Below are 144,179 nucleotides of genomic sequence, written 5' to 3'. Positions count from 1 at the left end.
AGTAATATAATCTGTGGATCTACAATTTACATAGATATATGAAATTGGATACGCACCGATAGTTATAATTCTAAGGGTCGAAAACTAGGGGAGTTCACAGATCGATTTGCGATTCACTCTTGATAAATAATTAAAGACATTTAATTACTTCATTTAGTAGAATTATTTTGGGATAACTCGAGAAAGTGTGTTCAATTGAATAGGAAATCCTGTCGGGGGCATATAATCATTATCGAACGAATTAATTAATTAACGAGGGGTAGGTGAACCGAAATTCCCAACAAATTCATTTCTTATTGAATTTTAATCAACCATTTTAGATATTATATTTCATTATTTAATTATTGAATATTTTTATTTGCGTATTTAATTGAGCATAGTAGAACTAAAACAACCAATCAATTTTCGTTGCTAAAGATTTAATAACTGAAAATAATAATTATCAAATACAGTCTTCAGTGGAACGATACTCGTACTCACGTAAATTATACTATTACTTGACATCGTGCACTTGCGATTAATTTTGAGCATACAAAATCATATTTTTATTAAGGATTCCACAGTGCAAGTTTCGCTCGATCAGATGACGCATCCCTTTGGTGGGAGGGAGCCGTTCATGCGGTGGACTTGGCTACTCTCACGTGGGATCGGTTCAAGGAGATCTTCTACACCAAGTACTTCCCAGCTGATGTCAGGGGCCTCCTGGCGAGGGAGTTCATGAGTCTCCGACTGGAGGACTCATTTGTGGCCGAGTTTATAATAAAGTTTGACAGGGACGGTCATTTTGTGCCCATTATTTCTAGATATTCCGCCCAGAAGCAGAGGCATTTCTTTGATAGACTGAGACCCACCTTGCGTCGGGATGTGATGCTTATGAGATCGGCGAGCTATGATAAGGCCACCGCCAGCACTTTTCAGGCGGAGCAGGCCCTGAGGGACATCGATTTTGAGATGTAGAGGAAGCGGCATCAGGCCCAGCCCAGCTCGCAACCACAGAAAAAGCAGTTTACATGGCCGCCGAGGCAGCAGGGGCAGCAGAAGCCCCATGGACAGGGCAGGCGACCCCAGCAGCAGAGACCACTGTTGCGACTTTGATTGTTGCACTTTCAAGAGTAGGTTGTCCACAAGTAGTATAATTCGATGAGTCCGAATATCGTATCCACAGGGAAAGCTAAGATAATTACAAATCCACTACAATGTCCTTTTGTTTTGTTTTTTTTTCCTTTAATTGTTTGAATCTTTAATTGGTAATTTTTTATTGTTCAAATTTTAATTTAAGTAGTTGAGATTAAAGGATCCACTCTTGGTATTTTAATAAAGTTAACATTAATGAATATTATTGAAATCCACTTAATAAAATGGTTCTAATATATTAAATAATCATATTTATATTATGTTATATATTATTATCTTATAAGTATTTGTGCTATATATATATATATATATATATATATATATATATATATTTGTAAACACTAAATCAAGGTTCTAACTTTAAATAGTTGGTAAAACCAAACTAACATTTAAATGGTTCCAAGAATTTAGTGTAACATATATCAACAATAAATCAAAACTCTCACTTATAAGCAGGGTATAATAATTCTTAAAAAATAAATATAACATAAACAATAAATAATGATTAAATAATATAAAATATAGATTCTTACCTTTTAATAATCTTATTATCATGCCAAAAGTTTCACCTTTTCATCTCAACTTTGGGAACTTAGCTACTCATTATTCAAAGTGTAAAACTTTGAATATGAAATTAACATGCTAATTATATTTAATTGAAGAAATAAAAGAAAAACAAAGAGAAAAATATTATGAACTCAAATATTTTTCATAAAATGGGGGATATCTCAATACATTACAATGCACCCCTATTTACAGTCAAATTTGGGGAGACAACCACAAATAAAATATTATTTTTTTATACATAAGTCTTCATTGGTGTTCCAAGAAATTATGCTATTACACACAACTTTTGAAAATCTTCCTATTCGAAATTTCTTTTTCACATAAAACAAAAATATAGATAATTGAGTTGCTTGAATTGCGGTAATTTTTTTTTTACCATTTGACCAAGTAATTTGAGAGATATTGACAGAATGCTAGAGCATGGTAAAAGTGCCAGTCTTTTGGTAAATTTATTTGTTGGTTAATTTGATCCCAATTTGTAACGCCAAGGTTATTCTTGTCTATCAAACTTGTAAAAATAGTAAAAACTTATAATTACACAACAACTTATTTTTTATATAATTTATTATAAAACATATAATATTTAAACATTTAATTAAACAAAAAATATAAATTTATATTATAAAACATTTAATTAATGTACGCTTTTTATGTTTATCACACCCCCCAACCAGCTTATTGCTAGTCCGCTAGCAATTTAAGCATTAATAACAATACAAAACATATTGATTAATTTAAATAGAAATGTAATCGGAACTATCCAAGTGTTTAAATTAAATTTGAAAACTGTCAAAGTTATATCAAGATCATCATAATTATAATTTATGAAATAATCTGAGCTGATCAATTCAAAGCTTATTTTCATTTAATTAAATGTACATGACCTTCAGAAATTCATAGTAAGAGTATCAACTCCATTAACTCACAGGTTAATAAATGTTTCAATTCATGGGAACGATTTCTCTCATGGAGTTGGAATACAGATAAATGCATAGGAAAATGGTTTACAGAATGCAGACAGACAAACGAGCCAAATTAATCAAAAGATAGGAAATCCATTGATTCAAAATATAGTTATTCTTATTATATTTTTTTTTTCTGATCTCTTTTTTTTATAACATCACGGAATCAGACTAAGTTTATGCTTCTTGACCACATGTTTATTTAATTTGTACAATATATTTCTCTCTTTCTATTTTTCTTTCTTTTTTCTTTTTTTTATAAGAGATAAATGGGTCGTAGCATGAAACTTTAAAATTAATAGATCTTCAACATCTTTCTTTTTTTCTCTTTTTTTTTCTTCAGGAAATATCATAATTTTATTTCATAATGAGAACTCAAGATCTAAACAATAGATAGTCTCTCTTATGATCAATAAAGGCTCGCAAGCTGTTTTCTCAATCCTCTCCACTCACTCACAAAATATGTGTGAGTTTAAAAATTTTAGGCACTCTTATCAGGTATATCTTAGGCCATATAGTTTAATAACTGATTTTATCACAATGGTTAATCACTCAAAAAGATTTCATAAATCATATTTTTATAGTGATCAGAATATTAAAATTGATTTTTTATCAAATACAAATTTAAACATCCTTAGATAGATTAATACATTTTCTAATTTAAACTTTTAAAACATGTAATGTATGATATTTTTGCAAAAAATACTAAGATACAAACAATAAACATGGTTTTATTTTAAAATAATATTTTTTTAAATATATATATTTTTTAAGTTTGTTCTCCCCCCAATCAGAATATGACATTGTCCCTAATGTCAAAATAACTATTAATAAATAGTACATAATTAAAGAGATATCATCTGGAATTTTATTGAAGATAACAAACTGAAACAAACGCAAACCAATCCACGAATTTTGAATCAATGATCCAACTTTTTTTTCTTACTGCTTGATTGCGACCAATTGATCTTTTTTATCATCGGATCAGGATTATGAACAAAAGCTTCCAAATTATCAATTAATTGGTCGCCAGTCGAAGCAGAGATAAGCATCTGTCGTGAATTTTTTGAAATGAAATTATGTTCCACAGCTTTATCAAGAAATGTCAACAAACTGTAATAATAATTATTGATATTCAACAAGCCCACAGGTTTATTGATTTTCAATCGTTTTGGTGATTCTTTCATATATAGAAGAATATTTTAATTCCTCCCTAATCGTAACACCTGTAATATTTCTTTCAGCTAAGGATATAGGAATAATACCCAAAACCTGACTACGTCCAAGATGAGCAGATGTTGAAACAGATCCCATTAACCCAATATTACCTCTTCCATATACCAAGTGAATTTTTCTCTCAGACAATATCTTTCCAAAATTATTCGGTGCTTCTACAAACACTTCATTTTTTTCTAGGACTCGACCCACAAAATACACGAATATTTTTCAATGTTTGTGTAGAGGATCTAGTCATGTTATTACTTTCTTTTTGGCTGCGAAAATAGAGAGAAAGATGAGAGATTTTATAGGGTAATATGTTATCATGACAAAACTATGGGTCACAGCTGTAAGCAGAATAAACAGTAAAAACAATAATGACACACATGCATATAAACAGTAGTGTGATTGTGCCTCACAATTTTCCTCAGGTTTTACGTCCAGAAACGACTTCAACGCCTTCTATGAGTCGAGGATATGCTTCCCATCCAATTTTCTTATAAATTGACAAACATGGTCTTTTTTAGTCGGATTCCCAAGACTAATAAGATGACGCTCATCTTGGAATTGTTTCCAGAAACGGAGAAGTTCAATATGCACGTGTCCTCTAGAATGCGTCTCAAGAGTCAATAAGATGTTATCTAAAGACCCCTTACTCAGCTCATTCTTAATGAAACCAATTTTATTTTCTCTGTTATTGGAAACACATACCAAAGATCTGCATCATTTGTCACAAGTCCATCTTGCACACTTATGACAAACCCTTAACCTTTTGGCCCTTGGTTTTTTCGCATAAGTGCTTTTTCATAATCCAAGGCAAATACCGAATGAGCAATGATTGTGGAACTTCTCCTCCTAATCGGATCTTATCTTCTATTACAAGACGAATATCTTCTGGAATTCCTTTTTGCATGAGAAATCTCAATCTTTCTCATCTACCTGCATAAATTTTCTTAGAAATTTTCAGAAACAGATGGAAAATATTTACAAATTTTTGAGAGAATTTCATCCATTTTGAAAAGAAAAGAAATAATTTTTTATAATTTTTGCATCAGCAATTGTGGGAAACTGATTTAACCGACTATGAGATTCACGGAGTACCGTTATCCGCCATTTAACCAAGAAAATAAAAAGATTAAGGAAACCTCAAATAAAAACAAACAAAATTAAATACAACAAAAAAAATCAAGGATCGAAAATAGAAATAAACTCTTCTTGAAATATTTCATTTTCTAAAAATGTTTAAGCCTTTTCAATTTACTTTAAAAACATCACCATTTTTAGGATTTTTAATGTCCACAGCTCCATAATGATACACCTGCTTTACAACATATGGACCTGTCCATCTTGATCTTAATTTTCCTTGGAATATGTGAAGTCGAGAATTATAAAGCAAAACATTTTTACCAATCTCAAAAGATTTTCTAAGAATTGTTTTATCATGAAATGATTTGATTTTTTCTTTATAAATCCTTGAATTCTCATACGCGTCATTTCTGAGTTCATCAAGTTCATTAAGTTGCAATTTGCGCAATTTTTTGGCATCATCCATGCTTGAATTAAAAGTTTTGATCGCCCAATAAGCTTTATGTTCAAATTCCATAGGCAAATGACAATGTTTTCGTAAACCAACATATAGGGAGACATATTAAATGATGTTCTAAAAGCTGTTCGATATGCCCAAAGTGCATCGTTAAGTTGGAAAGACCAATATTTTCTATTTCGGCTAACAGTTTTTTACGAAATTTACTTTATCTCCCTATTAGCTAATTCAACTTGTCCTTTGTTTGAGGATGATAAGGAGTAGTTATTTTGTGAGTAATACCATATTTTTTCATTAATGAAGCAAATGGTTTATTAACAAAGTGAGTTTTCCCATCACTTATCATGGCTCGAGGAATTTCAAATCTAATAAAAATATTTTCTTTTAAAAATTTGAAGACGATTTTATGATCATTTGGTCGACAAAGAATTGCCTTTATCCATTTAGAAACATAATCAACTGCAACTAAAATATACAAGCATTCAAACGACGATGGAAAAAGTCCTATAAAATCAATTCCCCAACAGTCAAAGATTTAAATTTCAATGATAGGATTCAAAGACATCATGTTTCTTTTTGAAATCGCACCCAATTTTTGACAATTTTCACACTTCTGCAGATTTTGTGGGTGTCAATAAACAAAGTAGGCCAATAAAATCCACACTGCAAGATTTTTCTAGCCATTTTTTTTGAAGAAAAATGTCCTCTGCATGCTTTTGAATGACAAAATTTAATGACACTACGTACCTCATGTCGGTTATGCAACGTCGAAAAATTTGATCTAGACAATACTTGAACAGATACGGATCATCCCAATAAAAGTTTTTTACCTCATTCAAAAAATTTCTTTTATCTTGGGAATTCCATTGCAGTGGCATTTTTCCTGTCACGAGATAATTTACTATGTTAGCAAACCAAGGGGTAGTAGTAACTGAAAATATATGTTCATCAGGAAAATTATCGTTAATTGGTGTCATTTCACAAGATGATCCTGTTACTAGTCTCGATAAATGATAGGCTACGACATTCTCGGTTCCTTTTTTATCTTCGATCACAATGTCAAATTCTTGGAGCAACAAAATCCATCGTATCAGTCGTTGCTTTGCATCCTATTTGGTCAATAAATATCTAATAGCAGAATGATCAGTAAACACAATAGTAGTTGATCCAATCAAATAAGAACGAAATTTATCTAATGCAAATATTAGAGCAAGTATTTCTTTTTCAGTTGTGGAGTAATTCATTTGAGCATTGTTTAAAGTTCTACTTGCATAATATATCACATAAGGCTTACCGTTTCTTCTTTGACCCAATACTGCACCGACTGCATAATCACTCGTGTCGCACATGATTTCAAATGGTAAAGACCAATCAGGAGGTTGCATTATAGGAGCTGATGTTAAATGTCGAATGATTTTATCAAAAGAATTTTGACATTCTTGAGTCCACTCAAATGCAGTGTCTTTTGTTAAGAGGTTACAAATGTGTTTAGAGATTAAACTAAAGTCCTTTATAAACCTCATATAAAATCCAGCAAATCCCAAAAATGAGCGAATTTCTTTAATGGATTTTGGAGGGGGTAAATTGGCAATGACATCAACTTTTGCTTTATCAACTTCAATTCCGAAAAAAATTCCAGAAGTAATCATATAATGACATTTTTTCCAATTTAAAATAAGACATTTTTCCTCGCATCTTTTTAAAACTTTTTCCAAATTTTCCAGACAATTATCATATGTATTCCCAAAAACAGTTAAATCATCCATGAAAATCTCCAAACAATTTTCAAGCATGTCGCTAAAAATGCTTAGCATACATCTTTGAAATGTTCCTGGGGCATTGCATAATCCAAATGGCATCCTTCTGAATGCAAATGTTCCAAAAAGACGTGAATGTAGTTTTATCTTGATCTTCGAGTGCAATGAGAATATGATAATAGCCTGAATATCCGTCAAGAAAACAGTAGTAGAGATGACCTGCTACTCTTTCTAAAATTTGTTCAAAATGGTAATGGAAAATAATCTTTCCTAGTGGCATCATTTAATTTTCTATAATCAATACACATCTGCCAACTAGATGGGACTCGACTTGTTAACAATTCATCTTTTTCATTTTTTATCACTGTGATGCCAGATTTTTTTGGAACTACTTGTGTTGGGCTTACCCACTTACTATCAGAAATAGGGTAGATAATTCCAACATCAAGTAGTTTGAGAACTTCAGTTTTCACAACATCTTTCATGTGTGGATTTAATCACCTTTTTGGTTGTTGAGATGTTTTAGCATTTTCTTCTAAGTGAAGTTTGTGAGTTCAAATTAGTGGATTAATGCCCTTGAGATCTTTTAGTGTCCAACCAATTGCATTTTTATGTCTTTTAAGCATATCAACTAATTTACCTTATTGATCACTTTCTAGTTTGGAATAAATTACCACCGGATATGTTTCATCTTCTCCACGAAATTAATACTTCAATTCTTCTGGAAAGGGTTTTAACTCCAATATGGGTGGTTCGTCTTTGTTCTCATATTTTGCCTTAAATTCTTTCACTGATCCTGGTAACGAGTGATACCTGATAAAATCATCAAGATCAATTTCAATATTTTCTTTAACAGTTTCAATTGAACAAATATCTAATTGGTCACGAGTATTCCCTTCTTGAATGTTTTCTTCCACAAGGGTTTCAATAAGATTTTCATCTTCACTTTCATCTCCTTTGTCATTTGGTTGCTTACAAAGATTAAAAACATTAAGCTCCAAGGTCATGTTACCAAATGACAACTTCAACATACCATTCATGTAATTTATAAGAGCATTAGAAGTTGTTAAAAATGGACGACCCAAAATTCTAGGAATTGCATTACAAGCTTCGATAGGTTGTGTATCTAAAACTATGAAATCGACATGATATACAAAGTTATCAACTTGGACCAACACGTCTTCTACCATACCTCTTAGAAATTTAACAGATCTATCGGAAAGTAAAAAGTGTTACCGAAATAGGTTTTAACTCGCCTAGATTGAGTTCTTGATAAACTGAATATGGAAGTAAATTCACTTTAGCTCCAAGATCAAGCAAGGCTTTTTTAACCTTTCGTTCTCCAATAATACATGAAATAATAGAATAACCAGGGTCTTTGTATTTCAAATTTTTATTATTTTGAATGATTGCACTTACTTGTTCGGCTAAAAATGCTTTCTTTTTCACGTTCAATTTCCTTTAACAGTGCAAAACTCTTTCAAAAATTTGGCATATGATGGTACCTGCTTTATTGCATCTAATAAAGAAATATTAACTTTTACTTGTTTAAAAATATCATATATATCAGAATTCAAATTTGATTTTTTTGTAATTTTCAATGCATGAGGAAATTGTGGTGGTACTGTCTGTTGATCCTTCTCTTCGCAAGTTATGAGTTCCACTTCCTTTGTAAAGACCCGTATTTCGTATTCATAATTTTGCGGAATAATTAAAATTTTTCTAAATAAATAATTATCTTGTCTTATTTAATTAAAATAAACATGTAAATAATTTTTAACTTTAAAATAACAGCGGAAGCAAATATTGTTTTCAACCAACAATTTAAAAATAATAAAACGTAAACATCAACTTAAAAATAATCCAACGTATTAAAACTGAGTTTGAATAATAAAAGATGCATAAATTAAATCATGAGGTCCTCGGGTTTACTACTGCTGTCCCACGATCGCTCACTGGTCTCCGCCCGCGGTCTCGACCTCATCAATACCTACAACAATCAAGTCTAGTGAGTCTAAAGACTCAACAGGTATATATCGTGAATAACAAGTAAATATATCATAAAATCGCATGCAACATAAAAATAAAGTATCGTAAAGCGTACGGTGAAAATCGTATCATGAATAATTATAACTACGTGCATATCTAAAAAGCATACGTAAAAGCTTTGCTCAATAGAGCTCTGTCATAACATATCATAATTTTCTGGTAGAGATAATGTTTCTAAGCAAGTGGCCCATAACATAGCGTAAGTGCCTGATCAGACTAAACCACAGTATACTGGGCGGTAGAGATCAATCACAGCCCTTGGACTGGATGTCCGTACCTATACATAATCATAAACCGGTCGTAAGTCACCGGGCGGAGAGGTCCTCGGTTGCGCCTACCGACTTCCAAACCCATAAGCGTAAGGTGGCCACAAGACATATAGCATATATCTCAAAAATAAACATTTTATATTTTTATGCACGTAATATAATTATAACCTTATTTTTACCGGATGAGTTGGATCGTTCCCAGGCTTGCTGCGACTTACTACTAATATGTGACACATGCAATAAATCTTAATTTGACAAAATTTTAACAATAGAACAAAAAACGAGACGATTCGGACCAACAACTTGATTTTTAACCATGGCTTCGTACCAACCCGAACCAACATTAAACCGACGTTTAACCATGATTAAAAATACCTCAAACATACTGAAAAATATGCATACTAACTGTAAAACACGAAAATAGGTGAAAGGAATCCAAAAACATAAAACACTCTTTCGAGAGTCATTTTAGCACCTTTCACCGTAAATTCTCGTACGACCTCTAAACTCGACCAAATCACGAACGGCCAAAAACATGACTTTCATAACTCATTAAGGTATTGTCCAATCCAAGGCTGTGGGCTAAAAGCCAACCAAGAACTCAAACCAACCTCAAAACCGAAGATGAAAGTTGCTGTCAAAAAAAAAAACCAGCAGTGGCAACTTGTGCGTTTGTGGTGTAAACTCTGAAATTTATTGACCAAGGGCTTGAACCACCTCCCAAGGACTCTTACCAACATCCTAAGGCATGTCTTAGACCATGGCTAAGGGCTAAAAGCCAACCACAACCCATCCAACACCTCCAAAAACCGAAAGTTACTCACAAAGAAACATGATGAAACCGAAATGTGCTTGGGATGTTTTGGTGAAATGTTGATGGATCCGTGAACCAATCCTTGAAGGGATGATATGGTCACGTCCTTGACATGTTAAGGTAGAGTTATAACCATGGCTACGGCCCCTAAGACAGCCAAGATTCGAACACAACCATTAAACAACTCAATGACAGAAACCTTGACACAAAAACTGTACTCATGGAAATGTTGCTGCCACTTCTTTCTCCTAAGTGTATGGACATAAACCAACGAACCAACGACACCCTAACACACTCTAAAACATTCCTAGAAGCAGCCATGTGTGCCTGGAAAACGAGCCACTCCCAGTAAGCAACAAAACACACCAAACCGTGAAGTTGAAAACCAAAAGAGCCAAGAAATTCTGTACAGATTTTTGCTTGGAAAGTTGCTGTCATTTTCGTGTTGCTTGCTTGAAGGTAAGGGTGTGTAGGAAATGTAGGTAATGAAGATGAAGGTTCAAGGGGTGATAAAGGAGTCTTGAAGTGCATTTAGTTGGAGGTTACAAGTCAAGAAGTTGAATGGGTTTGAATTTGTTTCTCATTCCCTTGATGTAGCTGCACTTATTCTTTTTTTCTAGCTGTTAAATCACGATCTTAGGCTGCTATTATCTGATATTTTTCACAGGTGAGAGTGTGGGTTTGCTAGACAATGAAGGTGAGTGTTAAAAGGGTTGTTAAAGGTGTCATAATATGCATTAAGATGGGAGTTACAAGTGAAGGAGTTGAATGGAATTTGAATGGCTTCCTTCTCTCCTTGTTAGCCGATTATTTTCCTCATTTTTGCTACATGTTTTTGTTTATTTACTAGCATGATGGTTTAAGGAAGAATTAAGATATATTTTTGTGTTTGAATTTACTATTAACTAATGAATTAAAGGTGAGGAATTGTATTTACCTTAAAGGCTATATGAGTGTGACTTGAATGGATTTACTACACTTTTGAATTGTCTGGACCGAAATTATTACTCTTTTGCATGGTATTTTATTATTTAAACTTTGCATTTTAATTGTTTTAAGGTTTTAAATACCCATTATACATTTTAGTGAATTTAGAATAAACTCTTGCATGACATACATGACTTCAAATTTAAATGTTTAAAGGTTATGTTTAGTTTCTTGAATATATTTGACCTATATTAATTCATCTCCCTTTGTTTACATATTTTTATTTAAGCTTTAATTATACATTAACCTAAAGAATTTATTTACTAATTTAACTCCAATTAATTTAATAAATCCTAAACACCTTCTTCTTCATTAAAATAAATTATTCCTTAGCTAAAATTAAATTTAGGAATATTTTTCTTATTATTAATCTTATTTCAAATCTCCAAACTCCGGTCCGGCCTCGCGTATTTATCCTGAAAAGATAAATCTAAACATCTACTTTTAAAATAAATAATCATGACTTAAAATTATTAAAATAAATCAAACACTTCATATATTTATAAAAATTCATTTTTAATTTAAATAGTAGCAATTATGCATGGCTTATACGTAATCTGATTTTTCGGGTTCTACATCCTTACCCTTTGGAGTTGATTTATCATCATCTTCACAAGGTTCAAGAATGAATTTTTCCACAACCTTACCACTGCGAAGGGTAATAACAGATTTTACCTGATCCATCGGCTGAGTTCCAGAAGTTCCAGTTTGTGAATGATGATCCTTGGGATTAGGCTGTGGTTGTGAAGAAAATTTACTTTTTTCATGAACAATAAGTGTAGATGCAAATTTAGCAAGAGTATCTTTCAAATCCGTCATGGTTTGAGCAGTTTGAGTATTGGTCGACTCTTGCTTTGCAATGAAAGAATTCAAAATATCTTCCAAATTTCTGTTAGGTGGAGGAACATAGGGTGCATAATTCTGAAAATTTTGTTGATTTTGGAAATGTGGTTGTGAAAATTGTGCAGCTTTATCATTCCTCCAACTAAAATTTGGAAGATTTCGCCAACCTGGATTGTAATTTTGAGAAAATGGTTCAAAATTTGGCCTTTTGAAATTGTTCAAAACATTGGCTTGTTCATGGAGACATTCTTTAAAAGAGGACAAAGTGGTACAATCTTTTGTAGAATGATCACTTGTATCACAGATATGACATGCAATTTCTTGAACAGATTTTAATTTACCATTCTTTTTCAATTCAAGTGCCTCAACTTTTCTTGCCAAAGAGGTAAATCTGGCTTGGAGATCATGTTAATCCTTGAGGGTGTACTTACCTCCACCAGATGTGGGAGATTGAATCTTATTTGATAGTTCGATTGTACCTATAGTGTCCCAATTTTGAGCATTTTCAGCTAATGAATCGAGATACTCAATTGCCTATCTTTATTTCTTTATCTTCAAATGTTCCATTACACATAAATTCAACTATTTGCCTATCTTTAGGTTTTAAGCCTTCATAAAATTGAGAAACAACTCTCCAAATTTCAAAACCATGATGTGGACAAAGATTAAGCAATTCTTTGTAGCTATCCCAATACTGATAAAAAGTTTCTCCTTGTTTTTGAGTGAAAGTGATTATTTTCCTTTTGAAAGAATTTGTTCTATGAGATGGAAAAAACTTTTTCAAAAATTGTTGTTGCAATTCATCCCAAGTTCGAATGGATCCCGATCTAAGATTTGTAGCCAAGTTTTAGCTTTATCTTTAAAGAAAAAGGAAAAAGCTTAAGTCGAATGGTGTTCATGCTACAATTTAGATCATTATATGTGTTGCACACTTTTTCAAACTCTCGTAAATGCATGTATGGATTTTCAGAATCTAAGCCATGAAAGTTGGGTAAAAGTTGGATAATATAAGGCTTAAAATTGAAATGAGATGCATCAGATTGAAAAACTAGACATGAAGGTGCACTAGTACGTGTAGGATTAATGTGATCTCTAAGTGTTCTTCGTCTATCATGATCATGTTGAAATTGAATTTCATCTTCATTTTTTTGGATGGTTCTTCCGCCATGTTTTGTGAAAATAAAGGGTTATTTCAAATGAGTCGACCACTATGTGTAAATGCTCATGCAAATGCAAAAGAAAAACACACGAAAGTAATAAAAATTCAAAGAAAGAAAAACAAACTATAAACAAAATTAAATAGACTTGAAATTAAATTATACTTCCCCGGAAACGGCGCCAAAACTTGATGCGACTTTGATTGTTGCACTCCCAAGAGCAGGTTGTCCACAAGTTGTATAATTCGATGAATCCGAATATCATATCCACAGGGAAGCTAAGGTAATTACAAGTCGACTACAATGTCCTTTTGTTTTGTTTTTTTCTTTTTCTTTTAATTGTTTGAATCTCTAATTGGTAATTTTTAATTGTTCAAATTTTAATTTAAGTAGTTTAGATTAAAGGATCCACTCTTATTATTTTAATAAAGTTAACATTAATGAATATTATTGAAGTCCATTTAATAAAATGGTTCCAATGAATTAAATAATAATATTTGTATTATGTTATAAATTATTGTCTTATAAGTATATAATATATACCAAAATTTATAAATGTTGTCAAGTATTTATTGTGCTATATATATATATGTAAATACTAAATCAAGGTCCCATTTTAAATGGTTGGTAAAACCAAGCTAACATTTAAATGGTTCCAAGAATTTAGTGTAACATATAGCAACAATAAATCAAAACTCCCACTTATAAGTAAGGAATAATAATGCTTAAAGAAATAAATATAACATAAACAATAAATAATGATTAAATAATATAAACATAGATTCTTACCTTTTAATAACCTTATTATCATGACAAGGGTTTCACCTTTTCATCTCAACTTTGGGAAGTTAGCTACTCATTATTCAAAGTGTAAAACTTTGAATATGAAATTAACATGCTAATTATATTTAAATGAAAAAATAAAAGAAAAACAAAGAGAGCAATATTATGAACTTAAATGTTTGTTCATAAAATGAGAGATATCTCAATACATTAGTGTTCCAAGAAATTATATTATAATACACATCACTTCTGAAAATCTTCTCATCCGAATTTTTTTTCCACATAAAACGAAACATGTAGAAAATTGAGTTGTTTGAATTGTGGTATTTGTTTTTTACTATTTGACCAAGTAATTTGAGAGATATGGTCAAAATGCTAGAACATGATAAAATTGTCACTCCTTTGTGTGGCGCCCCAAACCTCGCCACGTTATCATGCAACATGTGACGTCATATGCATAAAATTTTTTTCTTTTCGACGACGTAATAATATAATGCATATACGACAAAATAGTGCAATCACCCCACTATCTACGTCAGTGTAGCAGAAACAGTATAATAAATACACACATACAACTCAAATAAGACAATAAGCTATACTGTCTCTATCTACTATCAACTACAAGACTGTTTGACTAGACACACCTAGTCCTTCACCACTATCCTGTCTCACGCATAGTCCTGTAACCAGCCCAACAGAAACATCCCTCAAAGGGTGAGCATATACAACAATCATCATCGTAATACGTAACAGTTATATTAACAACATAAAATATAACTGAAATAATAATAGAAATACCCCCTTTGCCGTTTCTGGACAATCAGCCAACAACAACCTCAACAACATCACAATGCAACAACATCGACGATACGTCGCACCCCAACACCGGCGACAGCAATATCGTCTAACGAACAACAACATTGACGATACGTCGCACCCCAACACTGGCGACAGCAATATCATCGAACGAATAACAACATCAACGATACGTCGCACCCCAACACCGGCGACAGCAATATCGTTGAACGAACAACATCAACGTGACAACATCAACGAGACTTCTCCCAACAACGATAGTCAACAATATCAACAATAATAAACAACAACAAATATAATATCAAATCACCCAATTCCTGTGATTTATCATCGTTCAACGCAATAGTATTCATCAATACTAAACAATAACAACATATGCTCGTACGTCAACACGTACCTGATAATCGAGTATATATACAATCTGTTATTTCTTTGATCCTGAGGCTTGTGATGTATCTAAATAATTCAACAACAATTATCAGATCATTGTCACCGTATCAACATAATCATAACAGCCTCAATATATAACATCAAATAGCCCAACAACAATTAATTCAACGAAATATAAAACTCGATTATAAATTATTATCGCTCAATAATTTAATATTCTGTGTATTTAATTCACAATAGTACCATCAAATACACCCTAATTAATTTAACATCAAATAATAGGCTATTTTACAACATCCGTCAAATTGCGAAAACTTTATATCAACGTGTAGCCTATACTTCGTAGACTCCGAATATATAATCAGAATTAATAACAACTGACAAACAACTCTCCAATCTCAATCCAATGATTAAAAATCCCTAATTATAATAAATTATGAATAATTCAAAACAACAACACAATAATCTTCTCTACTTAGTTAAAATCATACATTACTCAACAATCTTCAATTTCAGTATGATTTAACAATTTATTGGATTTATTCCATAAATCGACGAATTTCAAACATCACCAAAAATATAAAATTTATACCTCAAATCGAAGATCTCGTGTCAACGATCCCAGAACTAAAGTCGGTTCGTCGATTGGATAAACCGATAAGTCGCAAGAATTAAAAAGAAAAATCGGAACTTTCTTTCCCTCTCACCTCGCGTCTTTGTTGCCTTCTGTTCTTGCGGTGGAATTGATGAAATCAAATATATTTTTTTATTTTTATTTTTTTTAAATATTATATTATATTATTAATATAATATAATATAATATATAATATTTAACATCGGTATATCCATTTGGACCAGTCAAACGATAAAAATTTCCAAAACTCAAAACATGAAATTTCTATATCTTTGAGTTTTCTACGTTATATCCAAATTTCAAATCATTTGGACTTCATATGACCAAAATATGTCATATTTCATTTTTTAAAAATCATTAATTATTTAGTAATCTCATATTACTAAATCAACAACTTGTGATATTACTTCAGGCATTACATTTCTACCCCCTTTAAATGAATTTCGACCCCGAAATTAATCAACAACAGTAATAAAATGCATAAATAAAAGATACTTCATAATATCAGAATAAGTAGGGGTAGAGCTCTCTCATATGCCGCTCTGTCTCCCAAGTGGCCTCTTCGACACCTCTATGTTCCCACTGAACCTTCACCATCGGTATAAGCTTACTACGAAGCTTCCGTTCAGATCGATCCAAAATACAAACTGGTCTCTCAACATAAGATACGTCAGGATCTAACTGAACCTCAGATATATCCAACACATGTGAAGGATCCGGCTCATACTTACGCAACATCGATACATGAAACACATCATGAATACCAGATAAAGATGGAGGTAGAGCCAATTGGTAAGCCAAAGTGCCTATCCGCTGCAATATCTCATACGGGCCAACATAACTCGGTGTCAACTTTCCTTTCATGCCAAATCGCACTGTGCCACGAAAAGGAGAAACTTTCAAAAATACTCGATCGCCCTATTGAAACTCTAAAGGTCTTCGTCTTTTATTGGCATAGGCGGCCTGTCTATCTTGAGCTGCTTTCAATCGTTGCTGTATCAACTTTACTTTCTGTTCCATCTCATGAATCATATCAGGACCGGTAACTGCAGCTCGATCAACATCATCCCAGTATAACGGAGATCTACAACGTCTCCCGTACAATGCCTCAAATGGAGCCATCTGAATACTACTCTGATAACTATTGTTATACGCAAACTCTACCAATGGAATAGATGACTGCCAAACAGATTTAAAATCCATAACATAAGCACACAACATATCCTCCAGCGTCTGAATAGTACGCTCAGTCTGACCATCTGTCTGGGGATGATAAGCCGTACTCAATCTCAACTCTGTCCCCATCGCAGTCTACAATCCTTCCCAAAAATGAGAAGCAAATCGAGGATCTCTATCAGAAATAATAGACACTGGAATCTCATGCAACCGTACAATCTCTCGTATATACAACTGTGCCATCGTCAAGTACGTACTACTCATGCTATAGGGTATAAAATGTGCAACTTTCGTCAATCGATCAACAATCACCCAAATAGCATCAATAGTTCCAGTGCTTCTTGGCAAATGAGTCACAAAATCCATCGATATGTGCTCCCATTTCCAAGTCGGCACTTCTAAACTCCTCAATTCACCTCCCGGCCTTCTCCTCTCAGCTTTGATCTGTTGACAATTAAGACATCGACGTACAAAATCAATCACATCACGTTTCATTCCCTTCCACCAAAAATGAGAGCGTAGATCCTTATACATCTTCTTGCCACCAAGGTGGATAGAATATCGACTACAATGTGCACGCCGCAACAGGCCCTGGCGCAACTCAGATATATCAGGAACTACCCATCTATCATTCATCCTCAAACTGCCATCATCAGCCACTCTAAAACGAGTATCTTGTTTCTGAGAAACTAACTCCCTCTATCGCTGAACTCTCTCGTCTGTCATCTGTGCATCACAAATACAACCATATATATCAGGTTCAGCTAATAAGGTAGATACCTGGATAGGAGTCGTCGAGATATCAAAATCATATCCCGAGGAACAACAAGACATCATCATAGATGATAAACGACTCACATCCTTTGCAGTACAACTCACTTTACGGCTCAATGCATCAGCTGTAAGATTGGCTCGACCAGGATGATATTCAATCTCACAATCATAATTCTTCAGCAAATCTAACCATCGTCTCTGTCTCGTATTCAACTCTGTCTGGGTAAACAAAAATCTCAAGCTCTTATGATCAGTATAAATCGTAAACGAGGTACCATATAAATAGTGTCGCCATATCTTCAAGGCAAAGATAATGGCTGCCAACTCCAAGTCATGCACAGGGTACCTTGTTTCGTGTGGTTTCAGCTGTCTCGAGGCATATGCCACAACATGTCGATCCTGCGTCAAAACACATCCCAAACCATGTAATGATGCATCAGTATAAACAACAAACCTCTCATTTTCTGTAGGAATTGAAAACACCGGTGCAGTCGTCAGTCGGTGCTTCAACTCCTGAAAACTCCTCTCACATGCTTCGGCCCACTGAAATCGCACACCTTTCTGAGTCAACTGTGTCAAAGGCCTAGCAATCTTTGAAAATCCCTCGATAAATCGACGATAATAACCTGCTAAACCAAAGAAACTACGAATCTCAGGTACAGATGTAGGTGCAGACCACTGTAACACGGCTTTGACCTTCGTTGGATCAACAGAAATCCCATATCTCGATATAACATGACCCAAGAAGACCACTCGATCCAACCAAAACTCACACTTACTAAGTTTGGCATACAACTGTCTATCTCGCAACACCTGTAACACTGAACGCAAGTGCCCTGCATGCTCAGCCTCACTCCTGAAATATATCAATATATCATCAATAAACACAATAACAAATCGATCGAGATAAGGCTGAAATACCCTATTCATCAAACTCATGAACACAGCTGGAGCTTTCGTCAACCCAAACGGCATAACTAAAAACTCGTAATGCCCATATCTGGTCCTGAATGCTGTCTTCTGAATATCCTCCTCTCTAACTCGTATCTGATGATATCCTGACCTCAAATCAATCTTCGAATATACTGAGGTTCCCTGTAACTGATCAAACAAATCATCAATATGAGGGAGGGGATATTTAATCTTAATCGTTACCTTATTCAGCTGTCGATAGTCGATACAAAGCCGCATAGTTCCATTTTTCTTTCTCACAAATAAGACTGGTGCACCCCAAGGCGATACACTAGGGCGAATGTATCCCTTTTCCAGCAAGTCCTGCAACTGGGCTTTCAACTCTCTCAACTCTGCTGGTGCCATTCTGTAAGGAGTACGAGAAATAGGGGAAGTATCTGGCATCAACTCGATCCCAAACTCCACCTCACGGGCTGGTGGGAAGCCTGGAATCTCATCAAGAAATACATCGGCAAACTCAGCAACTATAGGTATCTCCTCTATTCCCACCTCCTTCTTCTTTTCTGTCACATCTACAGCATAAATAAGATAACCCTCATGCCCATGCTCCAATAACCGAGACATCCGGATGGCAGATACCAACGGAACACGGGGACAAGAACCCTTCCCATAAAATGTCCAACGCTCTTTCTCATCTGTATAAAAATATACCACCCGCTGATAACAATCAACTGTCGCACAATATCTCCTCAGCACATTAATTCCCACAATACAATCAAAATCAGTCATCTCTAGAATAATCATATCAGATCTCAGCTCATAGCCCTCATAAGAAATAATACCATCTGATATCATAGATACAACTGATATATCAACTCCAGAAGGTGTCGAAACAGAAAGAGGCATAGACAATGGAGACGAGCGCATATGATGCTCAACCACAAACCTCTTCAATATAAAACTATGTGAGGCACCAGTATCAACAAGAATATAAGCAGGATAAGAACATAAATAACACTTACCCGCTATCATCTCCTCTCGTGCCTCCTTTGCCTGCTCTCGTGTCAAAGCATACACCTGTGCCTGAGGCGGACCAGCTCCCTGCATACGTGGCTGTCCTCCAAAAGGTCGTGGTGTAAACTGCTGAGGCTGTCGTCCTCCTCTCTCTGAGGATCTACCTATAGCACTCCTAGGCTCTCGCTGTCCCCCACGACTAGGACACTGCCTCGCCAGATGACCAACACCACCACACTCAAAACAGGTGATCTCGGTCTGTATACACTCTCTGATCAGATGAGGTCCCCCACAACGATAACATCTCACTGCTCTGGACTCTCCTCTCTGCCCCTGAACAGACTGAGAACTGCCCCCATGACTCTCAACACGTCGTGAATCAAATCGACGCTTCCCAGATGATGCTGAAGAAGAAGATGAACCCTTCTGATATTTAAAAGACTGTCCCTGAGGTCGCAATGACTCCCTAGTCGGCTCTGATAATCGTCCCTAAGCCCCATACTCCTGCATAACTAACTCAGCCATCTCAGCCCTTGTCACTGCATCCTCAAATGATACCGGGTTGTTTGATTGCACACGATCAAATAACTCTAACTTCAACCCTTTCAAGAAATGCCTCATCTTAGCATGAACATTCGTAGCAATATGTGGCACATATTTCAACAATGCAGAATATCGAGTCTCATACTCAGCAACAGACATACTACCCTGTCTCAAATCCTCAAATTCTTTCTCTTTCTTTTGTCTGGTTGCTATAGAAAAATATTTATCAAGAAAACGAGACCGAAACACATCCTAATCAACAGTACGGCCCTGAGCTCTCAATCCGACCTCAGTCGTCTGCCACCACAATAGTACATTCCGCGAAAGCTGAAATGTAGCCAATCGTAACCAAGCAGACCTAGCACACGGTGCAGTCACAAATATCTGCTCTATCCTCTCAATCCACTCCTCTGCTCGCTCACCGGTCTCATAACTATCAAATCTCGGCGGAAGATAACTGCTGAACTGTGCCAAAGTCAACTCACCAGGCAATAAAGGCCGATCTGCTGGTGCCTGTCCCATAGGAGGAGGTGGCAATGGATTTATCTGTCCAAATCCACTGTCAACCTCGTCTGTTTCCTCGTGTGGATGTACATGTTCTCTAGCTGCCATCACTGGAAATCAAATTGTTAATCATAACATTTAACAATTACAATCCAGTAATCATCATCACACCTTTCGCACGAAAGTACACGCAACTAAAGAACAATAAATCATATCGAGAAATCATCAATAACAAGTCAAATGCACAGACACACGCAGATAATATCGTCATCAGACTCCCTCATCACAAATCCAACTCCTAACCATCCCAGACATCTAACATATGCTCTGATATCACCAAATGTGGCGCCCCAAACCTCGCCACGTAATCATGCAACATGTGACGTCATATGCATAAAATTTTTTTCTTTTCGACGACGTAATAATATAATGCATATACGACAAAATAGTGCAATCACCCCACTATCTACGTCAGTGTAGCAGAAACAGTATAATAAATACACACATACAACTCAAATAAGACAATAAGCTATACTGTCTCTATCTACTATCAACTACAAGACTGTTTGACTAGACACACCTAGTCCTTCACCACTATCCTGTCTCACGCATAGTCCTGTAACCTGTCCAACAGAAACAGCCCTCAAAGGGTGAGCATATACAACAATCATCATCGTAATACATAACAGTTATATTAACAACATAAAATATAACTGAAATAATAATAGAAATACCCCCTTTGCCGTTTCTGGACAATCAGCCAACAACAACCTCAACAACATCATAATGCAACAACATCGACGATACGTCGCACCCCAACACCAGCGACAACAATATCGTCGAACGAACAACAACATCGACGATACGTCGCACCCCAACACCGGCGACAGCAATATCGTCGAACGAATAACAACATCCACGATACGTCGCACCCCAACACCGGCGACAGCAATATCGTTGAACGAACAACATCAACGTGACAACATCAACGAGACGTCTCCCAACAACGATAGTCAACAATATCAACAATAATAAACAACAACAAATATAATATCAAATCACCCAATTCCTGTGATTTATCATCGTTCAACGCAATAGTATTCATCAATACTAAACAATAACAACATATGCTCGTACGTCAACACGTACCTGATAATCGAGTATATATACAATCTGCTATTTCTTTGATCCTGAGGCTTGTGATGTATCTAAATAATTCAACAACAATTATCAGATCATTGTCACCGTATCAACATAATCATAACAGCTTCAATATATAACATCAAATAGCCCAACAACAATTAATTCAACAAAATATAAAACTCGATTATAAATTATTATCGCTCAATAATTTAATATTCTGGTGTATTTAATTCACAATACTACCATCAAATACACCCTAATTAATTTAACATCAAATAATAGGCTATTTTACAACATCCGTCAAATTGCGAAAACTTTATATCAACGTGTAGTCTATACTTCGTAGACTCCGAATATATAATCAGAATTAATAACAACTGACAAACAACTCTCCAATCTCAATCCAATGATTAAAAATCCCTAATTATAATAAATTAGGAATAATTCAAAACAACAACACAATAATCTTTTCTACTTCGTTAAAATCATACACTACTCAACAATCTTCAATTTCAGTATGATTTAACAATTTATTGGATTTATTCCAGAAATCGACGAATTTCAAACATCACCAAAAATATAAAATTTAAACCTCAAATCGAAGACCTCGTGTCAACGATCCCAGAACTGAAGTCGGTTCGTCGATTGGATAAACCGATAAGTCGCAAGAATTAAAAAGAAAAATCGGAACTTTCTTTCCCTCTCACCTCGCGTCTTTGTTGCCTTCTGTTCTTGCGGTGGAATTGATGAAAATCAATTCCACCACTTCAAGTATTTTTTTTTATTTTTATTTTTTTTAAAATATTATATTATTAATATAATATAATATAATATATAATATTTAACATCGGTATATCCATTTGGACCAGTCAAACGATAAATTTTCAAAACTCAAAACATGAAACTTCTATATCTTTGAGTTTTCTACGTTATATCCAAATTTCAAATCATTTGGACTTCATATGACCAAAATATGTCATATTTCATTCTTTGAAAATCATTAATTATTTAGTAATCTCATATTACTAAATCAACAACTTGTGATATTACTTCAGGCATTACACTTTGGTAACTTTACTTGTTGCTTAATTTGATCCCAATTGTGAGTAGATTTTTATCTCATGTTTGTCACCAATACTGTAGATATTATTATCAACTTTCTACAGGTCCAAGAATCATCTTAATCTCATTTGCAACGCCAAAGTTATTCTTGTTTTATCGAACCTGTAAAAATAATAAAAACTTATAATTACACAACAACTTATTTTTTATACAATTTATTATAAAATGTATAATGTTTAAACATTTAATAAAACAAAAACTATAAATTTATATTATAGAACATTTAATTAATGTACAATTTTTATGTTTATCAATCACCTCAGGTGCCAGGGACACCTCAGCCAGAGGACCGTCAGCCATGCAAGCAGTGCAATCGGTTCCACTTCGGCAAGTGCATGTGGGGGACTTTCAAGTGTTTTATTTGCGGGCAGGAGGGTCACAAGGCGGCATATTGCCCTAAGAACAAGGGCTCCACTTCTCGCGGGTTGCCAAATTGATGGAATGTGATGTGTTAAAGGATTGCATAGATAGTACATGTAGTGTGTCCTATTTGCATGGTTATTATTTTTTTGATGATGGTTGTAAAGAATGCATGGATGAATATTATAATGTCTTTGTTCATGATGGATATTGATAATTATTGAATGAATTTGTGAGTTTTTCTCTCAACAAAAAAGCTTCGGCTTTGAGCACGTTTTTGTGCGTTTTATCAAATCAAAGTTTAATACTTTATAGTGTTTGTCGATTGTACTTCACTCAGACAAGTTCTTTGAAGGTTCGCTTGAGATAAGTTGTTTTATCTGTGTTAGTTTTTACTAAACCGCATGATTTATAGGCGAATACACGTTACTTGTTTTCAAAGCTTAAAGATTTGGTGTCATTTGTTATTTGGTGTATGGTGAAGTTGATGATTATATGGTGAAGACAACCATGGAGTTAGGGCTCCAAGTGGTGATCGACTGAGAACGTGGGTGATAGAACCTATAGACTAGAATTGAGAGGTAAGCAAGTTGATAATATAATATTTTTTTTATTACGTACTTCCTTCGTTTTTGTGTAGGTAGCAAAGATTTGAGAACAAATCTTTTTGAAGAAGGGGAGTATGATATGAATTTGATCGAGTATTGTGTAGAACCCAAAATCAATACACATATAACCCATGCAATTATTTAATTGTTAAATTATTTATTTAATTTTAAAATGATTTTTAGTGATGCATGTTTTATGAAATGATATTATTTTAAAGTATTCATGTCTATGTGATGCACATTAAAATATTTCTCGAGTTTCATATTTCATGCGATTATTCGATGCGGGATTGAGGAAAAGAGACCGGTGACGATTTTGGCAGTTTTAATGTGGTATTTTATTTTTAAGTCAGGATTGGGGCATTTTAAATGATTTATAAGTTTTTTGTATTTTAAAAGCCTTATTCATTTATTTAGTGATTTTAAGTTTTTTAAAACTTTTGAAGTCTAGCACATGTGCATTTTTAATTTTTAAATTGAGGGATTTTATTAAGTTAAAGTGGGATAGCATTTTAAATTTATTGTTAGTATTTTAGTGAGGTGTTAGTATATTTTGTAGTGGGTTTAGTTGTTACTAATATTTTTAATTAGCCAATTAACTCAATAATCACCTCCCTAATTACTAAACTCATGCACACACACATTTTTACACACACTAGTACCGATATCACACACACACACATTTTATTCCACAATTCAGATTTTTATTTTGAGAGCAAAACCTAGGGTTCTTAGAAGGAAGAGCAGCCGCCCCATTCCCCACAATTTCCAGCAAATTTTCGTCACTTTTGTTGCAAGAAAATCGTTACACGATCGTCTCGGATCAACCCTCGCTTCCTTCCCGCGTCAGTGTCATCGGTTCGGTAAATTTTAATATCAAAGACACGTATATTCTTTTTTTCCTGGGTAGATCTTGTCATATTATGTGTTGTGTTGTTTTTTATGCGTAAAAATCCGTGTATGATGTGTAAAGTTTGAGCATAAACTTTTCGAATCGATTTTCGAACGTTTTTAGATCTCTGAATTTCGTCTTTACTGTATTTTGAATTACTGCGGTATTTCGGTCAAGATTTTGGGAAAACTTTCAACACGTGAACGTAGTACTTTTTGATACCTTCGATTTGATATAAAATTCAAAATATTTGGATAAGAAACGAGTGAGTTATGACCATTTTCGTGGGACTGCTCAAACTGCGTTTTCTGAAAAATGTGTTCTTGATGTGTTCTTGAAGTTTTATTGTTGCAGGCTTCGTTGGGGATCGACGGGTGATCGCTGCTGCATTTAGGTATGTCGAGAACGATGTTGGGATGGTTATTGGTGTTTCTTTTCGTGTCGTTAGGCACTTGAGAGGATGAGTAGTCGTAAAAATTGTTTTGTTGTCAAATGTCGTATTCACGGATTCGGTTGCGTTGTTTGTAAGGCGTAGTTGTTTTGGGGTGTTTGTAGGGGATTGAGTCATTGCCATAGCGGCCTAGGATGGGACTCGAGGTGTCGATTCATGGTCGGGGTGATCGAGTTAGGGAGATTAAGTCTCAAGCATAGGAATCTTCGTGATTTGCCCCTCCCGCAGGTACACGGACCCGGGGACGGACCCTTACACGGGGTCTGTGCCTTTGTTTTCTTCGAGGTGTCAAAATTCTGAGTCTACACGGATCCTGGCACAGGGTCCGTGCCGTTCTTTCTTTTCGATTATGTCTTTACAGTAGGTACACGGACCCAGGCACGGGGTCCGTGTACTTCGTATTTGAGGAATATTTTATTGTTTGCTTTGGGGTTCGAGGTCTTCGGTTAGTGCGATAATTAAACAAGGTCGAGTCCCGAGAGATTTAGAATGTCATAAGAAAATTGTCAAGTTTGTGGGGGAGCACGATTAACTACGTCTAAGCTATGCAAGATAAGTTATTCGAATTCATGTTAGTATGTTGCAGCAGTGGCCCCCAAGCGAGATCCAACGAATCCCTCAACGCCAAGTAAGTATGTTCGACCTGCAAAAAAAAATACTTTTACGTTTTTGAGGTATGCTAAATGTCTTGTGACCAAATTATGTATGGGTTTGGAAGTCGGTGAACGTGGCCGAGGATCTCTCCACCCCGTTAAAGCATGAACGGGTTTAGATCAGGATTGGAAAGCGGTAAAGCATGACCAAGGATCAATCCACCCGTTAAAGCATGAACAGGGATCTCATGTATGTGGTAGTGGACTTTCCCTGCCAGCCCAGTATTGTGGTTTAGTCTGATCAGGCGTATCTATGTATTGGTCACTTGCTTTGAAACATATCTCTACGCAAAATGATGAAGTTATGTATGTACAAGCATGCAAGAATGTTTATGAAAAGCTTTATGTTGATGGCACGTCTATAATATGTATGTATGTTCAAGCAGTCGTAATGCACGTTCAAGTTTCAAGTATGTACGCTCTATTTTAAAGTTGCATGTGGTTTTATTACGTATTACTCGTTACTTTCAGTTTATACGTGTTGAGTCTTCAGACTCACTAGACTTGATCGATGCAGGTGAGGATGAGTTTGAGGCAGACGAGGGGTGGGGACCAGTGAGCTGGCTTGGACTGAGCAGGAGGCTAAACCCGAGGACCGCCCATGTTTTGAAGTTTTTATGAAATGTTTCAATTACTATGATTTCATGTTTTGTTTTACGATGTTTAAACAAGTACTTTTTGTTAGCCAACTTTATTGCAAATACTTTTGGATGGACAGTTTATTTCAAACCGAATTTTGAGGATTTATTTCTTATTCAAGAAAATTTTTATTTTTCCGTAAATTTTAAATAGTTCGAAAGTACGGTACGTTACATGTTGTGAGCTAACTATTGGAAAGAAGTTCAAGGAAGCTCATCAAAAATTCATGACGAGCTACCCAGAGCATACCAGACAAGTTTGAGGCCATTATAATGTCATTCAAGTGTTGAATGACCAAAAAGTAAGCATTCAGGCAGAGACAGGCGCTCCCAAGCGCATATTTCGCTCGCCCCAATGCCCAAGGCCGAGTCAGTCATGTCCTAGCGGAGTTTTTCACCCATCCTAGTGCCCAAGGCCGAGAGCAGCGTGCCTCAGTGCGAGAATAGCGAGCCCCAGTGCCCGAAAACGCCAGCCCTAGCGACCGCAATGCAAAATTCAACATGGAAACCCTACCTTATGATTTTTTATTGCTTTGTTACCTTATTTTTATTTTAAAACAAGTTATAAATTATTGAATGAAATTGAGAATTTTCTTTCTAAAAGCTTTGTCTTTTGTTTCACACTTTTGTGTGTTTTATCAAATCAAACTTTTCAAAGTTTAATAACTTTGTGGTGTTTTTGATTTTTCTTCATTCGCATTGTCAATTGGACGAGTTCTTTGAAAGATTGTTTGAGATCAGTTGTTTATCTATGATATTAGTTACTAAACTATGTGATTTAGGGGCGAATATACGTTGCTTGTTTTCATAGAATCCAGGGTGTGATCGGGTCTAGTTCGTGTATGAATTTTATTTTGGTGCTAACTAGGTCTTAGAATTGAGGGCGCGATTGGGACCTCGTGCATGACAAACATTTTGGAAACTCCAAAGGTTGTTTGTTGAATATTGTTGAAGTCCAAGTTGATCAAGTGGTGTTTGGCGAGAATATTGTGTGCATGCATTACTTGCATAACACCCGAGTGGTCGTGGGTTTAGGGCACAAATTTATAGAATTATTTAGGCATTGTTTCAAAATTATCTATTTAATTTTGGTTCGTAATTATCATCTTTTACGTTCCCAAGATTCCTTATATAATTATAATATTTGTGACCGACCTAAAATCTATGGATACTAGGTTCGAAGGAACTAAGAAAACTCTGATTGGCATTTTCTAGGAAAACTTTTGATTTTTATATTAATTCTTATCTTTAGCATATACATTGTAAAAAAAACGAAATTTTATAGATTATTATTCAGAATATTATTTGTTCAACTTTGTTCTTCATGTTTTTTGTGTTTATTGTGTGTTCATCAAATCAAACTTATCAAAATGCAACATTTTGTGTCATTTGTCGATTGTCTTAAATTGCACTTCCAAGGACAAGTTCTTTGGAAGTTCTCTTAAAGATGAATTGTTTCTTATTTTTTTGTTCTTTGTTTCTAGACAATCTAGTTTATGGGTGGATTTTACAACACTTGTTTCACAGATTGGGACTAAGTTTTTACAAGAAAATAAAACAGGTTTGATTGGCCATGTTTTTGATATTTTTTATACATTACATTCCCTGAATAACTCAAATTGTTGTTGTTCGTTGAATTGATGGCACGACTGACATCAATATACCCTAAGTTCGAACTTTTCTTAGTTTCCATCCTTAGCATCTTAAATTCTTTCTTTGAGTGTTTCAGTCATATTCTAGTCCTTAAAGAGTCTTCCAATTTAATTTGTTTCTGTGCACTCCAAGTGAGTCAATTTTCAACTGTCATAGAGTTTGACTTCGAAGTTTGATGCACACAAGCTGGAAAATTTAACTACACCCTTTTAGATAGTTCTCAATATTTGATTGAATACATGAGTGTGAGTGCTTTTGTTTGGAGTGATTTGTGAGGATTTGTGGTGATGAAACTTTATCTTTTATTTTATTGTTTGCTACTAGCTTTTCTTGTAGGTACAACATGTCGAATGATCTTCAATTTCAAAATTTCTTGGGAGTTGAGAAGAATGTGGTCGAGTGAGTTTATGACTTTACGTGAAAAGTATAGGCGATGCAAGGAGAAACAGATGTATGATAAGCGAATTGACAAGAATAGAAGCTACAGAAGTGTTGATGCGGGATACAGAATCATGCTTGGATTGGGGCAGATAGGCAATGTGATGAGAGTCATAGATATAGAAATCGTGAAGATTATAGTTTAAATGGTGTTAAAATAAAAATCCCATCTTTCATTGGGAGAGCCGATCCAAAAGAGTATCTTGATTGGGAGAGGATGATGTATTTTGTTTTTGAGATCCAAAATTATTCAGAATGTAAGAAGGTAAAACGAGCTTGTAGTGGAGTTTAACGACTATGCAATTACTTGGTGGATCAATTAGTGTTGGGTAGGAGAAGATACTAGAAATTGCCTATAATCACTTGAGATGAGATGAAAATAGTAATGATGAAACATTTTATTCCTAATAACTACGATAGAGGAGTTGATAGAAGTGGTGGAAGCGACTTGTATGAGGTGTCCTTGGCATCCATATGGAGGTCGAGTATGGAGGAGAAAATAGTAGTGATAGTGTCAGCTGAATTGATGGATTAAAATCATGAAGTTCCCAAGCATGGATATCAAGGTACATCTAAAAATTTCAATACTGTACTTGTGATATTATATGTTCTTGGTGTCAAGAAATTAGACATAATATTAGCCAATATCCAAGTGAGATGGTGATAGTGGTGGATTATCAAGTAGAGCTTGAATCAAAAGTTTTAGTTGATCTTGAATATAAAGTTGAAGTTGAGAAATTTGAGGATAATGATAGTCCATCGATTGATGATGCGGGTGTTAAACAATATGTGGTGGAAGATGAATAATTAGATGATGAAGAAATTCTTAATATGCACACTATGGATGAGGAGAATAGCCAAGGTGAATTTTGAGGAACAATCCATTTTTTCAGTTGGCTCAAAAACAAGTTCTTGAGGATCAATTGGAATTTCAAAAAGTGCGGAAAAAAAGATAGTGATAATGAAAAAAATATGAGAAGGCCGAAAAGAGATTAAAAAAGAGAGAAAGAGGTCGAATGCGATGGAAAAATGAGAGAAAAGAAAAGGAAAAAGAGTTCAAAAAAAGAGTGGAAAAATAAATATATGATCCAAAAGAGTGAGATTGAGATAGAGTTGATTTTGCATAAACTCTTAAAGTACTTCTTTACAAAAAGATTTTACCATATTTTCATAATATAGTCGTTCAATCCCGAGCATTTTTATTTCTTCTTTGCCGGATTTTGGAGGTGTCACGATGAGGAGACAAACGAGTTTCGATGATGGGAAAATACAATGGGTTGATCCGTCTGATTTCAAAGTAATCAAAGTGAGCTAAGAGTGGTTGTCTATGTAACTACCATGAGGCATGTTTTACCTCCAATCTTAATTCTATGATGTTTTGTTTTCAAAATTTGGGACAAAGAGTTGCGAATACGCAATTTAATAGATATTATTTAATTTCTAACTTTTTTCCCTAATTTTTATGAATTTGAGAGCTGCGAGAAATTTCATGCATTAAGCTTAAATATTATTGAATTTGATTTCTCAAAAAATTTTAAATTGATGAGATTTAGCGGTAATAAGGATTTATAATAGTAGAATTAAATTCTAGTGAGGTGTCTGAGATTGCATAGTTGTTGCATGTGAAATTTTTATGTACTTGATAGTTACTTATTTGAGGTGAATAAATTTTTAATTTTACATACATCTTAGCATGACTTACTTGCTAAAGAGACACATGGTGGAAGTTTAATGGATAGCTTTGGAGCAGCTAGAACCATGGATATGTTGCATGGTTATATGTGTTGATTACATACGGAAAGATATATTGAGTGGGATTGTTAAAAATGAATTGCATATAAGAAAATAACATTTAGATTAGATTCTTATGTCTTACATAGACTACTTATTTCTTGCGAGCAACAATCAAACAATTGTATGATTTTTTTTTTTTTTTTTGTAGTTAACTAGGTGTAAGAATGGGATAAACATAATTTTTGTGATGTTTAACAAGATCATGGTATTATCATTACATCCTAGTATCATGAAGTTTATCTTGTGTATAGAAAAGTTTGCGTTGCATGATTTTGTGAGTGTAAGATATACAAGTTGATGAAAACAGTACTTCAATAATATTATTTTACCTACACTCCGTTCATTGCATTTCATATTATGTCAACTTTCATACGTACTAGAGATTTAATTTTGGTCATGTCATGCTGTCTGTATATCAAGCCCTCCGAGCCTTTTATTTTTGTTTGTGGAAAATATAATATGTCAACATGCTATGAGTGTTCATCTAAGGCAACAAGGTACTGCGTTAGCTAGCTCCAAGGTTGCATCGGTTGGCTTGCATATGTTGTAGTTTTTGAAGTTTTATGCAATCCTCGCAGCCTTTTTCGAGCACATCCGTTTTCGTTTAAAACTAATTTGTAACTCGAATTTTTTGTCGTAATTAAACAACGTACGCTATATGATATGAAAATATTTCACTTGCTAACCAAGTAAAATATCAAACTTCATTCTAAACAATTATAAAAAATCTCAAGATTTATGATAAATCTAACGAGTTAAACCAAATAAAGTACGCTGATTTGGTCAGACAATGCAGTAAAATAAATGAGAGAGGGCAAATCAAATTTTACTGTAGCCTTCGGTGCTGTCGAGTATACTCCCAAAGTGCAATGGCACCACTGACATGAACATTAAGGGACCTCACCACTCCAAGCTGCGGAATTTCCACACAAGCATCCAATATATGGATTATGTCCACCGGTATTCCTTCCTTCTCGTGCCCAAGAACCAAGACCTGTGAAACAATGAACAATGAATGCCATGTTCTATGAGATTCTAAACTCAGCATGTCTATTATAGATTGTTCAGGAGATGCACCATGGCAAATCTTAAAAAGATGAATGATTCGGGCAACTAACGTTGATGTAGTCATTGTTCACTAATCCATGTGTTAGCTTACCTTTTTCAACTCCAGAATCTAAATGGGGTGCTGGAATGAGAAAATTGAATGAGGTACATCAAAAGCAATAATAAGGAAAGGAAAAATGACACAACTGAATTATCTGAATTATATGGTTTGATCATGATGCCTACATGTCAGTGAACAAATGCTCAAGGGACAACAACTCAGTTATCCTTCATTAAAACACAATTGTCCGCACTCCTACAAAGATGAGATCATTTTGTATCCTTGAGACCACCAAAATACTCCAAGTAACATAAATTATTAAATTGAATCAAAAGACCAACTTTTTGATGATATCAAATTCAATTTTCTGAATGCAATTTGAATTCCAACTAATTTCAACCCAAGTTGTGACTAAGTAAACACAGAAAACTACTCAATTATTTCCTTCACCAACTACTAAAGCATAGCCATTGAAATGAATTCCAATTTTAATTACTTTCAATGGAACGCCCAGCATATTATCCAGTAGCAAAACCTTGAAAATATCATACGAAGCATTATTTTAAATTATAATTCAAATAATATTCATCATTTCAACACTATATCATCGTCCAGTGGAATGATGGATCGAAACGATAAGCTGGTGTGGCCAACTTACCGTTTTGATAGGAAAATTGTACTTCTCAAGTGCTATGCTGTTTGCCGTTTGCTCCAGACCAAGGATAGCAAATCCCTCTTTCTTCTTTTTTTCCAAGAATAATTTCATGTTTCTTGGTGGTACTTCCACAATAGGAACCCATTTGTCTGCCGTCACACTGAAAATTAAATGGCAAAGCTGCTAAGGTTGAAGAACCACACACACTCAAATGATATGAGATTTCTTGAATTTCTGTTATACACAAACCAATAGAATTTTGAAAGAAAAAGACTGACGAACAGTCGCAGTTGAACACAATGGTCTTCAACAAAGCATAATTGTCAGTTTTAAAATATGAAACTCGAGCAAGGCGAACAAGGTCATCAGAAACTGAAAAGAATTATGGATGCACGATGCTCCAGAAACAAAAATACAACCTTCATCTAAAATATTTGAAAACGGCTAGACAAGAGGTCTATTACAAAAAAATTGGGAGAACTGGAAACCACAAGATAAAAAAAGAAAAAATAATGATCAGAACCTTATAAGTTGAAACTGCTTGTCAGTCAATATGGTTTTGTCTGCAATAGCTAGTCCAGCGGCTCTAAACACCTGGCACGAGTTAAGAGAATAATATACAACAAGAGTAGAGAGCAACATGATAAATTGAGCTTCCAAAGTGCAGAAATAAGGGAAATGTGATAGTCAGAATCATGACGGCACAAAAAACAATGTAAAGTACCAAGATTCTGCATATCGCACCTCACAAGTTCGTGCCAATCCAGCAAGATTAGGTATTCGATCAATAAGTGAAGCAAAAATGAGAATCTGTTGTCTGCTTGTTTTTAACTTTTCTGCTATCACTCCCCTTGAATGTAGCAACTGATCAAGAAGCTGATCTTCATTTTCCATATCTGCATTTGGGAGCAAAGTGATGATTTTAATTTTTAGGGAAAATCAGCTGAGAGGAAAATTGAATAACCACATCATCTCAAAGCTTAAGCTATTAGCAGACACTAAATATTTTAAGAAGCTCGCTAGTCTTGTGTGGTATTCTTTCTATGTCCCTGGATAATAAAACATTTTTTTCTGAATAGTTTGATGTGAAACTATTATCCTGAACCTCCCATCAAACAGGTTCTTAAAACATCATATCTATGATCACCTCATTAAAAATTTAAGCTACCTGAGAAAGTGAAATTTATGTTTTCAGCATCCTACATACCCAAAAGTGATCTGTATGCCATGTTTTCAGAAGAAGCAGATGCCGAGTGTTGCAGCTCATGTTTTGAGAAAGTAATTTTTTTTTGAAAGTCTAATAGAAGTTCTTTTGGCTGCTGGAATGTTGGCAGTATTCCCCTGGAGTCCAATATTTCGCTGCCCTTGGGATCTTCATCCGTGCAGAGGCTCTCATTCTTGATAGCAGCTGCATCTGTAGCCATTGAGCTTCGGAGATCTTCGCGTGTTTCCTGAAAGAACTGATTATTATAGCAAATCCATGATAATAGTAAAACAGAAAACAAAAGTCCTTACATTTAGAAAGTCAATGACCCGATCCATAAGTGTCGTTGGAACACATTCAAATTCATCTTCCTATAAAAATTGAAAATACAGAAACTTAGATAGCCAAATGCAACAAAAAGAAAAGGTGTCGGTAAAAGTTGCTTCTCAAGCACAAAAGCTTTCACATATTCTTGTATCAATGAACTAACACTTAATGTTAATGAACAAGACTTTTGATAGTTTCCTCAGAAATTTCGATAAGAGAAAATATGGATAAGGACTTTTTAGTTCTAATACTGCTTCGCGGAAAAAACTCCACAATCACAAAACAGGTCTTATCTAAAAGACAATGCAGCTTTCTATTTTCTTTATTTCTTTTTTTGTGTTCTCTTTTGAAAAAGAAGAGTAGCAAAGAAGGTAAAAATTATTAATATCGACTGACCTCAACCCTATTTGCAAAAATCCCATGTGGGGATACAGATTTTGTTGGATTAAACTCATCCAGATAACCCTCCATGGAAGATCTCAACCTGCAGCAGTAGCCCAAAAAAAATTCGTGATGATAGAGGTTCTAAACCTACAACAAGAAACAGTGAAAGGATAATTCACTTATTTATACTTCCAAAGAAAGCAGGTATTTATACAAAACTTATACCTGGCTTTGTCTAGGGAGAAAGAAAAACAATTCTAAAAATCCCCTAAGAAAGGAAAGTGACTAAATAAAATATACTTACAATCAACCATGGCATTTTTTTTAATAATCAGATTCCCCAACATCCCCACTCAAACTATTGAATAGATGTTTGTCAGCTTCAGCTTGTCCGATAGAAGTTAAAAATTGTGTTTGGCAAGCTTTTTGTTAACATATCCGCCTCTTGGATATGAATGGGAATGTAACATAGATCGATCAGACCCTCAAATTTATGCTTAGTGGGGTTCCTGTCAGTTAAAAAATATTAATATTTTATACGATCATCCACGCCCGTGGAGATTGTTTTAACCCATGAAGTGATTTCTTCAGCTTGCACATTTTCCGCCCAAATTTATTCTCAGAGCCTGGGGAAGCATCCATAAACACTTCTTCCTCCAATTCGCCTTGACATCTAACTAATATAATGGCAATCCAGATTCCCATCTAGTGAGAGCAGTACATGAATTGTATCCAGTTTTGCTACTGGAGGGAGCAAAAGTCTCCAGATAATCAACTCCATGAGTCTGTGTGAACCCTATAGCAACCAACCTCATTTTATATCGTTCTATTGACCCATCTAAGTTAAATTTTACCGTGAAACCCATTTGCAACCCACAATTTTTTTGGCTGCAGGCAAGTGTATTATTTCCCATGTTCTCCAAGGCATTGATCTCCTCAAGGACAGCTTTCTCCCATCTGGGAGCATTTATTGTAAAGTCTAGAAATTCGAATAACGTAATCTGACTGCATGCAAATCTAGGGTTTTATTAAAATGTTTATTTAAGTGTTTTTAAATACATGTTTATGACATGGATATATGTTTTTATTTCATGAATTACTAGAATTGCATTATTTGGGCTTTTATCAGCATTTCATGCTCGAACGAGGAACGGAGACCGATGACAGTTAAGGAAAAATGTTTTTATTAAATAATTATTTTTAATTATTTAATATAGGATGAATTAATGCTCAATTTTTGAAAATGGGCTTTTAAGGTATTTTTACGCATCGAGCCATATTTTAAACCGGTATTCAATTTTTAACAAATCGGAGGATTTTTTGAGGGCTCGGATAATATTTTTGAAAACGTACCAAAACAAAATATTTTTCGGGAGTGTTAGTGGGCCTAACGGACATGGATTAATAAATTTTTGAACCAAACCCATTACACCTCAACATTTCAAACCATAAGCCATGTACACTCATTTTATTCTTCAAAAAAAAAAAACCCTCAAACCCTAACCCTCCCTCATAATTTTGGCCGCCCAACTCACGTCCAGCAGCTCCTCCACGAGTCCAGAAGCCATTTGTTCGATTTTGTGAGATAAAACGCAGCCAAGGTCATCCCCGTCCCTCCGGTATCCGTTCTATGCTTTGTTGTCGAGATTTTCGAGCGTATATACGCAAAGGCACCCCCCTTACCTTCATTTTCTCGTCTTTCACACCATAATACTTGGTTTGTATGGATTATGCACGATATGATTCGGATCTAATGTTTCAGTTTGTTTTTTTTACGTTTTTCTTCTTGTATGTGTATTTGTAAGCCACGTTTTTGTCTCGGTTGCAAGGGGGCTGCCAGAGTTGGTGTTCGAAGGAAGCTTTACAGCAGATGTTAGGGTGTCGTAGGTGCTGAGATCGAAGTGGGATCATGCTCATGTAAGAATCGATCGGACATTCATGTTTCGGGTTAGGGCTTTGGTTCGATAGGTTGTTTCAAGGGGTGCAAAGGTGCAAGAGGCGTTCCAGGACGTGGTTTAGGCCCTGGTCGGTCTCAGACGCAGCCTAGAGTGACTCGAACACAGCTGATCACGGGCTCGGAGTAAATCGGTGTGATTAGGGCTCGGCTTTGAGACTTTCGGGTGGAACGCGTAACACCGTGTGCATGGGGCCAGGGTCCACGTCTAGGGCAGTTTAGTAAGAGTCATTGTTGATCTAGGAGAGGCTGGTTCGAGCCTGGTACGGGCCGCAGCGCTGCCGCTTCGGCGCTTGTAGCACCGCGACGCTGGTACATGGCGCCTAGGCGCTTAACCAACGCCTAGGCGCTAGTACTTGTACGTGCATTTTCGAGATTTTTGTGGATATTGCTCGTTTTGGGGTTTCCAGCAAATTATGCCTACATGTCCATGGTTATAAATGGTTTAAGTTGAGTCATACAAGGTTTGGTTAGGAGTCGTTGAACTATGGTTAAAATTTGATCAAGTCCCGGGTTAATTCGGGTTAAACAGGACTCCGGTCTAAACCCAGAAACAAAATATAGAGGTTAATGCAGGGGTTCGGGATACGTTTAAGGAAATGATTAGAAGTATATTTAAGAAGTTTGATAAGTTTGAGCGGGTCGAGTTAGCACTCCTGGCAGTACCCCGAGAACTGAAAATGCATGTTTAAAATGTATATGTTAATTATGAATATTAATTTTTATGAAAATGCTGATAAATACATTGCATGCTTGTTTTTGAGAAAATGTATGTATATGCATGAATTTTACAAGCGCTGAATACGATGACCTGTTTTTTTTAAGATGTGAGTTGGTTGTGACTAACACAAACACGAACATGTAAGGATAAGGCTCAGTGGATGGGTAAAACTGTCGCTGATGTCCCCGCCGCCGGGTACCAAGGTTATACGTAGATGGATCCATCGATTCAGAGCTGATACGAAAGTCACAACTAATGATCTGAATTCAATAAGAAAAATGAACACATATACGATGATATGATGGGACATGATTTGATTATGCTATGTTATGTTTAAGTTTAGGCTTTTGAAGATCATGAACTTATTTTAATTACAGTACTTTTCACTATTGCATGATATGTATATGGACTTGTTATTACGGTTCAGGTGTGTTGAGGTTTCAGACTCACTGGGTGTGATTGATGCAGTTGATCATGAGGATGTGGAGACTAGAGACGCTGAAGACTGAGTAGGCGGAACTTGGGGTGCACATGTTAACCTGAGGACCTTGCATTCTTCTGCATATTATGATCATGAGTCATGGGTGTAAACAATATTTTAAATGTTTTTGCATCTGTTTATACATTGATGATATTGACAGATGTTGAGTTCTTTTAAAACAGTAGATCAGGAGATTTGGTTGCATTTTTAACTTTTGATAACTGCAGTTAGTTTATTGAGTTGTTGGATGGTACTTTTTAATGCTTGTTTCGAAATTTTCATGGACGTATGTGTATGGGTGTTTTCGGTCATAGCTCCATTTAAGGGGAAAAAAAAATTTCTAGTAGTATTTAAGTAGTAGACGTCACAGTTGGTATCAGAGCAAGGTTTCTTGTAGAGGGTTTGTGCCACCGCCAGCTTCAGAAGCTCAGTCGTCAAGCCTCAAGTCTGTAAGTTTACATGTTTTAAATAGTTTAATGCTATCACCTGCATGTTTACATGATATGTGTTTTACAGTACATGTTTAGGTTTTTATATGTTTTGGGGACTAAATGTTTTGAAAGCTAGATTGAATTGCATGATGAGTTACGTTTAGAATTTGGATGGTATCCAGATATTATGCCTCTCAGAAGAGCTCCGAGCACAGACAGGCAGGATGGCAATCCTGGAGGTGACAGAGGCTTTCCACCACCGCCTGCCAGGAGACCCCGCTACCCAAGTTCTGGAGGGTATTGCGCGACTGATGGAGCAAGCTCAGCAGGCTCCGAGACCCCTGGTGGATATATATGAGCAGTTCAGGAGGCTCAGACCGAAGGAGTTTGGGAGCACTAGTTACCCATTTGTGGCAGAGGGTTGGATTCGGTCACTGGAATTGTACTTCCAGTATTTGGACGTGAGAGATGGGGACTGAGTCAGATGTGCTACGTATATGCTGAGAGATGATGCATCTCTATGGTGGAAGGGAGCAATGCATGGAGTGGATCTGGCTACTCTCACTTGGAACCAGTTTAAGGATATCTTCTACAACAAGTATTTTCCTGCTGACGTCAGGGGGTGCCTGACACGAGAGTTAATGAGTCTCCGACAGGGGGACTTAACTGTTGCTGTGTTCATCAGGAGGTTTGATCGAGGCTGTCACTTTGTGCCCCTTATTGCGAGAGATGCGACAGAGAAGCTGAGGCATTTCATGGATGGCCTCAGACCTACCATTCGCCAGGATGTCATGTTGATGAGGCCGGTTACTTAAGATGCTGCCACTGCTTGCGCTTTTCAGGCAGAGCAAGCTTTGAGGGACATAGATGTGGAGATGCAGAGGAAGAGGTATCAGGCCCAGCAGAGTTCACAGCCTCACAAGAAACAGTTTACAGGGCCACCCGGAAATCAGAGGCAACAGAAGCCCCAAGGGTAGTTCAAGAAACCGGGGCAGCAGATGACACCGCAGGCTCCGGGGGCCCCCAAGCCAGAATAAAGACAACCCTGCAAGCAATGCAACCGGTTCCACCATGGTAAATGCATGTGGGGAACATTTGAATGCTTCATCTGCAAAGAGGAGGGCCATAAAGCTGCAGATTGCCCAAGGAACACGGGCCCTACTACTGACAGAGCCTATGTTATGCATGCAGAAGAGGCAGAGGCGGAGCCAGACTTGACACTGATCACTGGTAATATTTTGCTTAGAATTTTTATATTGCCTTGACTGCATGAAATGTTATATTGGTCGATGGAATTACTTTTGAGACCAAGAACTTAGAGTAAAATAGGTCGCATGCTCTAATTAGATAAATTTAAGGATTGAATTAATTTAATTTAAGAATTATGAGGGTTTAATTGCAATAACCGGAATTCAGGGACTAAATTGCAAGATCCGAAAAGTACAGGGACTCTTTCGCAAATTCTGGAATTTCAGGAACCATTTGTGCGATTTCCGTAACTACAAGGCCAAAATTTAATTTTTCGAAAATTTAGGGACCTCAATTGCTACAATTCGAGAATTTCACAGGGGTAGCAATTATCATTTCGAGAATCTTGAGGGCTGAATTGCTATTTTTCCTAAATTTCATGGGGTAAAATGTTTAAATTCGAGGAATTCTAGGGATCTAATTGGAGAATTTTTTATAAATACGGGTGTAATGATAGAATTTCTTTAATTTATTAGGCTTGAACGGTTTTGATGGTATATTTTGTCGCAAAATGGATATTTATTTTAGGTGTAGCCACTTATGCATTGCTAGATTCAAGACCTACACATTTATTTATATCCGAGACTTTGGTCAAGCGACTGGGGATCTACCAGAAGCCTTGGATTTGGGTTTTAGAGTTTTAATTCGATTCCTTCTGGTGATCAGATGTTTACCTAGAAGATAGTGAAGAAATTGGAGCTTCGATTGCAGAAGAATGTTGTTTAGGAAGATCTGATTGTGCTACCGATGCCTGAGTTTGATATCATTCTCGGTATGGACTGGCTTTCGACGAATGGAGCTTCGATAGATATCCAGCAGATAGAGCTGAATATGAGACAGAGGAGATGGTTATAGCTGGTGAAGGACTACGACTGCGACATTAGCTACTATCCAGGTAAGGCTAATGTGGTAACCGACGCACTGAGTAGGAAGACTGGAGCGTTTGCACAGTTGTCTGCACAGAGACCATTGCAGTCGGAGATCCAGATATTTGAGCTTGCAATTTATGCTAGGGGCGATGCTCCTAATCTTTCTACCTTGACAGTGCAGTAGATGCTGAGAGACAGGATTAGACCAGTGCAGTCATCTGATGAGCAGTTACAGAAGTGGAGGCTTGGAGGCTGAGAGATGAGGCTGAGGGGCTAAGATTGTACTCCGTTGAGGATGGCTTAGTCCGATATCGCGACAGACTATGGGTTCCTAGCGGTGATTTGCTGAGAAAAGATATTATGAGGGAAGCCCACAGCACCTCGTACTCTATTCACCCAAGGAATACGAAGATGTATAAGGATCTGCAGTCTTTGTATTGGTGGTCGGGCATGAAGCGAGATATTTTGCGTTGTGTTTGAGTGTTTGACGTGCCAGCAGGTTAAGGCAGAACATCAGAGACCTGTAGTAAAGCTGAGATCGCTCTTTATTCCCGAGTGGAAATGAGAGAACATCATCACCATGAATTTCGTGACAGGACTACCTGTCTTACGAGGAAAGACCTACCCAGGTTTTTGACAGACAGTAGAGGAGACTCCGGAACAAAGTGATCCAGATGGCCAAAGTCAAGTGGCTGAATCATTCCGAGGAGGAGGCTATTTGGGAGACCGAGACTAAGATGAGGAGTCACTACCCAGAACTTTTTGTTACGTTTTAAATTTCGAGAAAGAAATTCAATTTTAGGAAGAGAGGAATTGTAAGGTCTAGAAATTCGAACGACGTAACCTGACTGCATGCAAATCTAGGGTTTATTAAAATGTTTATTTAAGTGTTTTTAAATGCATGTTTATGACATGGATACATGTTTTTATTTCATAAATTACTAGAATTGCATTATTTGGGCTTTTACCAGCTTTTCATGCTCGAACGAGAAACGGAGACCGATGACAGTTAAGGAAAAATGTTATTATTAAATAATTATTTTTAATTATTTAATATAGGATGAATTTATGCTGAATTTTCGAAAATGGGCTTTTAAGGTATTTTTACAGCATCGAGCCATATTTTAAACCGGTATTCAATTTTTAACAAATCGGAGGACTTTTTGAGGGCTCGGGTAATATTTTTGAAAACGTACCAAAATGAAATATTTTTCGGGAGTGTTAATGGGCCTAACAGACTTGGATTAATAAATTTTTGAGCCAAACCCATTACACCTCAACATTTCAAACGATAGGCCCATGTACACTCGTTTTATTCTTCAAAAAAAAAAAAACCCTCAAACCCTAACCTTCCCTCATAATTTTGGCCGCCCAAATCACGTCTAGCAGCTCCTCCGCGAGTTCAGCAGCCATTTGTTCGATTTTTGTGAGATAAAACGCAGCCAAGGTCTTCCCTGTCCCTCCGGTATCCGTTCTACACGTTGTTGTCTAGATTTTAGAGCGTATATACGCAGAGGCACACCCGTTACCTTCATTTTCTCGTCTTTCACACCATAATACGTGTTTTGTATGGATTATGCACGGTATGTATCGGATCTAATGTTTCAGTTTGTTTTTTTTACGTTTTTGTTCTTGTATGTGTATTTTGTTTACATGTAAGCCACGTTTTTGTCTCGGTTGCAAGGAGGCTGCCAGAGTTGGTGTTCGAAGGAGGCTTTACAGCAGATGTTGGGGTGTCGTAGGTGCTAAGATCGAAGTGAGATCATGCTCATGTAAGGATCGATCGGACATTCATGTTTCGGGTTAGGGCTTTGGTTCGATCGGTTGTTTCAAGGGGTGCAGCGGTGCAAGGGGCGTTCCAGGACGTGGTTTAGGCCCTGGTGGGTCTGAGACGCGGCCTAGAGTGACTCGAGCACAGCTGATCACGGGCTAGGAGTAAATCGGTGTGGTTAGGGCTCGGCTTTGAGACTTTCGGGTGGAACGCGTACCACCGGGTGCATGGGGCTAGGGTCCACGGCTAAGGCAGTTTAGTAAGAGTCAGTGTTGGTCTAGAAGAGTCTGGTTCGAGCCTGGTCCGATCCGGTTGGGCGTGGGGTAGAGTTTGGGTTCGAAAGTCGATTTTGGGATATTTGCCCACTGGGCTGGCGCCGCGGAGCTGCCCATGTGGCGCCGTAGCGCTTCCGCTTCGGTGCTTGTAGCGCCGCGGCGCTGGTACATGGCCCCTAGATGCTAGTACTGTACGTGCATTTTTGAGATTTTTGTGGATATTGCTCGTGTTGGGGTTTCCAGTAAGTTATACCTACATGTTTGTGCTTATAAATGGTTTAAGTTGAGTCATACGAGGTTTGGTTAGGAGTCGTTGAACTATGGTTAAAATTTGATCAAGTCTCGGGTTAATTCGGGTTAAACGGGACTCCGGTCTAAACCCTGAAACAAAATATAGAGGTTAATGCAGGGGTTCGAGATACGTTTAAGGAAATGATCAGAAGTATATTTAAGGAGTTTGATAAGTTTGAGTGGGTCGAGTTAACAGTCCTGGCAGTGCCCTAATAACCTTAAAATGCACTTTTAAAATGTATATGTTAATTATGAATATGAATTTTTATGAAAATGTTGATAAATACGTTGCATGATTGTTTTTAAGAAAATGTATGTATATGCATGAATTTTACAAGTGATGAATATGATGACATGTTTTTTTTAAGGAGGTGAGTTGGTTGTGACGAACACGAACACGAACATATAAGGCCAAGGCTCAGTGGATGGGTAAAACTGTCGCTGATGTCCCCGCCGGGTACTGCAGTTATACGTAGATGGAAACATCCACTCAGAGCTGATACGAAAGTCACAACTAATGATCTGAATTCAATAAGAAAAATGAACGCGTATACGATGATATGATCGAACATGATTTGATTATGTTATGTCATGTTTAAGTTTACGCTTTTGAAGATCATGAACTTATTTTAATTACAGTACTTTTCACTACTGCATGATATGTACATGTACTTGTTATTATGATTTAGGTGTGTTGAGTCTTTAGACTCACTAGGTGTGATTGATGCAGGTGATCATGAGGATGTGGAGACTGGAGGCGCTGAAGACCGAGTAGGTGGAGCTGGGGGTGCACATGTTAACCCAAGGACCTTGCATTCTTCCGCATATTATGATCTTGAGTCATGGATGTAAACAATATTTTAAATGTTTTTGCATCTGTTTATACGTTGATGAAACTGACAGATGTTGAGTTCTTTTAAAACAGTAGACTAGGAGATTTGGTTGCATTTTTAAGTTTTGATAACTGCAGTTAGTTTATTGCGTTGTTGGATGGTAGTTTTTAATGCTTGTTTCGAAATTTTCATGGACGCATGTGTATGGGTGTTTTCGGTCATAGCTCCATTTAAAAAAAAAAATTCTAGTAGTATTTAAATAGTAGACGTCACATTTATAGATTCCTATATTATCTGAAAAATATCCACACTAGGGAGAGATAAAAGCAAGTAGGATTTAGAAAGCTTTTTGTATGACATATGATTAGAAAGAGGATGTTGAGTACATGATCTAAGACCTTTTCTAATAGCAATACGAAGATCTAAAGACGATGGCGATTGTGCGCATGGGTTCAAAACATCAGTGGCCTTTGGATCTGGTTTCAGATTAGATTCCTGGTCATGCTGGAATCTGGTATTTTGTGTTTCTCCTTGCATAGACTGGCCCAAATAGTTTCTCATCATCAACCCATGTATCATCTATAGTTCTAGCATTTATTTCAGTTACAGGTAGCAAGTTGGGTGTTCTGGTTTATTTCAGTTACAGGCAGCAAGATAGGTTGAGGTTTAGAGGCACTTATTCCTACCTCTATCATGAAATAAAAGTTTGGACTTTACAAATCATATCCCAAATCAAATAAAGAGTCTTCCATTTTATTCTCCTCCTGAATAGGAGTATAAAAAGAGATTTGAGGCTCACAAAAAGTGACATCCATTGACACAAGAAACTTGTGTTTTGGGGTAAAAACATTTATACCCCTTTTATGTTGGAGAATATCCAAGAAAAACACATTTCAATGCACGAGGTTCAAATTTATCATAATGATGAGGGTGCACGCAAACAAAGGCTAAACATTCAAACACTTTAGGAGGTAAATCAGAAATCAAATGCGACATAGGCTATGTCTCATTTAAAACTGTAAAGGGTAATTTAAAATTTAAACTCTTGATGGCATCCTATACACCAAATAGGTAGCAGAGAGAATTACTTCCCCCCATAAGTATTTAGGCACTCGAGCATTAAACATCAAGCAACTAGCTACTTCAAGGAGATTTCGGACAGGAGTTTGAAAGACTGTACTGTGTTTCCCAGTCCACGTGAACATCCTCGGCCGCCATCCACATTTCTTAATCCAGAAAATACATGCTTCCGATACTTGGATCCATAGAATTAACGAGGCAAGTCATATAACTGGCACTCTCACCTTCCAAACAGAATAATTTTATGATTTTTTTTGTGGTGCAATGACCATATCAAGAAGGTAGTTCACTCTTCCAAGATCTAAATTTGAGAACCACAGTTCAAAGCTGGGAATGGAACATACATCTCTCAGTTTGAGGGAGAGCATAAAATTACATGACTGCCACGTAATAAGCTGGGAATATTGCTAGATCTCAAATTAGTTAGGCTCTTTCTCGGGAAAAAAGATAGTAAAGATCATATCCCTTAATTTTGGGTTATATCCTTGGTTAGTTAGGATTTATTTCCCTTGTTATTAGGCCTAGAATCATGGAGAGTCAACCAACTAGTCGTGTCCTCCATCCTATTTATTTTCCAGTAATCTTCGTCAAAGAAAATAAGAAGAAAATTCCATCTCAATCTTTATAAATAATGGGTAAGACATCCTTTTCATTTACCTTGTAGAAAATACAAATTAGAACATCTGTAGATTACTGAGTCATTGTATTAAGCTAATATAAGTCACGGTCAAGCTAATAAACAACTAAATGTTTTTTTAGATTGTCCAACTGTGCCCAAAGGAAACCAATATTTGATGTTTTGCCATAATTGAGACAGCTCTTGCGTGTATTCCTTCAAAACATGAAAGAACCCCAAAAAGTTTGAGTTTGAAAATCAAGAATGCCAAAATAAATATGCACAGATAGAAAAACCCCACATGGACTAAAGCAATCTCCCAGAGCATGATTAACAAAATTCAGCCATATGCTGCTTGCTCCATTATATTTCTATACCCTGTACTTGAGGAATAAACTGAAGAGATACATCTTGTTCAATCAAATAAATATTAGAATTTTGTACATTGAGTTCGCATACCTGGCACAGTCCAAGTTATTAGCCAAATAAGATCTCAAATCTACAAAACACTTCTTCTCCAAAGACATTTCAGCCAAGGCACCAGAATCTGAATCGGGCAACAATTTTTGAAGGACTTGAAAGACCAGTATCTGTCAGAATACATATGGGGAACCACAAAAATCATATATAAATAACTAGATGAATAAAATGCCAACATTATTCATCAGCATGACTGACCTGAGTGAATCCACGTAAAGTGTGATGGTGTGAGGTCAACAAGGGAATTATAGGAGGAAGTAATTCATCTAGATGCCCGTATTTTGTCTCTTTGTTTGCATGGAGAATTATATTGGCTGCTATGAATACATATGACGATAAAGCCTGCATCAATCAAGTACATTAACTTACATAGTTCTGGCGGAAAATTATAATGTTTCTATGACGGAATTTTATTCACAAAATTCAGAAAAAGATTTGTATTACTTCACGTAAGACTGATAAAAATTAAGTTTGTGACGAGATTCATCATGTATCAAACACAAACATAACAGACTACAACAAAACAATTTTGTATAACGCATAACTGATGCAGCACAAATTTAATATTATTTTTTTATTTTCCAGAATTTTAAGTTGTTTACATAAATTAGAATACTTCTTATGTTAGTTTTGTATTATATTAGAACTCTGCTATTTAGATTAGGGCTCTTGGTATCCAAAATTGGCTTAGGACTAGTATTCTAATTACATAAGAACTCTTAATATTATACTTACATTAGGACTACAACTTCTACTCTATCTAAGCATCCATTGTTTGAAAAAAATGGATAACAATCATAATAATATTTTTTCCAAATACTACTACTTTTTCTTTCAATTGAGATTTTTAATTGTTTCATTTGAAACACCTTTATTGCTACACCAAATTGGCATCAGTTACAGAATTTCACCTGGACACAATGACTAAGGAAGGATCTAGTGGGAAATGACCGTCGACGACAAACAACGGCTCAATAGCATCAAAGAATTAATTCGCAAACTCATGCGATGATAGCCGTATTGATTGCAGAGGTGAGGCATGGATGATTGGAGACCACTAGATATAGCAGAGGATAAGTGGACAACAATTAGTGACAAGGCTATAGCGAGGTAATTGGCTGCCAATAGAACTCTAAGCATGCAGATCTAGGTTAGCATAAACACAAGGCGACACTCGGGAATCCAAACACCTTTTGAAGTTGTTTACCTTGTACTCTGTAGTATACCGAGATCTTAAGTATGGCAAGCCAGTTCTATCTAATTTTGACATCAAAAAATTGAAATGATTTAGCCAAATGTGATTCCCATGCAAGTTCATCTTCGGTTTGATTTCATTATCGGTAAATATGTGTGATAATACAAGGAGGAGAATCAAGATATGATATGAAAGAATTATATCCATATCCCAGCTTTTCGTAAAAAAAAAATTTTGATCGGAAACTAGAATATATAACAATATTAGTGAAGATTACAAAGATAGTGGATGAGCGATCCACAATACATAACAGCTCTCAGCTAATCACAATATCAGCAGCAAATAAAACTCCAATCCCTAACTAGGTCCGATAAGCTCATATGCTGAAACTGCGGTATGTTGATTGCCCAAGTCGCCACGCTGTATTTGATCTTTTCCCATAATTCTTCCCACGTGTCCTCTTTGTCCCTGAAAATTCTACTGTTTCGCTCCATCCAAACAGACCAAAAGATATAATGTACAACTATAAACCAAAAATACACAAGGCCCTTCCCTTGAGCAATCCCTGTTCCAAAATGAACATGTCTTTCGCTCTGCATGGAAAAATCCACTCGAAGCCCAACTGTTGCATGACTTTGTTCCAAATTCGTGTTGTGAAGCAGCAATGCAGCAAAAGATGGTCTTGGTTTTCCTCATTTTTCTTACATAAGCTACACCACTGCGGAGATAAAACAATGCCTGGACTTCTATTCTGCAACTCATCACTTGTCTGCAATTTCCCCAGAGCCACAATCCAAGAAAACACCTTTACCTTAAGTGGTATAGGTACTTGCCATATGTAAGCATAGTATGAGAAAGCAGGGAACGTGTCAACCGGGAAAAATGACGAATAAAGAGATGAAGCTGAGAAGACACAAAAAGGATCACTTAACCAAACCCGAATATCCTCTGAGCCCACACACAACCTGACTGAATCTAATACACCTAAAATAATGCTGAACTCTCCCAACTCAATGATGTTTAACCCTCTTCTAAACCTCACATCCCATTGAAAGCTAGAGTTACCCTGAGTATCGATGACAGAATAGAACTGATCAATAGGTTTATTAATAGACATAGAAAAAAGGAAAAGATGAGGGAAGCGCTCTTTGAAGGACAAATCTCCCACCCACCTATCCTCCCAGAAACGATAAAGATTACCCCCTTTGAGAACCGTGGCAATCAACTGATGACAAATCGTGTAAGAACGAGAGATAAACTTCCATGGACTTCTCAAAGTCGAGTGCCTCGCCAACCTAACATCCCACCCATTTTCTTGGATCCCGTATATGCTTCCCACTACTTTTTTCCACAAAGAGTCTTTTTCCACTGCACATCTCCACCACCATTTACCTAAGAGTGCCATATTTCTGAAACGTATGTTACCCAATCCAAGACCTCCTCTTTCTTTCGGCTTGCACACTTGTTCCCAACTAACAACATGACAATGTTTCTCCCCGTCGGCTCCGTCCCATAGAAAATCCCTCATCAACTTTTCCATACGCTTTGCCACTCGAATCGGCACTTTAAAAAGTGACATAAAGTAAGTTGGCATCGCACTTAACACCGTGTATCAATGTCAACCGTCCTCCTCTTGAAAGAAATGCCTTCTTCCAACTTCCTAGTTTTTTTGACATTTTTGAAATCAACGTTTCCCAAAATTCCATTTTCCGCAGATCCCCTCCCAACGGTGCCCCCAGATACTTAATTGGCAAATTCTCTTTCTTACACCCAATTTCTTCCGCCATCCCATTAACCTCCTCGGCCGAATAATTCAATCCCAAAACAACGCTTTAATCAAAATTAATTTTCATTCCAGATTTTGTACAAAACAACTTCAAAAGTTCTACCACTTCCATCAAATGTCTCTCAGATTCGGCAAGGAAAAGTGTATCGTCCGCAAATTGAATGTGAGAAATTTCTATTTTAGTCTTCCCAACCACAAAACCTCTCACAGCTTTTTCCGCCTTAGCTTTGTCGATCAACCGCCCCAAGCCATCAATCACTAGATAAAGAGGAAAGGAGATAAAGGGTCTCCTTGTCTGAGTCCTCTTTCCCCTTTGAACTTTCCCCGTGGTCTTCCATTAATAAATATCGAGAACGAGACATTAGATACGCATCCTAGCTTGTGAATCAATTTCAATCCAAATGGGAAAAAATAAGTCTTGAGATAAAAAAGTCTCCCCCCCCACAAGGCTGTAAACTCTGGTTTAATATTTGAACTCTCTCAGATAAATTCGCTACAGGCCGCGAGGAGTTTTACGGAAGAATGACGAACCACTCCTCCAATCGCAAGGTCAGCTGGATCCCCTTTAGAACTACCATCAACTTTCAATTAAAGGTACAGACAGGTGGCTTGAACCAATGGACTATGCAAGTTCTAATCACACCCGGAGACAAATTTGAAAAACCAAAATATCCCGCAACTCCATATATTTATGCCGATGAGTGGATCTAATGAGACCACTAGGATAAGTTAGTCGAACAAAGGATAAAATTTGATAGAGAACTCATTCAAGTGTAACCTTAATTTGTATACACTTTATTTCATTTCTTGTAGAGCATAAAAACCAAAGTATCAAGAAAGGCATGGATTACGGAAGTGTAAAGAAATTGTCTATTGTATCCTTCTTTTCCAAGCACTCAAAAACATGTATATATCAGTTGTTTATGGAATAGATACCCCAACAATAAAAATAAAAAAAGAACAAATGTGGCCAGCAATAGGACCATAAAAAAATATGTGATCAAGAATGACATGAACATAGAAAACCAGGGGGCCTAGGCAGGTGAAAAAATGGAGCTAATGATATTCCTTTCTCACCAAATTCCAAGCTAGCTTAGAAGAAAATAGAACATTTGTACCAAGCGACGAAATAAGCGAACTTGAGAATCCTGGGCTATAGGAATTTAAGCAATTTCGATCAAGCAAAAATGCCTTAAGACCGTCGAAAACAATGGCATTTTCCCCACCTAGAATGGTCAAACAAGAAGCCAAAGGCAAATCATGGAACCAAATATCACGTCAAAAGGAGATATAGTTACCAACTCCAATCCTCCACTAGATGCAGTTTTCAACTTGAGCTTCTTGTTCTTCCTTGTATATATGTGCTTGAACAACAATTTATCTGATGTCTCCCTTCTTTCCGAAAGGGCAAACTCAAGTGTTGTAGGTTCAAGACTAGCAGAAGATTCTCCCTAACCTCTTGAAATAAAAAATCTCTTACTTCGAGACATAGTATTTCTTCTTCTTTACGATCAATCTTCCCTTGAAGAGCAACTAAAGATGCATCACCAGACAAAAAAGACTCAAGTTCATAGAAATAACATCCACAGATGCTAGCATTCCCTTGTAGGAGAACTATAGCATCTATAGCATTCCGGAGAGTTGGAATAACCAAGATAGACACATACATTTAAGATCATAGCGTTAATCTTGTTCCTTCGGTGTGAATGAACATGAATACAACATAAATCTTGTGACAAAGAGTCAAGGTAGAAAGCATGAAGTGAAAACGTGGATAACATATAAAAGGAATGAGGAAATACGTAAACATTAATTTTCTTCCTCTAAATCAAAAACATATTATACATCTATGAAATAAGGAAAGACAACATATCACATCTCCTGAATACAGTAATAATCCAAAATATATATAGGTTAAAGCGGATATTCTAAAGATATCCTAGGATAAAATTGGCCAATTAACGGCTTAGCGAAACAATAATATTTTACAATAATCTACAGAATTCAATAGTGAATGACATAAACAGGTTAACGGTTGATAAAAAATAGCAGACAGCATCAGCCCAGAAACATTTTGGAACACGCAAGTAAAGCATAAAAGCTTGTGCACTTCAAGATTCATTTATAGAACAGTTATGGTGTTGATTGAGATTTACATCTTCCGATTTGGCAGATTGCTTCATAGCTACAATTTTTTTTGAAGCTTCAGAATCTGACATGATTAAAGAATGAAGAGAACGATATAGCTATCGGGTAAGAGAAAAAAACGTGAATTTAGAAAAAGGATGGCTCTGATACCATGTAAAAAATAAGAGAATAATTTCTTGTATCATTTTCCAATAACTACTTGGTATTTATACAACACACTAAATTATTTATAATGGAAACCCTAGATCTTAATCCTAGCAATCCCTTGATTTAAGGAAACCAAATATACACCTATATCAATCTAAGATACACAATATCAATTAAAAATCTACAAGATATTATTTATACAATCTTCTAGCATAGTAACAATATCTCAGTTTTAACAATCCCAACTTCTGGAAAAAACACACATTATTGGAAAAATTAGCCGAGCACTATTATCGGTTGTCAATTTACTAATGGACAATAAATTGCAATCCAAAGAAGGAACATGCAGCACATATTTAAGAGTAAGGTCGGAAGAAATCTGTACAGATCCTAAACCAGCAATCCGGGTCTTAGTGCCATCCGCAATCCGAACATGGAGAGAGTCGGTATTGGGTTGGTATGTTGTAAAGAGAATCCGGTTGCCGGTCATATGGTCGGAGGCAACCGAGTCGACAATCAAAGAGCACGAGAACTGCTGAGCGGAAATTAGAGCAAGAACTTCTGTACCTTTGGTAGCGTGAAGGCTGGTGGATTTAGATCCAGTAGCATGTTGCGCTAAGGTTGCAGACACGATTTGTTGCAGTGCTTCAATCTGTTGCGGAGAGAACGGACTGTCGTTGGCCTGGTTGCCTGAGGGCTGAACTGAGAGGCCGCGGTTGGGCTTGGCAGTCGGAGGACGGGAGGATTTCCAATCAGAAGGTTTGCCATGGAGAACCCAGCAAGTGTTCTTCGTGTGCCCTGGTTTGGAACAGTGCTCACATGTTGGCCGTGACTTACGCCTCTCTTGTTGAGTTGCTCCAGTAGCACCGAGTGAAGACCCGAGGAGGGCAGAACCATCAACCGAGGTAGAATGTGGGCCCATCATGACCTTTTTGCGGCTTTCTTCGCGGCGAATCTCAGCAAAAGCTTCTCGAAGACCCAAGAATGGCTTGGCACTCATTACTCTGCCTCAAACATCATCTAGTTCTTTGTTGAGACCGAGTAGAAACTTGAAGGTGCGCTTCTGCTCCACAATCTTGCGATAGCGCTGACCATCTTCCGGACACTTCCAAGCGTGGGTTTCAAAAACATCAAGTTGCTGCCATTGTTTGGTGAGGGCATTATAGTACTGGGTGACACTGAGTTCTCCCTGCCGGAGGTCATGAAGGGCTGATTCAATAGCCGATAGTTCCGAGGTGTTATCGGAACTTGAATACGTCTCACGGACTGCCTCCCAAACATCTTTAGCAGTCTCGTAGAGAAGGAAATTCTCACCTACTTCCAAACTCATGGAATTGATGAGCCATGACATGATTAAGTGATTCTCCGTCTTCCACTTCTTATAGCCGGCATCAGTCTTTGCTGGGGCTTCAATTTCTCCGGTGAGGTACTCATCTTTGCCGCGTCCACAGATGAACATTCTTACGGATTGGGACCATTGCAAGTAGTTCGGACCTGTAAGGCGGTGAGGAGTGATAAGGAGAGAGTTATTGGAAGGGTTGGGATTCGACTCAAGGATATCGGATTTTTCCTCCAAAGAGGTTCCTGTGGCGAGACCGTGTTTTACCATGGTCGCTCTGATACCATGAAGAATTTGATAAACTGAATTCTTAAATTTTATTAATGTCAAAAAGATTATAAATACAAGGAGCAGAGATCAGGAAATATCCTCAAACTAGGAAATAAAACAGAATCAAATATTCAAACTAGGAAACATAATAAAATCAGAAACAAAATAAAACTAAATCTAGGATCTTAATCTTAATAAAAAAGGAAACTAAATATTACGTATATCTCTCCTAACTTTTAATAATTCGACAATATATAAGCTCTTGTAATGTGGTGCAATGATACCCCAAGAACAAAATTTGTTGACATCAATTGCTAGTAACAATCTCCATCATTTTAACATATGGGGCTGAGTTAAAATAGAAATGTTTTTACAGAAAGCTAAAAAAAATGAAATAATGATGATTCTCCTTACAGTTAAATAAATTAAAGATCCAAAAGACAATCATTGTAAATAAATTATTCTAAAGGATGAAATTTCAATCTCAACTTATGCGGTAAATAAACTACTAATGCTACTGCATTAGGAACTAAAGTCTAAGCAAGCCAAAATTAAGGAAGTCTACATTGTTCGTTCACAGAAGCTATCTAATCAAATCCAAAGCCAGAAATTTTGGTTTTCGGCTTCAACCTTTCATTCAAAAATAAAAAAGATAATTTCCACTAGTGTATCTAGAAATCTGGAACACAGACCAGATGAACTAGATTATGAAATATTTGAATCATGATTTTTACCTAGTATAATATTATTATATTCAAACTCAGTCTGGACTACCAAAAGAATTTCAAACCTGAAAACTGCTTACATATTTTTCAAAAAGCCTAGATCAAGAAATTGTTTCTCAAGGTTATAGCTCAGGTATCCAAGCTGGATCACTGTTATGTCGTTGTGCATTGGAGAAAGTTTGTCAATTATTTTCAAACTCATCCTAAGACACAGAAGAATTTGGGTTAAGACATAAATTGACAACCTTAGGATGACATTAAAATCATTGCACTATTTTAACAACAAGTACATTTGTGTCATAATGGCCTGGATCTGGAGAATTGGCTAAACAAAAGTAAAAAAATTAAGGAACTTACTAAACAATCAAAAAACATAAATATTTTAAATGCATATTTTTCACCACCTGAGGCCGCAAATCATAATTCCTAAGCTGAGAAACCAAAAGTTGCCCAACCTATTAGTAGAACAAAGGAGAGTCTCAGAATTGCATAGAAGTTAAATAAGTTTAAAACTGAAAACTAGAACTCGAACCAAGAAAATGAGTCAAATATACATGACAAACAAACTGCGATGTCCAAATAATGGATACCAAAAAAAAAAAAAAAAAAAACAATATCACACTATTTATATAACAGTCAAAAAATATGCAATTGTTCACACACACATACCCACACACTCAATTGATTCTGTGGTTAGGCCGTTAGGGATGTAAACAAATTGATTGAGCATGCAAGCCTTTGAGCTAGTGACATATTTCAATGCAAAACCTTACAGTTTGAGTGCCAAGAAAAATACAAATTCTTTTTCCAGATGTTAGGCATTCATCATTGAAAAACCATATATTTCACCTCTTATTTTTATCCATGACTCTTCAAGTTTACTTTACAAGGATCAATCTATGATCCATTCAGTCTTCCACTAACATCTTGTTTCTTCTCTTTCAATATTTTCTGCAACTAATCTCAAAATTAAAGAAATCTCCATCTAAACTGGTAAATTTTATTTGTCACACAAATTTAACAAAAGATTAAGCAATTTTTTAATAATAATTCTTCAAATTTCACTCATCATGCGGTGAACAAGGAAATTCAAACCCAAGTAAAACCATCTATCTGCTCGGTGCCACCAAATGAAAGTACTGTCCATGTTAGCTAATATATACTCTCCTATAGTTCTGCCAGGTTGAACATTTGCTAGTTAGGAATAAACATTTGCAAAAACTTTAGGAACTCATTACCTGTCACACCTTTATTTACAACAGAAATCAAGAGGTATTTGCAATTAATCTATTTTTTATTTTCAAGTATCTATAGTATATTCTAAAGAGGTAGCACCTTATAGTAACTAATTTGGTATGAGCACTTCAAAATTGCAATTAACACCCTTATTTTTTAATTAATTTACTATCTTTTTATATTTTTAATTTTATTGTTTTGAATTAATATAAAATAACACAAAATTTTAAATAAAATCAACTACTGTATTTAACTCTAAAAAATATTAATCATAAAAAACAATTGTTTGGATCGAATCACTAGTATAAATTACTTTCAAGTTTCAATTGATGTTTGCATGCTTTTTCTTCTCGGCCGGAGTATACAAGTAATATGAGTTAGTATTTTCATCCAAAACCTTGCTTAAAACAAATGAACCATGTCTTTGAAAAGGATGTAAACATGAACCGAGACTGGGGCGAGCAGTCTGATGATTCATTCAGGCCCCAACTTCGCCATCCTGTTGGCCAACTCCATGTCAAATATCCATTACATTAATTCGTGGAAAACCAAATAAAACACATTTTTTTCACCAACCAAATAGCCAACTTTGAAATGATACCTTTCAGCAATCATTGTACTGAACGACAAGTTTTAAGCAATCCTCTTACCATAGGTGAATTCGAAAAAAGAGGCTTATAATAAATGTTCTAAAAAGTCTGGAAAAGCGCAGATTAAACACGATTAAGAGTAAAGAAAAAGCTTGAAATCAGGCAAAAGCGTGGAAAGACTAGTCAACCATATAGCATGAAAAAACACAATTAAGCGTGAGCTTTCTAGATAATATTTAAGTTAACTTTAATTTTTTTTAATTTTAAGCTAACGTATATTATTTTGACAAAAGTTAATTTTTGAATTATAAATATTTGATAAAATAATATTTCAAAAATAAATCCTAAAGAAACCAAAATAATCTTTAAGATTGATACATTTATTCATAAATTTTGTACGTTTTTGCATTCTTTAATCGATTGATTTACTTGATATTTAATTAAAATTATAATAAAATAAAAACATTTTTTTAGTGATGTGGGATCCTAGAGTGATAGTGGTTAGCGATAATCTGATTAGAGATTTTTCGGTGTCGATTGAGATTCGGTGGAATGACGAGATCAAATGGTGGTTATCAGCCATTTACGGACCATGCAAGCCAAGAGATAGAGAATTCTTTCGGGATGAATTAGCGGGCTTGAACTCTATCTGTGGTGACAATGGTGCTTGGGAGGAGACTTTAATGTGGTCAGAAACACGGGCGAAAAGATGAATAGCAATTCAAATACCACGAGCATGTCATGTTTTGATAATTTAATTGGGGAATTGGGCCAACATGACCCACCTTTACTGAAAGCAAAGTACACGTGGTCAAATTTTAGGGCCAATCCTATTTGCTACCGTTTAGACAGATTCTTTATTTCCGGGGGTTGGATGGACATTTTCCCCATGTTCAAACAGACGGCGCTTCCTAGAATTACATCGGATCATTATCGGTGATGTTTGATACCACTAAGTTGAGATTGGGTCCTGCTCCTTTCAGATTTGAGAATGCTTGGTTGTCTCACCATAAGTTTAAAGAATCGGTTTTGGCATGGTGGAAATTGGAATAATGGGATTAGTCAGGGGTGGGGAGGATATAAGTTTATGAAGAAACTCAAAGGAATCAAAGTGGAGGTGTCCAAATGGAATAGAGAGGTCTTTGGAGATGTGAATGTCATATACAAGGAGTTGCTTAACAAAATCAAACAGTTGAATGAGTTAGAGGCTGGGGGAACTTGGTCGGATATTCTTCAGGAGGAGAGAAGGGCGGCAAGGTGTGAGCTGGAAGTTCTATCGATTAGAAGGTTCCAGATGGAAAGCCAAAAAACAAAAATGAGATGGTTGAGGGATGGGGACCAAAATTCCAAATTTTTCCATGCTTTACTGAATAATCGAAGGAATTGATCAATGATAGACAAGGTGGAGTTGGAGGACGGGGCTGTGATTACAGAGGAGAAAAATATTGAAGAGACCATTATCAGTTTCTACAGGGCTGGAAGAGATTAGAAAAAGTAGTGTTCGAAAGCGATGGATTCAAAGCTCCAGGGCTGGACGGTCTACATTGGCTTTCTATCAAAAGAGTTAGGATATGGTCAAATCGGACTTAATGAACGTGTTTGCTGAATTTTTTGATTGGGACATTGTTAATGGCATCACAAACGAAACTTACATTTGCCTTATCCCAAAGAAACAAGAAGCGATCAAAGTTAAAGACTTTAGACCAATTAGTCTGATAACGAGCTTGTACAAGATTTTGGCAAAAAGTCTTGACAAACAAGTTGAAGAAAGTCTTGAGCAAGACAATAGCGGAAAACCAATGTGCATTTATTAAAGGAAGACAGATTGTAGATTGTTGTCTTATCGCGAATGAAATAGTAGAGGAGTGTAGACGGAAAAAAAAAGGATGGGTGCTTAAAGTTGACTTGGAAAAAGCGTATGACAATGTCGACTGGAGATTTCTGGATTTCGAGCTACATAAGAAAGGATTTGGGGTTAGATGGAGGAAGTGGATTAAGGGGTGCGTATCCAATGTCTCTTTTTCGATCTTTATGAATGGAAGGCCACGAGGGAAATTTAAAGGGGAGAGAGGCCTCAGACAAGGGGACCCATTATTCCATTTCCTGTTTAATCTAGTGATTGATGGTTTGGGGTGGTTGGTAGACAAGGCTAAGACAGAGAGTGTATTGAGAGGACTGGAAGTAGAGACAGATAAAATAGAAATTTCACACATCCAATTCGCGGACGACACCTTGTTTTTCGTCCAATCCGAGAGGCATATGATGGCTTTGGTGGAAATAATAAATTCATTCGGCATCAAATCGGGCTTGAAAATCAATATGGAAAAAGCATTGTGTTGGGATTAAATTTTTCGGATGAAGAGGTCGATGGTTTGGCATTAGCGATTGGGTGTAAAAAAGAGCAGTCGCCGATTAAGTATCTCGGGGCACCGTTGGGAGTCAACCCGAGGAATCTTGAGTTTTGGGAACCCGTGGTTTCAAAAATGTCCAAAAAACTTGCAAGTTGGAAAAAGGTGTTTCTCCCAAGAGGCGGTCGTCTTACATTGATAAAGTCGGTGTTAAGCGTGATGCCAACATATTTTATGTCTCTCTTTAGAGTGCCAATCTGGGTGGCAAAACAAATGAAAAAATTGATGAGGGATTTTCTGTGGGACGGAGCCGATGGGGAGTCATATTGCCATGTCGTTGCTTGGGAACAAGTTTGTAAACGAGGAATAAGGCGCTTCTAGGGAAATAGTGGTGGAGATGCTCAGTGGAAAGGGATTCTTTGTGGGAAAAAATTATTGTAAGCATTTATGGTCTTCAAGATAACGGGTGGGATGTGGGGCTGGCTAGGAACTCGACCTTTAGAACTCCTTGGAAATTTATCTGTCGTTCTTACAAGGCTTGTCATCAGTTGATTAAGGCGGAGCACAAAAAGGGGAATCTCATTCGTTTTTTGGAGGATAGTTTACGAGTGGTATTTGGATCAAAGTTCTGCAAAAGTTGGGTTTTGAACGAACTTTTCCAAGACAGTCACAGGACTTGTTTCTTATGGAGACAGGATTGTTTACCGGGAGAAGAATTAGGAGCTTTTGGTACTTCGTAGTTCATTGTATTTTTTGGTCAATTTGGTTGGAGGGCAACAATAGAATATTCACAGACAAATAGGAGTCGATGGACGACGTTTGGGAGCAAATCAAATTCAGAGCTGCGACTTGGACAACGAAGATGCCAGAGTTTAATCACCTTCTTATCTCAAATCTAGTTAGGGATTCGAAATTTATTTGCTCCTGACGATAGTGCAGTTGTAGTGTTTCTTCCCTAAATTGTGAGGTGTCTTGCGGATTGCTCATCCGCTTTCCTTGTAAAACTAGCTATTATTATAATAAAATCATAGTTTTCGATTAAAAAAAAAGTGATAGGGACAAAGAATCTTACTAGTGAAGGGAACTTCAAGCACAGATGGATAGCAAAAGTTTCCATGTACTGTCGAACAGAGGGTAAATTGTTTCTCTGCAAAGACATGAGAATGGAAACCATTAGGGCGAGAATAACAAAATGTTAAAAAATAAGAAAATAGAAATTATTGTGGGGCTTAAGCATACATAACTTTCATGCATTTCAAGAAAGCACAAAACAGCAGTTCCAGAAAGAACAGAAATGTTTCATTTGAGATGTCACAGCAGCTCACAAATGTGAGCATAGACCTCCAATTAGATTTACAACAAAAACCAAATAAAATCATTTATTTTCTTTTGTAGCCACAATTTCTCGGTTGATAAAGAAGCGAGAGTGGGAATTTAATTTATTAAACATACCCTGCAAAAAGTTATTTGATACTAATTAATCATCAGATTCAAACTTTCACAATATAGCAAACATAGCAAAAAGAAAACTGAACACCGAAATTTAAAAATATAACCATTAAAAGCAAGACAAAATGTGAATAATCAATTTTTAGTTTTTTAAAATTAAAGTTATTCCACCCGACAAGATGGAATCCCCTACTTCTATGGCACAAAAAGTTTTCACAATCAGTCAAAAGATTAGGTTCTTATTCAAAGATCAAGAATTATCACATATGCCTGAGAAGGCATTTTTTAATAGCGCAGTTTCTTGTAAGTGCAATTATCATGTCCATGGAAATTTTAAGAGTGATTGGCCACAAGTGACAACAATCAGAATTGATGAGCTTTCCAAGAAAAAGAAGTGATATCTGGTAACTCATAGGTGGCATTGGCTACTATTTATAAGTTATCCGGGGTAGTCGTTAGAGGATTATGACAAGATTTCCCAAATATTTCTGACAACCGTGGTAACTAAAGAAAATTTTGAATTTTTTGTTATTTATTATTCTTTACCGCTGGAATCTCTTAAAATCACACATGCGCCACTGCCCTCATGCATCCAAGGAAATAAGAAAATCCAAGTGTTCACCACTCAACAGGTCAGCTACATAAAGGTTGTTAAGAGAATAAAAATACTAACGTTAATTGTTGTATGCAACTTAGATGAAACTTGCTGAACCATATCCAGATCAACAAATCGTGACAAAACACAAATCATCTGCCATACACGAACTTTCCGCCTATGAATCTGCAAAAGAAGAAAAGCATAGCCAATGAAAACAATGATCAGAAACCAAATTGACAACGGTGTCCATCAGCATGAAGCAATTAGTTTCAGAGGGTGAAGAAGCGTCTAAGCATTTAACACAACCCTCTAATCATGTAATTGTTCACAAGATAATGGGCATCATAACAGTTTCCGTGGCATGTCTATATTACAGATGGTTATGGCCCAGATGTTCATATTTCACATCATTTTTATAGAATTTAAGGAACAGGTTATAAGTCTCGGTCAAAAAACAGAAGTACATACGATGGTGGATAAACAAACCAATAGGCATTCAGCCGGAAATAAGAGATTAACAATCACTTCATAATTCATAAACCTTGCTAAGCGCTATGTTTTTGGAGTCCACTAGGAGCAAGCTCTTATGTGGGTGCAAATGCTGGTAGAAAAAGGAACTCACCGCACTATACTTCTTATACAACTCCTTAGAGATATCTTTATCACTTTCCTGTCAAAAAATATATATATTTGTTTCCGGGTTACAGGAAATTGATACACTAGCACAAAAAAATAAAGCAAAAATGAAGCAGAGGAAAGATGAAGTGAAGCAACTTAAGTAAGCCTAGATATGTTATAGTGCCAAGGTTGTTCTTAAACTCTAATCAAGGAGAAAAAGTAAATTCTTAAAATAGGACTTTCCATAACTTGGGAAAAATGGTAAACCAAACAAATTTTGAATCAAGTTAGCAAACTTAGCGGACATCATGAATACATCTGAATATTGGATTCATACACAAAACTAAGATGGGGGCATAGCATTAACTTCAGTTTTCGATAAAAAAGACAAGCATCGTAACAATAACTAGGATTGAAGGATGTTTTCAAGAGCCTTTTAGTGGAAAGGCCAAGTCCACAACATATCACCACACGAATAACAACCAAACGCTCCAAATGACTATGCATGTTTTCTTCTGTCCAGCAGTAATTTTCTTTCATTTTTTAGCAAAGAGATGGGGTGGAAGAGAAGGCATTCAGTAAGGTGTAAGAGAGGAAGAGGCAAGAAGAATAAGAATTTTAAAAACAGAAATTGATACCGCAAAATTAAGAAGTTCTAGCAAAAATGATTTTCCAGATGCCGTCGCAGCAAGGCTGTTTTCAATTTCTTCTGTCGTTTTGACCAAATCAGCCATGTCCGCCAGTTTGGAAAACAAAACCGCAACAGATACACGTGCATAAAGCTCCGTGTTAATGAATCCCTGGTTAGAGAAGCATCACAAATTTCACTAGAGATATCCAAGCAACCAATAAAAAAAAATTAGAAAACAGATTTCATAGGATACAGAAAGACATATTGCCGGTCTATTTCATGATCAGATTGAAACATGTGCTATGAAGTTAAGAATCACTATTGTTCTGTTGGAGAGATGTTAATCAGTCAACTGAAAATTATTAAAACAGAACAGATTATCGCAAAAAAAACAAATGAAATCTACCACAAGATGGGAACTTTACAAAGGATGTGCTAAATCCCACAAGATGAAACTTGCAAAGGATGTGCTAGAGGTATCAATGTATTTCACTGCTTACAACATGATATACGCTACAAAAGCATCATTAATATACTCAGTTCTTAATTGTGTGTGATTCTGTGACATACTTCAGTTAAATCAGGGTCTAGGCTTCTAGACAGAACTGATACTTCAATTCTTGCATCATAATTTTGGGACAATTCAGCTTCAAAGTCCTCATCAAAAGCCACTGATATAAAAGAAATCAAACAGACGTTAGAAAAAAAACATATGACACAGGAGGAAGCTCAAGCTATCTTATAAATATGTTGCTCATGCAGCACAAAACTAAATGACACAGTTAAGCAGCAACGAATGATGTTGCAGTCAGAGCACTAACAAAAGTACTGAGCGAACATGAAGCGTACCAGAACCATATAATGTCAGCAACTTCAGCTCTTTCATATAGTATTTTAAGGTACGAGGATATGCCAACCAAAGCCCAGCTAATTGTAACACAGCAAGCCGAATGGTTCGAGGACTTTTTGCGCCTTCCTCAAGAATTTTCTCGACAAACTGCAGAAAACTTATCGCTGTTTGACATGAAGATGTCCAAGAAGCTATTCAGGTACAAGATGAATAGAAAGGATACCACATACCCACTTTAATGGCCCAGGGGTACAGTCAAATTCATGCATTCCCTCATCAGCGAACACTGAATAATGTAGGACAGAAGATAACAGGGAAGCAATAGAAGCTACTCTCCTTTTGTTGCAGCTGACATGCAATATCCATGACGAACGAACCAAAAACCACATCATCTAAGAGGAAAAAATTTATTCCCTAATGAATATCCTAACAGAATAACCATACAGTACAGGGAAAAAATATAAACTGAAATTGGTAGGAAATAACTCTAAGATTGATAATTTTCTGATTATATGATCCTGATTTCATAAAGCAGCCAAGCAGACACCACTGGAAGTATGTGCTTCAATGTTGCTGGAAAAGAGAACTGCCCCAATATCGTTTTCTTTTTACGTTATCTCCATTCTTCAACAAAGGAACTAACTACAACATTCTGAAGGTTTTAATGCCTTCTTTATGAGTTTTAGACAAGATCTAAAATGAGGTCACATGAAGTTGGATAATAATATAGATCTACATCTATCGCACACAGTGCGTGTGCTTTTGTGCGTTTTATGTTGAATCTTGATGGATTTGGGAAAAAAATTCCTTTGTTATGAAAAATTATGTTTTTAAACACAGCATTTGGATAATAAGGAATTTTTTGAGAAAACATATATACGAGAATGGGGTATTGATCTTTTATTGTATTCACTTCTTGTTTTTATTTTTTCCGTCTCATCATGGAATTTGTAATAATTTTTGGACTTTTTGCAGTATAGAAGTCTTACCATTGAAAATAAGTCTACTTAACAGGTTCATGGGTCTAACTTGGATTAGACCCGCTGGGTTTTAGGCGTAGTGAGGAATCGAAATAGACGGGGCAGGTTTGGCCAAACCCAAGCCGTTGTCATCCCTAGTTTATAGTTCTCAAATTTGGGCCTCCCTACCCATGGTGCTGTGTAAAGCATCCTACTGCTTAGGTGGGTAGATTTATCATTTGGAAACAGGTAATACTAATTCTAATGCAATTTAGGTTTCTATCTATAATGAAATTAGGTTTCTGGTTCCATTGTTCTTATAGAACTATCAATCATCTCTACTATCAATCATCTCTACTTTATTTATTCAGAATCATCTTGCTTCTTTTGGGGCTAACATTGAAATATTAAATAAATTTATTATCATAAAATGCAAATTAGTATTGACTTCTGTCAATTGCGTAAAGCTTCATCTGGAAAGAAGAAATCAGTTTGAACAAAAAGATTAAATAATTTGGTTTTGACATTTCAGTATGATTTGAATCACATCGTTCATTCTATTTCCTTGGATGAAATAGACAATACAAACCAATGGTTGATGTGGGATTGAACAAAGAAAATGATCTTATGTTGGATGATGACTCCCGAGCTTCTGGGTTGGTAAATATGCTTATGGTTTTAAATCTCAAGATTTGTGTTCTTAAGAAATCAGGGAAACTATAGCAAAGACAACCAATAAAACACACTCTTCATCTAAATTTGCTTTGGGTCATCTTATCGATGAAAAGAAAGATATCAATATTGATGAAACCAATAAAGATATAGAGGGAAACAAATCTGAAACTTTTAGAGATGGTGATAATATAGTTGAGGAAAATTGAATGACGTTTTTTCACTTAATTATGCCAAGTATTTATTGATGAACTTTTGATTCACATAATTGATTCATAATTTGTGAAATTAATTTTTTTACTATATATTAAATTCATTTCGTATATGCACATTGAAAAAATAATGCTTGGCGCGCTTTACTTCGATAAAGCACACCTCGTCTTGTACCATGCACCAATGGTTCCACACCTTAGTGCATCTCGTGCCATAATTATGACTGATATACTTAAAGACACTGTGTTACCCTAAGTAAAAAGAATATTGATCCCTCACAAATTCTCCCAGCTAATTACAGCTATAATAAACACACAGTTTTCCTTATTTAGGAACCAAATTTTCCCACATATGTTAATGAAAAAAATGAAATTTAAACCTTGTATAAATACATATGTACAGAATATGGGAATTCTCATCACGTAATCATAGAGTTGTTAACTTTTTTAATAAAAGAATTACGGTATTATAGATGGTCAACAATATCCACATATTAATTTCAAATTAACATGAACTCGTTATTTCCTTGTGATGCCAAGTATCATGAATAAATGCACTTAATGTATCCCTTCTAACATGAAAACCAAGAATTCTTTCCCTCAATTCTTATGTTCGGTATACAAACTGTATTGTATAAATAAATATGAATGACCTAAAACCTTGCAATACACTTTCACTTGCTGCTTATATTTCAAACCACTCTTGACCAAATTTGCACTGAAAACCATATCAATCAGGGAAGGCATTTCTTATGAACATGTTGACTAGAAGATGAACAATTTCTGCTCTAGGAGATCCTTAATAGGACAAATGATAAAACAAGAAAGCAGACCTTGATAGTGATGCCGTCGCAAGAGGTGGTCATGGGATTTGTTCTTCTCAAAGTTAAGAATTCCATGCATAATTTGACTGATCTCAGCATGGGTAAACCAGAAAGTTCTCCAGCATTTTCAAGGCTGCAAACTCATTCGTAACTAATTAGCAGAGGTCCAAAGATTCTATGCACGTAGCACATAAACAAATATTGTTTGCCTAAAAAAGCCATGAGCACATATGGTTTTTTTTCAAATTCCAACTAATGGGATGTAAACTTAACTTTAATAAGTAGGATAATATGCACCAATAAAAGAAAATTAGTATGACCCATAATTCTTACTAGAACCTTGCATTAGAACAAAAGAAATACTCATGTTAAAGTATAATAAGAAATTTTGGAAATCAAGCGTTACTCTCTTATCCCAAATTTTTCTACTACCTCAAACCTTTTAAAAAATTTAGAGAGGACGCCCCTCAACATTCAAAAACAAATTGGATATCCTCGCCTGTCATTTGCAAACCATGTCCAAGTTGTTCATTAAAAAAAGTTGTTAGCAAAATAACTAATCTGCAGAGGGACAATTAATACAAGCAAAATCAAGAACCATGTTTTCAGAACCATATATAACAACTTGATAGCTTACCTTCCAACAAGATCATCAAAAATCTGTCTGACCATCGAGTCTGAGAAGTAAATTTTGCACCTCCTCAAACAAACTCCATTACGAAGTGCAAACTTGGGCAGCGACAACAGAGATTCTAGACAGCTCCACTGTGTACAAACCATTACTTAGTACCCAGATCTCAAAAGCATAGCATACATGTATTTTGCCCTAGCACGTCATGCTCAAAAGCCACACGCCTTAATGGCATTCATAAGCAAAAAAAACATGTATTTTGCCCTAGCACATCATGCTCAAATGTTCAAACACTGATTTATTTCATGGATTTATGACTGCTGCATGACTAATGCAAACTAAAGCATTTTTTTTGGGTCTTAGAGGCAGTTAAGTTGGAGTTGGGTAACGAGGATTTTAGAGTTTGGTTGGGGGATTCTTCCGGATTGTTTTCTGTTCGATCTTTCTACGAATCTTTTTTCTCGATTTAAAACTTCCCTTTATTCTCCTACTATCATAATATCTGGAAAGTACTCGTCCCGCATAAGGTTCAAGTTTTCTCGTGGATTGTGGCTTTCGGGAAACTGCCCACATGCACTTCGGTGCAAATAAGGTGGTCTGCCTGTGTTGTCTTATGCCCGAAATGGTGTTGCTTATGCCGAAAGCAAGAGGCGAATCAGGACCATCTATTGGTGCATTGTTCTTTTTCCAGTGGTATTTGGATAAAAGTGTTAAAAGAGTTGGGTTTTCAATGGATATTTCCGAGTAAGGCACAAGACCTGTTTATTATGGAGCCAGGATTGACCACAGCGAGAAGATTTACGAGTTTCTGGTATATGATAACTCATTGCATATTTTGGTCGATATGGTTGGAAAGGAACAATGGAATATTCGAAGATGTGTCGGAGTTTGTGGACGAAGTCCGGGAGAAAATCAAATTCAGAGTCACGAATTGGACGACTAAATTGCCAGAGTATAACCATTTATGTATCTCAGACCTAGTTAAGGATTGGAAATTTGTATGGTCATGATGATTGTGTGGTAGTTTTTTCTCGATCACCCTTGTGACGGGTTTTGCGGATTGCTCGTCCGCTTCTATTGTAAAACATTCTATTATTATAATAAAGTTTAATTTTCTATCAAAAAAAAAAGACAGTAAAAGTGACGAATTTTTGGCTAATGAAGGGAGCCATGAAAAAGGAAGAGTAATCTTCTACTTTCATGTAAATCGTATATGTCATAAACCTACAAGAACTCTTATTATATACAGATTTTTTTACCTTAATTACAGGTTCTATCCCTTAATCTTAGATATGGCATAACGCTTAGCCCAACTAATTAGTTAACTCATTTAGGAAAATAAATTACAATATTTTAATTCTAAATTTCTAACAATAAGGATATTACAGGACAGAATAAAGAAAGGATTATGTTAAAGGGTATTGATATTAAAGTCTCACAGTGCAGCAAAAGTTCAATTTTATAAATCCTAAGAAAAATATTTGAAACCAAGAAAGCCTGTTACTAAGTATTTAACATTTTCAAAATAGCAGACCCCAAGAATGAAAACAACAAATGCGCATAATATAGATTGTCGAGGACTAATCAGTTATTGTATAGTTGCCTGTTGCCTCACAAAATAGCACTGCCATTGACTACGAGTCATGCACATACAACAATTAATAGATGTATTACCAAATGCCATAGAGCGAATACAGATAAGAAGATCACCTTCCAATTCATCAAAATTGCCCGCCGTGTCCGTGTCAATTTTCCCCCGTCAATAACACTGTTGATGTTATGGAGAAAAGTGCTGATAAATAAATCTAACAGAGCTTCATCATCTACTTCTGATAGAGATGAGTTACTATTTCTCAAAATATGATCCAATGACAAAGGAGAAAACATCGTCACTAAATTCTTTAAAGCATAGGAACATGCTTCATAGGCAGCTGTGCATATTTCTGCTTCAGCCTGATTTAAAAATGTGACAAAAAAATACAAACAGCTCAACAATTTTAGGAAGTTTAAGAAGTACTGAAATTTTTAACATGAGAGGTTATCACTTCTAACTAAAAACAAAAATCTAGCGTACCTCTGATTTACATGCTGCAGGAGTGATAATCTTCCAGCAAAAGCTCCAGAGCAATGTATGAGCAGAATCAAGTGAAATATTTGTTCTAAACTGTGCACACAACCTCAAGACAGATGCCAGAGTCTTTACAGATGTTATCTGTCAATCCATAAGTAAATCAAAAATGAAAAACGGAATATCTCAGAGAAATTCATAATAAGAGCGGTGAATGCACTCGTGTAGTTATAAGAGTAGCTCAACAAGCAGCAGACCTCAAGATGGAAGCATCCAGAGCATTTAAATGAGGGGGAATGTATATTAACAGTATGATAGATGTGGGAAAATCTCCCCCCAATCAAAGAAGATTGTGCGTATAATTGTAATTATTTGGTCAATGTATAACCCAGATTTTGTGGGATTTAGATTAGAGTAAATGTTCTCTATGGTTTAATCTTCCTAAAACCTAATGAAATTTCCCCCTCTCAAAATTTCCCCCTCTCAAAACCCACTCCCCCCATACATCCTCCCAAAACCTAATGAAATTTCCCCCTCTCAAAACCGTCCCACTCAAAAGTTGAATTGCCGGGTAAGAACGAGAAATATATTTCCAAGAGCTTCTGAACGTCGCATTCCTGGCCAATCCCAAGTCCCACCCATTATCTTGAAGACCATAGATGCTTTTTACTACATTTTTCCACGTTTCCTTTTTTCCCTTATACCTCTCCACCACCATTTCCCTAGTAAAGCTTTATTTCTCAAACAAATATCCCCCAATCCCAGCCCTCCCCTGTCCTTTGGTTTACAAACCTGCTCCCACCCAACAACATGACAATGCTTGTCCCCGTCCGCTCCATCCCACAAGAAATACCGCATCAGTTTTTCCATCTTTTTGGCCACCTTTGCTGGCACCCTAAACAAAGACATGTAATAAGAAGGCAATGCGCTTAACACCAAATTTGACAAAGTCAGTCGACCACCTCTTGATAAGAACGACTTTTTCCCACTTGAAAAAGATCAAATTTATGACTTCCTGGCTAGGTTGAATGTTGAATTTGATGTTGTGAGAGTACAAATTCTTGGAACAGCAGATCAACCAACACTAAATGAAACAACTGCAATTGTTCGAGCTGAAGAAGGAAACAGAGGTTATGATTGAACACTAAATTAAATTCTTGGAACAGCAGATCAACCAACACTAAATGAAACAATTGCAATTGTTCGAGCTGAAGAAGGAAACAGAGGTGTTATGATTGAACACAATTTAGTGAATAGTTCACCCCTTGCAACCACAAAAGAGAGGAACTTTAGCACTAAGCAGTCGGCAGGGAAGGATAATAAAAAGCCTAATTTTTCATCGAAATCATGCAGTAAAAATTCCATCCGTTGCCCTGATTGTCGGAAGGATAATCACACCGATGACAAATGCTGGAAAATTCATGGCAGGCCACGAAGATCAAATAAAAATTGGACAGAAAAAGGTGGATATCCAAAGAGACAAGGAACGGAATATACAAAAGCTAGTGAGCGACAGGTTGGAGAAAATAACTCAGACGGATCACCCTTTGAATTCAATAGGGAAGAAAGGGATAACTAAAGAATTTTCGTGAATAATTGGAAACCATCCACAGCAGGTACTTGCACTTTGGCGTTCTAAGGTACATCTTCTTATCATGCCTTTAATGTCTTGGATACAATAATCTCTAACCTCTTGGGTCATTGATTCAAGAGCTACAAATCACATAACCCACTGTCCGCAAAAATTTGTCAAATATAAGCCTTGCCCAAGCCATAAAAAGATAACAATGGCAAATGGTTCTGCAACAACAGTAGCAGGACAAGGAGACATTTTTATAAACAAAACCATCACTCTTAAAATGTTTTTCACCTCCATAATTACAAACCTGTCGTCAATTCAAAAACTCTCAAATGACTCTAATTGCAATGTTGTTTTCAATGGTTATCATTGTGTTTTCAGGAACAGGGCACGATGAGGATGATCAGACATGCTAGAGAAGAGAATGGTCTCTATTATCTTGAAGAATCAAGTGGTCGGGATAGAGTTACAAACCCCTTTCCATTCTCATTGCTTTCAGAGTCCTCTAAATTCAATAAAGACCAGATTTGGCACCAACACCTTGATTTTGGTCACCTATCGTTTAGAGTCCTTAAGGTTATGTTTCCTTTATTGTTCAAAGAATTGGATATCAATAATTTTAAGTATGATGTTTGTTAACTAGCAAGGAACAAACTTGCCTCAATTCCAATAAGCAATAAAAGAACCACGGTTCAATTTCATCTTATCCACGATGAAGTTTGGGGACCACTTTTCCTAACATATCTAAGGCTCGATGGTTCATTTCTTTCATTGATGACTGTACCCGCGTAACCTGGATTTTCGTCATGAAACACAAATTTAAGGTCAGCACCATTTTCCTATCTTTTGTCACATGATTAAGACACAATTTGATAAGAGAAGTCAAAAGAGTGTGATCTGACAATGCTAGGGACTATTTTACTTAAGTTCGTACACCATATTTCCAAGAAAAAGACATAATACATGAATCCTTTTACGTAAACGTTAATACACCCCAACAAAATGTGGTGGCTGAGCGCAAGAATGGACACATCCTGGCAGTCACTAAAGCCTTCTTATTTCCAAAAAATGTTACTAAACAATTTCACAGGGAGGCAATCTTAATGGCAGCTCATATCATTAACAAAGATTACCGACCAAAGTTCTTGATTTCAGAGTACCATGCATACCTTGCTGAAGTTCTTTCCGGAATTTAATGCTTCTTGCAATCTTGCTCCAAATACATTTGGTTGTGTTGCTTTCGTCCATATTCACTCTCATAATAGGGGAAAGGTTGATCCTCGAGCTCTCAAAGGTGTTTTTCTTGGCTATTCCTCCACTCAAAAAGGGTACAAGTGTTACCATCTTCCCACGAGGAAAATCAGTCTCTGCCGATGTAACTTGTAATGAAGATGATTCCTATTTTCGTAGTCCTTATTTTCAGGGGGAGATCTCATTGATAGCTACATCTTCCTATTTAACGAAGATGATTACTATTTCCCTAAGAAAAATGATTTTTCTCCTTGATCATGCTCCTCCTGCATCATCCACAGCTCTTACGCCTACCCAGCTACACAATGAATCTTTAGCACCTGAATCACCTCTGCCTACTGCTCCTCCCAATCCCAGAGCTGATCCCGAAACTCCTACAGCTCAAGTTCAAGACTCTACTTGACCACTGCGGGTTTATACAAGAAGGCAGACACCAATTATCAAATCAGTGCAGGTCCAATCACCCAAATCAGTCCCTCATCATGAACTTAATGAGGTGTCCCCTGAACCTTATATTGATAGTGCTTCGAATGTCCTTGATCAATATGATTATGATGTTCCAATTGCTATTAGAAAAAGAATTTGATCATGCACTAAACACCCTATAAACCTATTCATGTCTTACAAGAACCCGTCTCCCAATCAGCAAGCCTGTCTCACCGGCCTGAACTCGATCCAAAATCCCAAAACAGTATCCGAGGCATTTAATATAACTGGAAGGATGCCATGAAGGCTGAAAAGGAAGCACTTGAAAAAAAATAAGACTTGGGACTTGATGAAATTGCCAAAGGGAAAGCAAACAGCGGAGTGTAGATAAAGTTAGTTTCCAATCAAAAAAAAAAAAAAAGTGGAGTGTAGATGGATATTCACAGTCAAATAAAATCTAGATGGTTCACCGGAAATAAACAACGCAAGATTTGTCGCCAAAGGTTACACTCAAACATATGGGATTGATTAAATAGAGAGGTTTGCTCCTGTTGCAAAAATGAACACTTAGATAGTGTTGTTGTCTTTGGCTGTTAATCGTGGATGGAAATACAACAATTTGATGCCAAAAATGCACTTTCACATGGGGAACTTGAAGAGGAAGTTTACATGGACGTTCCACACTTCCACCGGTGTTTGGCTCAAATACAGGACAAGTATGCAAATTAAGGAAGTTTTTATACGGATTAAAACAATCGCCAAAGGCTTGGTTTGGGAGATTTAGCAAGGCAATGCTCAATATAGGGTACAAACAGAGCCAAGGTGACCACACTGACACACTCTATTTGTAAAACACTCGAGTTCAGGGGAGTGAGTGCATTATTAGTCTACATCGATGACATTATAGTGACAGGTGATTATTGGGAAGGAATGGAAAGTTCAAAGAAATGTTTGATGAAAAAATTCGAAATAAAAGAGCTTGGAAGGCTGAAGCATTTTCTTGGAATTGAGATTGCATATTCTCGAGAAAGAATCCTCATATCTCAACAAGAATACATAACAGACTTGTTAATGGAAACAGGTAAGTTGGGTGCGGGTGCCAAACCCGCAAAGACCCCTATAGAGTTCACCCACAAGCTTGGAGATAATGTGGAAGACCCAACTGTGGTCTAGAAATCTTATCAGAGACTTGTGGGATGACATATATCTATCTCAACCAAGACCAAATATAGCTTATGCGGCAAGTGTGGTTAGTCAATTCATGCACAACCCCAAAGAGCCACATTTTAGAGCTGTATATCGGATCCTTCAATACTTGAAGGGCACACCGGGAAAGGGAAGTTTATGCAAGAAAGGGGAGTTGTCGCTTGAAGCATACACATGCAGGATCCGTCATCGATAGGAGATCTACCTTAGGTTACTGTAACTTTTAGAAGGCAATCTTGTGGCTTGGAGAAGTAAAAAGCAGAACGTCGTGGCAAGATCCAGTGCGGAATCCAAGTTTAGAGCTATGGATCATGGAGTATGTAAATTATTGTGGCTGAAAATTGTTTTAGAATACTTAAAGGTTCAATAGAAAGGTCCAATGATGCTTTATTGTGACAACAAATCAGCTATCGATATTGCTCATAATCCAGTACAAAATGATCGTACAAAGCACATTGAAGTGGACCAAACTTTATAAAAGAAAACCTGGACAATGGATTGACTTGCATCCCCTTTATTTCCACGAAGGAGCAATTTGCGGACATATTCACCAAAAGATTGGTTGGGACCATTTTACAGATACTAGTAACCAAGCTTGGAATGAATGACATCCATTCCTTGGCTTGAGGGCTAGTCTGGGAAAATCTCCTCCCAATCAAAGAAGTCAATGTATATCCCAGATTGTGTGATATTTAGATTAGAGTAAATATTCTCTAGGATTTAATCTTCCTAATTTAAATCTTGATTATGGTGTATATAAATCGTTGTAATCATATTGTTGATGATATAAGAGTTATGATTTCTCTCTAAACTTTATAAATAGAAAATGATCATAGATGTCGAAGAAACATGATAACAAAAAGAAAAAGCGAAAAAGGATGTTGCAAAGATAATCTAAATGGACGCACAGCTTCCAAAACAGAAGTACATGAAGAACTTAACAACCGACGTTGACTTTGGCCCCCCAGCCTCCCTCTAACAGAGCCCGGAAGAGCCTTGTTTTTTGTCACCACAGGCGACCAGAAAATGGAACATGATGATTTGGTAAATGAGACTAGTTCTTCCTGTGAAAATAATTGGCACAATCAATATCAAAATTGTTATTTTAAGGTGACAAAGGAACCAAATACAAGGAAAGATTCATACCAGAACCAACAACAATACAATGATGAACTTGTCAAAGAATTTTATTTCTTTCATAAAGTTAGGGTTATCCAGCTTCCCGGGAAAGCCAAGATCACATATGTTTCTATTCGAGACTTGAGTGCGAGCAGAATTCTCCAGAATTACTTGAAGTTCCTCAATCAAGCTTGAAACAAGGATGAGAAATTTCACTTCCACCCACTCTACATGGTTCTTATTCTTGAAAATATCACCACCATAATCTAGAATAAACTGCATAAAAACAACAGCAAGAAATTCCAGAACATTTAAGAACAACGGCATACACAGCTAGCCAACAATAGTTTCAGATTCGATAAAATTGATTTGGGAAATGAGATAAAATAATAAACTATCATTCCAGAGGAAATGAAAAAACCACATCCATAGCTAATCTGCAAGAGTTTGAGGCTCAACAAACTGATTATGGAAATCATTTTAAATGTTAAGGTGGTAAAAAAACAAGAAACTGAAGTAATTGTTATTGAAAATATTGTTGTACAATACTAGATCTATAGAGTGTCAAATAGAAGAAATAAGTGAAGAAAGGAAATAACAAATCCATTAAACTTCGGGATTTATGCAATTTTATTTACAAACAACGCCATCAAATACATCTAGAGTATCATGTATAATAATCTGCCTACACTGCCCCTCAACATGAACTATATAGGTTGAATAATCAGAATCTATCAATAAGTTTCTCAAATGTCGGCTTTATCAATCCTTTTGTCAACATGTCCGCAACTTGTGTTGAAGTAGGAACATACGTAAAGCACAGAATTCCTTTTTCTCAATCTTTTCTTTGATAAAGAGCTTATCGACTTCAACGTTGTAGTCATGTCATGGTTCATTGGATTGTAAGAACTGTCGATAGCATTCTTTTATCACGGTGGAGTTCCAACTCTTTCTACCAATTCAAGTATATTTTTTAGCCCTAGAAGCTAACAAACACCATGTGCCAACGTTCTGAGCTCTATCTCTGCACTACTACTATAATGACCCGAATCCTTATTTTGAATGAAGTATTAATTAAGTGATAACATGAATCCTTATTTTGAATGAAGTATTAATTAAGACATGATTAAAGAGATGTTAATTAAGCAATATTAAAAAATTCATTAATTGAGGATCTGAAATATTGGGTTCCACTGAATAGAAAATTGACCACCAAATCTACTTCAGATTAAATTATCCCGAGAAATCCAACTAGAAAAATGAGATTATGACACGTGGCAGATAAAATTGAGTATGGATCTTCTGAACTAGTCCGAATGCAACCTATAAATGAAAGTTGATTTCATTTGTTTCCTACAACGTTTACCCTTAGCTATTCTCTCTCGAGTTCTAGCCATATACTTTCGATTTTCTAGCAAGTTTGTAGGGCAATTTAGTGTCGGGACACTTCGGAGCTAGCGTCGACTCGAGCACGGGTCGATGAATCAGGACACGCAGATCGATACGTCATAAGAGAGCTGACGACGGGCACAGGTATAATCCTTAAGCCTTAAATAGTGATTTAAGGATCATTAGAAAGAACATTGAAAATGTTTAATGATTCTAAATCTTGCTAAATAATGATTTCAGTATGTTGGTATTGTCTAGGTTCAGAATAGTAAACTTTTTGTCAGATTATTTTGGTGAGGTACGGATGTACTGACTGAGATCATAGTATACACACTTATATGCATCATATTTATCTGTTGCATGATACATGTTTTACTGTTTTGACATATTATGCATGACATAGAACGTTGTGCAAGATATCTTTTGAGATAAACCTCGTTTGTTGGGGTCGCTCAGCCTTGTTCTGTATTGTGGACGGTTGGGTATCGAGAGTTACAGTGTCCGATAGGACCCGCAGACTCTGATCAGAGGCCTTCTTGATGATGAGTGTGGGAGCCAAAACATGCATAGGGCAGATCAGAGATTGCACACTCAAGCGTCTCTAGACTGAGCATGAGATTCTTGGCTTGATCCTTGATATCCGAGCATATTGCATTTCATATCCATCATATCAGTTTGTATACTCGTACATTCTCGTATTGGGTGATTGTCGTTCACAGTCCTAATTTTCATCTTGGACACCTCATTCCACGGGACATGTCTCAGGTTAGATGGTTCGGACGGCCAGGATAGTGACTAGAGTAGTTGTGTTTTTGGTGATGATCTAGTGGAGGTTCTTTCGATTTCTCGCGCGTGATTATGATTTCTATTTGGTTGTATTAATGATTAAGACTGAGATTATTGTTCTGATTTCGTTGTGTTGTAGGATGATTAAGTTATTAGGTTTCTGATTTTTATTGTTGTTATCAAGTTTAATTATGCATGCTTATTAGTCTATATGTTTAACAGTGGCTGGGGTAATGGCGCTACATTTAGTGGTATCAGAGCATGCAAAGATTTTTGGGACATTAGTAATTCTTTTTTAGGATTTAGAGGTTGATTTTGATTTCCTTTCAGATTTCAGGATATGGAAGCAGTAACGGAAGTGTGGGACATGGCCGTTATAAGGACGATGAGGCAGGCCAAGAACATCGACGTAGAGATCGTGACGGAATGCGTCACCGAGCCCATTATGAAAGGAAACGTAGGAACCGCGACAACATTATGAATTTCATGAAGATTGGACCTCTCTATTGACAGGAGATGAGAATGGTGACTTTGCTGAAGCTTAGGTCGACATCATGGAGCAGCGTTTTCGAGTGCTGCACTATAACGAGGATGAGAAGATGGAGGTAGCTGATTTCAAGATCCAAGGAAAAGCTCAGAAATGGTGGATATCATGGAGGTAGCCGATTTTAGGATCCAAGGAAAAGCTCGAAAATGGTGGAGATATATTTTTCTGCCATTCAAGTTCACCGGCATGGGCGGATTCGTTGGGAACATTTCCGCCAGAGCTTCAACAATCATCACTGTCCGCCAGCTCTTCGTCGGGCGAAAGAGATGGAACCATTGACCATTAAGCAAGGAGACTCGAGCATTGAGGATTACAAAAAGCGTTTTACGGATCTGTTGCCATATGCTCCTCATATCAGTGAAAATATTGCAGTCAAATATTCTCATTTTTTGAACTAGGAGATTTTTTATTGAGTTTCTGTCCATGACGATCTGACTTCGTACGAAGGATTAGTGAATCTTTATCTTTAAGCTAGCAAAAGTTCTAGTTCGTTGGGACCGAGGGGTCTGTGTTTCAAAAAGTCTGGATCTTCTACGTTTTCCGGTTCTGGAGGAATGCACAGTTTTGATAGGAAAAATCTGCAATGCAGCCATTGTGGGGGCAAATCATGAGACGGAGAAATGTCTAAGGGTGACAGGTGCTTGTTTTAATTGTGGTGGTTTTGGCAACATGAAGAAGGATTGCCCTACCTTGGAGGATCAGAGTGGAGGCGGAGGTTCTAAGGTAGGGTCTTACATTGGAAAAGAGTATTAGGTCACTGTGCAGCAGAATGGTTTTCTGCTCAAGATTCCCGTTGTGAAGGGAAATCGCAAGGTTCTCAGCAAAGAAATCGCAAGTGTTTGCCCTAACCCAGAAGCAAGATGAGGAGGATAACAAGAGAGTCATTGCAGGTAATTTCCTTTTATGTGGTATTCCTGCATATGCATTCATTGATACCGGACATCGCATTCATTCATAGCATCAATGTTTGTTAAGAAGTATAAACTACCCTACGTGTCATTGGATGTTTTAATGTCTTTGTCTACACCTATGAGACAAGAGGTTTTAGCCAAGCGACTAGTAGTACACTGTTTGTCAGAGTTTGAAGAAATATACTTATCTGTCATTTTGGTAATTGTAGACCGACCGACTAAATCAGCACATTTCATTCCGTATAGTGAGGACTATAGTTTCGATCGCATGGCAAGGCTATACATCCAAGAGATTTTTAAATACCCTAGTGTGCCAAAAAGTATAGTCAGTGACAGAGACCCACGCTTTGCCTCAAGGTTCTGGGGAAGTTTTCAGAAAGCATTGGGAACGACATTGAGTCTGAGTACTGCCTATCATCCAGAGACTGATGGTCAGTCTGAGAGGACTATTCAAACACTCGAGGATATGATACGTCCTCGTGCTATGGATTTTGGACAAGCATGCATGATCATCTGCCACTTGTTGAGTTTGCGTATAACAATAGCTACCATAGCAGCATCGGTATGGCTTAGACGTTGGCAATGGACGAAGTAGGAGAATGACAAGTGCAAGGACCTGAATTAGCGCAACAAACGATTGACCAAGTGGAACTGATGGAACTGATCAAGAAGATAATTAAAACTACACAAGATCGTCAAGCGAGTCATGCAAATACCAAACGTACATCCCTACAGTTTTAGCTAGGGAAAAAAGCATTTCTTAAAATTTCACCATTCCGCTGGGTGATGAGATTTGGACTTAAGGAGAAAATTAGCCCCAAGATTCATCGGACCTTTCGAGATCTTGGAATGTGTTGGAAATTTGGCGTATCAATTGGCTTTACCGCCGTATCTATCCAGCATTCACAATGTCTTCCATGTATCGTTGCTACGAAGGTACGTAACAGATAAATCGCAAGTTCTTGATCAGACAGATGTTCAACTTGAAGAAGACTTGAATATCGAGCAGACACTCTTTAATCCTAGGTAGAAAAGTAAAGAAGCTCAGAAACAAGATCATTCCACTTGTTCTAGTGCAATGGCAATGCCGAGGTACAAAAAAAGCGACTTGGGAGTTACATTGCCGTATTCGCTCAGAGTATCCACATATGTTTTGAGTTGTATCGTTGTAATCAGCAGTTGTATTTTATTCTGATTTCGAGGACGAAATCTTTGTAAGGAGAGAAGGATGTAATGACCTAAATCCTTATTTTGAATGAAGTACTAATTAAGTCATGATTAAAGAGTTGTTAGTTAAGCGTTATTAAGGAATTCATTAATTGATGATCAACATGTTGAGATCCACCGAATTGAAAATGGACCAATGAATCTAATTCATATTACATTATCCCGAGAAATCCAACTAAACGAATAAGATTATAACATGTAACAGATAAGATAAAGTTCGGATCTTCTTAACTAGACCGGAAACAACCTATAAATGGAAGTCGATTTTATATGTTTGCTACACTGCTTACCCTTAGCTACTCTCTCTCGAGTTATAGCAATATACCTTAGATTTTCTAGCCAGTTTTTTAGGTCAGTTTAGCATCAGGAAGCTTCGGAGCTAGTGTCGACTCAAGCAGGGTCGGTGAATCGGGACACGCAGATCGAGACGTCAACAGAGAGCTGACGACGGACGAAGATATAATCCTAAAGCCTTAAATACAGATTTAAGGATCATTAGGAAGAACTTTGAAACATGTTTAGAGATTCTAAATATTGGTTGATAGTGATTTCAATATGTTGGTTTTGTCTAGGTTCCGACTAGTAAATTTTCGGTCAAATTTTTTTAGTGAGGTACGTGATGTACTAACTGAAATATTCAAGTGTAGTATACACACTTATATGCTGCATTTTTTTTTTTTTTGAAACGATAATTTTATTATAATAGTAGAAAAAATTTACAAAAAGGCAAATGAGAAGTCCGTTAAACAATCCACAACGACTACTACACTATCGTCAGCTGTAATAAACTTCCCAGCCCTAACTAGATTTGATAAAAAAGGTGATTAAACTTTGGCAACTTTGTCGTCCAAATGGCAACTCTGAATTTTATCTTTTCCCAGACCTCGTCCCTGGATTCTGATGCGTCATTGAAAATTCTTTTGTTCCGTTCCAGCCAAACTGACCAAAAAATGCAATGAATTACCAAATACCAAAAGGTCCTAGTTCTTCTCCCGGGAAGTAAACCTGGCTACAAAAGAAACAAGTCTTGAGCCTTTCTTGGAAACGTCCACTCGAAACCCAACTCTTGCAACGCTTTTATCCATACTCCCCTCGTGAAGGAACAATACAATAGTAGGTGATCTTGGTCCTCCTCTTGTTTCCGGCATAAACTACACCACTGCGGGCATAAAGCACATACAGGCCATCTGTTATGGACCCAAACACATTGGGCTCAGTGACTTCTGAATTAGCAAGCCCAATAGCTGAAGGGACAAACAAGTCTCGGCCCAAGATTGTAAACGTATACGTTAGAAAGGGGAAGGGAAAGACACGTGAGATAAATGTATAAAAGAAGGAGGGGGTAGCTAGAGAGTATGCAATTAATATTGAGTGAGAAAGCCACTAACAGTTTGTTAGTGTGGGAGAGTTGGTTGTAACAAGAGTTTGTTATTTCCATTTACATAATATATTCTATTTTTGTTCATCTAATCGGAGGATCCTAACATTTGGTCCGACCTGCCGGATCCGATAGAGCCGAAGAATACATGGCCAACACACGTTCAGAAGCAAAGATGGATAGCATGGAAAAAACGTTGATGGGAGTGCAAGACAACATGACGCAAATGCATGGTAGATTGGATAAAATCGACAGAGCGGTGGAAGGATTACTGAGCCTAAGGGAGATGATGGAACATATTATTAAGGCACAAGGAGGAGGGGCAGCTATGAGCAATGAAGGGGGCGAGCAGCAAGGGGCAGGAAGTGAGATGCCAGGAAAGGATGAGAGTGTGGCGCGCCAGGTAGGGGGACGGAAAGAAATTGCCGAGGAAGTAAAGATAGCATTAAAAAAGATTGAGTTACCTGGGTTTGAAGGAGAAGACCTGTTGGGATGGTTGGGAAGGATGGAGCAGTACTTCGAAGTCCATGAAACACCAGTGGAGTGTAAGCTCAAATTGGCTTACATTTGTATGCAGGGTACAACGGTACATTGGTTCCGACAGATGAAGGTGAGAATCCCAAACATGGATTGGGATAGATTCGCGGAGGAGCTGATCAAACGCTATAGTGGATATGACGCCAATCCTTTCGAACTCATGGCGTCATTGAACCAAGGCCAACAGTCGATTGACGCTTACATCGAGCGCTTTGAGATGTTGGTTGCGCAGCTGGGGGACGTTCTAGAGGATCAATGCTTGGGCTACTTCATGAGTAGGTTGCGGGAGGAGATACGGCGGAGGATGATTGTACATACTCGCCGAACAGTGGATCGTGCGATGTTGTTAGCCAGGTTGCTGGAGAAGGAATTATATGGGTCGGCGGTGGATAGGTGAAGATATAAAGTTGGATCGGGGCCTGGGGTATGCACAAAAATCAGCAACTAATATGGGCTGGGCCAATCAAAACCCAGTGCATGATAGGGACCATAACAAAAATCTCCCACAGTCCAACCATAATATGGGGACATGGGGACAGTTAACTCAGGCGAGCAATGGGTGCGAAATCCACTCACACCGCAATCTTACGGCGGTGGATCTCGGGGCGCCTCAGGAGGAAGTGGTGGAGGGGATCGCGGTGGAGGGGCGATGAGGATACTTTATCAAAAAAATTGAGATGGCAGGGTTGTATCTCATCAAGAGTTCTTGCACCAGCGAGAAAAGGGATTGTGCTTTAAGTGTGGAGAACCTTACCACCCAATGCACCGATCTGCCAACAAGAGTTTGAGAGTGACGATCCTAGCGGAGGAGGAAGGAGAAGATGCCGAATAGGAACAGGTCGAGCTAGTGGAACAAAAAGATGAGGCAACGCATGAAACAGAGGAAGAAGGGGAACCCAACGTTGAATACAACACTTTAGAGCTACCATTGTATTCTGTTAATGGCATCAACCATCCTCAAACACTCAAAATGAGGGCGAAAGTGGCGGGGCGAGAAGTGATAGCTATGGTAGATAGTGGTGCAAGCCACAACTTCGTCTCAAAAAAACTAATTGTGGAGTTGGGGCTCGTATGTGATGAGAGCGTGTTTTTTGGGGTGTGTTTAGGGGATGGCTGTCGGGTGTCATACCAAGGGGTGTGCAGGGAGTTGGAGGTGGATATGGGACAATGTCGAATTCAAATTGAAGGGTATTTGTTCGAACTAGGGGGGATTGATCTTATTTTGGGGGTTGATTGGCTTCGAACTCTAGGTGATATCCTACTGAATTGGAGCAAGATGGAGATGCGGTTTAGCTGGGGTGATCAAACGGTGGTCTTAAAAGGGGATGGATCCATCCCTCAGCAGATCCCTAGTCTCATTCAAAGGGATTTCCAAGGTGAGTGAAGTGGAGTTCTGCGGAGCAATATTGATCAAGTGAAGTGTTCCACAATGGATTTGTATAGCTTCTCATCCATCGAGCACTTCCAATCATGCCCCTAAGACAAGTCGAATTTATGCCAAAGGCGGGTAAGGGTAGTGAAATAATCTGTGACCGTGGAATCATCTTGTCGCAGATCGTAAATGGCTGAGTTAATTGCAAATAGCCCTGTTGTATTGTCTCTACACAAGACGTTTCTCAAGCAACTTGCCAAATTCATTGGCCGAGGAATAGAGCAAAAAGTTTTCCCTGATCTCAGGTGTCACGGAATTAATCAACCACGACATGACCAGGTTGTTCTCAGCCTTCCACGCCTTAAACTTAGCATCGGTTGAATCAGGCTGTGACACCGTGCCATTGAGAAATCCTTCTTTGCCACGGCCGCATATAAATATCAACACGAACAGCGATCATGGCAGAAAATTCCTGCCATTAAGCTTATGGCACGTGATGGAGTACGAAGACGATTGGCCCAAGCCCTGGGTCGTGATCGCCGGAGAGGATGCAGCACCGGAGGATGAGGTCATTCTGTATTTCGTCATTGGCCTTGTCCGACTTCTGATACCATGTTAAGATTGAGGCTTGGATCTAAATCAATCACAAAAGCTAGCTCAAGGGGGAGGATTGTCCAAGTCTATATATGCAACTCCCAATGATTTTATCTAGCCGATGTAAGACAATTAATACACTCCTCACACCAAGGAATGAAGATGTGGAGCGTGAAGTTTACAAGTGACCCAACTATGAGCAAAACGGGTGGCCCAAATATGGGCAGTTCAACACAATGGTGGAATCTGGGCCAAGATTAAAACATGGCTCTGATACCATGTAGATTGCGTTGGAGTATAAGAAGAAAAGAAAGAAGTTTGTTTTTTATTCTTTGATCAGTAAATGCCCTACCTACCTTAAATACAAAATATAAACGAAAGTATAACACCTTAATCTAATCTAATTTAGTCTAATCTAACCAATGTTTAAAATACAAAGAATAAGATGACATCTTATCTAAAAGACAAGTCCTATAACAAGATTTCGGATCTTCAACATAACTCATCCCTTCCAAGTATCAACAACATACGTAATAAAATACAACATGCATTAAACATTTTCCTCAAAACTTTAGCATATAAAATATAAACTCTATGCATTTTCGAAAGAAAGACACCATCACATAAATAGTCAACTTTCTCCTCAATTATTCCTAAAATCCTCAATTAAAAATCCTTTAAGATATTTTATGAAGTGTGGCTAAGAAATTTGTTTCATTCATCAGTCATAGCCACTTGATCAAGCACACAAGGATTCAGGTTTGGCAGGGCACCGAGACCCGAAGGTCGACATCGGTAGCCTGTAATCAGTCAAGTAGGTAAAAGTACCCTGACCCAAAGGCCGACATCCAAAACTCGTAAATAGTCAAGTTGGCAAGGCACCTCGACCCGAAGGCCAGCATTCAGAGCTTGTGATAGCAGTTGTAACTTTGCCAAAAATCATTAAAAATCTTTAAAAAATTTCATAAATAACTCGTGCACACATGCTGCCCAGAAAACACAAATATCTAATATTACTCTTCTTCACAACCAAGAACTTTGCTATGAAAAGTTACCCAATATTCTCTTTTTTTAATTTCAAAAACTCACGCACAACACCATGATTCCTTCCCAAAATTCTTTTCGCCATCTCTCTTGTTTTATTTTTAAAGCTTAAGAAACTTGTAGCCTAACAAGTAAAAAATTTTCTTAAACTCTGTCCAGTTTCATCCCTCGACATTTTCTTCAAAATCAAAATTTCGACATGCCGGGGCGAAGAATGAATTCCCGGACCAGAGGTGGATAGCTCAGGCTACGCCTGAGCCACGGCAGCTTGAAGGGTGCGCAGAACCTGCGCTCTCCCTCGCACTGCCAATCCTGGTCATGAGCCCAAGCCACAAGCCACCTCGACGTCACGTGACTCCGCCTCCTCGATCTCGACCAGCCCCCTGTCCATGCACACTGCCTGCACCCAACAGACATGCAGCGCACGACTCCACCTTCACAAACACCGTAAGAAAATATTCAAACTTAAACACACCTGAACATATAAGTACAGAACAGCATGGACAGTTCTCCCCATCATGAACCAAAAACGTCCAGATGTGGCAACTTCCCCCCATGAAAAACACCAGATTTTTCGAAAAATATAACATCATAAACATAATAAAATTTCATCGATATGTCAATAAACGGAATGTTACTTGCCTTAAAATACAAATTTTAATAATTTGGCATATGCATTATGTGGATTGACCGATTGAATAATGAAGACAAAACAAAAATTTTTTCATTCTTGCCAGGAAAATAAGATCCAACTCACAAAAACACATAGATGATAGAACAGTGCATTGTAGGACAAAAGAAGACTTATCATAGTTATTACTGTTTTATACATCAAACCTTGAGAATTGGGTCCAAGTGTTGATCTTCCACCACGACAAGAAAGAGAACACGAGCCCAACGTTTTGCTTGAAACTCCCAAGATTTTAATTCTTCATCGTCATATGTAACAAGAGAATCTAAAGGGTGCTTATAACTTATAAAGTCTGGGGGAAATCCATTAATAGCCGTCAGGAGAGGCATATTAGCACCACAAAGCCATTTTTTAACATCGTATCTCAAGTAACCTGAAATATAAAATAAGAGCAAAAGATGCATAAGATCTACCAACACAAATAACTATTACTGTTCAACGAGAGTAACTACAGGAAAAATTCACAACCACCATTTAAACCATACCATCAACATCAGTATATTCGCGAGGCAGACTTGCAATGAAGCGTAAAAGAATCTCGAGAGGAACATCGACTGCAGTCACCGCTGAAGATGCAGAAGCCAGAATCCTTTCACAAACTATAAGCCATAACAGGATCAGAATAGTAAGCTTTTCAATATTCATAATTTTTTACTCGGGAAAATTTTAATTAGTAAACAGAGACCTTTACTACGGTAATTAGGATTAAAATGTTGTTTACTACACTCAAGAATAAAGCGCAAAACATCCAATAAGTCAGCTCTATCATTTTGATAAACATTTGGTGTGGATTCAGCCAGGACCTCGTCAGAGGAGGCACCATTAGATCGTTCAAATTCACGATTATTTTGGCACATAATTCCACTGGAAGCTGAAGCAATGCACTCTGCAAGGCACATCAAGCCAGCTCGCCCAAAAGAGTGTAACTTTGGAGCAGATGCCAGGTGGACCAAGAATGAAATATGCTGCCTGTATTACATGATATTATTTATATCAGACTTCTTGAGTCTAAAGTTTATAGTGCATATAACGCAATGAGAATTACAGGGACCAAACAATTTAACGCCAAAGGATTAGAACAGCCTAGAGAGAAGATAACCAAAATACAACCAAGAGGAACATTGTATTTATTATTATGCTTTTGGTTACAAGCTAACAGTTGAAATCCCGCAAACAAATGACTAATGAGTCACATAGAAGAATAATTAGTAGCCTATAGAGAAGTCATTCAATATAAATATTTTGTTCCTTGTTTCCCTTTTGCAAACCATGCCTTGATTGTTAATACAGGGAGGTATTTAAGAGTAGAGACAATTATTATTTTCTCCCTCAACCAACCACAGACAAGGAGATAGTTATTTGGACTCCACAAATTATTTGGTGCACTCCATTTTCATTTCATAGTCGACAAACTACCCTTAAATTTAATAATTCCATAAGATCCTATGTATTTCCAGAACACTATTTAAATCTTCAAGAATTTAAAATTCAATCATGACAAAAAAAACATTCTCATCGCATTTGACCATCCTGCAACATCTGTCATGATCCCCATAATTTTCTTGGTTATTTTCTGTTTTTTCGAATAAAAATAAACCTTTCTTTATATGCTGTACTTCTTTGCTCCTCTCTAGTAATTCTTGTGCATTTTTTAGCAAGGAAAAATTTTCAATCTCGTTGTAAAATCAAAAATTCAACTCGGAAAAAGAAAAATAATAGAGTCTCTAAGAAGAAATAAGGACTCAACATCACACGCCAAAAAGAATAAATATTCCTTTTTTAGTTCCAAGAGTGAACAGTTTGATAAATGATATTATCCCAAAGAAGCACACAGTGGATCCATAGATTCCTTTAATTAGCAAAAGGTCCTCCATCAGAACAATTATATCCGCATTGCTAGCGTATTGATTCGCATATTGTCACCTAAAGATTCTGTTTTTCTAAAAGTATATCTCAGCTGGACAATATCAACACATACACAATGTTAAAAGTCAAGAAGTGAATAATCATGACTTTTGCTGAAGAAACAAAGAACTATCATGTATTTACACCAAACCTCTCGTCCAAGATGCTGGCATATTCAAATAGAAATCTAGCTGCGGCTTTAATTGCCCGAGAGGAGTAGACTTCTTTTGAACCTGTTTCAGAAAAACATGTAGGCATATTGACTGTGTAACACCATTCATAGAAAACAAAAAAAAACTTACGCTTGGTGAATTAAATGAGCAAGCAGATGCTGAAACGAACATACCAAAATTTTTGTGCTGCACAGGATCATTTAATGCCAGTATAAGTGGACCAAGTATAAAATTCATGGGCACCAATTTCGCGGAAGACCCACAGTTTTTCCAGTCAATGTCCAAAAATGACTCCATGATAAGGCATCTCACTGCAGTAGACAATTAAGGATTAGCTTTTCAACAAGAACAATAGGCAATGCACGCCCACATACAAAAGGGAGATAATGTATCATAGAAATTCACAAGTAAAATTATGACAAAGGATCTCTACCTTGAGGGTTATCATGGCAAAAGCCACGCTCCCATAAAATAGCTACCCATTGAAAAGTTTGCTCTGTAGATGCCATTTGGTTGTAATAAAGCTTTCCATTTTCAGAGTTTGTCGAATCGTCATCCGAGAACAAAGACCGGAGCCACAGCATAATCTGCAAGAACGAAAATAAGTTGTAATACAAGAGAAGTTTGATCTTCCTGCTTCACGTAAGTGAACTTCATGAGGCAAAGAATGTCTTGAGGAAAAATGCCATCAGCTGAGTAATTTCTTACTCAAACCCGAGGTAGACTTTTCATAAGAGTTCCAAAAGAAGTACACTTATGATTCCATATCCGGCAGTTTAGGAATGCAAGTTTAAAAATTGCCGTAAATATAATAATGCCAGCATACCTGGTGATTCCATGCTGCTTCAACCAAATGGATACCATACTCTTCAAGCATTTCGTACAGAAATACAAATGCCTCCCACCTTTTCCAACCGGTTAAATTGGAGTCATTATCATGGCATACCCTCCCAACACCCAATGACTTGGCTTCATTGTCAGCCCACCGTCCTCTTTTGCTAATGAAGTGGGAATCCAAATTTTTCTCATTCGATAGTTTAATTGGAATGCCAGTGGATAATTCCATTTTCTTGCTCAAGTTTAACATCCTTTTCAATATTTGCAGTGACTGCTTCCTCACGAAGCCATCCTTGTCAAGCTTAAGAATTAAAGTAGATATACAGGGTTAACACAGAAGAATATATATTAAGAGTGAGATTTAAAGTGAGAAAGGGGCACGCTTACCAAGCCTCTCTTTATTTCATCCCAGAATGCCTTGTCAGCTCTTAAATCAAATATCACCTCTTCTGCACCCACATTTGCATCTTGATGGTCGTCATTTGGCGGCGAAAAGGATAAACACAAAGAAAGTATATCATATGCATCTCTTCTCTCCAAAGAACCCGAAGAAAACAATAACTTGCAACACTTCCAGAGTTTCATTACAAAATGTTTCCTGTAACGACAATAAAACTTGTCTAAAATCGAAAAGCTGAGCTCTACAAAAAGCACATACAATATAATATATGAAGCTCATATTTTTTGTTTTGCAAATATAACATGTGGAATATACCTGGTTAAAACATGATTCTTCCCGCAAACTGAGACTTCAAAAATACGCTCGCATGCGAATGCCTTAAATAAAGGTGGAAGTAGAAACCTGACTGCAGAGCTTCGATGCTCGACACTTTTAGAAAGCATGTGTATAGCCAAATTAGAAAGATCCCAAAGCATATTTCCAGCAAAAAGTTTCGCCCTGGACCCATTTCCTAGAGTTGAGCTGAATAAAACTCCTCTCTCGTGTTTGTTTGAAAGAGAAGCATCCAATGTCAAGTTTAATATATTGTAAGATATAGACAGTGGAATATCATATGACCGAGATATCTCAAAAACATTGTGAGTATCCTTCTCGGTCAATCTGTCATTAAAATCTTCAAAACAGGTCCGGCTAGATTCCTCATCACAGGAAACCTTAAAATTTGAATCTATACTCCATTTATGAATTCCAAGTTGTTCACTTTCAAACATTCCCATAGACAAGCTGATAGATCTTAACAGTGGCAGCACCATTGTTGCTTCAAGAACCTCCCAGCTGTTTGTTTCGGTTACAAGATCAAGAAACAAACTTGCAACCTACCCAAAAAATTGTTTGAAGGATGAAAATGCTACCATCAAAACATGACAACATCAAGGAAGCAAAATGCTTTACCTCGTTAAATATCTCAATGTCATCTGCATGTACTAACTCTAACAAAGGAATCAAGATTTTCCAAATAAACATTTGCATATGATCGGCATCTGCAGAAGTATCAGAGGTTGTTCTGTGAGGAATTTGAATGTAAAATAAGAGAATGAGGTATCTTCCTACAAGTTTAAAAACATTTAAGTGAAAGCCAACCGGCATTCCCATGATAAAATTGTGGACTTAAAGTAATATAAGTTGACATTCATACTAATGTGAGATCTCTTAAATGAAGCATATTTTGTAATAATTGTAACCAAAAGCATTCAGCTTAAATCATCCATCCCCAACTCACAAACTACCTGAAGTAATGTTTTATGCCTAAAACTTTTTTTTTAAATAAGAAACAATATTTTATTAATGATATGATAAGAGTTATGTTACAATAGTGGATTAGTTGTCCACTAGCAACAGGAATTACATAATATCAAAGTTGTATCAATGATATACACATAAGCTCAATCTCTAAAAATATCTAAGATCGATTAAGAATATATATAATGGTGAGTTGGAAATTTCATGTCCTCTCACCATCCCAGGAAAGGGCAAAGATGTAAGCCCTTTCAAAATATGGTAGATGAACCGTATGCATATTTGCCTATGAAGCCCAACCCATAAGCATAACAACTAGCGTATACGATCGAGAGATCAAGTTCTTGTTTTGAAGAAGGGTGATTGTATTACTCTTGTCTCACATGGGTTAAAAATAAAAAGTTTAAAATGATTTATAATGAGAAACATTGTACTCCTAAAGCAATTTGGATCAACCATTTTCGTAAAGCAAAGGACGTATACGAAGTAATTGCTACAGTATCTCATTGTGTAGTCACGTTACGATTTCCGTGTTATGTTCTTTAAGGACGATCATTTTGGCTTTCATAGCTTACAATCCGATATTTAAATCTAGACTATCACACATTGCAAAAAATAGTATTATGTGCAAAATAGCTTTGATGTTCTATCTTAATATGAAAAAACATTTATTGCTATTTTAAAACCTTGTTTGGATAGAATTGATGATCTTAACCCTATTTTATGTAATACAAATGAAATTTTGGAAGAAAACATGATTTTATTTCTGGAAAAAAATAATGAAAGGGTAATATATGTTGGAATGTGCTGAAAATAAAACCAATCAGCCATGATATTGGCATGATTTTAGGAATATTCAAGCTGTACAAACCTGTAGCTTTTAGGAAACATGATCAACTGTAATTAGCCTAATTTTAATTTTTCCCTTTATTTAGTTCCTTTGCATATCATTAAGTACACTTTCCTATTTTGAAGAAGAAATATACAATATTCTTTCTGGTATCAAGAGCCGAAAAGCTTCTCAAATTTTTAAAACCCTAGCGGTCAAATTTTTTCACCATGTTTGAGGTTGTCAATTCCTCTCCTGATGTTAATTCTAAAATCATTGAAACCAAGAATTCTCATATTGATTCTCATAATGTTCAAATCACCACAATCAGACTCGGTGAAGGTAATTTTTTTGATGTGGTCTCAATCAGTTAGGACGTACTACATTCGTGGAAGGGGAAACATCGGATATCTCACTGGTGAAACCAAAGCACATGCAGAAAAAGATTCAACCTTTGCAACCTGGGATGCAGAGAATTCCATGGTGATGGCATGGCCAGTCAATTCTATGGAGGAAGACATTAGTACCAACTACATGTGTTACCCGACTGCCAAAGAGCTTTGGGATAATAAATGTCAAATGTATTCAGATCTTGGCAACCGGTCACAAATTTATGAGTTGCAATTGCGTCTTGGAGAGATTCAGCAAAAAGGGAGATAGTGTGACGAGATATTTCAATATCCTGAAAGGCCTATGGCGGGACTTGAATTTGTTCATCAGCGATTATGAATGGAAAAGTGTTGAAGATTATAACAAGAATAGAAAGGCGGTGGAGAATAACAGGCTATAAATTTACGTCAGATATGAATGTTGAATTCGATGAAGGGGTAGAATAATTGGTAGACAGCCCTTTCCATCAATTGGAGAAGTATTTTCTGAAGTACGACGCGAGGAAAGTCGTCGTAATGTCATGCTAGGAAAAAAGGGTATTGGTGGATCCCTTGAGAACTCGGCACTAACTGTTTCCGATGCTAGCGTTGCTCGTCACATGGATATATATATATATATATATATATAGTATTAAAAATTAAAAATTGTAGAGATATGTATTTATATAAATATATTTTAGAGATAGACAAATATGTATATATTTAAATATATACAACGTACAACTTCAGAGAAGTGATTTAAAAAGAAAATGAAAACAAAAATTATTTTATTTTTTTGCCGAAACGTATCCTCACCATATCCTAGCCGTGTCCAAAACATATCCGATGGATCAAACCTATAAAAAGTCAACGACACGAATTGTCGTATCCGACATGCGAATCAGCGTGTCATCTGTGTACTTCAGGAAAAAAAATAGGAATATCCAGGCTATATAGAGGGCAGCAAACCTGGTGAAAAAAACAGCTTTGGGACTCCTTTAGCAAATGAAGCTGAGACCAGTTTCTTCACCAAATAGCAGGTTGATTAACTCTTGAAGCTGCTAAAATCTAACCCAACATCTGGTATTCCTAGTGGTTCTCTTGCACACTCAGGTAGTACATACAAAGCCCTGTCCAGTATATTCTTTTCCACACCCTGGATCATTGATTCGGGCGCATCAGATCATATGACAAATGTCTCATTCAGTTGAATCTTATTTTCCTTGTCTGGAAATAGAAAGGTTAGGATTGCAGACCGGAGTTTTTCATCTATTGCAAGGGCAGGTTCAGTCAAAATTTCAGAAAAAGTATTGCTGAATTCAGTCCTTCATGTTCCTCAACTTTCTTGCAATCTTTTATCTATTAGTAAGATATCAGAAGACTCTATTGTCGTGTCGTATTCTGTGACTCCTATTGTGAATTTCAGGACCAGAATCCGGGATGATGATTGGCAGTTCTAGGATGTTTGGAGGTCTGTACTATTTTGATGATAAGTCTCTCTGCAATAAACAAACTCGTGGCTTGAGAGGTAGCAACACCATACTTCAGCAATTAATGTGAAGGCTGTGCAAACCGGGTTGACATAATTTGGAGGTCTACTTTACAAGTTCATCCATCCCATTTGCTTGCACATTTCCTTGCTAGATATAGGAGCTTATACTAGAATACATTCTATGGTGGATAGTTTGGATACGAGTAACCTCAAGTTATGTAGAAGTTCTTTCCAACATTCCAAATTAAGTTAGGACGCACTTTAAAAGGAAATGTGACAAATGAGTAACAGTAGTGACTCATGTAGAAGATGTAATCAATTTTGCATGTAACAGAAAAAACCCACCTAACATCTTTAGAAGGTGACATAAGGCAGCCACATAGGATCCAACAAAATTACGCCATTCGATGTCAATCATCTCACTTTTTATAGCAATTCCCTACATGACAATACATCAGTATATATGTAAAATAATGAAGTAAGTTATCGTTCCAAAAATTTAGCAATGAGGTCAATCTAGTTGCTTCACACCAAAGAAAACTTTATTCAACGTAGTTCAGCACTTGATTCAGGATATAACAGGCTAGTCAATTGCATTTATAACTCAGAGTATGCCGTCTCCACTTATCATTGGCAGTTCAAAACGCGTTGCAGAACGATCTATAAAACAAGTGATACAGTTTGATTCCTCTTCGTGCAATGAACAGCACCGGAAAGCATGTCTAAGGGTAGAATAAATTTTAGAAAAAATATAAAAATATCGGCATTATTCAGTGAAATTGTTTTTAATGATCTCCTTCCACTTTCTCCTTATCAAGCTTCAGTCGTTTCTAATTTCCATAACTAATGATCAGTGAAAGCATGCTCTCAATGCTTCAAGAAAAAGTATATATCTTTAATTTTTTTCAAAAACCATATGTGACAGTTCCTCAAAATGCATAAAGCCACTTAATTCCTCGGTCCACATAATGATTCCTCTCCTAACTTCTACTTCCATTGAAATTGCTGACAATTTAATGAAAGCCACAACAAAGGATTTACGGGAAAGCAGCAAGAAATTAATACAATTTACTGAGTAGATGAAAGTATCAACAGCTGTACCTGGATGACCTGGGGAAATTCATCGAGGAGAGTAGAGAAGATTGAAGATGGTGAATCGGCTGCTGAAGCCAGGATACAATCCAGCATCGGAGGAATTGCTGCCGTAGGAACACGGCGGAAACTGCTCCGAAGTGAAGTGAGGAGAGGCTCCATGGCTTCCAGATAACAGACAAAACCCAAAGTCAAGTGTAGAGGCTTAAACCCTTCGAGGGGAAAGCGCGGTTTTAGCCTTTTTAGTTGGTCACTTAAGAATGAAAACGCAAAATTATATTATTATTATTATTATTATTATTATATCTAGTGTGATTGATATTCATGCTCTATGTATGACCAACTGTGTTTTAAAATAATATTATTTTAATATTTACGAAAAAATTTGAAATGTTCTTATTATATAATAAATTAAACATAACTCATAAAATAAAATAACGATCACCACTCATATTAAACTAAAGTTGATGTAACGTCCCGAAAATTTGAATTTCTACGTGAACCACATGCATGCAAGTTATCAAATTCTTATGTATTTTAATTTAATTGTTTTAATTGCATGAAGTGATTATGGTAGGCATATTTACATGTTTAAAATATAATTTCTACTAGAATGCATTAAAAGGTTATTCGAGACGCGATCGGGGAACGGAGACCGGAGACCGTAAAAGGAAAATATTTTTATTAAATGCCTATTTTTAATTATTTAATATATGGTATATTTTAAATGTTATTTTCGAAAATCATGACTTTTGAGGTGTTTTTACGCGCAGAGTCGTATTTTAAACTGATAATCAATTTTTGACGAAAATGGAGACTTTTTGGAGGCTCGGTTAATATTTTTGTTGCAATTCTTCGACCACAAAAAGCAAACGCGCTAAAAAATGGAGTCACGCCCTCGATTCGATGAAACAAAGAAACGGTTGTGTTGTCCCGATCTTTTTGAACAAGTAAGGTTGTAATATTCACCTTTAAATTACGAAGAATTTAGCAACAAATATTAACGAGATAAACAATCGAAATTCAAACGAACCTTCAAAGAACTCGTCTTTGACAATCAGACTGAAGAACAATCGACAAACGCCACAAAGTATTAAATTTTGATAAGTTTGATTTTAGAAACACACAAGGTGTATACAAAGCCAAGCTTTGAAACGTTGAGAGAAAAACTCAATCAATTTGATTAAACTCAAAATTCATTCTAACGTGTGTTTACAATCAATAAAATTCGTCCATATATTGTTACAAAAGCAAAAAGATATGAAAATCTAATTACCTAAATAATTAGGACTCTAAAATAGGAAGGAAATATTTTTCTCGCAGCAGGGCGCGCTCGGGCGCGAGATTCTACTGCTCGGGCGCGGGTTCTTCTTGACAGGTCGTGCTCGGGCGATAAAATGTTACTGCTCGGGCACCGAGTGTTCTAGAAAGCACTTCTGGACAGTATGTTTGGCGCACGGGCGGTAGGATTTTACCGCTCGGGCGCGAAGTGTTTTGCCTCCCTCTTCATTTAACACTCGCACAACGATCCTATGGCCCCAAACTTATTTCCATGCATCACGAGGCTTGAAACCTTGCTTGCATGCTCTTCTCGAATGTTCATTAGTCCATGCAATGCCTCGTTGAACCTCCTTCCAATCATTTGAACGCCATGCCCGGCCAGATTCATATCATCTCCCCTTCTTCAAAAAGATTTGTCCTCAAATCTTGTCTACCTACGCAAAAAAGGAAGCAAGTTAGTAATAACAAGGATTAAATTATCAACATGCTTACCTTGAAACTCAAGTTTGTAGACGCTATCATTTACTCGCTCCATCAGCAATGGAAATCCCAACATCACTGTTGCCTTTCATATAAAATCAACAACTTCAACATACACCAAATAATAAATGACACCAAATGATAACAACAAGATATCATTAAGTATCACAAAAATCAGATTTATCCCCTTCTTAGACCTAGTTAACACACAAATGATATTCATACACGTGTACGACCATAGCTCACTAGGAATAAGATATAACTGATGCACGACATATGAATACACTAGACATGTCATTCTCCCGTATGCAATGCATGTACCCCAATCACACTCAACATGTCGTTTCATATGCAACCAACACATATACTCATGCATTATGTCGATGATAAAATAGCAACAGTATGCTCCACTAGCATGTAACTCAAGCAATGAATTTAGAATAAACAATTTATCCTCCTTAAAATTGTATTCATCATGATCATAAAAATTCTTGTGTGCAATTCATGTTTCACAATTCCACTCTGAAACGTCATGCCCTTTTTATTGCTTTAAAAGTACTAGAAATTTTTTTTTTTCAAACCTTACATAGCATCGGCCGAACCATACACATTGCATAAAAATATTTTAGAACCATTTTAAAATTAAAACCACCAACTACATATTTGCGAAATACAGCCCATACTATATTCTCTCAAAAACCTCTCAAAACATAAATAAAAAGTCGTAAAATCTTTTAACATAAATCATAAACATATATGCGGAAACTAGCGTCAGTCCTCGGGTCATGTGCACCTTCAGTCCAGTCGGATCACCATCAAGACCTCCATTAGCATTATCATGATAACCTGCATCCATCACACCTAGTGAGTCTAAAGACTCAACACACCATAATCTTTATACCAAGTACTACGTAATACAGCTAACATATAACAGTGAAAAATACATGTGCTTAAAATATCGTTTTCATGAAGATGCATAAACATAAACATTTTCGTAAACATTTTCATGATGTATAAAACTTTAAACATAAACATTTTCATAAAATACTTTTTCATGACATACAATCATAAACCTTAACTTTTTCCTTTTTCCTCAACATGACATGACTTAAAACTTTTAACATGATCATTAACATTTTCCTTTTCTTTTTCTCTTTTCTTTTGTTGAATTCAGATCGTTAATTGTGACTTTCCTGATCATGCTCATGAGGGTCGATGGATCCATCTACATAAAACCACAGTACTGGGCGGCGGGGGACACCAGCAACACTCTCACCGGTCAACTGGGCCCTGGCCTATCATGATTCGAATAGAAATACGATCGTCGGGGCTCCCTCTGGGGCCTTTTCCATAAATGGGCTCCCTCTGGGGCCTTTTCCCCTCACGATATTCACATTCTTCCGTTACCACAAAACCGTTACCACATATCCGTTACCACATATTCGCAATGATGGAAACACGATCGTCGGGCTCTCACTGGGACCATAACCCTCACGACGTCGCCAACATTAACGAATTAGTCACAATTATTTCACATCCTTCAACATTTTTCATTCACATCACTTTAAAAAAAATCATGAATATCATTACATTTTTCCTTTTTGAAACCAAGCATACAACATGTATTTTAAATGTCTTCTTTAATCATAAAAATCCCTTAGACATTTAAAAATCATCATTTAATCATGAACAATTCATAAACACTTAAAAATAATCATATTTTCATAAAAACAGCATTTAGGGCACTGCCATGACCTTTACTAATTCCCCGGTAAAGAGACCGTTTTACCCCTTGGACTCGACATTTTACGTTTTCGACTTTTTTCTTGATTTCATGACTCTAACAAATCCCAAATAATTATTTAAGCTTACGTGAATTTTTTCATAATTTTATTTGGCTTAAATGTTAGACTTTTTCAATTATCTTTTCTTAATTATTTTGACGGTGTTTTAATCCCGAAAAATCCCAAACTTTAATATAAAATTCCTAAATTCTAAATTTAGTCTTTTTATATTATTTTAGCCCTTATGGACCCCGACTCGACCCCCGTGAGCCGTTTTCCAATTTTTTCTTCTTTTAAATACCCTATTTGACACCTAAACTTCAACCCCGAGCCAACTTTCGATTTTCACGAGTTACCCCCGAACAATATCGAGCCAAAACTTGCCCAACATGCCAAAGTACCCTACTGGACTCTAAGTTCACCAAGAATCCACCCCAAAACCTGAAAACAAGTTGCCCCAAGCACCACCATGTTCTGGCCGAGAGTTCCAATGAGATTGGACTCTATGTTCTGGTGCCTAGACTCTAAGCCAACGCCCTAGCCCCTGAACCAACGTGTTGTGCACTGCCTTAGGACCCTAGTGAACCACCCTTGCCCAGCCCGTGCCCCATGCATCGAGCCCCTGGCCCCTGCAGCCGCGCGAAGACCCCCCCCTCAGCTGCTGTCCTAGTTTCTCGGGTAGAGTCCTAGCTTGGCTAGGACTCTATCCCGACCCTTAGCGTGAGTCCTAGCATGGCTAGGACTCCCACAATGACTCACTCAAGGTCTTGGCTAGCCCCTGGAACCAGCCAACCAACCCCCCAGCCCCTGCACGACGAAACCGAGCCCCAAACTTTTGACAGCTACCTTCGGTTCCTGCATGTGTTCTTGTTTCCTTTTTCTTTCATGGTTTCAGTCGATTTCTGTGAAGTGTGTGGGACTCTAAAACAAGTGTAAACCTTACCCAAACATACCTAGATATCATGGCAGCCCCATAGTATGAAAGAGGAGTGAATCGAAGCATCAACAAGTGGCATAAAAATCACAAATCCAATGCATGTACAAGATGGGTTTCGAAAATTCTGAATATATACATATATGAACTTCAAGCTTTTCATGCACACATAATTTAAACAATATTATGATATAATGGATGAGAAAAGGAGATGTATGGCGTGCCTTTGCGTTTTATACGCTCGAAAATCCGTTGACGACGAAGAACGGAACGGAACCTTGGCTTGCTTCTACCTTGCACCTTTCGAAAAATCCTTCCAAAAAGCTGTGTATGTGTGCCGTGTGTGTGGAGAGAATTTTTTCAAAAATAAAAAGTGTGGCCGTGAGTTACAATTGCAAAAGTGAAGGGTTTAAGGTTTTTTAACACTTTAAATACTAATTAGTTTACTATTGGGTCTTAGGCCTAATAAGCCATTAAATTAGGCCCATTAGTCTAATTAGGATTTAAATAAAATATTAACAAAGTTTTTGTTTAAATAAATTTGTGAGTTTATTAGCCGGGTTTGCCAAAAAGCTTGCATTTTGTTGAAAAGCCAACACCGATAAAATTTTCGTCCCGGCGTATAAAATTACCTCAAAACCCCTTATTTTAAAAAATACTAAAAAGCATCAACCATATTTTCAAATAATTAAAAATAATTATTTAATAAAAACATTTTACATTTTTCAGGCCTCGGTCCCCGTTCCTCGATCGTCACTCGAATAACCTTTAAAAATATCTTTTAATGCAACCATGTGGAAAAATATAATTTTAAACATGCAAATATGCACAACATAATAATTAATGCAATCAAAACATTTAATTAAATACAAGAGAATTTAATAACTGCGTGCATGTGATTTGCGTGGACTTTTAAATTTTCGGGGCATTACACACTCAATATACCTCCTCATATGCAACCATAGTAAAAATTCATGCATCCTATCTATGGCTCTAGTTACTTCATGGCTACCAATCAAACAAATGTCACGTGCCTCAATAACAAGCAACAACTAATGCAATGGGTGTAGGATGAAAAATTTATTCTCTTTAAACAGGTATTCATCATGAACAAAGAAATAATCATGTTCATCCTTGCACCTCTCAAAACCATCAAACGAACATAAATCATGCAAATAGAACATGCCACATGTACTATCCATGCAATCTTTTAACACATCACACGAATTTAAGTCCAATGCATATGAACTCTTGTAGAAAACAAAGCCCATCAACTTAGTAAATCGTAAGACAACAAAATTCATAGTAGGTATATGCAATTCATCCATGGTCTCAAATCCATAACAATCAATGAATAAGGATAAATTTACATTCGCCCCTTTAACCACCAAATGTGCAACACGTTCTCCAAGCTCTTGAAAACGATACATCAAATAATTAAGATAAGGACGGATGTCATACCTCATGGTTGTTGCGTTGGCAACTAACCTTACCTCGCCTTGATTACTTCCAACATCATGTTGATCAACACATGGCTTTCCTCCACCATCAGTTCTTGCTCGCCTCCTTATCATGACATCTTCATAATCCTGCAAGAGTGAAATAACAATGATCGGGATTGAACCGTCGATATCATCATAATGATAATAAACCTCTTTATACAAAGGTACAATAAGGGGTTTATACAAAAGTAAATAACTCTCAACCTCACTCTTTTGGGCCTTAAATTCATTTTTCTTTTCGTTTTCTTTGGCCTCTTTTTTTTTTTCATCTTTTTCTTTTTTCTCTATGGCCACCTCACTTTTTTGTTGACTCTTTCTTTCGGCATTTCACATTTCGTCTCACTTAATTCATGAATAAATTTCAATTGATCCTCAAGAACATTTGGATTCAATTGAACCAATGAAACATTTTGTTTCTCAAGAAATTGATGTACATTAATTGCTCCTTGCCTACTCCACACACCATATTAGACAATTTAAGCACTTCTCCTCCATCTAATGATTCATAATCCGTTGTATACCGTTCAACAACATTCAACTCACCAACTAGCGGAATACCACCATCATCAACTCTATTAACCACAACCTCAAATTTATGTTCCACTACAACCTCAACTTCATGTTCAAGTTCAACAACAACTTCAACCTCCACTTGAGATTCAAGCTCAACCGCAACATCAACATCCATTTGAGATTTAAGCTCAACTGGAGATTTTATTACTTTCATCTCCTCACGTGTACATTGGCTAATACTATGACCAAATTCTAGACACCAACAACATTTAATATCAACAGTACGAGGACTAGAAGTTTTAGATGTACCTCGATGTTCATGCCTTGTAGCTTCATGCCTCGACTCAACCATTGGCTTTCCCATGATTTTCTCGTTTCTGTTGGACCGCCAGGTGGATGCCAACGAATCATCATACAAGCCACGCTCATCTCTCCTACCACCTCTCCTATTATTGTGATTTGGAACAAATTGCTTCCTCATCACCCTTTTCGTCTCATCCCATGTAATTATAGGGTCATCCCCACATCGTCTCCTACCCATTACTAACTTATGCCACCAAGTAGTAGCATAGTCGGTAAACTCACTACAAGCGTGTCTTACCTTCATTGCTTCGGTATAATCCTCCCGGCTCTCAAATATACACTCCATTCTCTCTTCCCACTCAAGGTACGCCTTTGGATCGGATCCCCCACTGAAAGATGGAACTGTCATCTTAGTATCACTTCTCCTGTACTTTTCCCGGCTTTTATACCCACTATTCTCCTCACACCGCCTATCATCACCATGATTTACATGCCACGTTCTATTTAGAACAACTCCTCTACCTCGCATATTCTCACCAACCCGTCTATCACACGTCTCTTCTTCCTCACACCGCCTATACCTCTCACGTAGAGGCTTTAACTCTTTCTTCCACATTCTATCCAACTCCCCTAACATCATTTGAAATTGACGATCGTTAGACATTATACATGCAAGAAAAAGTTAGTAGAAAACAATAAAGAATAAAATTTCCTCACAACAAATCCTCAATGGTCACTCCAATGAAAATTCACTCGACTCTCTTTTTTTTTTCTTTTTTTTTTCCCTCACTACAAAACCTCGCACGTCACTCCAAGAAATAAATGCTCTCCCTCAAGTAGTCCACTCGATTTTGAGAATTCTCTCGTAGGGTATGCTTTCAGGCTTTGCAGCTTGTGTGCATCAAACTCACAAGTTCAAACTTCACGACACTTACAAACTGACATACACGGACAGCGTAAAAACAAGAAATTTGATTTTTTGTTTTTTTTTTATTTTTGCGATTGTGAGTCTCACTTGAACATGACTCACAAAAGAGAACAAGATTCAATGCTAAATAATAGCACAATATTTTTTTTGATTGTGAGAGACACTTGAATATGTCTCCCACAAGAGAATAGAACAAAATACCAAAATTAATTTATGGCAAATTTTCGAAATTTTGGTACTTTTTTTTATTACACAAGGATTGTGCACTCGAAAAAAAATCACAAATTTCGAGAATCAAAGATTCACGAAAGACGAAGAACGATAGAATAAAACAGATCTGATAACAAAGGAAGGATAGATACAGATCTGATAATAAAAAGGATATATTTACTTCAATCAAAGGAACCTAAAGCTTTGATACCAAATGATGCGATTCTTCGACCACGAAAACCAAATGCGCTAAAAAATGGAGTCACGCCCTCAATTCGATGAAACAAAAAAACGATTGTGTTGTCCCGATCTTTTTGAACAAGTAAGGTTGTAATATTCACCTCTAAATTACGAAGAATTAGCAACACATTAACGAGATAAACAATCGAAATTCAAACGAACCTTCAAAGAACTCGTCTTTGACAATCCGAGTGAAGAACAATCGACAAACGCCACAAAGTATTAAACTTTGATAAGTTTGATTTTAGAAACACACAAGGTGTATACAAAGCCAAGCTTTGAAAAGTTGAGAGAAAAACTAAATCGATTTGATTAAACTCAAAATTCATTCTAATGTGTGTTTACAATCAATAAAATTCGTCCATATATTGTTACAAAATCAAAAAGATATGAAAATTTAATTACCTAAACAATTAGGACTCTAAATTAGGAAGGAAATATTTTTATCGTAGCAGGGAGCGCTCGGGCGCGAGATTCTACCGCTCGGGCACGGGGTCTTCTGGACAGTCGCGCTCGGGCGGTAAGATGTTACCGCTCAGGCGCCGAGTGTTCTGGAAATCTCTTCTGGACAGTATATTTGACGCTCGGGTGGTAGGATTTTACCGCTCGGGCGCGAAGTGTTCTACCTCCCTCTTCATTTAACACTCGCACAATGATCCTATGTTCCCCAAACTCATTTCCATGCATCACGAGGCTTGGAACCTTGCTCGCAAGCTCTTCTCGATTGTTCATTAGTCCTTGCAATGCCTCCTTCAACCTCCTTACAATCATTTGCATACCATGCCCGGCCAAATTCATATCACATTTCGAAAAGCAACCTAAACAAAATATTTTAATTACCATCTAATGGACCTAATGGGCCTAATATACTATGATTAATGGGCCTAAACTTATACCATGTATTTTATATATCAACGAGCCCTAAAACCCTAACCTAAAACTATAATGGCCCGGAAATTCATGTTTGAAAATTTGCGGAAAAATTAAAAATTTTCTTTTTAAAATAATTAAGTTGTCTCATTCACGAAATAAACTGATAAATCAAGTTAAATGTTCAAAATTGCAGTGGAAGAAATTATTTAAAGTAATGCAACAACTGATAAAATGTTTGAGCATAAAAAAATGGTAAATGCTGTAAATGAGGTCCTTGGGTTCCACTACTGCCGACCCAAGCTAGCTCACTGGTCCCCGCCCTCGGCCCCGACATCATCAGTACCTACAACAATCAAGTCTAGTGAGCCTAAAGACTCAGCATGCATATATCGTAAATAACGAGTAAATAATATAGTAAAATTTTCATGGGAGTGAAAATATCATGTCATGAGGCATAATGTGAAAATAACTTGTCATGAGCAATTATAATACGTGCATAACTGAACTGAAAATCATAGTGAAAATGTTTGCTCCTTGGAGCTCTGTAATAAAATAGCATGTCATAAATTTTCTGTTGAGATTATGGTCTATGCAAGTGGCCCCTACACTGAACTGAACTGAACTGACCGGTAACTGGCGACCGGGTGAAGTAATGAACGTCTGATCAGACTAATGCCACAGTATACTGGGTGGTACATAACTGAACTGACCGGTAACTGGCGACCGGATAATACAATGCTCCCATGATAGTGAAATGGCCACAAACAATATCGCATAAATATCAAAAATGAATATTTTATATTTTTATGCACGTAATATAACTAAATGGCATAATGAAATATCCTGTATTATTTTACCACATGGATTGGATCGTTCCCAGGCTCGCTGCAAACTAAATTTATCATGAAAAATATGCAAATGATTTTCTTGAGCAAACTTTGTAATTGAATCCAAAAACGAGACAATTATGCCCAACGACTTCGTATTTAATCATGACTCCGTGCCAACCCGAACCAACACCAAACTTTGCTTCGTTTGCTGTCTTGTGTCGTTCCAGTGGCCATTTGATTGACCATGGCACAATCTAGACATCCAGAGGTATGGTATGAACCGTGGCTAAGGGCCATAGGCCAACCAAGATCCACACCATTCCACAAAACCGAATGTTACACTTGCTGAAAAATGAGAAGGCCGAAGGGGGTAGGGGCTGTTCTTGTGTTTTGATTTAAAAACCGATGGAACCATGGACCAAGCCTCAAAAGGGCAACTTGGTCACGTCTTAGACATGCTAGGGAGGTGTTCAAACCAGGGTTACAGGCCCAAGAGCCAACCAAGGTTCGATCCATCCATAGACAAGCAAAACAAAATTTTCGAAACCCAATTCTGCACTTATGGGGAGGTTGCTGCCATTTCGATTTCCAGCAAGCATCGGGGCTGAACTAATGGACCAAAATGGTCCTAAACCATTCTAGTACATGTCTAGGAGCCGCCTTGGGAGCCTAGGGTCGAACCAATACCTGAAACCATCAAAAACGTGCAAACCGTGAAGCATGAAATGGAATGAAACCGTGCAGAATTTTGTTTACCAACAAGCTGCTGTCATATTTCGGTTTTGATTGAAAGATCATGATCATGTAGTGCTTAAAATTCATAATACAACTTGATTGAAGAATAAAGAAGAACATATGCATGCTGTTTTGAAAGGAAAACGAACGAAACGCAACGACGCGGCGCGGAGGAGATGGAGCGATCTTCTTGATCTTCCTTCTACTCAATTATTTCTTGCTATTAATCTCTCTGTTTCCTTTACTGAATGGCTACTGATTTTCGAGATTAGGGAGAGGGGAAATGGTTAGGAGAGTGAGGGAGATCAAATAATAAAGGGATTCAAATGGTATGACCAAGTCTCCTCTCTTTTGAAATTTGAATTTGCTTGATATCAAATGATTTTTGGAGGGATAAATGAATGGGGTGTGGCCGATTTTTGCATGCCATATCAAGGTTAGGAAAATGATCTAATAATAAATAAATGGTGGTAAATAAATGAAGGGATTATCATGTTATGAAATGACAAGGAATGGGTCAAAGGTGAGTTGGCAAAGAAATGTTTAATCATCTAAGAGGGGTGGCCGAAAATTAAACAAATAATGGAGGGGAAATATTGTTTAGTTAGTAGATTTTTTAAACCTTAAGAGCCTTACCTATCCTTTAAATAATTTAAGGAATTAACACCTTAATCATGGAACCTAAATGAACTTATTTCCTACTCACCTCAAGTTACTAAAATAATGCCTTAACCCTCCTTCTAACTTAAATCAACTTATTAGCTAGCTAAAATAAACTCTGGGAATGATTTCTTAATCTTAAATTCTATCTCAAAACTCCAACTCCAGTCCGGTCTAACTGAATTAACTGAAAAGATAAAATTTAAACTACTACATAAAATAACTAAATTTTAAAGAAAAGCATTTAAATACTCATGCAATAAAATCATTTTAATTTAAAATACTAGAATTATGCATGGCTTATACGTAGTCTAGTTTACGGGTTCTACAACTCTCCTTCCCTTAAAATAAATTTTGTCCTCGAAATTAAAACTCACCGAATAACTTGGGGTACCGACTCCTTATCTCTAGCTCAGACTCCCACGTAGCTTCCTCCTCTGAATGGTTGAGCCATTTGACTTTCACTCGCTTAACCAGCTTGTTCCGAAGCTTCTGCTCCTGTCTGTCTAAGATCTGCACTGGTCTCTCCTCATAAGACATGTTCGGAGTAAGCTGCAACGGTTCAAAGTTCAAGACATGCGAAGGATTCGCCATGTACTTCCTCAGCATGGAGACGTGGAACACATTGTGTACTCCGGCCAGATTCGACAGAAGAGCCACATGATAAGCTAACGTCCCAACTCTGTCGAGTATCTCAAATGGTCCAATGAATCTTGGAATGAGCTTCCCTTTCTTCCCAAATCGAATGACACCATTCATAGGTTCTATCTTCACAAAGACATGGTCGCCAACGGCAAACTCTAGGTCTCTCCTCCTCTGATCTGCATAACTTTTTTGTCGACTCTGAGCAGTCCTCATCCTATCCCGGATCTTGAGTACTACATCGGCGGCCTGCTGAATGATCTCCGGACCCAACTCTGCTCTCTCTCCTACTTCGTCCCAATGAATAGGAGATCTACACTTGCGGCCATATAGTGCTTCATATGGAGCCATACCAATAGATGACTGGAAGCTGTTGTTATAGGTGAACTCTACTAATGGCAAGTTCGACTCCCAACTCCCGAAGAAATCAATAACACAAGCACGGAGAAGATCCTCCAAAATCTGAATAATTCGCTCTGACTGCCCATCTGTCTGCGGATGGAAAGCTGTGCTAAACAACAACTTCGTACCCATGGTCGAATGCAAATTCTTCCAAAATGAGGAAGTGAATCTGGGATCTCTGTCAGATATGATAGAAACTGGAATACCATGAAGTCGGACTATCTCTCGGATATACAACTCTGCATATTGAATCATGGTGAAAGTCGTCTTAATAGGCAAGAAGTGCGCTGATTTGGTAAGACGATCTACAATCACCCAGATAGCATTTGATCCTCTGACTGACTTCGGCAATCCGATCACGAAGTTCATGGTAACATTCTCCCACTTCCACTCGGGAATGGGAAGAGGCTTGAGCAAACCTGCTGGTCTCTGATGCTCCGCCTTCACTAACTGGCAAGTCAGACACTCGGATACAAATCGTCTGATGTCTTTCTTCATCCCAGGCCACCAATACAATGACTGCAGATCTCGGTACATCTTCGTACTTCCTGGATGAATAGAGTACGGCGACATGTGGGCCTCTGATAGAATATCTGCTCGAATAGAACCACTGCTGGGAACCCACATCCTGTCTCGGTATCTCACAATACCGTCGCTGACTGAATACAAGACACTGCCCTTGGCTTCATCTCTCTGCTTCCACTTTGCTAACTGCTCATCTGCTGACTGACCACTACGAATACGGTCAAGAAGAGAGGACTGAATAGTCAAGGTAGATAGACGGGGAACTCTACCTTGAGGATATGACTCTAGATCAAACCTCTGCATCTCCAGCTGAAGAGGTCTCTGAATCGTCAAATGAGCCATCACTGTGACTTTTCTGCTCATTGCATCCGCAACTACATTAGCTTTACCCGGGTGGTAGCTAATGTCACAGTCATAATCCTTCACAAGCTCTAACCAACGCCTCTGACGCATGTTCAGCTCCTTCTGCGTAAAGAAATACTTGAGGCTCTTGTGGTCGATAAAGATCTGGCACTTCTCCCCATACAAATAATGCCTCCAAATCTTCAAGGCAAAAACCACGGCGGCTAACTCTAGATCATGGGTAGGGTAGTTCTTCTCATGAGTTTTCAACTGTCTAGAAGCATATGCTATCACCTTCCCATGCTGCATCAATACTGCGCCCAAACCGAGCTTCGAAGCATCAGTATATAAAACAAAATCTCCGGGCCCTGACGGCATGGCCAAAACTGGTGCTGAGATAAGAGCTTGCTTCAAAGTATCAAAACTCTTCTGGCACTCCTCGCTCCACACAAATTTAGCATTCTTCTTGGTCAATGATGTGAGTGGAACGGAAATAGAGGAGAATCCCTTAATGAACTTCCGATAATATCCTGCTAGCCCAAGAAAACTGCGGATCTCTGATGCATTCTGCGGCACAACCCAATCTCTGACTGCGACAACTTTCGCTGGGTCTACCTCAATACCACTGCTAGAAACAATGTGGCCTAAGAACGCCACCTTCTCTAACCAGAATTCGCACTTACTGAACTTTGCGAATAACTTGTGCTTCTACAAGGTCTGCAGCACTGTGGTCAGATGTCTGCTGCGATCCTCCTGATTCTTGGAGTAGACGAGAATGTCGTCTATGAATACTATCACAAACTGGTCAATATACGGCTGAAATACGCAATTCATGAGATCCATGAAGATCGCTGGCGCATTCCTCAGACCGAACGGCATCACAAGGAACTCATAGTGGCCATAACGAGTCCTGAAGGCAGTCTTGGAAACATCAGCATCTCTCACCCTCAACTAGTGATAACCGGAACGCAGATCTATCTTGGAGAATATCGAAGCTCCCTGCAACTGGTCAAACAAATCCTCGATCCTCGGAAGTGGGTACTTGTTCTTCACTGTGACCCTGTTCAACTCCCGGTAGTCAATACAAAGCCTCATAGAGCCATCCTTCTTCTTCACAAATAAGACTGGCGCGCCCCAAGGTGAAAAACTCGGACGAATGAACTCCTTGTCAAGAAGTTCTTGAATCTGCTTCTTAAGCTCTGCCATCTCTGTCGGTGCTAGTCGGTACGGTGCTTTGGAGATCAGAACCGTACCTGGCATAAGCTCAATAGAAAACTCCACCTCTCTCTCGGGTGGCATACCAGAGACGTCTTCCGGAAAAACGTCTAGAAAATCCCTGACAACTGGGACATCTGAAGCCGACTGACTGGGTGCCTCAGGGACAGATATAAAGGTCGCTAAAAATGCCCGACATCCTCTATGCATGAGCTTCCTAGCCTTGACATAAGGAATAATGCACGGTAAAGGAAAGTACCTGTCCGGCTCGAATAAGAACTGCGTCATTCCAAGCGGTCGGACTAGAACAGATCTCCGCTGTAAGTCAATCAAAACTCTGTTCCGCAATAGCCAATCCATCCCTAGAATAATGTCAAACTCTGGCATAGGCAACACGATCAGATCCGCATAAACGAGGTTGCCATGGAGCTCAAGATCTATGTCTCGGATCACATTGGTAGCTGCCATCTCCTCACCAGAAGGCACTACTACTGAATAGGCTACATCTAGCCCGATGGTCTTAACTTTGAGAAAATTAGCAAACGCCTCCGAAATAAATGAGTGAGTGGCCCCTGAATCTATCAAGGCCTTCATAGCGGAACCAGATATAAATATTCTCCCTGAAAGGTTGGAATACTAAGCTGAACCCAATAATCACATGAACTAACTTATAGACATGCAAAGGTCAAAGTTCTTCTAACCTAATTCCCGAAAATAATACTGAGTAGAGCATGCAATCCTATCGCAATTCTAAGTTCAAGATCTCAATCCCGATTCCCAAAACATTAAATCCCAAATGTAAACTTAAAGCTTAAATGTACCTGTCATGAGCATCGTATCTGGGTTCGTCTCCGTAGCATGGAGAACAAAAACTCTGTCTTGGGTAGGCAGATTCCTCTGAGGACACTGCAGCAACATGTGGTCTGGACTGCCACACTTGTAACACTTCCCTGAGCCAAACATACATGTTTCAGGATGGCGACGTGAGCACTTAGGGCAAACTGGGTGCTCAAAAGTACTCGGGGCTGGGCGTCCCCGCTGCTGCTGCTGCTGCTGCTGACCTCTGTTTCTAGGCGGTCCGTGAAAAGGCCTCTTGTTCTGCTGCTGATGCTGCTGAGGAGGAGGGTGGTGTGGTACCTGGACTGGGCGCTTGCCCTGGCGGTCTCTCTCGATATCACGCTGATCCTGCTCTGCGGCTAGAGCTTTGGAGACAGCGACCTCATAAGTAGTAGGGTCAGACACCCTAACATCACGGCGCAATATCGGCCGTAGACCCACCAGGAAATGCATCAACTTGGCTTTAGCATCATTCGCGATCAGGGGCACAAAATGACAATCCCTCTCAAACTTACGGATGAACTCCGTAACAGTCAGATCTCCCTGTCTCAGGCTCATGAACTCAGTGGTCAACCTGGTGCGAACTTCCTCAGTGAAATATTTGGAGTATAATACCTCCGTGAAGCGTGTCCAGCTCAGCGTAGCCAAGTTCAGGGCTACTGACGCTCCTTCCCACCATAAGCGGGCATCTCCTCCGAATAAGTAGGTGGCACATCGGACTCTATCTGCATCTCCAAGCTCCATGAACTCGAAGATAACCTCGAGGGACTTGATCCAGACCTCGGCAATCATGGGGTCCGTCGTCCCTGAAAATTCCTTAGGACGCATCTTCATGAATCTCTCATAGACAGCCTCGGGCCCTGTCGGCCTGGCTGCCACAGCCTGATTCCCCGCAAACTGTGCGAAGAACTGCGTCATCCCAGCTAGCATCTGGGCACTCATGTCAGGTGGAGGGGGTGGTGGAGGTGGTAAGTGTAGAACCCGTAAATTAGACTACGTACGAGCCATGCATAATTCTAATATTTTGAATTTAATTGACTTCATTGCATGATTATTTAAATGTTTTTCTTTGAAGTTAATTATTTTAGCCAGCAGTTTAATTTTATTCTTTCAGTTATTTCAGTGAGGCCGGACTGGAGTTGGAGTTTAGAGATAAATTTAAGATTTATAAAATATTTCCAGGATTTATTTTAGCTAGCAAGTAAGTTAATTTAAGTTAATAAAGAAGTTTAAGGAATTATTTAAGTTACTTGAGGTGAGTAGAAAATAAATTCATTTAAGTTCCATAATTAAGGGGTTAGTTCACTAAATTATTTAAGGGATAGGTAAGGCTCTTAAGGTATTAAAATTTATCAACTAAACAACATTTCCCCTTCATTTTTTTATTTTGTAATTTCGGCCACCCTTAGTTGATTAAGCATTGATATGCCAACTCAACACCTTTGACCCTTTCTTTGTATTTAATTAGTAGGATAATTCTTCTATTTTTGGGAGCACCATTTAATTAGTGATCAACCTTATCCTCACCTAGTCTAGATGGTAATATGATCGGCCACCTCACCCCAACAAGCACCAACAAATCATTTGATATCAAACTAGAATTCAAAATTCAAAAGGTGAAGACTTGGTCTTGAGTTATCCCCTATATCTTGCACCCACTTCCCTCACTCTCCTAACCATCATTCTCCCTCCCCCCATGACCGAAATTCAGAGCTTAAAGAGTAGAAAAAATCGTGACCCTCATAGCTAGAAACAAGAGAGAAAAAAATCGAGCAAGAAGCAAGATAAGAAAACGCTCCACCTCCTCCGCGCCAAGTCGTCGTATTCTTTCGTTTTTCATTCAAACGAAAACCAAGGCATGTCTAGATTCTTTCAAACCTCAATCAAGTCCTATTATCATTATTTTTACATTACATGATCATCATTTCCATGCAAAAACCGAAACACACCAAGAATCTTTCAGAAAAATATAACACGCATATTTTCGGTTTCCATGACAAGCTTCACGGGTTCTCTTGTTTTGACGTTTCAGGTGGATGGCTCGACTCCAGGCTCACTAGGCTACATCTAGACACATACTAGGGTGTGTCAAGACCATGATGGTCCATTCAAACCATCCCCATGCATGAAAGAAACCGAAATTGACAGCAGCTTCTCATTCATAGCCATTTGTGTTTTTCGAAAATTCTGTTTTGAGGTCAAGGGAAAGGATCTGATCTTGGCTGCCCTAAGGGCCTATAGCCATGGTTAGACCACTTTCCTAGCATGTCTAAGACGTGACTAAGTCGCCCTTTTGGTGGCTTGATCCATGGTGAATCGGTTTTTAATAAAACAACAACAACAGCCCCTCCCTTCTCGGCCCTTCGGTTTTTGACAGCATGTGTGTGTTCGAGTTTTGTGGAATGGTATGGATTTTGTTTGGTCTATGGCCCTTAGCCACGGTTCATACCATGCCCCTAGATGTCTAGATCGTGCCATGGTCAATCAATGGCCACTGGAACGAGTTGAGACAGCAAGCGAAGCACAACACCACACACGCACGCATGAGGGCCCTCGGTAAGAGCTTTTGTTTGGTTGCTGGAATGGTGAGGATTGTGGCTGGCCTAGGGCCCTTAGCCATGGTTCAAATCATTTCTTGGGATGTTGGTAAGAGTCTCTGGTTGGTGGTTCATGCCCCAATGGCCGGTAGTCTCGAAAACAACACAAGACACGCGATTGCACAGCTGCTGGAATTTGACAGCAACTTGCTGTGACGGTTCGGAGGCTCGTTTGAGTTCTCGGTTGGCTTTTAGCCTATGGCCTTGGACTGGACAGTGCCTCATCAAGTTAGGAAGGTTGTGTTTTTGACCGTTCGTGATTCGGATCATTTTTGAGGTCGTACGAGAATTTACGGTGCGATGTGCCAAATTGACTCTCGAAAGAGCGTTTCTTGTTTTGGCCTCCATTTCACCTAGATTTCGACCCTCATCATTTTAGGAGCATTAGTTCATAATTTTAAGCGTATTTTAATCATGACTATACGTCGGTTCAGTGTCGGTTCGGGTTGGTTCGGAGTCATGATTAAATACGAAGTCGTTAGACGTAATTGTCGCATTTTCAAACTTAATTGCATAGTTTGGTCAAGTATAAGCTATTGCATATTTTTCATGGCATATTTAGGTTGCAGCGAGCCTGGGAGTGATCCAATCCAGTTGGTAAAATATACAGGATATTTTCATTATGCCATTTAATTATATTACGTGCATGAAAATAGAAAATACTTATTTTTGAGATTTATGCGATATTGCTTGTGGTCAATTCACTATTATGGGAGCATTATTACATACGGTCGCCAGTGACCGATCAGTTCAGTTTGGTACCACCCGGTCGCCAGTGACCGGTCAGCTCAGTTCAGTTTGATACTCCCCGGTAGCCAGTTACCGATCAGTTCAGTTCAGTGCAGGGGCCACAGGCGTAGACCATAATCTCAACAGAAAATTTTTATCAGTTATTTCAGTACAGGGCTCCAAGGAGCAAACATTCTATTTACTATGACTTTCAGTTCAGTTATGCACGTATTATAATTGCTCAGTACAAGTTATTTTAAGTATGCCTTATGACATGATATTTTATCCATGCAAAATTACATTTTCTCGTTACCTACGATATTGGCATGCTGAGTCTTTAGGCTCACTAGACTTGATTGTTGTAGGTACTGATGAGGCCAGGGCCGAGGACGGGGACCAGTGAGCCAGCTTGGGTCGGCAGTAGTGGCACCCGAGGACCTCAGTTTCAGCACATGTCATTTTATGCTCAAACATTTTTACCAGTTGTTGGACATTCTTTGAATTGTTATTTTTGGCAAACTTTATTTTCTTCCGCTGCTATATTTTTTTTAACATTGAACTTGATTCATCAGTTGATTTTATGGATGAGGCACTCCATTTATTTTAAAATAAAAATTTTTAATTTTCCGCAAATTTTCAAAGTAAGAATTTTCGAGCCTTGACAGTAAGTCTCTCTCCTGCCTCTGCTTCTCCATGTCCTCTTGGCGAGGCTCCTCATTTCTAGTGCGCTCGAGAATGCGTCTAGGGGGCATACTGTTCCATACATAACCCATACGTAACCAACATGCATAATTCCATAATTTATTTAAATTTTAAATACTGAACCATAAAAATCTGGACGTAAAATAATTAATGAAAACATGCTGTTAAATAATTCATGCTTTGAATAAAATGCGTAAATGTAAAACTTACAGACCGAAAACGTGACTTCATGAACTTCTCGTGGTCAGTAGTAGTACAACCCTTTACAGAACCTGGCTCTGATACCAGCTATAATGGCCCGGAAATTCATGTTTGAAAATTTGCGAAAAAATAAAAAATTTTCTTTTTAAAATAATTAAGGTGTCTCATTCACGAAATAAACTGATAAATCAAGTTAAATGTTCAAAATTGCAGTGGAAGAAATTATTTAAAGTAATTCAACAACTGATAAAATGTTTGAGCATAAAAAAAATGGTAAATGCTGTAAATGAGGTCCTCGGGTTCCACTACTGCCGACTCAAGCTAGCTCACTGGTCCCCGCCCTCGGCCCCGACATCATCAGTACCTACAACAATCAAGTCTAGTGAGCCTAAAGACTCAGCATGCATATATCGTAAATAACGAGTAAATAATATAGTAAAATTTGCATGGGAGTGAAAATATCAGGTCATGAGGCATAATGTGAAAATAACTTGTCATGAGCAATTATAATACGTGCATAACTGAACTGAAAATCACAGTGAAAATGTTTGCTCCTTGGAGCTCTGTAATAAAATAGCATGTCATAAATTTTCTGTTGAGATTATAGTCTACGCAAGTGGCCCCTGCACTGAACTGAACTGAACTGACCGGTAACTGGCGACCGGGTGAAGTAATGAACGTCTGATCAGACTAATGCCACAGTATACTGGGTGGTACATAACTGAACTGACCGGTAACTGGCGACCGGATAATACAATGCTCCCATGATAGTGAAATGGCCACAAGCAATATCGCATAAATATCAAAAATGAATATTTTATATTTTTATGCACGTAATATAATTAAATGACATAATGAAATATCCTGTATTATTTTACCACATGGATTGGATCGTTCCCAGGCTCGCTGCGACCTAAATTTATCATGAAAAATATGCAAATGATTTTCTTGAGCAAACTTTGTAATTGAATCCAAAAACGAGACAATTACGCCCACGACTTCGTATTTAATCATGACTCCGTGCCAACCTGAACCAACACCGAACCATCATTTATTCATGATTAAAATACACTTAAAATGAAGAAATAATGCTCCTAAAATGGTAAGAGCCGAAATTTTGGTGAATGAAGGCCAAAACATGAAACGCTCTTTCGAGAGTCAATTTGGCACATCGCACCGTAATTTCTCGTACGACCTCAAAAATGATCCAAATCACGAACGGTCAAAAACATGACCTTCCCAACTCAATGAGGCACTGTCCAGTTCAAGGCCATAGGCTAAAAGCCAACCAAGAACTCGAACAAGCCACTGAACCGAAGCAGCAAGTTGCTGTCCACAAAATACAGCAGCTGTGCTTTGATTTCCTTGCATCGTTTGCGAGGCTAATGGCCATTGGGGCTTGAAACACCGACCAGAACCTCTTACCAACATCCTAAGGAACGATTTGAACCATGGCTAAGGGCCCTAGGCCAGCCACAATTCGCATCACACCAGAAACCAACCAAAAGTCCCACCCGAGAGCACCCTTGCATGCGTGGGGTGTTTTGATTTGTTTGCTGTCTCGTGTCGTTCCAGTGGCCATTTGATTGACCATGACATGATCTAGACATCCAGAGGTATGGTATGAACCATGGCTAAGGGCCATAGGCCAACCAAGATCCACACCATTCCACAAAACCGAATGTTACACTTGCTGAAAAATGAGAAGGCCGAAGGGGGTAGGGGCTGTTCTTGTGTTTTGATTTAAAAACCGATGGAACCATGGACCAAGCCTCAAAAGGGCAACTTGGTCACGTCTTAGACATGCTAGGGAGGTGTTCAAACCAGGGTTACAGGCCCAAGAGCCAACCAAGGTTCGATCCATCCATAGACAAGCAAAACAAAATTTTCGAAACCCAATTCTGCACTTATGGGGAGGTTGCTGCCATTTCGATTTCCAGCAAGCATCGGGGCTGAACTAATGGACCAAAATGGTCCTAAACCATTCTAGTACATGTCTAGGAGCCGCCTTGGGAGCCTAGGGTCGAACCAATACCTGAAACCATCAAAAACGTGCAAACCGTGAAGCATGAAATGGAATGAAACCGTGCAGAATTTTGTTTACCAACAAGCTGCTGTCATATTTCGGTTTTGATTGAAAGATCATGATCATGTAGTGCTTAAAATTCATAATACAACTTGATTGAAGAGCAAAGAAGAACATATGCATGCCTGGTTTCGTTTTGAAAGGAAAACGAACGAAACGCAACGACGCGGCGCGGAGGAAATGGAGCGATCTTCTTGATCTTCCTTCTACTCAATTATTTCTTGCTATTAATCTCTCGGTTTCCTCTACTGAATGGCTACTGATTTTCGAGATTAGGGAGAGGGGAAATGGTTAGGAGAGTGAGGGAGATCCAATAATAAAGGGATTCAAATGGTATGACCAAGTCTCCTCTCTTTTGAAATTTGAATTTGCTTGATATCAAATGATTTTTGGAGGGATGAATGAATGGGGTGTGACCGATTTTTGCATGCCATATCAAGGTTAGGAAAATGATCTAATAATAAATAAATGGTGGTAAATAAATGAAGGGATTATCATGTTAAGAAATGATAAGGAATGGGTCAAAGGTGAGTTGGCAAAGAAATGTTTAATCATCTAAGAGGGGTGGCCGAAAATTAAACAAATAATGGAGGAGAAATATTGTTTAGTTAGTAAATTTTTTAAACCTTAAGAGCCTTACCTATCCTTTAAATAATTTAAGGAATTAACACCTTAATCATGGAACCTAAATGAACTTATTTCCTACTCACCTCAAGTTACTAAAATAATGCCTTAACCCTCCTTCTAACTTAAATCAACTTATTAGCTAGCTAAAATAAACTCCGGGAATGATTTCTTAATCATAAATTTTATCTCAAAACTCCAACTCCAGTCCGGCCTCACTGAATTAACTGAAAAGATAAAATTTAAACTACTGCATAAAATAACTAAATTTTAAAGAAAATCATTTAAATACTCATGCAATTAAATCATTTTAATTTAAAATACTAGAATTATGCATGGCTTATACGTAGTCAAGTTTACGGGTTCTACAAAAACACCCCAAACACACGCACACTCCAAAGGAAACACAAGGACTCTTCCTCCATCAGCCTATACGATTATACACCACACATATCACACGAAATTTTGAGAAGGAAAATCACGAAATTTGAAGGAAAAATCAGCAATTTTGCATCCCTCGTCTCTCCGCCAATGTTTCTTGCATCACAAGTCGTTTTTCGTAGGTAATAAACGCAAAGGCACGCCTTAATCTTCCTTTGATCATCTTTAACACCATATTATATGTTTTGATACATGATTGCATGAAAAACATGAAACACTTTGTATATTTTTGTTTTTATGGCATAATATGAACAAAACTAGAATTTTCATATTTTAAAACTCTTGCTTATGATGCACAAAGAGGCTGCCATGGTCGGGTTACTAGAAGGGACATTTTTCCACATGTTTAAGGTTCCTTAGGTTCATGTTTAAGGGTGGACAAGATAGGGTAACATGATGAACGAAAATTGGGTTTCTAGAATCCTAGGGTTTCAAACTTGGGTTCTAGGTGTGCACAGCTGTGGGGGCTCCTGTTTTGGATGTGTTCAAGGGTCCTAAGGAAGTCTAGTATGGGCTGTGCAAGGGCTGGAAACAAGCTAGGAGAGGGGTGCACTTTTTGGGATTTGAGGGGAAACCAGGGTTCGGTTGGGTCTCCTTGGAGGGTGGGGCTGCTGGCTGCTGTTAGGGCACGCCCAGGGGTTCTAAGGGGGATGAGTTAGGGTCCTAGATAGGTTGAGGTAAGGCTGGTGCGAAGGCTAGGGCGGAAACATGAATATCGGATGCATGATGGCTTGTAGGGTACGAGTTTGAGGGCTGGTTGTGTAGAGCCTGTAGGGCTTGGTCCAACAGCTATTCTAAGGTTCGGTGTAGGTCCTAGGGTGGTCAACTAGGTTCTGGACATGATGGTTAAGAGCTATGCTTGAAGGAATTCATGGGTTGTCAAAGCTAGGGTGTAGAGTGTTTGTGCAAAAAATTTCAGTACTTGTTTAAGCTTTTCTATGGGTTCTGAATGGCATGATTTGGGTTTCATAGGGTGTGGTTAGGTGTTAATAATGTAACGACCCGAAAATCAGACTACGTATAAGCCATGCATAATTATTACTATTTAAATTTAAAAATGATTTATATATATATATATATATATATATATATATATATATATATATATATGAAGGGTCTAATTCATTTTGATATTTGACAAGTCATAACTATTTATTTTAAATGCAAAAATTTAGTTTTATCTTTTCAGTTAAATACGCGAGGACGGACCGGAGTTTGAAGATTAGAGATAAGATTAATAATAAGAAAGACATTCCTAAATTTAAGTTAAGTCAAAGAATAATTTAATTTAAAGAAAAAGAATGTCCTTGGGATTTAATAAATTAATTAGAGTTAAGTTGGTAAATAAGTTCTTTTGGTTAATATATAATTAAAGCTTAAAAAAAATTTGTAAATAAATGGAGGATGAATTAAGCTAGGTATAAAATAGTCAAGAAATTTAAACATAACATTTAAATACATAAATTTTAAGTCAAGCATGCCATGCAATGTTCTATTCTAAATTAAATTGTAATTCATTAAAAATATATATAATAAGTGTATTAAACCTTAAGAATTTAAAATGCAAGATTTAAAACATTATTATACCATGCAAGAAGTAGTAATAATATTTGGTTAAGACAATTCAAAAATTGTAGTAGACCTCATTCAAAGTTAACACTAAATGGTTTTATGGTGCATTCACTTTCTACCTTTAAGCTCCATAGTTATGGGTAATTCAAACACCATAATTAACCTTAATCCTTCCTCAACAAGTTACAAGCAAACTCACGTGTAATGCAACAAAAACAAATGCAAGAATCCATCGGCAACAAGGAAGGAGGAGAATTTCAAACTATTCAACGTCTTGCACTCGTAACTCCCCACCTAAATGCATATTATGACCCCTTAACACCTCCTATATCATTCACCTTCATCCCTAACATCATCTACACTAATAGGCTCGAAATTATCAGAAGAAACACAGCTGAAAATCGTGCATAGCAGCAGAAATAAAATAGAAAACAAAGCAAACACAACTCCGACTCCGTCGCTCGTATTCGTCGTATTGGTTTGTTTTCGTGTCAAAACAATTTCCAGGCATGTATATATTGTTTCTTTGCTCTTCAATCAAGTCATATTAGATAATTTTAAGCAGTATATGTTCATGAATCGAGCAGCATCACGAAAATGACAGCAACATTTAAGCAAAAATATGCACAAAATTTCTTGGCTCTCTTGTTTTTCCACATCACGGTTTGGTGTGTTTTGGTTGCTTACAGGGAGTTACTCGGTTCCAGGCACACATGGCTGCTACTAGGCATGAATTAGAGTGTGTTAGCAGTGTTATTGGTTCTTTGGTTTATATCCATACACGCACCAACAAAGTAGTGACAGCAACTTTTCCTTAAGTGCAGAATTTGAGTCCAAGGTTTTATCATTTGGTGGTTTAAGGTGAAAGTTCGAATCATGGCTGTCCTAAGGACTGTAGCCACGGTTAGAACCCTTCCATACCATGTCTAGGACGTGACCAAGATGTCCTTTCAAGGTTTGGTTCATGGTTCCCTCAAAATTTTTAAAACAACAACACAAGTGCATAGTTCGAATTTTCCATTTCCTGTATTAGTGTGTCTTCGGTTTTGGGGTGTGGTTTGGATTGTGGTTGGCTTTTAGCCCTTATCCATGGTTCAAGACATGCCTTAGGATGTTGGTAAGAGTTCTTGGGAGGTGGTTCAAGCCATTGGTCAATAAATTTCAGAGTTTACACCACAAACGCACAAGTTGCCACTGCTGGTTTTTTTTTTTGACAGCAACTTTCATCTTCGGTTTTGAGGTTGGTTTGAGTTGTTGGTTGGCTTTTAGCCCATGGCCTTGGACTGGACAATACCTTAATGAGTTAGGAAAGTCATGTTTTTGGCCGTTCGTGATTTGGTCGAGTTTAGAGGTCGTACGAGAATTTACGGTGAAAGGTGCCAAAATGACTCTCGAAAGAGTGTTTTATGTTTTTGGATTCTTTTCACCTATTTTCGTGTTTTACAGTTATTATGCATATTTTTCAGTATGTTTGGGGTATTTTAATCATGGTTAAACGTCGGTTTAATGTTGGTTCGGGTTGGTACGAAGCCATGGTTAAAAATCAAGTTATTGGCTCTAATCGTCTCGTTTTTGGTTCTATTGTTAAGTTTTTTTGTCAAGTTAAGATTTATTGCATGTGTCACATATTAGTAGTAAGTCGCAGCAAGCCTGGGAGCGATCCAACTCATCCGGTAAAAATAAGGTTATAATTATATTACGTGCATAAAAATATAAAATGTTTATTTTTGAGATATATGCTATATGTCTTGTGGCCACCTTATGCTTATGGGTTTGGAAGTCGGTAGGCGCAACCGAGGACCTCTCCGCCCGATGAATTACGACCGGTTTATGATTATGTATGGGTACAGACATCCAGTCCAAGGGCTGTGATTTATCTCTACCGCCCAGTATACTATGGTTTAGTCTGATCAGACGCTTACGATATGTTATGGGCCACTTGCTTAGAAACATTATCTCTACCAGAAAATTATGATATGACATGACAGAGCTCTATTGAGCAAAGCTTTTACGTATGATTTTCAGATATGCACGTAGTTATAATTATTCATGATGCTATTTTCACCGTACGCTTTACGATACATTATTTTTACGTTGCATGCGATTTTATGATATATTTACTTGTTATTCACGATATATACATGTTGAGTCTTTAGACTCACTAGACTTGATTGTTGTAGGTGTTGATGAGGTCGAGACCGCGGGCGGAGACCAGTGAGCGATCTTGGGACAGCAGTAGTAAACCCGAGGACCTCATGATTTCATGATTTAATTTATGCACCTTTTATTATTCAAACTCAGTTTTAATACGTTGGATTATTTTTAAGTTGATGTTTACGTTGGATTATTTTTAAATTGTTGGTTGAAAACAATATTTGCTTCCGCTGTTATTTTAAAGTTAAAATTATTTACATGTTTATTTTATAAATTGGACAAGTTATTTATTCATTTAGAAAATTTTTAATAATTCCGCAAAATTATGAATACGAAATACGGGCCTTGACAAATAAGCTATGGTTCAAGTTTGGTAAGGTTTGGTTAAGTTTTGAGTCGATTCGGGTTAAAATCGGGACGTACGTTTAAGTTTTAAAACCGGGACCTACATTTTGGGAAATTAGTCGAGGAGCTTAAGTTTATGTCTAAGAAATATTTATGGGTTTATTTTAAGGTGTTATGTTAAGTTTGGATGGATTTGGGTCGTCGTTTTAAGGTCTAAGGATAAATTGAGAAAGTTAGGGTTTTAGGGGCAAAACGGTCATTTTACACCTGAAAAATGTTAGACGTCCTGGCAGTGCCCTGAATGCTTTAATGAATGTTAAAATGTTTATTTTGAATGTTTATGGGATTTTATGATGAAACGTTAATGTTAAAAGACATGTTGCATGCTTGGTTTAAAAGAAAAATGATTTATATATGCATGAATTTTAATAAGTGATGGAAATATAAAAGGTTGAAGGAGGTGAATTAATTTTAACTAATACGATGATATATAAGGCCAAGGCTCAATTGACGGGTGAGAGTGTCGTTGATTTTCCCGCCGCCCTTTACCGTGGTTATACGTAGGTGGATCCATCGACCTACATCAGATATGAAAGTCACAATTGAGGATCTGAATTCAATAAAAAAAACGTATACGTATATGATGAAGGGAAAGAAAAGTATATGATGAAAGGAGAGGTTTATATGAAAAGAAAACTGTTTAATTTTATGCATATTCATGAAAAGCTATTTTATTAAAAGTATTTTCACTATTGCATGTAGATGTATATGTATTACTTTCTATCATGGTTAAGGTTTGCTGAGTCATTAAACTCACTAGATGTGATCGATGCAGGTGAGCATGATGTTGATGTTAATGGAGGACTTGATGGTTGAACTAGCTTGACTTAAGTTGCACACAACTCAAGGACTGTCGCTAGTTTTCCGCAAAATTACGTTTATGATTTAAGTTTACTTTAAAGATTTTATGACTTATGATGCTTTGAGTGGTTTTGAGAGATTTAAGAGTTTATGCCTTATTTTGAAAAATGCTAGTTTTAGGTTTGGTTGGATGATTTACGATTTCACGTTTTGAATTGTATTTTTGGGATTTTTAAATCATAGGTTGGGTGGTATTTAAATAGCAAAAATATTTATATATATATATGTAGTGTTTCGGTTGAAAGTATGGATGGAAAAAATCTATTTACTTTAAAGAAAAACGAGTAGTGGAAACGTTCCTGCAAAGGGTTGTGCCACCTCCAGTTCCGGAAAGCTCAGTCGTCAAGCCTCAAGTCTGTAAGTTTAAATATTTTTAATGTAATCACCTGCATGTTTACGTGGTTTATACGTTTAAGTTACATGTTTAAACACGTTTTGAAGTTAAATGACATTTATGTTTAAGTTTGCATGATAAATGATTTTTATGATTAAACTTGCATGGTTGCATGATTTTTTTATGGTAAAAGATTAGATGATTTAAAATTTTTATGCATGTTACGATATGAAATAAGAAATCATATGGTTCTCATACATGTTGGCTTTGTAGTGGAATTGAACATGTCTAAGAATTTGGTTAATGGGCGTTAAGAAAGGTTGAAAATGGTTTGACTATATTGATTTATGGGGTTTTAGTACTGATGTTTTACTTTTTGGGCCATAAGTTAATAATGAAGATTCTGAATGCTTTTGGGACATGTAGATTTTCTAAGAAAATATTGATGATTTGTGGTTACTAATTGATTTAATTTTTGAGAATTTCATATAAAAAATAATGATTCGAATATTGCGAAGGTCTTTAGAAATATAAAAATGTATACTTTGGGATTTTAGGTTTTGATAGAAAGGTTCTTGTAAAAAAAAAAAGTTTTGATGGAAAGATAAAATTGGTTATGTAAAATTGATTTTGGGTTTAATAAGCTTAAAATTATTGAACGTTATGCTATGGGAAACCTATAGAATGGAATTAGGAATGCCAAGAGCTTATGATTTAATTTTATAATTTTCGAAATTTAGGACCAATTGGACAATTTTTGTGAAAATTAGGAATTAATTTTGCAATTGTTAAGAAATTTGGGGATTAATTTAGCAATAAGTGAGAATTGAATGGTTTAAATGATAAGAATTTTTTATGATTTAGGCTTGAAGGGATATTTAGAACCTTGAAATATCTTTGTTATAATGCTATAAGGAATGGTAATCATGGGCATTGTAGAATGAATCAATATTGGGCTTGAAAATTTAAGCGTTAGTGACATAATGTTGGGGCAAATTAATTTTTTTGGAGTGATGACAATTTAAGGTAAAGTTGATCAATTAATTAAGTTATATGATTATACATTAAGTTAACATATTTTCGGGAACTTAAGGTTTGATTTACATGTATCATAAGTTTAGTCATGATCTTAAAAGTTAAAATTATACCCTTGTTAGAGTTATTTTTTTTTAGAAAGTTGGGTATGATTGATGGTTAAGTTACTTGAAAGACGTAAGTAAGAAGTGAGATAGATACCACGTCTTGGGAAAACTAAAAATGTTTGTTCTTAAAAGTCTAGTAATATCGTAATATTTGGAAGTAAGTATACATGGTATACTCATAAAAATTTAGATGTTATGCTTTATAAGAAATAAAGGCACTTGAGGAATTTTTGTAAGTCAGAAAGAAACTTGGGATTAAGTGGATATGTGTGTTGGAATTATGTTGTCTAAGACTATTTGGGTTGTGTACGTTTGAATTACAAGTTTATGAGATATGTGTTTACATAAAAATTTTGGGTGAAATAAAAACAAAAAAAAATTAGTTGTGTTCAACATAGGTTAAATTAATTTTGTTCAACATAGGTTACCAATGAACAAATATTAAGATTTTTATCGAGTAAGTAATCTAAAATCTTGATATGTGGATTCTAGAATTCTACAAATTATAAGTGAAGTCAAATTATTATAATTAGTCTAACACTAACATAGGATAACTTATTAAGATTTATACGCTAGTGTAAATTAAACATTAAGGATACGTCAGAATACGATATTTGTTCCAATGAGGAAAGTCCAAATGTCTAAAGCCTCAACTAAATTGTAACTGAGAAGAAAATAGTTTAAGCATGTTATTGATGCTAGAAGGGGTTTTATTATAATGTAAATTTTTGGTTTTATGGATTAACATTACTCGAAATTTAAGATTTGCAACAATTTTATATTTGAGATATACTTGTAAATAGTTAAGTTACGTTAGTTTGGTGCCGTAAGATAAAGATTCGATTTAAGGATCTTAGACTAATATTATTACGGGGTTGAGATAAGGTTTAACTATTAATTCGAAATTCGAGGTTTTAGTAAAATAAAACTAAGTCACCATAGGTCGTTTTAAGTCGCGATTCGCAAACGAGGATCTTGAAGGCAAATTTAATTAGGATTGAAAAGATATAAGGACAGCCTAAAACTTATTTTATCAGAATGACGGAGCAGAAGCGTGGATTATTGAGATAATTGAATTAAGAGTCTAAAATTTTTTATTATAGAGGATAAGCGAATTTCGGGGACGAAATTCAATTTAAGGAGGGTAGTTTGTAACGTCCCGAAAATTTGAAGGTACACGTGAACCATATGCATGCAAGTTATCAAATTCTTATGTATTTTAGTTAAATTGTTTTAATGGCATGAAGTGATTATGATAGGCATGTTTACATGTTCAAAATGTAGTTTCTACTATCAACCTAAACAAAATATTTAATTACCATCTAATGAGCCTAATATACTATGATTAATGAGCCTAAGGATATACCATGTATTTTATATATCAACAAGCCCTAAAACCCTAACCCAAAACAGCCCAAACACACGCACACACCAAAGGAAACACAAGGACTCCTCCATCAGCCTACACTATCACACGCCAGCAGCTATTATAAGGTTTTTTCTAGGTCATAAGGTGGTCGATTAGGGTCTAGACATGATGGTTAAGGGCTAGGCTAGAAGGAATTCATGGGTTGTTAAAGCTAGGGTTTAGAGTTTTTGTGCAGAAAATTTCAGTAGTTGTTCATGCCTTTCTATGGGTTCTAAATGGCATTTTTTGGGTTGCATAGGATGTGGTTAGGTGTTAATGAGCTATGGTTCAAGTTTGGTAAGGTTTGGTTAAGTTTTGAGTCGATTCGGGTTAAAATCGGGACATAAGTTTAAGTTTTAAAACGATTTGAGAAATTAGTCGAGGAGCTTAAGTATACTTCTAAGAAATATTTATGGGTGTATTTTAAGGTGTTATGTTAAGTTTGAATGGATTTGGGTCGTCGTTTTAAGGTCTAAGGATAAATTGGGAAAGCTGGGGTTTCAGGGACAAAATGATCATTTTACACCTGAAAAATGTTAGACGTCCTGCCAGCGCCCTGAATGCTGTACGTAATGATTTTTAATGAATTTATTTTGAATGTTTATGTGATTTTATGATGAAACGTTAATGCTAAAATACATGTTGCATGCTTAGTTTAATAGAAAAATTGTTTATATATGCATGAATTTTTATAAGTGATAGAAATATGAAAGGTTGAAGGAGGTGAATTAATTTTGACTAATACGATGATACGATGATATGTAAGGTTAAGGCTCAGTTGATGGGTGAGAGTGTCGCTGATGTCCCCGTCGCCCGATACCGTGGTTATACGTAGATAGATCCATCGACCTACAGCTGATACGAAAGTCACAATCAAGGATCTGAATTCAATAAAAAAAGGGAAACATATACGTATATGATGAAAGAAAAGAAAAGTATATGATGAATGGAAAGGTTTATGATGAAAGAAAAAATGTTTAAGTTTATGCATATTAAAGAAAAGTTATTTTATTAAAAGTATTTTCACTGTTGCATGTAGATGTATATGTATTACTTGCTATCATGGTTAAGGTTTGCTGAGTCATTAGACTCACTAGGTGTGATCTATGCAGGTGAGTATGATGTTGATGTTGATGGAGGACTTGATGGTTGAACTAGCTGGACTGAAGGTGCATACAACCCGAGGACCGTTAATAGTTCTCCGCAAAATTAAGTTTATGATTTAAGTTTACTTTAAATATTTTATTACTTATGATTCTTTGAGTGGTTTTGAGAGATTTAAGAGTTTATGCTTTATTTTGAAAAATGCTAGTTTTAGGTTTGGTTGAATGATTGACGATTTCACGTTTTGAATTGCATTTTTGGGATTTTCAAATAATAGGTTTGGTGGTATTTAAATAGCAAAAATATTTATATATATATATGTGTGTGTGTAGTGTTTCGGCCGAAAGTATGGATGAAAAAAAAAATTCTAGTATATTTTAAAGAAAAACTAGCAATGAGCATTTCAGTTAATATTAAACTTCAACGTTTTAAAACTACAACCATAAAAATCCAAATTTAAAAACATGCATCATAATTTGAAAATTTTAACCTACTATAAAAAGTTCATCATACTAGTAACCAAAACCAGTGCAATAAAATCAAAGTTGTAATGCCCGATATTTTAGTTTGATACTTTTGAATTGTTATATATTATGAATAAGGCGATGGAAGAACAGACGTGGAGAAACGACGTTGCAAATTGAGTTTGTTGACAAAGAGAGAGACCGCACCCGCGCCAAGAGGTTGACTGCACCCGCGATGTAAGGGCAGAAAGTTGGATTTTTTATTTCAATAGCCACCGCACCCGCGCTTAAGCTTCCACCGCAACCGCGCTTGGAGGGCAGTAGGGTACGTTTTTTTTTGGGGCAGAACGTGCACCGCACCCACGGTACCAAAGGGAGCGCACCCGCGGTCCAAGCTTCTGGAAAATTTGATGTATATCAGTACACTGAGCGCACCCGCGGTGTGACGTGCAGGATTAAAAATAAGCCACGTTTCCTGGTGTTGCATGCAGTATTTATATGATGTCTTCTTTCGAAATTAAGAGAGAAAAGAGCCGAGACTCTCTAGGGAAAAACTTTCTTGTTTTTGTAGGTTAAATTGTGAATTGTGAGAAATCCGTCCGTCCGATTTTGAATCCGACTTCAATTCTGAGTTCCTCTCGACACGAGCTACACAAGGACGTAAGTTCTATTACGTTTTGAGATGATTTGAAAATATGATGTTGATGGAATTGAATATGATTCATATATGTTGTTCTCGAGACAATAGACATCGTATAATCGAAACCGGATTAAAGAACAGACTGTTATGCAATTGTTATGAATTTTCAGAGTTGATTCAATTGTGGTTATACCGATTTGATATCAAAATTATGTTGTTATCGATTATGAGGTGTTGGAATTGATATCTGATTTATACTGTATCGCTGGGTATATTGATATTATTCAGATTTGGATCAGATGAGTTGTTGATTCGAATATACTGATATTGTATTGCCGGTATTGCGAGACTGTACAGAATTGAGATTATGATTCGTATTGATAGCGATTATGAGTTGTATGATTATATCTGTGATGTTGAGATTGACGGGGCTATCAAGACCGTATTGTTATGCCGTCGAGACATCAGTAGATTGATTTTGATCAGATTCAATAGTGATTGAGATTGCATTGTATGTCGTGGACATTGATCAGATTATGTGTTGCTTTGAGTATTGATCAGAACAGGTATTGAATTGAGTTGTTCACTGATATTATACATATTCGATTGTCATTGCTAGATTGGGAATGGACAGATTTGAACCCAAAACTTCAACTTCGTCAGATCGAGAAGAGAAATGTATAAATTGATGTTAACTGGGAGATCGACTTGAGTTAAATTTAACTCGAGTTTGCCTAAACCACATACTTGTATGGTATTGTTTTTATACCTTTGTGTTTTAATGATTATGTTTATTCTATTGAATTAAAAAGTAGAAAGCAGAGGGCTATTGAGTGAGAGTCACTGACAGAGGGGCTAGACTATGACAGAGGAGTCACTGTCCCATTGCACATTGTTAGAATAGGGTTAGTCTTGGACAGACATGCCAAGACACTGGACGTTTGGTATATCGAGATGCTTCAGATACAGATAGCATCCTTATTACAGATTATTCGATATAGACTAGACCAAAGTCCAGAAATAAGAACGTACCGCTACCGCGACCGGTAGTAGTAGGTGGGAGACCTGTTACGTTCTTATTCACCGGGATCCCTAGATTAGATGAGAGATGAGTCGAGTCTGAGATGCCGAGTCATGAGTTGAATTACAGATTGTATAATTTATGTTTCGTAGATTTCAATTCATGTTTTATTTAAATTTTGATATCTATTCGCATTGTCAGATTATAATACATGTAGTGATATCTGTTTCATGCTTTATTATACCATGGCATGTACACATTTTTTATACTGGGATTTATTTTCACCGGAGTTATTCGGCTGTTGTCTTGTTTGTATGTGTGCATGACAACAGGTGGGACATGATCGGGGTCAAGAAGATGATGAGAGAGGACAAATTTAGCGTGGTGATTTCGGTACTTGTTGTAGATATGGTTCTAACACTTGGAATCTAGTAGTTGAACCTTAGTCTAGTCTGAATGTGTATTGTACAGAATGGTATTTTTATACTGATATGTATATTAATTAAATTCCATTATGTTCCGCCCTTGCATTGTGAAAGAAAAAATTTTTAGACCCTATTTATATTAATTGATAATTAAATCCCAAAAATGATTAAGAAGATGATTAGCGTCCGGGTCCCCACAAAAGTAAATAGTTTTTAAAACATGCATAAATAAATCTCGTAATCTACAAGGTTCTCGGGTTTGCACTGCCACGGGTCCGAGCCTGCTTACTGGTCATCACCTCATGTCTCCTCATCTACACCATCTACATTGATCAAGTCTAGTGAGTTGAATGACTCAGCATACATAAACCGTGAATAACAAGTAATAGATAATAAAATTCATGTAATTTTAACATAGCTTGTACATAGAATAATATAAGCATAAATATGTATAACACGACTTTCCTACATAAACATTTTCATAAAATCATATTTTCATGCTCGTCATAGTAATCGTAATCATAAATAATTTTGTGTAGAGTCCTGTTCAATGCAAGTAGCTCATCACATAAATCGTTTGCTAAAACTAACCACAGTATTAGGCCGGCAGGGATCACCACAGCCCTTGGACTGGATGTTTACTCCCTAACATAACATAACCCCTCCGAAGAGGTTGGAGAGGTCCCCGAACACGTTCTCTGGCTTCCAAACCGTAACATAATTTGGCCACAAGACAAACCGCATACTTAAAAAATAATTATTTTGCACGTCATACATACTTATGAACATCGTGAACCTCGTGGGATCGTTCTTGGATAAGATGCCTTAACATACTAAAATTTATACCCAAAACAGCACCTAAGGTGAATTCGGACACATACGACTCCTGAATTAATAGAACCACTTAGGATGTACCAATCGACTCGAGATTCGACCCATACATAAAATACATCATAACCTACTGCCCAAGGCCCTAAACCAGCCCCAAAGCATGCTCGAACTCGTACCATGCACAACAAACCTTAATAACACAAGCTGCCCAAAGAGTGACGCTATGGCACCTATGTATCCCGTATGACATCCTATCGATTCCGACTCGAACCAAGCCCTAGACTCGACCTTTAGACATAACTTAAGACTCTGGTCTATCCCCTTCCAGCCCCTACACACGCCCAAACCTTGAACAACACAAAAGATGTAGCCCTAAGCCGCGCCACCTTCACATGTACGCATAGTGTGTTTCTAACTCCAGCAGCTATTCCATCCAACTAGACCCTAACCAAACCATACCAGACTTACCCCGAGACCCTAAGACCCCGCCTAGACCCTAGCCATGAGCCTTAATCAAGCCTACAAGCAAAACCCAATGCTGAACCCGTGCACATCCCTAAGGAGCTGCTTTGACCTTCCTCACGCCATTGCTTCACAAGCAGCCTTCTTGCCCATCCAAAGCACTTAGACTTCTAAATAGATCCCTTAACATTGTCATACGTAGCAGAAAGCCATAGGATTGGTCCAACGAAGACGACAACCAAATACTCGAGAAAACGAAGGAGTTCATGCATATCATATATCGAAACGAGTTTTAATTACGTTCTAGCATACATATAATCAAACCAATGTGTTTCATGCATAATTTGTATCAAAATATAGTATATAACATGATCGATGCATAGAAGAAAAGTTTAGACATGCCTTAGCGTTAAAAACATATGAAATATTGACAACAAACGCGAGAAATAACGGAGGCCGAACGGAGACGGTTTGCTGTGTTTTATAGCTTGAAAAGTGGCTAAATTTGTCAAGGAACTTCGTGTGCTGATCGACATATGTTGCTGCTTGGGGAAAAACCGAAAAATACCCAAGCCCTAGGTGATGAATTCTCGGCCAAGTGTGTGTGTTCTTGGTGTTTTGTGTGTGTTGTCTGTGTGCACGATTTTGCATGTAGGTGTAGGGTAGGAATCCTCTAGTATTAAAATAAGATAATGACTATGGTTTTAGGTTGATTAAGTCACAATTTAAATTACTAATTAATCCCATCAATTTGTCAAATTAAGAATCATGCAATTTTTAAATTCTACCCATAATTAAATATTACCTAATTTATTGAATTAAGTCATAAAAATAATTATTAAAATTTTGTATTTCGAGTGGACGTATTTGAATATTTTATTTTTGAATTTTGATAATTAAAATACTTAACGTCTTTATTTCACTCGATAAATTAAATTTAACCCTTAAATACTAAAATTTAAAAAATCTTTTAAAATACTTACTTCCTTGGCTTAAAATAAAATTATAACTTTAAATTTTACATCTCAAACGTCTCCGGTCTCCTTTCTCGGTTTGTTATCGAATATTCGCCTGAAAACTAAAACTCAAGAAAACATTTTAATTTGTATAAAATAAATAAATATATTTAAAATAATTTATCACATAGCATTCAATGATAGTCAATCCATGCCAAGTATGATATCGAATTCAAGCATAGGGAGTACGATGAGATCTGCCCGAACCACATCTTTTGCAAACGAAGCTCCAGATTCTTTACAATGATCATGCATCACCTAAAATATTAATTAATTAATTAAATTATTTTAATGATGCATGGGGTTTACCTGTACTGCTTTTTGGGCACTACGGTTTCTCTCCCCTTAAATTAATTTCGTCTTCAAAATTAAGGCATACCAAATAACTTTGGGTAACGGCTCCCTATATCGGCTTCGGTCTCCCAAGTAGTTTCCTCGTCGGAATGGTTTAGCCACTTGACCTTAAACAACTTGGTAACTTTGTTCTGTAGTCTCTTCTCCTATCGGTCTAGAATCTGAATAGGCCTTTCCTCATATGATAGGTTTGGTGATAGCTGTAATGGTTCAAATCTTAGGACATGCGAAGTATTTTTCATTTACTTCCTTAGTATCGAAACGTGGAACACATTGTATACATCTGCCAGATTCGGCTGCAGTGCTACCCGATAGGCTAGTGTTCCCACTTTCTCAAGGATCTCGAATGGTGTTAGGATCGGTTTGGGTTGGTAAAGTTTTTAGAAGTGGAGGTTGAATAAACACTTTAGCTTTTAAAATTCTTTCATAAAAGTATGAATTAGTTCTATGAGGAACTGATCCGAGAATATTGTGTGTCGATATAAATCAGTGTCAACTTAAACAAGTGCAGAAAAAGACTTAAATATAGATTGAATACTTTAAATGGATATAGCTGACAACTGAAATGAACACGAGAATTTTTCTGGATGTTCGGAGACTTCAAATGCTCCTACGTCACTCTTTCTATCACGAGGATAGGATTTCACTAAAAAACTTTGATATATTACAACAGTTTGTAATAATCTACTTCAGTTGGTCTTACACATTGCCAAACTGAAGCTCATAGTATGACACTTCTTATACAGTTTGTAAAACTGAAATATGCTCTAATTCGTAGCCTGAATGCTACTGATAAATACAATGAATCTAGAGTTTGAGTATGCGATCAGAATTCTTAAGAATATTGTGTATCGCAAATGATTGATTTGATCACTTTGAATATTCACTTTTAAAAAGCTCAACTAGCACCTTCTTTCAACTGATTCGTTCAGCTATATATAGTCTTTGATCTCAACGGTCATATTAAATGCATTTAATGCTCATTAAATGACAAATATCCATTGATTCAGCTATATATAGTCTTTGAAACGTTGTCAGGGAAAACACTGGAGAAGTCTCTGACCAATTTGACCTCCTCTAGCTTCTGACTGACTGGGTCAGTCACTGACACGATACTGGCCAAAATGCCTGGCAGCCTCTCCTCATGAGCTTCCTCGCACAGTTGCAAGAAATGAAGTGAGGCATCTGCTGATGTCTGGCTGCCTCAAATAAAAACGGTTTAATGCTAGGCGGTCGGACAGATACTGATCTCTGTCGAAAATCTATGACAGCTCCGTTCCAAGAAAGCCAGTCCATGCTGAGAATAATATCGAACTCCGGTAGCGGTAGCACAATCAGGTCTGCTCGTACCGCATTTTTCTGTAATCGAAGCTTCAATGCCTTCACTATCTGGGAGGTAAACATCTGATCTCCGGACGGAATCAAAACTCTGAATCCCAAATCCATTGCCTCTGGTATGATTCCAAGTCTCTTTACGAATGAATCGAGTATAAACAATGTGTAGCTCCGGAATCTAGCAATGCATACGTGGTTACACCTGAAATATATATCCGTCCTGCGACAAAAAATACCATCAAATCTGATCGCTTGAAACTTAAGAAATTTTCTACCAGCAATTATCCTAAAATCGCCGAAAAATTACTGATCTAATTATAGTACCCAATCAAAAACTCGAATTTTACCTCAAACAATATGGAATTGCAAATTGGCCCTACCATTTCTTGAAAATTGCAAATGCCTCAACTTCTAAGCGGCGTCTATAGCGATAAGGGGCACAAAGTGACAGCCCCTGCCGAACTTCCGATTAAACTCGGCCACAGTCGAGTCCCCTTGGCGGAGACTCATGAACTCCCTCGTCAGACGAACCCTGACATCAGCTGGGAAATACTTGCCATAGAACACCACGTTGAACTGCTCCCAAGTGAGGGTAGCCAAGTTCACTCCGTGGGCAGCTCCCTCCCACCATAGGGATGCGTCTGAAAGAGGATCGTTTACGGTGCCCGGAAATGCAACGGAAGTTTCAAAAAAGGTTTTCACAAGGAAAAATTCGAGCACCCCACTTTGATGTGTAGCAAATAAAAAAAATACAAAAATGACATTCATAGTGTGTTAAGTAATTTTACCTATCAATAACAAAGATTGATTATTGGCTCCAACTAAGTTGTAAACAACTTAGCTCTTGAAGAGTTGACCCAATCTACAAGCTTCCTAGAGCATTCCTTACTCAAATGGATTCTTTCCTTCAAATTAGGTCCACCACTAACAAGGTAGATCCACTCTAATTTTGCACTAGAAAAATTAGAGTATTTTGCATTGAGAAGTGTATGCAATCCTCAACAATTGAAGAAAAAATATTATGGAGAATAATGGTTGGAAGTTTCGGCCACTTCACATGGAGGAGAGAAGGAGAAACCTTTTCTTGGTTGTGCAAAAATTTAAGTGCATGTGAGACACATGCCTTGTTTATTGAAGAAGTTGTCTTTCAACTCTTCACCTCCCAATGCATATTATTTGGACTTGTAACATTTACAAAGCCCATTGACTTTTATTTAAATATCTCAAACACATTTGAGATTAATTAAATCTTACTCGAATTTACTCAAGCCCACTAGTTGAATAATTATTTCCAATTGGGCTCTACAAGACCGAATGTTATTTAATTAATTCAACACTTGAATTAATTTAATTATTTGGACTCTACTAGGTCCACTAGTGTTTAATTAATTCAACACTTGAATTGAATTAATTTAATTTAGTCCATAATAATGTTTATGAAAATCACAATTTTCAAATACATTATTTATTTGGCCAACTTTTAATTTAGGAACACTTACACAAATTAAAAGTTACATTCCCCTTATAGAAGTCATACTTCTAATTTTTTTTGTGCTTATAAACTCCTTTATAATCCGTTCAACACATTAAATTATTTTTTTTCTCAACGGGATCTAGAAAGTTAGCACTTGTGTGACACTCAATAGTTCATTGATACAACTAGAAGTGAGTTCACATCTCTATGTGATTCGGGACTAAGCATATTTTTATATGAGCATACCCCAATTGCTCCATTCTTACTTATCAACTCATTGACAATAAGAACGTCAGAACTCAATTCTGATAGTATCCAACCAATCATGTTAAATGCCTAGCAGCATCGCTTACATGATTCCTAAGTATCAAATGATAGTGCCTATAAGAAGCATTCTATTATGGTTGTTGGAACTTTTCAATTTCGCAATCTTGATTTTGATGTTAACAAAACTTGTTATTGTGTTTCTAACATATTTACTCAAGTGTGAAATTGCAAACACAAGAAGCAAGCTGAAACTGAATTTTGCACAAACTGAATTTCTGGCGAGCTTTGGTATATTGATGATATCTCTCAACTGGATTATCCAAATGACAATCCGCCAACTGGACTTATTAGAAAACTCAATTTGGAACAAATCGTATTTCACGTCAGTTGGGCAAAATCGGATGTTATCATGGTTTAACCGATCGCTCAATTACCGAATTGATCACACGAAAACAGCAATCAGTTGAGTTTGAGCAGCTGTGGTATTTTGGTCATATCTCTCAGCTCGGTCATCGAAATTAAGATATTCAATATGCGTTGGAAAGATAAGACGATGATCTACAAATCATCTTTAGAAGTCAAAGTCTGAATCAAAGCTTAAGATGCTGATAAATGACGATGAAGTTACTGGTTCTGCACAAACTGAAATCAGCTAGGCTGATTTCAGCACACCAGCTGAAACTGAACCAACTGTTGACCAGCTGACCAACCAACTGAACTGAACCAGCTGCTGACCAACTGAAACTGAACCAGACCAGCTGAAGACCAGTTGAACCAGAACAGCTGAACTGAACTAGTTGAAACTGAACCAGACTAGCTGAAGACCAGTCCAACTGAACTAGTTAAACTGAACCAGACCAACTGATTGACCAGTTAAGTTGACCAGTTGACCAAAGTTGACCAGTCGAGAAAATGTCCGGCAAGACGAATTTGACCGTTGCAATTTCAGAAACAGTACAGAAACTTTCCAACGGTCATATTCTTGTGTCTAATGTATATATCAGTGTTGGAGCCTATAAATACAACATATTGAAGATCAAACAATAGCTTTTGAAGTGGATTCAAAGCATGGGCAGTTAGGATGAAGATATCAGCTAGTTGAGAGCACAAGCCCTTGTGTGAGGATACATTTGAGATATGCACTGTAAATGATAAATTTCTCACAGACAATCCTCACACATATACAGAGAGTTTGAGCTGAAAAGATTAGTAGAGTGAGTCTTGCACAAAGACAATAAACTTGTGTATGTAGTCTTTGCATATGAGACATTAAACAATATGCTGATTGTGAGGTGCTGCCTACAATCTTGAGTGCTAGGAGTTCTAGTTGGGTGCTGCCCTTCCGGAATGGGTTTGTACAAGTAGTTGTATAAATCAAAGTCTTCTAGTGGATCCTTCCCAAGGGGAAGAAGGGGTGACGTAGTAGTGTTTGAAATCTCTGAACATCCATAAACAAATTTGTGTCTATTTGTTTATTGCATTTGCTAATCATTTTCACTGTTTTTAAAGATGCGTTGTTAAAGCATTTTATGTGTTCTTCAAATACCAAAATGTTGCACACCAAGTATTTGATAAAATGCTTCAACCAAAATATTTTTACTCATTCAACGTGCATATATTTTAAATTGTTTACAAAATATTTATTCGATTTCTACGAAGGATTATTTCGAGTATTTTCCGCTTGGTTTGAACACCAAACGCGATTTAATTCATCGGTGTTCAATATTTCAGAGACCGAGCTATTGTAGCTCAACGATTACCCCCCTAATCGATCTCAACAATTGGTATCAGAGCAGGTGTTCTTGAAAGAACATTGAAACTGATTTTGATGTTTAAAATTCGAAAATTTCAGATTTTTTTTACACAAATATATGCAAAACTGAATTTTCGCGTAGCTTGCAGCGACCGTAGGAAAAATGGCATATCTCCTTGCTCGAGTGTCCAAATGACAAAACCTTTTTTGCGTTGCAGACTAGACTCATAGAGGTTTAAACGGTATAAAATTTGCAGCCTAATTATGCTCGAGAAAATACAGTTTATTCGTTGAAGACAGAGCATATGTGCTGCAGCAGAAAATGAGCCATGGAGAAAATTGGTTAGTTATCCTTTTTCTTTTATAATTTTCAAAATTTCAAAAAAATATAGGCGGAGAACTCATTGTAATTTTAATGGAGTTATTATTTTTAAATATTGAGGGGGAGAAAATTTTGTTTAAAATATTTTGAAAATATGACTTTTTGATTCACACAAAAAGTGAGAGAAATATGTTAGTTGATTGTTTATCCAAGTTCTGTGATCATCAAAAAGATGGAGATTGTTGGAACTTTTCAAGTTCGCAATCTTGATTTTGATGTTAACAAAACTTGTTATTGTGTTTCTAACATATTTACTCAAGTGTGAAGTTGCAAACACAAGAAGCAAGCTGAAACTGATATTTGCACAAACTGAATTTCTGGCGAGCTTCGGTATTTTGATGATATCTCTCAACTGGATTATCCAAATGACAATCCGCAAACCAGACCGATTAAAAAACTCAATTTGGAACAAATTGTATTTCACGTCAGTTGGGCAAAATCGGACGTTATCATGGTCTAACTGATCGCTCAATTACCGAACTGATCACACGAAAACAGCAATCAGTTGAGTTTGAGCAGCTGCGGTATTTTTGTTATATCTCTCAGCTAGTTTATCGAAATGAAGCGATTCAGTATGCGTTGGAAAGATAAGATGATGATCTACAAATCATCTTCAGAAGTCAAAGTCTGAATCAAAGCTTATGATGCTGATAAATGACGATGAAGTTATTAGTTCTGCACAAATTGAAATCAGCTAGGCTGATTTCAGCACACCAGCTGAAACTGAACCAACTGTTGACCAACTGACCAACCAACTGAACTGAACCAGCTGCTGACCAACTGAAACTGAACCAGACCAGCTGAAGACCAGTTGAACCAGACCAGCTGAACTGAACCAGCTGAAACTGAACCAGACCAGCTGAAGGCCAGTTGAACCAGTCCAACTGAACCAGACCAACTGAACCAGACCAACTGAACCAGTTGAACTGATTGACCAGTTGAGTTGACCAGTTGACCAGTCATGAAAATGTCCAGCAAGACGTATTTGACCGTTGCAATTCCAGAAACAGTACAGAAACTTTCCAACGGTCATATTTTTTTGTCTAATGTATATATATCAGTGTTGGAGCCTGTAAATAAAACATATTGAAGATCAAACAATAGCTTTTGAAGTGGATTCAAAGCATGGGCAGTTAGCATGAAGATATCAGCTAGTTGAGAGCACAAGCCCTTGTGTGAGGATACATTTGAGATATACACTGTAAATGATAAATTCCTCACACACAATCCTCACACATATACAGAGAGTTTGAGCTGAAAAGATTAGTTGAGTGAGTCTTGCACAAAGACAATAAACTTGTGTATGTAGTATTTGCATATGAGACATTAAACAATATGCTGATTGTGAGGTGCTGCCTACAATCTTGAGTGCTAGAAGTTATAGTTGGGTGCTGCCTTTCCGGAATGGGTTTGTACAAGTGGTTGTATAAATCAAAGTCTTCTAGTGGATCCTTCCCAAGGGGAAGAAGGGGTGACGCAGGAGTGTTTGAAATCTCCGAACATCCATAAACAAATTCGTGTCTATTTGTTTATTGCATTTGCTTATCATTTTCACTGTTTTTAAAGATGCATTGTTGAAACATTTTATGTGTTCTTCAAATACCAAAATGTTGCATACCAAGTATTTGATAAAATGCTTCAACCATAATATTTTTGCTCATTCAACGTGCATATATTTTAAATGGTTTACAAAATATTTATTTGGTTTCTACGAAGGATTATTTCGAGTATTTTCCGCTTTGTTTGAACATCAAACTCGATTTAATTCATCGGTGTTCAATATTTCAAGAACCGAGCTATTGTAGCTCAACGATTACCCCCCTAATCGATCCCAACAATGGTTAACGCACAGTACGGTCCCTTCAACTCATATATCCCGACCGATTCGACAACTATTGGTATATCGAGAGTTGCCAAAGAATCGATACTATGTGTCATGTCGTAGTTACATCGATGATGTAATCTAAGAAACCCCTTTCTTAATTATCACCAATACTCTGATAAGAGATTTGAAACTATATACACATGGGATATCCATACCCAAAGGTAAGCGGTTAATCCCCGAATACAATGTATCGACTCCTATAAGTTTCGACAAAACACCCAACCTTGCCACCTGATTACCCCATATGAGTCGATAAACAAGTCCAAGTGCAAAGCTATCATATAGAGTTTCAATGTTGTCTCGGGTCATAAGGACTAATGATGTACAACCATAAACTAGGACGTTTCCACTCGATAAGTTAGAACCACTTGGAAAGTCATTTATGGAGGGTTGTTCAGTGCACTTTACAAGGAGCACCTATCTGCATGCTCGGACATCACAATGTCCCCTACCAATGAAACATTGTACTCACATCGCAGATACTAGTCTCAAACTTCAGCGGCCTTTATCCTTCTTAGTGGCGGCTGAATCGACTAGGAACCATTTAGAATATACAGTATTCCAAATATGAGTTTCATGATACTCATCATATGAGCATCTCATGTCATGTCGTAGTTGCATCCATGGTGTAATCTAAGAAAACCCTTTCTTAATTACCACTAACACTCTGATCAGAGATTTCAAACTACATACACATAGGATATCCACACCCAAAGGTAAGCGGTGAATCCCCGACTACAATTCATCGACTCCTATATGTTTCGACAAAACACCCAACCTTGCCACCTGATGACCCCATATGAGTCGGTAAACAAGTCAAAGTGCAAAGCCAGCATATAGAGTCTCAATGTTGTCCCGGGTCATAAGGACTAATGCTGTACAACCATAAACTAGGACGTTTCCACTCGATAAGTGAGAACCGTTTGGAAAGTCCTTTATGGAGGGTTGTTCAGTGCACTCTACAAGGAGCACCTATCTGCATGCTCGGACATCACAATTTCCCCTACCAATGAAACATGGTACTCACATGGCAGATACTAATCTCAAACTCGAGCGGCCTTTATCCTTCTTAGCGGCGGTTGAATCGACTAGGAACTGTTTAGAATATACAATATTCCAAATATAAGTTTCATGATACTTATCATATGAGCACCTCATATTCTTTCTACTATTTGTATATTCAAGAACTTTATCTATGCAACAAGCATGGGTATACAGATAAAGATGTGCCAAAACGATAATTTCATATATTATTAAAGTAAAGATTGTTTATACATATAGTTTCAATGTGAACCCTTGGCCAACACTTGTCTCGACTGGCACCTATTCTAACAATCTCCCACTTGCACTAGAGCCAACTATCATATGCTTCAAACCCATTGATTCGCGATGCTTCTCGAATAAAGGTCCAGGTAAAGGCTTAGTTAGTGGATCAGCAACATTATTTGTGGAGTCGACTTTTTCAATAGACACTTCTCCTCTTTCCACAATCTCTCGGAGGATGTGGTACTTTCTCAATACATGTTTGGATTTCTAATGAGACCTTGGCTCCTTTGCTTGAGCTATGGCCCCCGTGTTGTCACAAAACACCTGGACAGGAGCAACTCCATTAGTAATGACGCCCAACTCTTGGATGAAATTCCTTATCCAAACAACCTTTTTTGCTGCAGCTGATGCACCAATGTATTCGGCCTCAGTAGTGGAATCCGCAGTACTATCTTGCTTGGAACTCTTTCAAGAGACAGCTGCACCATTGAGCATGAATACGAACCGAAAGGTTGACTTCGAGTCATCGATATCGCTTTGGAAGCTAGAGTCGGTATAGCCTTCCAATTTCAGTTCTCCACCCCCATAGACCAAGAACAACTTATTGGTCCTTCTCAAATACTTGAGGATGTATTTCAAAACTTTCCAGTGTGAAAGACCAGGGTTCGATTGATATCTACTCACTACACTTACTGCGAAAGTCACGTCAGGACGTGTAGATATCATCCCATACATGATGATACCAACTGCAGATGCATAAGGAATGCTTGTCATCGCCGCTATCTCTGCATCAGTCATGGGAGACATAGACTTGGATAGGGACACGCCATGACACATTGGTAGATGTCCTCTCTTGGATTCATACATCGAGAACCGCTTAACAATGGTATCAATGTATGTGGACTGGGTGAGACCAAGCAATCTTCTTGATCTATCTCTATAGATTTGTATTCCCAATACAAAAGATGCTTCACCAAAGTCCTGCATCGAGAACTTACTCGTTAACCATATTTTAGTTGATTGCAACATCTCTACATCTTCTGAATGAGTAGAATGTCATCAACATAAAGCACCAGGAATGTCACGGCACTCCCACTGACCTTCTTATACACACAGGTTTCCTCAATATTCTTAATAAAACCAAACTCTTTGATTGTACTATCGAATATGAGGTTCCAACTCCTAGATGCCAGCTTTAGACCATAAATAGATATTTGAATTTTGCATACCATATGCTCACTTCCGATAGATGTAAACCCTTCAGGTTGAGACATGTAAATCTTTTCCTCAATATTCCCATTAAGAAAGGCTGTCTTTACATCCATCTGTCATATCTCATAGTCATGCCATGCAGCTATGGCTAGCAATATCTTTATAGACTTGAACATTACAACTGGAGAAAAAGTTTTCTCAAAGTCAACTCCTTGTCTTTGAGTATAGCCTTTTGCTACCAATGGCGCCTTGAAGGTCAATACCTTCCCATCCGCCCCAAGTTTCCTCTTGTAAATCCATTTACACCCTATGGGAACAGTTCACTCAGGTGGATCCACGAGATTCCACACTTGATTTGAATGCATGGAATTCATCTCAGATTCCATTGCTTCAAGCCACTTGGATGAATCGGCATCAGATAACGCTTCCTTGAAGGTCAATGGATCAAATCCATGGTTAGGCTCGTCATGGCCCTCTTCAAGAAGCATACCATACCTGATAGAAGGTCTCGAGACTCTCTCGGATCTTATAAGATCTTGTATCTCCTCTCTTGGTTCTTCGGGTATGGGTTCTACAATTGTGGGTGTTTCTCGAACCTTTTCGAGTTCTATCATCTCCCATTTTCTATCCAATAGAAATTCTTTTTCCAAAAAGGTTGCATTCCTGGAAACAAACATCTTTGTTTCTTGGGGATGATAGAAATAATATCCAACTGAATTCCTTGGATATCCCACAAAATAACATAAAATGGATCGACTATCCAATTTATCTCCCACTACCTGCTTCACATGAGCAGGGCATCCCTATATTCTAAGATAAGAATATTTGGGAGGCTTACACATCCATATCTCATATGGTGTCTTAACAACTGCATTTGAATGAACATTATTCAACAACAGTGCCGTTGTCTCAAGCGCATATCCCCAAAAGGATGGCGGCAATTCCGTGAACCCCATCATAGATCGAACCATGTCCATCAAAGTCTGGTTACGACGCTCTGAAACACCATTCAACTGTGGTGTAGCAGGAGGAGTCCACTGCGAGAGAATCTCATTCTCCCTAAGATACTCTTGGAATTCGGAATTCAAGTACTCACCAACTCGATCCGATCGAAGTGACTTGATGCTTCGTCCTATTTGTTTCTCTACTTCATTTTTGAATTCTTTGAACCTTTCTAAGGTTTCAAATTTGTATTTCACAAAATACACATACCCATAACTCGAAAAGTTATCGGTAAAGGTGATGAAGTAAGTAGGTCCATGCTTAGTGGTGATGCTAAGTGGACCGCACACATCGGTGGATCAAATCCAATAGTCCTTTGGCTCGCTCCACTTGGCCCTTAAAGGGAATTTTGGTCATCTTTCCTTTTAGACATGATTTACAAGTTGTGAGAGAATTAATATCAGATATATCAAACATGCCTACTCCCACTAGCTTGTTCATCCTTCTTAGGGAAATATGTCCTAATCGAGCATGACATATTTGTGCCGAATTTAGAGTATCTTGTTTTCGCTTGTTTGTTGTTGTTATTGCTTGGACATTGTTTAGTGGAATATCTTTCAATTTTAAGTTGTGCAGATCGTTTTCAAGTTCTCCAGTACCAATCAAACATTCATTCTTGTAAATGTTGCAAACACCCTTGCTAAATAAACAAGAATATCCATCTTTATCAAGCATATAAATGGAAACAATGTATTTTACCAACTCTGGTACAAACAAAACATCTCTAAAAATTAACTTAAAATCATTGTTCAACAATAAGTAAACATCTTCTACGGCCTTGACAGCAACTCTTGCTCCATTGCCCATCCTCAAGAAGGTCTCACCTTCCCTAAGTCTTCTACTTCTTCGCATCACCTGTAAATCATTACAGAGATGTGAGCCACAGCCGGTATCTAATACCCAAGAAGTAGAGTTAATTGAAATATTTACTTCTATGTAGAACATACCATTTCCAGAACCTTTTTGGGCAAGATATTCTCTGCAGTTACGTCTCAAATGTCCAGGCTTCTTATAGTGATGACAGATATCAGCAGTCTTGTCAGCCTTAACTGGAGTGGCTGCCACAAGGGGATTCAGAGCTTGCCTCTTCAAGGACACGTTCTTCTTGGGACTTTGGAAAAAACGCTTCTTTCCCTTCCCATGTGGACCATTCTTCGTACCAGATGAAGAACCCACATAAAGATCCGAATTCTCTTTCTTGATGGAGGACTCAAATGTAACAAGGATATTCACCAACTCCTAAAGGGTAGGCTCCAGCTTGTTCATGTTGAAATTCACCACAAAAGGATCAAATGAGCTAGGCAGTGACAAGATAAACACGTCAGTGGTCAACTCCGATGGCAACGTAAAATCCATGCCAACGAGCTTGTCCACGAACCCAATCATCTTTAGGCCATGCTCATCACCGAGGCCCCATCTCGCATGCGTAAAGTGATTAACTCCTTGACGGTAGCATGCCTAAGAGGCCATGTTTGCTCACCAAAGGGCTCTTTGAGATGCATATGAATGTCAGCAGCATTCTTTGCATCCTAAAAACGCCTCTGCAGCTCATCATTCATAGAAGCCTGCATTTAACACTTCGCTCGCAAGTCATGGTCACACCAATCCTTGTAAGTCTGCAATTCCTCAGTAGTGCAGCTAGTCGGAGCCTCAACAGGGGGCAACTCAGTAAGTGTACATGCTATCCTTTCCGAATTCAAGACGATTTCAAGTTTCTTAGCCAATTGAGGTAATTAGGTCCAGTTAATATGTGTTTGTCGAGTATTGCGGATAATGGGTTATGAATCGAAGACATTGTCAAATTTGTACTGAAAAGTAAAACAGATAAATGTGAATGACTATTTTAAAATATTTAGTAAGATATAAAGTATGGATTTTCACTTCATAAATGTTTACTCCCACTGTTTTGACATTTTTCACTACCCTCTAGCGAAAACGGAAAACTCCTTTTCTCAGTAGGTACGTAAGGTCCAATTAGCAAATTATGATCTCGAATAATATCAGCTAATCATAATTTTTAAAAAGTAGTTTCCAATTGCATCTCCATGCAACCCTTTACGTAAAATTTTGTCTCACGTTTGATTAGGACTCAATAATATGACGTCGTTCATCTTTACGTGTCAAGCCTTATCCATCGATATTGAAACTTAATGGACGGTCGCCATGAGATCCCTCAATTATATGAGCCGAAATCATGGGAGTTCCACATAGTTCACATCACCATGTCAATAGATGTCACAGCCTTCCGGCGTCCAGGGCTCCCCCAATAATATGAGCCGAGCCCCGAGCACGAGTAGCGTTATCATGCACCCATTGTCGATGGAAGACATGGAAATTATAAACACCTTTTTAATTCTCTTTTTCGGGCTTGATATTAATTTTGAATCTTATTGAAAATGAGGGTTTCCAATTTTGAAAGGTCTCATCATTAATTTTATTTAAAAGCTCGCCATGTTTGATTGTATGTTTGCCGGATTCATGCAACTTTGTTATTATAAAATAATAACACACATACTCATTATTTATAATATATCATGCATATATTATAAACAGTAAACTAAACAAGGATGATCAATCGTCCCAATATTAATGGCCCGTTTGAGCTAAGCACGGGCCTAGGTCCAATCCTTGGGAATGCATGGGATGCAAATGCACAATTACATAAGCCTCTAATATTTATATGTCTTCGATCTTCATAATAATCAAGGCCACCATCTTCCAATCTTGATCTTCCAGTATAATAATATTTACAAATAAATATCAATGGCAAATAGGGATACATCTCATGGGGTGAGAACCGGCTATAAACCAAGCCCACTTATAAATTGATAGTTATTACAATCATTCAACACAAAATATCCTAGCATACACCTAGCAAATTGGTCTTGGGCTTTTTATCATCCTTCATGCATAATATAACATATCATACACTATCAATTAATTATCACAATAATCAATTGATTCAATATTATATATCTTGATCCAATCACTAACCGCCATGATTATAAACTAAATCAACAAAGTAAACAAACTCCTTTGTCTACTTTCTAATTAATTTATTTATAACCGAATTTTTTTTAAATCACCATTTACTATAAATAATTAAAGTCCAACTTCAATTATTTATTTTATGAGAAAATATGTACAACTTTTGTAGATTTAAATTTAAGAGCCCAATAAGACATTTTTCACCAAAAATTATTTTGGCCTATTTAAATTTCACAAATTATGTTAGCCATCTAATGGTCCAACAACCCAAGGTCCATGACACTTTGATATTCCAAAAAACTTTTGGAAATCCTAGTCGTCATCGCCGTTGTCGGAGCTCCGTCGCCGAATTCCGGCCAACAAATTTTTTTTTTAAACGGGGGTTCGGGCAGCCCCAAGGGCTACCCTTGCTGCCCGAAATGGGCGGCCCCCTGAAATGGGCAGCAACATGATGCCCGAAAACCTCACAAAAACCAGCCTTGATTTGTTGCAACGAATTATCTCATGCGGTTAGAAATAGTTCTCAATATAATATCATGTATTTGCCACACAAAATAGTAACCTTAGCTCTGATACCACTTGAAAGGGGATCGGTTATGGTGCCCGGAAATGCAACGGAAGTTTCAAAAAAGGTTTTCACAAGGAAAAATTCGAGCACCCCACTTTGATGTGTAGCAAATACGAAAAACACAAAAATGACTTCATAGTGTGTTTAGTAATTTTACCTATCAATCACAAAGATTGATTATTGGCTCCAACTAAGTTGTAAACAACTTAGCTCTTGAAGGGTTGACCCAATCTACAAGCTTCCTAGAGCACTCCTTACTCAAATGGATTCTTTTTCTTCAAATTAGGTCCACCACTAACAAGGTAGATTCACTCTAATTTTGCACTAGAAAAATTAGAGTATTTTGCATTGAGAAGTGTATGCAATCCTCAACAATTGAAGAAGAAAATTATGGAGAATAATGGTTGGAAGTTTCGGCCACTTCACATGGAGGAGAAAAAGGAGAAAACTTTTCTTGGTTGTGCAAAAAGTTAAGTGCATGTGAGACACATACCTCGTTTATTGAAAAAGTTGTCTTCCAACTCTTCACCTCCCCATGCATATTATTTGGACTTGTAACATTTACAAAGCCCATGGACTTTTATTTAAATGTCTCAAACACATTTGAGATTAATTAAATCTTACTTGAATTTACTCAAGCCCACTAATAGAATAATTATTTCTAATTGGGCTATACAAGACTTAAAATAAATTAATTCAACACTTGAATAATTTAATTATTTGGACTCTACTAGGTCCACTAGTGTTTAATTAATTCAACACTTGAATTAATTTAATTTAGTCCATGATAATGTTTATGAAAATCAGAATTTTCCAATACATTATTTATTTGGCCAACTTTTAATTTAGGAACAATTTCACAAATTAAAAGTTACATTCCCCTTATAGAAGTCATACTTCTAATTTTCTTTGTGCTTATAAAATCCTTTATAAGCCGTTTAACACATCGAACTATTTTTCTTCTCAACGAGATCTAGAAAATTAGCTCCTGTGTGACCCTCAATGGTTCATTGATACAACTAGCAGTGAGTTCACATCTCTATGTGATTCGAGACTAAACATGTCCTTATATGAGCATACCCCAATTGCTCCATTCTTACTTATCAACTCCTTGATAATAAGAACGTCAGAACTCAAGTCTGATAGTACCCAACCAATCATGTTAAATTCCTAGCAGCATCGCTTACATGATTCCCTAGATTTCAAATGATAGTGCCTGCAAGAACCATTATATTATGGTTAGCGCACAGTACGGTCCTTTTAACTCGTATATCCCGATCGATTCGGCAACTATTGATATATCGAGAGTTGTCAAAGAATCGATATTATGTGTCATGTTGTAGTTGCATCGATGGTGTAATATAAGAAACCCCTTTCTTAATTACCACCATAACTCTGATAAGAGATTTCAAACTACACACACATAGGATATCCATACCCAAAGGTAAGCGGTGAATCTCCGACTACAATGCTTTGACTCCTATATGTTTCGACAAAACACCCAACCTTGCCACCTGATGACCCCATATGAGTCGGTAAACAAGTCAAAGTGCAAAGCTAGCATATAGACTCTCAATGTTGTCCCGGGTCATAAGGACTAATGATGTACAACTATAAACTAGGACGTTTTCACTCGATAAGTGAGAACCACTTGGAAAGTCCTTTATGGAGGGTAGTTCAGTGCACTCTACAAGGAGCACCTATCTGCATGCTCGAACATCACAATGTCTCCTACCAATGAAACATGGTACTCACATCGCAGATACTAGTCTCAAACTTGAGCAGACTTTATCCTTCTTTGCGGCGGCGGAATCGACTAGGAACTGTTTAGAATATACAGTATTCCAAATATGTGTTTCACGATACTCATCATATGAGCACCTCATATTCTTTCTGCTATTTGTATATTCAAGGACTTTATCTATGCAACAAGCATGTGTATACAGATAAAGATGTGCCAAAAAAATAATTTCAAATATTATTAAAATAAAGATTGTTTATACATAGAGTTTCAATGTGAACCCTCAGCCAACACTTGGCTCGACGAGCACCTACTCTAACAGCGTCATCCCTCAGCATGTAAGCGGCACACCTGACCCGGTCGCCATCCATAATCTGCAAGTACGGGAAGTGTAGCTCCAAAGACCGAATCCAAGCCTCCGCTACA

The 144,179-nt window shown here is 37.2% G+C and overlaps 1 protein-coding gene across 1 annotated transcript; it reads right to left on the bottom strand.

Annotated features, from left to right (window-relative positions):
- Nucleotides 1–31,284: 31,284 nt before the first annotated feature.
- On the bottom strand, nucleotides 31,285–98,484 carry LOC142519680 (uncharacterized). The gene is made up of 37 exons (XM_075622712.1): nucleotides 97,516–98,484; nucleotides 97,039–97,139; nucleotides 91,081–91,324; nucleotides 90,325–90,418; nucleotides 86,946–87,034; nucleotides 86,310–86,869; nucleotides 85,982–86,192; nucleotides 85,584–85,895; nucleotides 85,191–85,344; nucleotides 84,931–85,068; nucleotides 84,736–84,817; nucleotides 83,365–83,648; nucleotides 83,165–83,278; nucleotides 82,826–83,052; nucleotides 72,231–72,479; nucleotides 71,993–72,148; nucleotides 66,629–66,766; nucleotides 66,265–66,507; nucleotides 64,561–64,688; nucleotides 63,933–64,056; nucleotides 61,487–61,648; nucleotides 61,256–61,403; nucleotides 60,977–61,077; nucleotides 60,414–60,575; nucleotides 59,780–59,827; nucleotides 59,233–59,340; nucleotides 58,183–58,257; nucleotides 53,341–53,391; nucleotides 45,525–45,668; nucleotides 45,306–45,436; nucleotides 34,289–34,376; nucleotides 33,877–33,936; nucleotides 33,569–33,812; nucleotides 33,106–33,257; nucleotides 32,885–32,955; nucleotides 32,365–32,521; nucleotides 31,285–31,592 (listed from the first exon to the last, which is right to left on the bottom strand). Exons 1-37 carry the CDS (start codon nucleotides 98,482–98,484, stop codon nucleotides 31,425–31,427), a joined length of 6,687 nt encoding a protein of 2,228 aa, XP_075478827.1. The 3' UTR covers nucleotides 31,285–31,424.
- Between the last annotated feature and the right edge of the window lie 45,695 nt (nucleotides 98,485–144,179).

Source organism: Primulina tabacum, chromosome 11 (genome assembly GCF_025594145.1).
Source record: "Primulina tabacum isolate GXHZ01 chromosome 11, ASM2559414v2, whole genome shotgun sequence".
Classification (NCBI taxonomy): domain Eukaryota; kingdom Viridiplantae; phylum Streptophyta; class Magnoliopsida; order Lamiales; family Gesneriaceae; genus Primulina; species Primulina tabacum.
Note: the sequence above shows the minus strand (reverse complement) of the source record. Positions and strands in the feature narration are given on the sequence as shown.

Bases quoted from the DNA above. Each gene is read 5' to 3' on its own strand.
- LOC142519680 (XM_075622712.1), bottom strand. From the start codon at position 98,484: ATGTGGAAGAAAGAGTTAAAGCCTCTACGTGAGAGGTATAGGCGGTGT. The intron at 61,649-63,932 runs GTCTGCTTTCTT...TTTTCCTCTTAG, and splicing joins GCGACGGCATCACTATCAAG to ATGATGTGGTTTTTGGTTCG. The intron at 59,341-59,779 runs GTGAGTTCCTTT...CTTCTTTTGCAG, and splicing joins TGTATAAGAAGTATAGTGCG to ATTCATAGGCGGAAAGTTCG.